This window comes from Dama dama, chromosome 1 (genome assembly GCF_033118175.1).
Source record: "Dama dama isolate Ldn47 chromosome 1, ASM3311817v1, whole genome shotgun sequence".
In the NCBI taxonomy this organism is placed as follows: domain Eukaryota; kingdom Metazoa; phylum Chordata; class Mammalia; order Artiodactyla; family Cervidae; genus Dama; species Dama dama.
Genome location: NC_083681.1, coordinates 30,307,567 through 30,429,462, shown reverse-complemented (window position 1 = coordinate 30,429,462; position 121,896 = coordinate 30,307,567). Strand labels below are relative to the sequence as shown.

Here is a 121,896-nt window from a genome sequence, read left to right as displayed (position 1 = left end):
AGTCTGTATTCTCAGCTGCTACCAATGTAGTGCACTCCACCTTTTCTAAATACTGCATAAATCACAATGTCCAAGTTACTTCTTTTAATCAAACAGACCCATAGGAGCAATTTTCCAACAGGCAGTGTAACCCAAATGACACACAGACACCTATAACAACACAAACTTCAGCTGACAACTTCCAAGGGAGAAAAAAATGTTTCATAAAGGCCCTTTTTATCCTGCTTATCATCTGGTACTTAATACAGCAAGACACCGACCCACCCACTATGAAGGCAAGCTTCAGTCCAAGGCCCCTCACCAGAATCCGCCTCCTGCCTGAACACGTTGTCCACACAAGAGCCAGAGACCAGCCTTACTACAGAGCAGCCTCAGTCCAGGCTGCTCTTGGGCCTCAGGCCTTAGCCTTTGCAGACGTTCTTCAGTAGACTGAACTGTGCTAAATGCCAGAGGCCTGGCTCCTTACTGGCATGAAGTCTCATTAACATCATCTTTAAGGAACTCTGTAGCAAGGGAAAGGACCCTCTAGGAGAGCAGAGGGAAAGAAATACATTTTGCAGTTAAGAATCACCAGGAAGTCTCCACAATAAATCCTTCAACCCCGAAATCATTATATGTTTTTATTTATAGACTCTGGGAGCCAGGACCCAAGCACAGCCTGGTGCTCTTGGATAGAGAATAAAGCAGCTATTGTCCAGACTCTGAGGTTACTGAGGTACCCTCCCCCGCTGGTCTGGAATGATCTACACTGCTCAGAAAGGCAACAGGAGGAAGAGTGGATTGGCCAGCCAAAGGAGGAGGCAGGAAAAGAAAGTCCCCTTAAGTCCTGAGGGCAATGGCATCAGATGAGAGGGGGGTCCTGGGTAGGTCTCCCCGACTCCTATGCAACAGCGCTGTCTCTGCGTCCCTGCTGCCGGGCCTCTACCGTCACCCCCTTCCCACTAGCGCCTACGTGCCCCTCCTGGCGTGCATGAGCAAGTCGCGCTGCAGCCCGGCCTCCAGGCTCGCTGGCAGCCGGGCTGTGGGCGGGTCGGTCAGCAGAGTCAATTTGTTGAAAACCCCTCGGCCAAAGTAGTCAGCAATCACAGAGAAGCTGTCGTTGGAGCACTTGAGCTGAGGAAAGAGAAAAGGTCGGAGTCAGAACCCAGAGGAGGAGAAAAAAAAAAACCAGTAGCCCTCCAGCACTCCCCGCCTCCCAGTGGGTGGGGCAGTCATGTGGCCACTCCCCCCGCCCCACCTGGTGCTGGAACTGATCGTGGAGATCTCGCTTCTGTTCCTGGGCCCGGATCATATCCATGACCTTGCGGTTTTCAGGGAGGCAGGTGGGGCAGTCAGAGTCACTTTCTGAGTAACTCTCAAAGCAGTGTTGGTGGAAGGAGTGGCCGCAGAGAAAGTGGACTGAGGGCAGCTCCAAGGCACTGTTACAGATGCTACACTTGGTCTTCTGGAAAATCTTCGGACTACAGGCAAAGGAGACCAGAAGAGTGGGAAAGAGTGACGGCAGGGCCAGGAGCCATGTGGAAAGAGACAGCTCGACAAAACAAGGAGAGCGACATCCCCATTAAGGAATGACAAGGGACTCCCTTGAAGGTCCAGTGGTTAAGAATCTGCTTGCTAATGCAGGGGACACAGGTTCAATCCATAGTCTGGGGCAGCTAACTCTGGGCCATCCGATTACTGAGCCCATGCTCTAGAGTCCACAAGCTGCCAACTACAGAAGCCCACACATCCTAAAGTCCATTCTCATCAACAAGAGATGCCACCACAATGAGAAGCTCAAGCACTGCAACTAGAGAAAGTCTGTGTGCAGCAACAAAGACCCAAAGCAGCAATGAATGAATGAATGAATAGGAACTACGAGGCCCTGATCTTCCTACCACCTAAAGGAGGTCACAAGAGGACCCCATGTTGGGCCTTCAGGGAGTCTCAGCACACTCCCAGCATGTCCATCCAATCCATGCGGGGATTGCTATCTCTCTTTCAATTTCCACTACTGCCACTAAATTCTTTCAGGTCTTAATTGCATGTGACCCTTTCCCTTTCAACAAGACCTTTCCTGGCCACTTTATCAATTACAACACACCTAAACCCCTCACCCTATTCCTCTTCCTCAATTTTCTTCTTAGAACTTAGCACCATCGAACACACTACAATAGTATGCTTATTTAACACGTTTACTGTCTATCTCTACCTCCATAACATAAGCTCTGTGAAGGCAGGACTTTTTCTCTGTGTTAAGAACGGGGCTTGGGACAAAACGGACTCAGTAAATATTGATGGAATGAAGAAACTGGACACGACTTAGTGACTAAATAACAATAACAAATATTTTATAAAGTTAATGGCAAAGTTAAGGGTTAATGTCTACTATAAATACTTGTAAACTATCCACTTTTTTGTCAACGTTTTTTACTTCCGAGGGCTTCCCACCACAACTTAGATGTATCTTTAGGAAAGGTAAAATACAGGCACATATAGAGAGAAAAGTACCTGCTACAAGATAACAAAACCCAATAAATCATGTTCTATGTAATAAATCATTCTTTGGAATTCCAGCATTAAAACAGATCTTCAAGAATGAAATGCTGATACTTACTCCATATAATCCTTTGTATGTAAAAAATGACACCCTGTGAAGAACAAGCTTATCCCTGGATACCTCTACACTCCTGGATGCCAAGTACCTTGCCTTCAGCTCCTGGATCTCCTGGCGGATGCGGGTGGTCTCCTCTCGGTAGCGCCGCACCCGGAGCTCGTCCTGGGCGATCTGCTGGCTCTGTTTCTGCAGTTTTTGGACCAGGTAGTCCCGGATGACAGACAGGGTGGCCGTGGAGTTGTGGGCCAGGGTCTGCACCACTGAGATGGGAGGAAGCAAAACCATGAAGCACGCAGCTTTCTGGACAGAGCTGAAGGACTCCTGCCCCAGAGCCAGACCGCCAGCAGCCTGTACCCACCTAGCCACACAGCCCGCCCCCCAGAGTACCTAGAAGGGGTGGCATGAGGTTCTTGCTCTCGATGTGCTTGAGCACAGCCGCCACGTACTCCTTGCAGTCCTCTTCCTTGCGGGCAAAGTAGCTGAGCGCCTGTTCCCACAGGGAGGGCTCCTGCTCCCCGTGGCGCTCGCACACGGCGATCACCTGCCGGTACTGCTCATGCTGCATGTGGTAGTGCATGATCTGCTGGAACCTGCGGCCAGGCGGGGTGTGCGTCAGCGGCCGACCCTCACTCACACGAGTGACTCAGCTCTGCCCCCTCCCGAGTACCCCCTGACTCTTACAGTTTGCCCTGCTCATAGAGGTAAAGGACTCCATCCTGGAAGTCGTGCATCTGGCAGAGGACCAGGGCCTTGTCAAAGACATCACAGAAGCGGCCACTCTTCAGTAGGGAGATGGCCTCTGCGTGAAGCTTCTCTTTGACCTAGAAGAGGAGGGTGGAGCTGCTGGACATTAGGGGAAAAGTGACTCCTAAGCAAAGCAACTACTCTTCCCCTCACTCCAATTTCCTCTTTTTTCTCCCCAGTATTTATTTATTTAGGCTGCGCTGGCTCTTAGTTGTGGCATGTGGGATCTAGTTCCCCGACTAGGGTTTGAACCCAGGCCCCTCGCATTGGGAGTGCAGAGTCTTAGCCTGCCTAAAACTCTGGTTTTAGACCAGCAGTGAAAGTCACTCAGTCGTGTCTGACTCCTTGCAAGGAAGTCATCAATTTCCTTTTCATGGGGAACCATTTAGCCCCTCAGGATGAGGTGTTATTGATCTAAAGCGAGCAGCAAGTGGCAACCAGGGAAGAAATGGAAGGGCTGTCTTTTTCTCAACACCTCTGGTAGCTCTGCCAGGCCTCACCTGTGGATCCTCCTCGTGGGCCCAGTTCTGGAGTCGCAGCTCAAGCAGCGTGTCATAGATGCCCTGCGGGGAGTCAGGCTGCACCTCGCTCATGTGCTCTAGGAACGCTTTCAGCTCTCGAGGGTTGTTGGCAAAGATGGGGATAAACTCCTCTGAGTTGGCCTAGGATGGCAAGGGACGAGAGAGGAGGCCAAGTGAGTGGGCCTGCTACCCGTGCCCGAGATGACCCCTGTATGTTCAAAAGCCGTTCTCCCTGAGGCCTCACCCTGCAGCCTGGAGCCTCCCTATCACCTCGGCCTTCAAGGCTAGGCCGATAGTCGGTACAGAGTCCCTTCAGCAGCTGGGTTGTCTGCTCTGGTATATGGTGCATGAGGATCTTGCCATAGCGTTTCATGTTGCTCTCCGCCTGCTCAAAAGGCAGCTTGCCAATATATCGGAGGGCTTCCTGATAATTCTGTGAGGACAGAAAGGGCAACAGAATTGCATGCTCCTGCCTCACCCATCAAGACACATTTTATTTCCATTACTATTTTCTTGTTCGGGCTCCCTGCGTGGATTCTCCAGTTGTGGCGCACGTGGGCTCAGTTGCCCCACAGCATGTGGGCTCTTAGTTCCCTGACCAAGGACTGAACCCATGTTCACTGTATTGGAAGGCAGACCCTTTAACCACTGGACCCCCAGGCAAGTCCCAGAAGGTACTTTCATCATCCCAGGGATATCCCAGAAAAAGAACACGGCTGCCCGAGTCACGAGGCTCACCTACCTTGATGTCCTCTAGCTGGATCTTTAAGTACCACTCATGATGAGCGTGGTTCTCAGCCAAATAGAGGGCGTGAGAGTAGTAGCCAGCCTGCCGGAGGACCTTGATGGCTGTCTCCACATCAAAGTGGACTTCACTCTCACTCTTTGTCTGTCAGGAAGACGTTAGACAAAACCATTCACAGAGAGGTTGTGGCTGGGCAAGGGAAAGAAAATATGCATCTCATTCTAAGACCAGATTCTTAAGGTAATAGTAAGGTGGATTTTTTTTTTTTTTTTTTTTTTGCCACACCGAGTTGCATGTGAAAACTTAGTTGCCCCACACCAGGGAGTGAACCCATGCTGCCTGCAGTGGAAGCAAAGTCTTAATCACTGGACTTCCAGGGAAGTCCCACAGATGATGCTTTTAAAACATAGTTATCCGGTGAAAAAAAAAAAAAAGCACGGTGAAAAAAAATAAAATAAAATAAAATAAAACATAGTTATCCTGCCTCTCCACAAGTGTTCCTCTGCCTCTACTGTTAGAGGGATGCCTCGGGGGACACTGGGCTTCCTGGGGCTTAGATACCACAAGAAGTTCTGGCATCAAGAAACAAGAGAGGGGGAATTCCCTGGAAGTCGGGTGGTTAGGACTCTATGCCTTCACTGCTGGGGGCCCAGGTTCAATCCCTGGTTGGGGAATGAAGATCCCACAAGCCGCACAGTACAGCAAAAAAAAAAAAAAAAAAAAATAAGAGGGGAGACAGGAGAGAACTCACAGAAAAGGCTATTTCTCTTCCTTGCCTACAGACCAGAGGACCAGAGGCTTCTGGTTCCTAAATACAGGCAGCTCTTCCCTCTCCCTGCAGTCCTGGTGAAGCCCCTCAAGGAACCCTCTGCCAGCACCACCCTGCACCTTGATGAACTCCTCCAGCTTCGAGCTGTCCTTGAGCTTGGTGTAGCAGTTGAGCAGCAGGGTGGTGTGGTCGGCGTTGGCCAAGGACTGCCGGTGCAGGGTCTGCAGGTAGGCTGTCAAGTTATGGATACGCTGGGCATCGAGGAACTTGCGGATCACGTACGATGGCTCCAACTTTCCAATGGTTCTAGGGAGACACAGGTGTCCAACAGCATCAGGATCATCATACTTCTCAAACTTTCATGAGCGTAGGAATCACTTGCAGGTCTCGAAATGCAAATTCTGTTTCAGCAGGTCTGGGGTGAGGCATGAGATCCTGCAATTCTCACAAAATCCCAGGTGGTATCGATGCTACTAGACTGGGGACCAGAGGAGCAGCAAGGCTCCAGAACACTGGTTCTGAAAACAGGAATTCTAGAGAGGTTGGCAAAGAAGCTAGACAGGGTCTTAGAACCCTTCACTAGGTCAGAAAACTCATTAGTACCAAGGAAAGAAATGGTGGAAACAAGAGATGAATACCCTTTCCCCTTTAAAGAATTTGATCAAAATGAGTATTAACAAAGGCCAAGCTAACATTTAAAATAACAGGTACTTTTCAGCTCAACTTCCTTGAGAGCTTTTCTGGTAGCTCAGACAGTAAAGAATCTGCCTGCAATGCAGGAGATCTGGTTTCAATCCCTGGGTTGGGAAGACCTCCTGGAGAAGGTTACCCACTCCAGTATTCTTGCCTGAAGAATTTCCATGGACAGAGGAGCCTGGTGGGCTACAGTCCATGGGGTCACAAAGAATCAAACACAACTAGTGACTAGCACTTTCACTTTTCATCAGCTCAACTGCACACTGGTCATGTAGCATCTGACCCTAAATATTCCCTTTCCAATAAGGTATACCGTCTCCTCATTTGAGGCATCGCAGTTTATGTAGGAAAAAAGGACAATTCACGATGGAGTCCACCGTCCGCCCCAGTCCCCAAGTGCAGATTTCAGTCTAGCTGGCTCTCTGTTCCCGCATTCACAGGTATATCCTAAAGCGCCTCCAGACTGACCGGATATACTGCTGGACAGCACCATCATGGTTGCCCTTGCTGTAGAGATGGTCCCCATACTGCATGAAGATCTGGGCCAACCCATCACTGTCCAGATGCTGGCTCTTGGCCAGGTTAATCGCCATCTCAAATAGGTTCTTCTTAAACAGCATCTGGAAAGGAAGAGAGATTAGAAAACTGGAAGAAGGAGGCCTGAGAAGACACCTTCCCAGAATGCACCCACAACACACAAGCCAGATGGTTATGAAGTTCCAATCAGCCTAGATCTTAGGGTGAGACCCCCAGACACCCCAAGACTAACATTAGCTCACCTCACTAGGTTCTCTGCAGGCAGGCAGAGTGGACCCTGAGAGTGGGCTCAGGCCCCCAGCCACTGCTTCCCTCTAAGGCCACATCCCAGGCCACTGACCTTGGAATCTTACCCTAAAGAGGCTGAGTAAGGCTGTGACCCAAAGGGAAGGAAACACCCTGGCCAAGGCGACTTGGGGAGTCTGTTCCTACAGCCGTGTCTGGGTGCCCATAGCCAGCTCTGGGAACCTGGTGGCCTTGCCTCCAGTTTGGTCTGTGTGTCCTTCTCCTGCAGTGCGTGGACCCGCCCATCCCGCGTCAGCACGTACAGAGAGCCCCACTCAGCAAGCACATCCACTACATCCTCAAAGACAGCGCTATAGGCTATGAACTTGTTGCACAGGTCATAGATGTTGAGAATCTGTTTGTCAGAGCTCTGGGAGTCCCGGCTGGTAAACTCTGACCTGGGTGGGAAAGAAAAAGCACCGGATATTTATCTGTACCACCTCAGTCTCAGCTCCCCTCTATTTCCTTTCCCTCGACAACTCTGGTGCTACCTATTCCTCCCAGAACAAGTCACTGCTAGCAGCTCATCCTGCAATACACGTAGTGCTGGGAGCTGTGGGAAGAGTATGTGTAGACCTGATCTTACCTTTAAGGATCCTATAGTTAATACAGGCAACAGACTGAAAACTTAAGTATATTCCAACATCCAAGATTTAACAAATAATTAGTGCTAAATGAAAACTAATATCTGACAAGGATTGCCTGCAACACGCTGAAGATTCTGTCCCACTTTCTGATGACTCAGGAAAAAAAGAAAGAAAAACCACCCTGTGTTGCATCTCCCAGCATTTTCCAATCTCTCCACTATTCAATCCCTTGTTCCTCTACCCAATTCATTTCGCCCAAGTAATTAAAAAACCCAATACCAGGCCCCAAATTCCCTGGACCATTCTAGTGCAGAACGATCGCTCAGCAGATGTCTGCAGCAAAAGCACACTTTTCAGCAAAAAAAAAAAAAAAAATGTTATAACTGAGTCTAGGTGTAAACACCTCTACAAAAAGTACAAAGTAGGAGGCTGACAGGATGTAGGCATTGGGAGTTTGAAATCAGGTTAATTCTAGGGAACAAGCCCAGGCCACTCCCTTTTGCTTCTCCATAAAATCCTTACTTGGGAGAAACCTTCCGGTCACGGGAGACAATGACAAGATAGCCTCTAAACCAGTGAGCGATGAGTTTATGGCCCTCAAAGGCAAAGCAGGGCCCACGTTCATCAGGCTGGTACAGATAGACACATTCATCTCCCGCCACTATGAACTGCAGGTCCTGAGAAGGGTCGCTGAGGGCTGAGCAGCGCAGGCCACAACCATGGGTGTCCAATTCCACACGAGGATAGTCCTTTCCAGAAACTATGTAGGACTGTGAGAAGTAAGAGAGGGGTTAACAGGCTCCCTTTGAGGAGGTGGCATCTAAATGTTCCCAAAGGTATCCCCACCTCCATACTGGCTCTCTTAATTCTTAGCACCCTAAGACTTTACCTGGATGCTTGCCTTCTCCATTAAATGGGCCATTACCATCACCCATCTACTAAATATATAAGCAGAGACCACATTTTCTTCCTCTGTACACACTATCACTACTTACTACAGATATTCAGCAAGTAAGAGAATTTTACTGCTTTATCAGAAAACTCTGGCTGAAAAGAAAACAAAACTATTGGTGTGAGCAAGCTGTTATATTAGAAGGACAAGAACCAAAGAAGTAACTTGTCCAGCGTCACTTAACAAACCTATTAAAAGAAAAACTTATGTCTTCTGCTACAAGCCCAAGAGTTCTTTTCCTAGCTCTAACTCTTCCCAGTCTCCTAATTAAAGAAATAAAATATTAAGTTAGGCGAATGTTTCAAGGCTATGATTAAAAATATAAGAACCTCTTTTGTCAGTTCCTTACCCTAGCCCACTGAGCAATAAAAAAGTCTTTCCTACTTGCCCCTAACAGTCACACCAGGAGGCGCTGGTCATACCTGAACATTCTCAGTTGTCACAACAAACAAGTGAGTGGTCTTTCCCGCTTGGCGAAAGGCCAGTCCAGTAACAGGATAGTTGCCCTTGTGCAAAATCTGGGTCTTGCTATGTCGGTCCCGAGTGATGTCCCCTTTGTTCAATGTAACACTGCCATCTGTGAAACCTGTAGGAGAGCGGGGAACAGCATTTTATTGAGGCTGAAAAGGCACAGAAGCAGAAAAAAACCTTTAGAGGCACTTTTTAGAAGTGATCATCTTTCTCCTCATACCCACCCTCTCCAGTGGTTACCATGAAAATTAGGCCTCACGGACTTATTTTCAAAGAACAAAACTAAATGCTTTCCCATCCCAAACTTTAAAATCTCAAAAGGCCTCACTTTAGTACAAAATGGTCTCATGAAAACTGAAAATGAGCTGTAGAAGCAACTCTGAAGGAACTCCATAAAGAATCATGGGATGTTAGCTTTGCCTTCTTTCTTCTTACCAATGGCCATAAAGTTGAGATTTTCATGGACAGTCAAACAAGATACAACAGTTGGTTCTGTCCCCGGGATGGCAGGGAAGATTCGAGTGCAGAGTGGATTGCCACCATCTCTCTTCTCCAGGTTCCAGATCTTTACCTGGGGATAGACCTCAGATGTGTGAATGCTAGTCACCCTCCAACAAATAATCATTCCCAGGCCTCTGGGTCTTTCTTGTTTCCCTTCTAGGACTCACCAGAGGGTTGATGCCTTCTTCATCCTCACCAACAGACGCCAGAATATTGTGCTGCTTCAGTTGGTACAGGTGTGTCACCCGTAGTTTGTAGGCCTGGAAACCTGTAAGCTGTAGGGAGCGGGGCAAGAACCAGATCTGGCCTTCCATATGTGCAGAGCAGTCAAGGAGCCTCCTTTCCAAGGGGAGATTCTTACATTTAGGCCAAATAACAACTACCCCCCAGGGCTTCCCTGGTGGCTCAGATGGTAAAGAATCCACCTGCAATTCGGGAGACCTGGGTTCGATCCCTGGGTTGGGACGATCCCCTGGAGGAGGGCATGGCAACCCACTCCAGCACTCTGGCCTGGAGAATCCCCATGGACAGAGGAGCCTGGTGGGCTACAGTAACTGGGGTCCCAAAGAGTCAGACATGACTGAGCACAGCACAGCACCCCAGTGGCTCAGCTAGTCAACAACCCACCTGCCAGTGCAGGAGATGCAAGAGACGGGAGTTTAAACCCTGGGTCAGGAAGGTGCCCTGGAAAAGGAAATGGCAACCCGCTCCAGTATTCTTGCCTGGGAAATTCCATGGATAGAGAAGTCTGCATGGGCTTCAGTTCATGGAGTTGCAAAGAACTGGGCATGACTAAGCACATATGCACAATAAAAAACAAAATCTACACAACTGTTTAAATTTTTCAAGGTTTTTCCCACATATTATCTCTGGAAACTCCCCATTTTAAAAAGAGTAGAAAGGCCAGAGATTAGGGGCAGCATTACACAAAACAAAGCCAAAAAGACCATGGTTTCATTTAACTCTTCTCCCACAATGTGGGCTGGAGAGATAATAACACCTTACATATTCATCTTTTAAAATCAACTTGCATCTGTTCTTTTGATCGACCTTAAAAACAAAAACCTTGCCCAACTGTTATTTTACGCCCCTTTTGCAGATAAGGAAATTGAAGTTCAGAGAGGTTAAACGACTTGCCCAGGATTATTCGCTCATTTGGCAACAAGTTAAAAAGAATGGACTTCCTCCTTTCTTCCCCCAGACCACAGAAGGAACATTGAGCGCCTATCTAAAGGAAACTGGCACGTAACACGAACCCCTCTGACCGACAGATTTCAACCCAGCTGGATCTCTTCAGGGATTCGAGGAGGGAAGGGACAGCTCCAGAAGAAGGATATCTCCAAAGACTAGGCTCCCTCGGCCTGAGTCGCAGACTGTGATGCCAGGAGGGAGGCAAAGGAACTTGGAAGCAGCGGGTCCAGAGGCAGGCGCGGCTCCGGGAGCAGCCCCATCATTGCCTTGTGGCTCCTTCACCAGCTCCTTGTCGAAGAAAACGAAGCGCCGCCACTGCAGGTAGGTCGCCATCTTGGCCGAAGGTCCCCGCCTTCGGGGAAGAGGTCACATGACAGGAGCCGGCGTATCACATGACCGTGGACGGCCTGGAGTCTGGGTGCACCTGCGCTCTCCTCTCGAAGTGACGGCTTCCCGCTGCTGGGACAGTGGGCGCGGCCGCTTGAAGCAGGGTTCACCACCCGCAGCTCGCTCCGCAGTTTTCGGTGTTGACGCCTCTGTAAGTGCCTTGGCTGAAATGCTTCTTAAGAGCTAGACTTTCACCTCTCTGAGCATCAGTTTCCTCTTTAATTAAATTGGCGGGCAGTGAGGGATCAAGATGAGGGATGATACGAGATTTGTGAATTGTAACCCGCTGTGCCTAGGTGAATTACCTCTGCCTCACATGACTGTTTTGAGGCCTCAGTGAATCCATGTATATGAAACTGGTTTTTCGGCTGTAGGAAAGGAGAAATAATATCAGCGGTTTGTGTCTGCCTCTAGGTACAGAGTGTAACTATAGTCAGTGTGTTTTTATGTCCCTCTGTCAGAGGCATGCCGTTTATTGGGCACCTAAAACATGTTTCTTAAGGAAGCTGGGAAATGCTTCTGGGGCACAAATTCCAAGAACCTGGGCTTTCTCTCCTTGCCATAATGACAGGGTATAAGCAGAGTATAGCAAAGAACCTTGAAGCCGCGGCACTGAGCACTGCCTGATTTTATAGGTGATAAGGGTCGAAAACACTTCATGGTACCCACGGGTCCCAACTTGGCCTAAACCAGCTGTCTGTGTGGAAAGCTGCAGGTGTGCTGTGTTTGCGCCACTGGAAGCTACACATGGGAGTGACACAGAGTCATTTGAGACAGTATGCAATATGAAAAAGTGGCCGTATGATTAGTATTTGTGAGGTTTATTTTTGCATCCCTGCCCCCCACAGCTTATTTTCAGAACATGTTAGGCTTTATTCCCTCCCTGGATTCTCAGCAAGCAGGGCCTGTGTGTTGCTTACCGAGAACCAGGTCTAACAGCCTGGTAGATACTCCAAGTGGATTGAAGTAATGGATGTGGATGATTTTCCTCTTACCCTCTCCTTGATCTAGTTGATGGAAAAAGTTGTGTCTATTTGTCTAAATAAATAAATGAGGGGAGGGCACACAGATTTCCTGATTTACAGCCCAGATTTCTTTCTTCTTTGTCCCGCAGGTATTAGGACTGTTTTGGATCTCAGTCTGTGGGCACAAGCACAGATAGGGGCTAGATGGGACCCGCTTTCACCTTTGAGTTATGTCCGTTATTAAAGCCATGGATAATACTTGTTAAAGGAAGCAAAGTGAAAGCAAAGAGATCTGTGAACAGTGGAATGACATCTTTGTTGTGGATGTATTTGCTCCCCCTACTGTCCAGTGGTAGAGGCTCTGATGTCTAAGCCACTGGATCTTCTGTTGATGAGGGTACATGCTCGCTTCCGCAGCACATATACTAAAATTGTTGATGAGGGTACATACGCAGAGACTGGCCCTCCAGGGGACCCATGGCACCTGTTCAGACTTGCTCCTTTCTTTCCTCTTTTTGACAAATTTGTCTTTGGTTTTCCTGGAATTGTACTAAATGCCCGGCATATATACATGAAATAGACATGGTGCCTGCTCTTCGGGGAGCTTGACCACCACCTTAAGAAACAGACATAAAAAGGACTGACAGTAGTGAGCCCTTAATTTCTTTTTTCTTAAATTGAAGTAAGTTGATTTAAAAATAAATACCAAAAAAATTAAAAAATAAATAAATAAATTGAAGTAAGTTGATTTACATTGTTTCAGGTGTACATCAAGGTGATTCAGTCATATATATATACTTTTTCAGATTATTTTCCATTATAGGTTATTACAAGGTATTGAGTATAGTTCCCTATGCTATACAGTAGGTTCTTGCTGTTTAGTGGTGTGTATCTGTTAACTCCAAATTCCCAATTTATCCCTTCCTTCCCCTTCCTTTCCTGTTTGGTAACCATAAGTTTGTTTTCTATGTCTGTAGTCTATTCGTTCTCTTTAAATAAGTTCATTTGTTCATACTTTTTTAGATTCCACATATAAGTTATGTCATATGATACTCGTCTTTAACTTACTTCATTTAGCATGATAATCTCTATGTCCATCTATGTTTCTGCAAAAGGCATTATTTCATTCTTTTTATGGCTGATATTAGTAATATATATATAACATCTTCTTTTTATACCACATCTTTATTCATTCATCTGTCAATGGACATTTAGGTTGCTTCCATGTCTTGTTATTGTGAATTGTACTTCTATGAATATTGGGGTACATGCGTCTTTTCAAATTAGAGTTTTCATTTTTTCCAGATACCAGCCCTAAATTTCTTGTAGTGAATTATACCTAACAAGGTGCTTTCACTCTTTATAGACTCTTCATAGCAATCACCTGCAGAAGTATCATTATCTCTGATGAGAAACAGTCTCAAAGAGGTTCAGGTGATTCTCCCTGAGCAAAAACATCAAAGTCCTTTGGAAATAAAACGAGTTCTTCAGTTCCCTGACCTTTAATTAAATAACTTCCCCCGGGGTGTGAAGCTAGGCTACACTTGTCAGAACATACACCAGGATCTTCTTTTAGGTATGGTTTTCTGAATCCAGGGACTTCAGTGTAGTGAAGATGTAAGAAGGCAGACTACACAGAAAGTGACTGTGTGTTCAGATTCACTTCCAGTTCTGCACACTGAGAACTGGCGTTCTGAAGGGACTGAAGGTAAAGACGCAAATCAAGTCTTTAGCTTGAAATTAACGAGCTCATGACTCAGAATCAAGAATTACCCAGCAATGCCCTCTCTTTTGCACTTCAGCAAACTGCTGCCGGTGATGTACAGCAGTCATATCCACTAGAGCAAAACAGGAACACTTCTTGTTCCAGTTACAAACTTTTATTTTCTATCATTCCCCCCCACACACACATCTGGCTCTCTGGGTAGAAACCATTTTCTTAACTACTGAAAAGTCTGGGTTTTTTTCTCTTAGCCCCTAAAAAGGCTAGCAGCAGTTTCCACTTTAGGAACAAAAAGGTCAACCTAGTAAACTCAGAGGTCTTACAGTATAAGAGAGCGCAGGGCTTCAAGGCAACCATGAAACAGGAGAAAGGAGCAATTAGCTGATTATTGATTGTGAAAATCTGGCCTGCAAGAGGGAACTTCCTCATGAATTTTGGTAAAGCGCTTAACCAAGCTTTTAGACTGCAGTGGTGCATATCTTTTAGTTTTATTTCTCTAGACTGAAAAAAAAAGCTAACTAATATGTATTTGGTGCTTAGGATTCCCTAGCACTGTGTGAAGCACTTTATCCCCTTCTTTAATTTTGACACCAACCCTGTGATGCCAAAAGCTCAGCTTCTCTGTACACAGGTGCTGAATCAAATCTCAGAGTTTTGAGTGAAGTGGAAAAGGATAGCTTTATTAGTTTGCCAGGCAAAGGGGGCCACAGTGGGCTAATTCCCTCAAACTTGTGTGTCTTCACTTGGAGAAGATAGTGAGTTTTAGAGTAATTGTTCAAAGAGGGCGTGATCAACTTGTGGACATTCTTCTGATGGGTTCATGGTGATGCAAGAAGTCAGCATAATTAACCTTCAGGTCAACTAAACTGAGGTCTACATGCTTGTGGGCAGTATACCATCATTAACCATGTCAACTTCTCTCACCTGGAAGGGGTTTCAGTATCTGCAAAGTAACTCAAAGATATTGTTGTATGTATCCATTGATGGGGAAACAGGACCTTGCCCCAAGACTGCTCTTGACTGTTTGTTTCTCCCTGGTCTCACATCCCCTCCCTTCCCTAGTTAACAACTGCTTGAATCTGCCTACTGGAACTCAGGGAAAGTGATGGAGGCTGAATGAAGGCTGTTTCCTACAATCAAAGAAATGGGGACACAAAGCCCTTGTGCCCAGGAGCCCTACACGCCCTTTTTGGTATGACCTGTGAGGCATGTATCTGCATGCCTCTTTGAAAGATGTTGACACTGAGGCCTAGGAGAGCTACACAACAGACATTTCTTCTGTAATTCTAAAAATATTGCTATAAAAGTAGGAAAAAACTTATCCTGGTGCTTCTCCTAAGTTTACAGTAAATAAACCATCTAGTCTTTTGTGTGACACAAAATAATTTCTGAAATTATTATTGAAATGTAACATGCAAACAGATTAAGTGTACATACTACAATCCATTGAATTTTCACAAAAGCCACTGCAACCAGCATCCCCAAAGCCAGCCTTATGCCCTCTTCTTACTGTGAAAGGGTAAGTACCATCCCAACTTCTATGACTACAATTTAATTCTGCCTGTTTTTAAACTTTATACAAGTGAAATCATAAACTGTGTGCTCTCTGGTTTCTGTCTGCTTTCACTGAATACTGTTTGTGGGATTTATTTAAGCAGCTGAACGTAAGAGACCATTTGCTCTATAGAATTCCATTGTGTGAATCTACCACTATTTATTTGATCCAATTGTTTTTTACACAATTTCACGTGGCACTCAGATCTTAGTTCCCCCAAGGGATCGAACTTGTGGCCCCACCAGTGACAGCACTAAGGTCTAACCACTGGACTGCCTGGGAATTTCCTATCGATACAGCTATTGCTGGGCATTGGGGCAGTATTCCATTTTAGTGCATTTTGAATTAAGCTATTACAAAGTCTCAGTGAACAAAGTCTCTTAGTGAATATGTTCAAATAGATACATACCTAAGAATGGGGTAACTGGGTGACAACACATTTTTTAAATTCTCCTGGACCAGGATGTTCACCATAATTGACATTGGCCTCAGCCCTTGACATGGTTATATAATGTATGCATGGTTTATAATGTATGTATGTGCTCTGACTTAGGTGTTCATTTTATTCATGTTCTGTGAGATGGCAGCTTTCTCCCTTGGGCTTCTGCACAGTGTAGGGGAGGGGAGATAGTCCTCAAAGGTTATTGTTGTTCTGGAGCAGAACTAGTGGATTCAGCTGTCTTGTGCTGTGCTTAGTCACTCAGTCGTGTCCGACTCTTTGCAACCCCATGGACTGCAGCCCACCAGGCTTCTCTGTCCATGGAGATTCTCCAGGCAAGAATACTGGAGTGGGTTGCCATGCCCTCCTCCAGGGGATCTTCCCAACCCAGGGATTGAAGCTAGTTCTCCTGCATTGCAGGCGGATGCTTTACCGTCTGAGCCACCAGGGTTCATCTAAGTCAAATGTTCTACATTAAAATTTTCCCACTGTTTTACACCTTGCTCTTGTGAAACTCCAATCTGGTCAGAGAACAAAACAGGCGACTCCCCAGAGCAATTGCACCTGCTGCCCCTCCCAGGGGGACAGACATCCAGGTCGAGAAGCATAGCTGCTGCAGACTGTGCGCCCACCAAGGATATTCTGGGAGTGGGAGCTCACATAAGGAGCAGGACAGACTGACTTTCTTACTCTCCCAGTAAAGCCATTCAGTGATCACAACAATCTGTGGGAAATTCTTAAACAGATGGGAATACCAGACCACCTTACCTGCCTCCTGAGAAATCTGTATGCAGGTCAAGAAGCAACAGTTAGAACCAGATATGGAACAATGGACTGATTCCAAATTGGGAAAAGCATACATCAAGGATGTATATTGTCACCTTACTTGTTTAACTTATATGCAGAGTACATCATGCGAAATGCCAGGCTGGATGAAGCACAAGATGGAATCAAGGTTGTTGGGAGAAAGAAGTAAAATAAAGTGAAAGTCACTCAGTCGTGTCTGACTCTTTGCGACCCCATGGTCTATACAGTCCACGGAATTCTCCAGGGCAGAATACTGAAGTGGGCAACTTTTCCTTTCTCCAGAGGATCTTCCCAACCCAGGGATCGAACCTAGGTCTCCTGCATTGCAGGTGGATTCTTTACCAGCTGAGCTACAAGGGAAGCCCACCCAGAGAGATATCAATAAACTCAGATATGCAGATGACACCACCCTTATGGCAGGAAGCAAAGAACTAAGGAGCCTCTTGATGAGAGTGAAAAAACTGGCTTAAAACTCAGCATTCAAAAAACTAAGATCATGCATCCAGTCCCATCACTTCATGGCAGATAGATAGGGAAACAATGGAAACAGTGATAGCCTTTATTTTGGGGGGCTTCAAAATCACTGCAGATGGTGACTGCAGCCATGAAATTAAAAGATGCTTGCTCCTTGGAAGAAAAGTTATGACCAACCTAGACAGCATATTAAAAAGCAGAGACATTACTCTGCCAACAAAGTTCCGTCTAGTCAAAGCTATGGTTCTTCTGGTAGATGTGAGAGTTGGACTATAAAGAAAGTTGACTGCCAAAGAATTGATGCTTTTGAACTGTGGTGTTAGAGAAGACTCTTGAGAGTCCCTCGGACTGCAAAGAGATCCAACCAGTCAATCCTATGGGAAGTTTGTTCTGAATATTCATTGGAAGGACTGATGCTCCAGCTGAGGCTCCAATACTTGGGCCACCTGATGCGAAGAACCGACTCATTGGAAAAGACCCTGATGCTGGGAAACTTTGAAGGCAGGAGAAGGGGACGACAGAAGATGAGATGGTTGGATGGCATCACCTACTCAGTGGACATGAGTTTGAGCAAGGAGTTGGTGATGGACAGGGAAGCCTGGCATGCTGCAGTCCATGGGGTCGCAAAGAGTTGGACAGGACTAAGCAATTGAACTGAAAGTCATTCAATAGGTTTTTAATAAGTGTGCAAAACTGTGAACATACTTGTTTCCCAACAGATTGACTTCTGAAGGAAAGGACAGGCCATTCCCATCTCTGGAATCCCAATACCTAGCACAATGCTTGCATGCAACACAGGGCCAATAAATGTTAAAGTGCATATTCTGTTTGAAAGAGTCTACCCTACTGAATTGGGGAAGGAAAGGGCAGCCCACTCCAGTACTGTTGCCTGGAAAATCCCATAGACAGAGGAGCCTGGTAGGCTGCAGTCCATGGGGGTCACAAAGAGCGACTTCACTTTCACTTTCACCCTACTGAATAGGTGGTCAAAAGTAGAGTCAGTTATTGAGAAACAAAATCTTGGGGACTTTGCTGGTGGCTCAGTGGTTAGGAATCTGCCTTCCAATGCAGGGGACACAGGTTCAGTCCCTGGTTGGGGAACTAAATCCCATGTGCCACTGGGCAACTAAACCTGTGCACCACAATAGGCTTAGAAAATAAAATCTTTCTCTGTGAAACTGAAATGACAACTTCTATGTTCATCAGTATGACTAAATAACTCCCATGCTATGGAATGTTCTACAGCAGTAAACAAGATGAATCTGTACATTGGTATGGAAAATACGCCATGATTTATTTTAACCAAAGAAAAAGCAAGTTGCAAACAAGCTAATTGTATAACCTTTTATCATTTAAAAAAGACAACAGCTACATGTTTCAAGAGACATACATGTATGTAAATAGAGGAAAAGACCTAGAATGTTACACATCTAATAACAGCAGATAATTCTAGAGATTGTGGATATTATCAAAGAGATTTAACTTTATGGTATAACTTTTTACAAGATTACATTTGTATATTATTTGTGTAATTAATAAATTACACAATTTATTGTATAAATCACTGGGTTAGTTTCAAGCGAATTTCTATTTCTACCAATTTCTCTACTACCTGAAGACTGAACTATTCTTAAAAGGAAGGAAAATAGACCTCCCCTTGATACTGCCAGTAGCTTGATCTTCTAAGCATAGACACCAGACTCAAATCTGAACTCAGCTGGATCTGTTTACTTTAACCTTTGCTTTTTGTAGCTTTTAGTCACTAAGAGGATGCTGTCTACAACTGTATATATATATAATGACCTGGCTAGGGGAACCTGCCCCCCTGCCTGAATGTTAAAGTGCCTTTATTCAGCTCCTATGGATACACTCTGACCCTGCCCACCTGTGAATGGTTACAGAAAAGAAGAAATTAACACATCCCTTCCCTGATGCTTATTTTGCAGGATTTATTACCTTTTTACTTTACTTCCTCACCACCTCCTCCTCTCTGTTCTATAAAAGAAACTGACAACCAGACCCCAATCAGATGGTACTCTAGGGTGCTGGCCTGCCATCTACTTGGTTGCCAGGTTTTCCAAATAAAGTCTCTAGTCTTTGCCTCAACACCTTGTCGTCCAACTACTGGTGAGTAGACAGAGCTTGGATTCTGTAACAGCCCTGAGCATTATTTAAAAATGTAGGGAAAGGACCAGATAAGATTTCCTTAACCAAGCCCGGGCTGTCATAGGCAAGGCCTTCAGAAGAACCTTCTGTAAAGGGAGGCCAGGCAACGATTTCATGAGAGGAAGCAGTGATACCATATTTAAGAAAAGTGCGCTGATGTCAATAAAACTGGAAAAAGAAAGTGTTTTGTCTCAGGACCATGCAGATTTCTATGGGATTGTGAAGGACAGAGAAGGGAGTCAGGAGCACAGATACCTTTCCGCGGTGCTTTAATTCAGAAAGAAAGTGAACAGGCATAAAGGAAGAGAAACAGGAGGTGGTGCATCTGTGCTTAACCAATTACAGCCTCACAAAAGCGTCTTTTGTGTCAGGGATTTGCAGTTCGGAATGTTCTTTCTCAAACTGGAGTAAAAGCCCAGGCCAACTTCTGCCACTAATACAAGCGTTATCTCCGACTCATCAGCGAACACCTCTCTTGGTGGCTTTAGTTTCCGCAAAGAAACAAAGCGGGGGTTGAGGTGGACTAAGCAGTCGTTCTCTGATTTCCAGCCAAAGCCTAGGGCAGTTCAATACCGACCAGCAAGCTAGCACCTCTTCCGCGTGGCTGCCTCGGGGATGCAAGGATGCCTGCTCCCCGGACGGGGCTCCCAGATGACCAGAAGAAGAGGCCCGAGTGCTGGACTGCCCGTTTGCCAACTCGCTCCAGGCACCGGCCACTCCAGACCCGGGCAATCAGACCTTCAGCGCCGCGGCCTTAAACGTCCCTCGAGCGCACCGGGATGGACGCTGGGCCGCGCGTGACGTGGACCAATCGGCAGCGGGCATCGGCGGTTTTCCTACAACTGGTTGACTGGCCTCTCCGCCTTCGCTGCGGCGGCCGGAGACGGAGGAGGGGGCGGGCCTAGGACGTGGCCCAATGGGGACGCGCGCCGCGGCGGCGAGGGGCGGGGCCAGGCCCGCGGCGCAGGGCCGGGCGGCGGAGGCGCCAATGAGCGCACGCCGCGTCCGGGGCCGGCTGGTGCGCGAGACGCCGCCGAGAGGTTGGTGGCTAATGTAACAGTTTGCAAGCCGAGGGGAGTTGTGGAGGGCGCGGGTTTGGGGGTCGCGCTGCTAGCCTCGTGGGTTCGTCCGGCGCTGCGTTTGTCCCAGAGCTGGGGCCACGGGAGCGGAGGCGAGAGGTAGCGGGGGTGGGGTTGGTGATGGGAACCGGCCACCCTTAGAGGAGGCAACGTGCTAGCTCCGGGGGCGGGTCAGTAGAGGGAGTGAGGGCCGCACGGACGCCGGTGCGCTTAGCCCCGCAGCTCGGTCCCCGGGGTGCCTTCATGCCTTAGAGGTGGGCTGGCACCCGTTTCCGGGAGTGGGAGCCGCCGCCGCCTTTGGGAGGTGAGGCTTAGGTGAACTCGGAATACTCGCTGTCTTCTCGGCGCGGAACCTTATCGTTCCAGGCACAGCGTCTGTGTAGGCAGCGGGGCCGAAGATGGGATGGAGAAAGGGAGCGGGAGGGACAACCCGAAGGGATGCTGAGGACGAGACGTGCCCTTTTTCCATCCCTGCCTCCTCCAGCGTCACCATCTCTCAGTTCCCGGCCAGGCCCGGCCAGGCTTTCCCCGCCAGCGGGGGAGCTCCAGGTGTAGGGAGGTAGTCTAGTCCTGAGCGGGGATCCCTGGCGGCACCCCAGGTGTGTGACGGCAGGGACAGTGCTGGGGTGCGCCCGTAGAGCTGCCTATGCAGTGGCCGGAAGGCCTTGATCTCCTGGCCTGTTACCATCACTGTTTAGGGATGTGGTGGCTAAAGGCTTGAATCCCCGGTGGTTCACCTGGGCTTTCCTGTGGTCACTTCTGAAGGTGGTGAGAGTGATTGGTTCTCATTAGAAGGGAGGGGAGGGGATGTAGCCTGTCCTGCTCTGGGTGAGGATGGAGTAGGTATGAATTTTAAAGCTTCTCTGTTGTGGATGAGGTTCTGCCTCCTTCACTCAGGGCATCCAGTTACAAGTGTTGTTTGTCTTCTCTCCTAGGGACACAATGGTAGCCACAGTCAGAAGGCAGAGGCCGAGGAGGCTAGCCTGTTGGGCCTTGATGACTGTGCTCTTGGCAGACCTGTTGGCACTGAGTGGTATGTACCCCAGCAGAGGCGTCAAAAGAAATATAAATGAGTGAATGATGGATGACATGTGGCGGGCAGGGGTTATGAGGCTGGTGAATGGGAAACCTCTCGGCTCTTAGGTTCCCAGACCCAGATGTTTTTGTTTGTCTGCTGCTGTCACCTTCTCCATGGAAAGTGGTGTGCTTTGATTAGCGGGGCCTCAGGAAGGCGGGGAAAGAGAGGCTAATTGACAGATCTGTTTCCCCTTCAGACACACTGGCAGTGATGTCTGTGGACCTGGGCAGCGAGTCTATGAAGGTGGCCATCGTCAAACCTGGAGTACCCATGGAGATTGTCTTGAACAAGTGAGGGCGGCCCCAGGGTCGGGTGGGGAAAGAGGGTCCGCACCTGAGGCCCAAGTGTGGTCTTGGTAGTGCCCTCAACAGACTTTGTGTCTGCATGATTGTGGGGTGTTGTATGTACGTGGGAGTGTTGAGTCTCCTGAGAAGACACCCTGCTGTAGGCACGTGGCCCCAGTGTGTCTTTTCCTCAGGGAGTCCCGGAGGAAAACCCCAGTGACCGTGACCCTGAAAGAAAATGAAAGATTCTTTGGCGACAGTGCGGCCAGCATGGTGAGGCGATGACAGACTCCAGAGTCTTGCTCCCTGGTCAGTCTCCGAGGTAGGTAGGTGATGGCGGGTTTGGGAGTCTTAACATTCTGCTCTTTCTTTACCTCTTCTCAGGCCATCAAGAACCCAAAGGCTACGCTGCGTTACTTCCAGCACCTCCTGGGGAAGCAGGAGAATAACCCGCATGTAGCCCTTTACAAAGCTCGTTTCCCTGAGCATGAGCTGGGCTTCGACCCGCAGAGGCAGACTGTGTACTTCCAAATCAGCCCGTGAGTGCCCTGCTGGGGAAGGTGGGCTCAGGGGGCCTGGTGGGATCCCTGTCAACATGTGCTCACCACTGTCCTTATGTGGATGCCGGGCTTTCCTCGCCGCTAACCATCCCCCTTCCCCAGGCAGCTACAGTTCTCGCCGGAGGAGGTCCTCAGCATGCTTCTCAACTACTCCCGGTCTCTGGCTGAAGATTTTGCAGGTGGGTGGCCAAGGTGGGGCCAGTGGCAGCCATGTTCCCTGGAGACAAATGAAGGCAGTTCTGAGTCCCCAGGAACATTTAGTAACATCTGATGACATCTTTTGTTGTCACAACTGGGGAGCTGCAGCCACTGCCATGTTGTAGAAGCCAGGGGTGCTGCCAATCGTCTTAGACTGCACACCTCTGCCCCCCAAAACAAAGAATTATCTGGCCCAGGAACTTTCCTGGTGGTTTAGTGGTTAAGACCCTGAGCTTCCACTGCAGGGTACACAGATTCAGTTCCTGGTTGGGAAACGAAGATCCCACATGCCATGTGGTGTGGCCAAGAAAAAAAAACATCTAGCCCAAAATGTCAACAGTGCTGAGACTGAGAACCCCCCATCTAAGGTGTGGAGCTGGTGGGAACCCTATTCTGTTGTCCCCTGTAGAGCAGCCCATCAAGGATGCAGTGATCACTGTGCCAGCCTTCTTCAATCAGGCTGAGCGCCGAGCTGTGCTGCAGGCTGCGCGAATGGCTGGCCTCAAGGTGCTGCAGCTCATCAATGACAACACCGCCACCGCCCTCAGCTATGGTGTCTTCCGCCGGAAAGATATCAACAGCACTGCCCAGGTGAGCCAGGGAGGAGCTACCGACTGGCCTGGCAGGGTGGCTGAGTCTGATGATGGAAGCCACTTGGCTTGTTTTGCATCTTATTTGCATGCTGGGCTTTGACAAATGCAGCAACAGCCCCCTCTCATCCCCTTTTAGAGTTGTTTGATTTTCGTTTGAGTCAGTGCAGCCCCTTGGAGGCAGGCACGCAGGCAGGCACCCTGGAGTTGGGTTAGCTTCCAGTGACAGTGGCCTTGATGTCTCTGCAGAATATCATGTTCTATGACATGGGCTCAGGCAGCACCGTGTGCACCATCGTGACCTACCAGACGGTGAAGACTAAGGATGCGGGGATGCAGCCACAGCTGCAGATCCGGGGTGTGGGGTAAGTGGGTGCTGTGAGGAGGGCTGCTTGCTGAGATACCCTGGAGTCCCAGTTTCTTCTTGGAGGGTCAGCAGCTTCACTTTCCTGCTCCCTGCAGGAGCACTCTCCTGGCTAAAGCATCAATCTTTGTAGGATACCTCTCCCAAAGAGCATGGGGTAGATGGAGATGCAGGGAGACAGTTTGGGAATGTTGAAGGGCAATGAATGTCCCAAGCTGCTTTTGAGGAGATCCACAAGGCCATCGGCCACATGAGGAGTGTCAACTTCAACTACTTTTTTGTTCTTGGCACCTTTGGTTTACTTATTGTTGATGTTATGTTATTTCACGAACGTGTTCTTTTCTGTCCACCTTTACCGCTTCCACATTAGTCCAAACTGCCATCACCTCTCACCTGCAGAATAGCGTATCTCACTGCTGCCAGTGTGGCCTCCCTCCAGTTCTTCCACATTTCAGCCAGAGGGTTCTTTTCAAACCTGTCTGTATCTCGTTTCTTTAGAAACCCTTCAGTGGCTCCACACCTTTGTCTTGGTCTATAAAGCCACCTGTATGTGCCCTGACAACTCCAGCTTGGCTCTGACCCTGAGCTCCAGCCGTCTTTGCCCTCCACTGAACTTACACACTCTTGTTCTCTCACACCTTACCATCTGCCTAGAATGTTCTTTTCTCTCTTCTTCACCTCGTTAACTCCAGCTCATCTTCAAGTTTCAGCTCTAGCATCGCTTCTTCACAGAACTTTTCCAGACATCTCTTAAATAGCTGAAATTTCACTTAATTTATGTTATAGTGGCATCATCTGTTTCTCTGTTATAACACAGAGGATTGCTAAAATTTCACAGTGTGGTTGATTGCTCAATTATAAACTGTTTGATAGCAGGGGCTGTGTCTTTTTTTTTTTTCCCTTCTTACAGTTGTATTTCCAGAGACAAATATGTAATTTGGTGCCTAGTAGTTACACTTGAATAAATGGCCAGATGGACTATTGCTGAGAGGTGTTAGCCGTGGGGGTGAGAGCCAAGTTCCTGTGTGGATGAAGGGACCCCGTGTGTTCCTCACACTTTTCCCTCTTCCCTTTCCTACACAGGTTTGACCGTACCCTGGGGGGCCTGGAGATGGAGCTCCGCCTGCGTGAGCACCTGGCCCGGCTCTTCAATGAGCAGCGCAGAGGTCAGAGAGCGAAGGATGTGCGGGAGAACCCTCGCGCCATGGCCAAGCTGCTGCGTGAGGCCAATCGGCTGAAGACCGTTCTGAGCGCCAATGCCGACCACGTGGCCCAGGTGCTCACACGTGGCTCATGAGGGCAAAGATTGCCGCCTCCCCCACCCCAGAGGGTGGAGGACCCCACCACCCTGAGGTCGATCCGGGTGGCCCATCCCTTGTTCCCGTGCTTCCTGCCTGCCTCCCAGCATCCTGTTCTCTTGGTGTCTGACCCACCCACCCAGAGAGCAGGACCCGGGTGAGTGCCCTGACCTTCCTGTTACTTTCCCAGATCGAGGGCCTGATGGACGATGTGGATTTCAAGGCAAAGGTGACTCGAGCGGAGTTTGAAGAGTTGTGTGCAGACTTGTTTGAGCGGGTCCCTGGGCCCGTGCAGCAAGCGCTACAGAGTGCAGAGATGAAACTGGTGAGGCAGGGTCATTGAGATGGGTGTGGTGGGGAGACAGGCGGGATGGAAAGTGAAGAGGTGGCAGGGAGGAGGGAAGAGTCTGTGCTGAGGAGGAGGGTGACCTCGGAGCTGACCCCTCCCCTGCTTTCTCCCTGTGCAGGATGAGATTGAGCAGGTGATCCTGGTGGGTGGGGCCACTCGCGTCCCCAAAGTGCAGGAGGTGCTGCTGAAGGCTGTGGGCAAGTGAGTGTGGGGCCTGAGCAGCAGGAGGGCTGAGGGGAGGGGGGCCGGCAGATGGATGGTCCTGAGCCTTGGGACATTCACAGGGAGGAGCTGGGGAAGAACATCAATGCTGATGAAGCTGCCGCCATGGGGGCCGTGTACCAAGCAGCCGCGCTCAGCAAAGCCTTCAAGGTGAAGCCCTTTGTCGTCCGGGATGCTGTGATCTACCCCATCCTGGTGAGTAAGCCTGTGTGCTGGGGTGGCAGGCTCCCCATACCTATCCCAGGGCCATCTCCACTGTGTGCTCGAGCCTGTCCCTCTGTCTTCTTGCTATTGGCACTCCCCACCCCTTTTCCCTCTGTCCCTGCTCTGCTTCTCCAGCGGGCCTCCCCTCTCCTGCCATGTAGGTGGAGTTCACGAGGGAGGTGGAGGAGGAGACGGGGGTCCGCAGCCTGAAGCACAATAAGCGCATCCTCTTCTCCCGCATGGGACCCTACCCTCAACGCAAAGTCATCACCTTTAACCGCTACAGCCATGACTTCAACTTCCACATCAACTACGGTGACCTGGGCTTCCTGGGGCCTGAGGATCTTCGGTGAGGGGGTGGGGCCAGCTGGGGACTCCAGGGAGGGAGGGGGTGGGGTCTGCAGGTGACACAGGGGAAGCAGCCTGTGGGCTTGGGCTTGGGTTTGGGCTGAGCTGCTTCTCTGGGAGGTGCTTCCATCCCAAGGGTGTCCTGGGGGAGGGCCCTGTGTCTCATACCCGGAGGCTGTGTAGACTAGAGCTTGGAGGCAGGCTTGCGGGGGGCTCCCCTGAATGGCTTTCTCCTCCCCACCCAGGGTATTTGGCTCCCAGAATCTGACCACGGTGAAGCTAAAAGGTGTGGGTGAGAGCTTCAAGAAGTATCCCGACTATGAGTCCAAGGGCATCAAGGCTCACTTCAACCTGGACGAGAGCGGCGTGCTCAGCCTGGATAGGGTGAGAGCAGGAGCCCCCGTGTGCCAGGTGGGGCCCAGGCGCCACCAGCCTCTTCCACAGTGGTTCCTTGTGGTATTCGAACATGGTCAATAAAATGGGTTTTGGAGTTGGATAAAGCTTGGGCTAAACAAGGGATCTGGTGTGGGCCATCTCAGAGCCTGTGAATGCTCCCGGACGTTGTAATTTTCAGGGTCTAGGATGGCTGAGAAACCTGCTTATTACCAACAGCTGAGGGGATTTGTATCTTTCAGAACATACTGTGGGCAACAATGGCCCGTTCTGTTGAGTGGAGGAGTGTGAGGGGGAGGAGGGGGGAGTGCCAGTCCCCTCCTCAGAGGGCTTGTAATCCACAGGGGTGGAGGAGACTCCATCCAGGAGCCCTTGAAGGAGGGGGGGCGGCCGGCTAGCACAGCTGAAGTTGTGCACACGGTTGTGCCTGAACAGTAACCCACGAGGCAGGATGTTTGTGGTGGAAAGGTGGGTTAGCGTGTGCTTGTCTTCACCTCGGATCCCTGTTCTCAGGTGGAGTCTGTGTTTGAGACGCTGGTGGAGGACAGCCCAGAAGAGGAATCTACTCTGACCAGTAAGATGAGCATGTGCACGTGTGTGAGAGTGTCCTTGTGTGCCTTCCAGGGAGGTGGGCAGGCCTTGCCCTTAGGGTTGGGGGTGGAGTCCCTTCTGTGGTGCTCTTTAAGTCTTTGGGTTTTCCTCTTTCTAGAACTTGGCAACACCATCTCCAGCCTGTTTGGAGGTGGCAGCACACCAGATACTAAAGAAAATGGTACTGACACAGTCCAGGTAAGGCCAGGATGGAGCCAGGGAGCACAGAAGACGGTGCATGGGACCAGGTGGCAGCATGGTTTGGGGTGTCGACCCCAGCTTCTCAGGATGTGATAGGCCCCGCCTCCTTCTAGCCTGTGGAGAAGGGAATGGCCACCCACTCCAGTAATCTTGCCTGAAGAATTCCATGGGCAGAAGAGCCTGGTTTCTACAGTCTATGGGGTCGCAAAGAGCTGGACACGACTGAGCGACTTTCTTTCTTTCCTCTTAGCCCGAGCCGGGTTCACCACACCCTTCTCTGGACTCTGAGCCATCCCAAGGCTCACTGTCACCTCCAGACACTTTTCCTTTGTCCAGCTAGACTGCCTCAGTCCAGACACCCATTGCCCATTTCCACACAGTGGTCCTCTGTCTCCCCATAAGCTGTGTCATGGGCAATGAGCCCTTCAAAGCGGAGCCAGTCCTGATCCACAGGCCCTGCTGGTGACTCTTCAGAGGTTGTGTCTGCTTGTTTCCAGGAGGAGGAGGAAGGGCCTGCTGAGGGGAGCAAGGACGAGCCTGGAGAGCAAGCAGAGCTCAAGGAGGAAGCTGAGGCCCCAGCGGAGGACACCTCTTCGCCCCCACCCCCTGAGGCTAAGGGGGCTGCAGCCCCTGAAGGAGAAAAGGCCGCAGAGAAAGACGGCGGGGACAAGCCCGAGGCACAGGTGAGCAGAGAGAAGTCGGCCTGGACCCAGAGCCATCCCCACCTGTGCAGGACAGGAGGGCTGATGCTTTCCTGACACCCTCATCTCTTCCCCACAGAAGCCAAGTGAGAAAGGGGAGGCGGGGTCTGAGGGTGCTCCTCCAGCCCCGGAGGAAGAAAAGAAGCAGAAACCAGCCCGGAAGCAGAGGATGGTGGAGGAGATCGGGGTGGAGCTGGTTGTCCTGGACCTGCCCGACTTACCCGAGGACCAGCTGGCCCGCTCGGCCCAGAAGTGAGTAAAGGCTGCGAGCGTGCGGAGGGTGGGCGCAGAGTGAGGAGCGGCACCTCTTAGGCCTGCTGCCCCTCGGCCACAGACTCCAGGACCTGACACTCCGGGACCTGCAGAAGCAGGAACGGGAGAAAGCAGCCAACAGCTTGGAAGCCTTCATCTTTGAGACCCAGGTTGGTGGGCTGGGACACAGGCCTGCCTCAGGACGGGGGACGGGGTGGGGGAGGAGGGTCCTGCTCCAAGAGCCTTGCCCCGAGGGCCTGCTGCATGCTTGTGCTCTGGCGCACCTCCCCAGGATAAGCTGTACCAGCCTGAGTACCAGGAAGTGTCGACCGAGGAGCAGCGTGAGGACATCTCTGGGAAGCTCAGCGCCGCGTCCACTTGGCTGGAGGATGAGGGCTTTGGGGCCACCACAGCGGTGAGCGGGCTCCCCGGGCGTGGCGGGCAGGATGGGGAAAGAGAAGAGAGCTGGAGTATGAGGTCATAAAGAAGGATGCAGGGTGGTCGTCCCCTAACCCCTCTGCCCTCTCCCACCCCCACACCCATCAGATGTTGAAGGAGAAGCTGGCTGAGCTACGGAAGCTGTGCCATGGGCTGTTTTTTCGGGTGGAAGAGCGCAAGAAGTGGCCCGAACGGCTGTCTGCCCTGGATAATCTCCTCAATCATTCCAGCATGTTCCTCAAGTGAGTGGCCCCTCTGCTCGTCTTCCCCACTCAGTCCCGCCCCTGTCCCTCCTAGGCTGACTGTCTCCCCTCTGACTGCAGGGGGGCCCGGCTCATCCCAGAGATGGACCAGATCTTCACTGAAGTGGAGATGACAACGTTAGAGAAAATCATCAATGAGACCTGGGTAATCCCCGTATAAATACTTAACTGGAGACTTATCTGGCAAGGTGGGCCGTCCTTGGCAGTGAGGGAGATGCGGAGAAATGGAGACTCAGCAGTCTCTGCCTCCTGGCTTGGCAGCTCATTGGAAAGGCAAAAGATGGCTGTGTTTGAGATCACGGCTGATCAGTCCCAGACCAGGGTCACAGCCATATGTCCTCGATTAGAGGGGTAGGAGCCCATCCCCGCGGGGTCAGAGAGAGCTGCTCTGAGGAGCTGGGACTTGAACTGAATGCAGAAATTGGGTCAGGGTTTGGGGAGGTGAGAATGACTTGTGAGATGCAGAAGCCGTTCTGGATGTGGGGGCTGTTTTTTGAACCAGAGCACCAAAGCGATTGAAATAAGGAGAAAAATAATCAAGAGGTTCAGCTGTGGTTAGTCCATAGAAATAGGATGGAAGCCAGAAATGGGCAGTTTGGCACTGCCTTGTGGAGAGCCTCGAGGTATGTATCTGCTTCTGGGGCTGACAGTGACGGGCAGTGATTTGAGGTCTGAGGGGAAGAGCCAGAGGTTGGTTGGGGTGTGTTTCGTCCGGGACAGAGGCATCTGCTGGCTCCAAGCCTGTCCTGACCTCGCCCACAGGCCTGGAAGAACACAACCGTGGCCGAGCAAGCCAAGCTTCCCGCCACAGAGAAGCCCGTGTTGCTCTCGAAAGACATCGAGGCCAAGATGGCGGCCCTGGACCGCGAGGTGCAGTATCTGCTCAATAAGGCCAAGTTTGCCAAGCCCCGGCCCCGGCCCCGGGACAAGAACGGGACCCGGGCAGAGGCTCCCCTCAATGCCAGTGCCAGTGACCAGAGCGAGAAGGTCATCCCTCCACCAGGTGAGGGCTGGGGACTGATTCAGGCATCGCTGGGCAGGAGGAAGCTTTCCCTTCCCTCCGGGGACTACCTGTTCTTCCCGGTTTCCCTCCAGGCCAGACTGAAGACACGAAGCCCATCCCAGAACCCGAGAAGGAGGCTGGTGAGCTGGGGAAGCGGACGGGGAGCGTGGACGCCACTTAGCCCCGAGGGGTTGGCAGACTGGCAGGACAGCCCCTCTCTGGACAGCCCTGGAGCTTTGAATGGCCTTTACATTTTGTAGATGGTTATTTCCAAAAACAGAATAGACCAGGTGTGGCCCACAGATCCTAAAATACTGACATTTACTGTCTGGCTCTTGTCGGAAAAGGTTTGCCAACCCCTCCATCAGCCCCTTCTTCCCTCTTGCAAAAACTACGTGTTCTTTCCACAAAGCAGGATCTGAAGCAGCAGACTCTGAGCCTCTGGAATTAGGGGGTCCCGCAGCAGGTGAGAGTGGAGGTGGCAGGCTGTGCTGGGGGGCAATGCCTGCCCTGAGCTGGGCCTGTTCCCTCCGTCTCACCTCCCTCCACCCTTTGCTCTCTTCCCCCAATTCCTCCCAGAATCCGAACAGAAGGAACACCCAGAACAGCCGACAGGACAGAAGCGAACTTTGAAGAATGATGAACTATAACCCCCGCCTCCCAGTTCCCCACTCGTCCCTGCCCCCTTCTCTCACCACCTCTATTTATTAAACACCAAGGACTGGGGGAGGGTTGATTCCCCGCACCCCAGAGGCTTCAGTTCCTCTTCTCTCACCTATGACTGGAGGTGCAGAGAAGGGGAAGGAAGGGACGGCTTACTGGTTCCTTCTGGAATAGTTCTGTGGTTCAAACTGAAATCGTTCTGTTCCCCAACCCCACCCGCTGGTTCCCTACCCATCCAGGTCCTAGTTTGGGAGAAATCACTATTATGTCTTAATTCTTTGCCTGCGGGTAGGTGAGAGCATGACCATCAGTAGTGGGTTGACAGACCTGGTAGTGGGAAGGGTGTCCTGGGTTGTTAGAGGGTCTCCAGTCTTTTCTGGTTGTCCTTCCCTCCCTTTTCCACAAGATCAATGCCACACTGGCCAGTGTCTGCAGAACTTTGGTTTCCAGGTTTGGTTTCTGAGCTCCTATCTGTACTTTTGCCGCCTCCAAGGTTTTTTGCCTCTAAAAATCCCCATTCCCTGCCTCCTCCCTGTGGGTCTCCTTGCCTTCCTCTTGCAAGTTGGACAGTCCTCTGCCTTTTGGCCAGAGCCCGTCCATCTGGACTGCCTAAGTCACTCGAGATTGACCCCCACCCACACGTACAACCCCAGTGGCCAGAGTAGACAGAAAGTGAAGAAGGGAATCCAGCCGCCTCTCCAGGGAGTGAGATGTGTAAGAGCGCTGTAGCTCCCCCACCTGTGGACTCTGGGCCAGGAAAGGTGTGTGGAGTGGCTGGCGCAGGGTGCCAGCATCCTGCAAGCAGCTGTTGAAATCTGCATCTTCCCGGTAGCCTGGTACTCCATGGCCCTTGGACTTCTGCCCCCCTTCTCTGCCTATTGTTCTGCCCTCTCAGAGCCTTTCCCTCACCCCCTGGCCCCCTGGGCTGACCAAAACGTGCTTTCTACTGTGAGCCCCTTGTCCCAAGACCCTGGGGGCAGGAGAGACTGTGGCAAGAATGTAGAACTGCCACCTTGCTCTCTTGGAGGCAGGCCTTGTGGGCAAAGGAAGGGGGTACAGGCTGGCCTTTCTGTAGTGCATTGCTCTGCTGGGATGGGGGCCCTTTACCCACCATGTTGATGTTGGGCAGCCCACCCCCCAGGGTCCCATCTGAAGCAGGAGCCAGGGCTGCCACCCCCACTCCCAGGGCATGGGGGAGCCTGGTTGTGTCTGTCTCTTGTCTTTTTTTTCTTTTTTTCTTTTTTTTTGCCACATTGGCAGAAATGTGCCCTAAGGGTCCTATCCTGTCCTATGTGTTTGAATTGTTTCACTAGCAGTTGAGGCTGGTTGGACAGATTTGAGTCAAATTGTACTTTGCTCCATTGTTAATTGAGAAACTGTTTCAATAAAATATTCTTTTCTACAGTTTTTGTGCTGTGATTTTTTTTTTTTTTAATGTGTTTATTTCTAGGACTTAACCTGGTAATCCAGTGGTTAAGATTCTGTGCTTCCAGCACAGGGGGCACGGATTCAATGCCTGGTTGGGCAAGTTCCACATGCCACATGGGATGGCCAAAAGAAAATATGTTTATTTCTTGAATATAAATAATGCATGTTTATTATGGCAAGTTTAGGAGGTAAAAATTTGAATAACAGAGTTGCCTATAATACTACCACCAAAACATCGTTAACATTTTGAACTTAGTTGAGATTCATGCATATAATTTTTCTTCATGAAAACAAAATTATTTTATTTTTCCTCTGACATTATTTGGACCAGGTATTTTTAGATAATAACCATTTTTAAGGTAACAGTCTCATTTTATAAATAAGATTTTGCAGTTCAAAGAGGTTGAGCGGTCCAAGGAATCAGAGGTATTGAGAGGCTCAGCTAGGTTTGAATGTAATGCTGACCCTATAACCCTTCTCTTGTTATCCTGACACAGGAATGTGTTGCTACAGCTTCATTTGTACAACAGTTGATTCGGTGGTTCATTGGTTGCAATGAAGCCATGCTTCACCAAGGGAAAGTCACTGTAGTCATTAATCATTTATGTGTCTAAGCAGTTGAATAAAAAATGACCATGAAGATTGTGTTTTTCTATAAAGCTTGAACAAGTCAGACAAGTTTTGAGCCTGAAGCTTTTTTTTTTCCCCAACAGACTTTTTAAGGGCAGTTAGGTTCACAGCAAAATTGAGCAGAAAGTACACAGAATTCCCATATACCCTCTGGCCCCATACATGCCCAGCCAACCCCAGCATCAACATCCCACACCAGAGCAGGTGGTTTGTTACTATCTATGAACTATTATCATAACTATTACAATCTGTGGTCTATCACATAGCATACAGAGTACTCACCATCCTAAAAATCCTCTGTGCCTTGCAGATTCATCCCTCCCTCCCCTTTATAACTCCTGCCAACCACAGATCTTTTTACTGTTTCCATAGTTTTGCCCTTTCCAGAAAGCCATGTAGTTGAGAGTCCTATGGGACATAGTGTTCTTTTCAGGTTGGTTCCTTTCACTTAGTAATATGCATTTAAGGTTCCTCACTGTCTTTTCGTGGCTTGACAGTGTCTTTTTAGCACTGACTAGTGTTGCATCCCAGGGACGGTGGAGCCTGTTGGGCTGCCGTCTATGGGGTCGCACAGAGTCGGACACAACTGAAGCGACTTAGCAGCAGCAGCAGCAGCAGAGTTGCATTGTCCAGATGTATCATAATTTAAACATTCACCTACTAACGGACATCTGGGCTGCTTTTTCAAAGTTTGGCAATTATGAATAAAGCTGCTTTAAACATTTGTGTTCAGGTTTTAAGTTTTCTATTCATTTGAGTATGTAATTATAATATGTATATATTTAAAGTTAACATCATGACCATGTTATTAGCAATTTTTAATATATTCTTATTTTTTAAAATAATTTTATTTACTTATTTTGGCTGCAGTGGGTTTTAGTTGCTCTGGTGGACTTTCTCTGGTTGCAGTGTGCAAGCGTCCCACTGTGGTGGCTTCTCTTGTGGAGCACAGGCTCTGGGTACATGGGTTTCAGTAGTTGGTGTATGTGGGCTCAGTAGTTGTGGCAAACAGGCTCAGTTGCTCTGCGGCATGTGAACTCTTCCTGGACCAGGGATGAAACACGTGTCCCTCTTGTTGGCAGGTGGCTTCTTATCCTCTGTGCCACCAGGCAAGTCCAGTTCTCAATTTTTAAAGAGCCATTTTTCTGCAGGGTTGATTTTTTTTCCCTCTAGTTTCCATCATCAGGTGGGCATCATCAACTTTGCAGTCCTCTGACTAGATATACATGGTTTATGGAATCTTTTCCTCTATTATTGCATACTTAGTGTTTCTGCTTCTCAGGACTATAGACAACAGGATTCAGACATTAGGTTGTATTCATGATCTCTTAGGTTACATTAAAAAGGCAGGAATATTTAAGGCAACGGTTATCAGGAGTTTTGCCAGGGGGCAGTTGGTAATGTCTGAAGGTACTTTGGGCTGTTGTAACTGGGGAGAGGAGTGAGGATTTCTAATGAAAAGATGTCAAGGATGCGGCTAAAACATCCTGCAATGCACAGAACAGCCCCCCACTACAAAGGATTACCCAGCCCTGGGGAATTCTCTGGTGGTCCAGTGGTAAAGAATCCACTGTGCAATGCAGGGGACACATCCCTGGTCAGGGAAATAAAATCCCACAGACCTCAGAGCAACGAAGCCTGTACACCGCAGGTACAGAGTCCGTGCCCTTCGTGGAAAGACCCCAAGTGCTGAAACTAAGACCAGTTGCAGCCAAATAAATAAACAGAGAAGAAAAAGAATTACCCAGCCCTAAAAGTCAATAGGGCCTTCCTAGGTGCCTCAGTGGTAAAGAACCAGCTCGCCAATGAAGAAGACGCAGGTTCAATCCCTGGGTTGGGAAGATCCCCTGGAGGAGGAAATGGCAATCCACTCCAGTATTCTTGCCTGGAGAATCCCATGGACAGAGGAGCCTAGTGGGCTATAGTCCATGGATTCACAAAAAGTGAGACATGGCTGAGTGACTGAGCGCGCATGCATGCAAATGTCAATAGTACTGACACTGAGCAGCCCTGATATAAATTCTCATAGTATTTTCTTTCAATTCTTTGCTAATGTGTGTGGGAAGCAGCGCTGTTCACTGATTAAGAAAATGGGTTCTTGGAACTGGGCTCCTGGCTATTCCTGAGACAAATCTTTTGGCAGGTATTTCTTACCTTTTTAAAGGAAGATGAGTAGCAAGCTTGAATGATTTCTAAAACCAACACCGCATTAATGCTATAATTTTGCCAACCTGGTAGATGAAAAGTGGCATCAATTTTATTTCATGATTGAGGTTGAGCATCTAATTGAAGAACCATTTATATTCCTCTTCTTGGTGACATTTGTTCTCTAACATTTGTCCATTTTCCCATTAGGTTGTTGGTCTTAATGATTTTTAAGAATTCTCTATGCATTAAAAATCAATCCCTTGTCCACCACTTATAAAGGTAATGACTTCCCTGGTGGTCCAGTGGCTAAGACTGCCCTTCCAATGCAGGGGTCCTGGGTTTGATCCCTGGTCAGGGAACTAGGTCCCACATGCCACAGCTAGAGATCCTGGGTGCTGCAACCAAGACCCAGTGCAGCCAAATAAATAAATACATAAATATTTTTTTTAAACCTACAATAATTAAATTTGTACATTACTGGCATATAAGAAACATTAGCCAGTTACTAAGAATTCTGAAACAAAAAGTGAAAACAACATAGGGATGGTAAGTAGAGGAGTTAAGAAGAAGGAATTTGTTTTGTTAAGAGGATGATACCAATTTTGAACAGCTTAAGGCACTGATGGAAAAATCAGCATGACTATGGATCTTAATAATTGATGATATGCTTACAAAAGACTCACTTTAAAGAGACAAATAGGTTGAAAATGAAAATACAGAAAATGATATTTCATGCAAATAGTAACCAAAAGAGAGCTGGATTATTTCATTATTATTATTTATTATTATTATTAAATACCAATTTAAACTTTAGAACAGCCGTTAAAGGGGACTTCCCTGGTGGTCCAGTGGCTAAGAATCTGCCTTGCAATGCGGGGGATGTGAGTTCCATCCCTGATCCAGAAAGATCCTGCGTGCCAGCAGAGAAACTAAGCCCATGTGCCACAACTAGAGACCCTGTACAGCCACGAGAGACCCCACATAATGCAGTGAAGATCCCCTGTGCCCCAACTAAGACCAGATGCAGCCAAATAAACAAATAGTTTTGTTTGTTAATTTTTGTTATAAAATTTGTTAATTTTATAAAATAAAATTAAACAAAAATAGACATTACAGGACTTCCCTGGTGGGCCAGTGGCTAAGACTCTGTGTCCCTGATGCAGGGGGTCCAGGGTTGGGGAACTATATGCTACATGCCACAAATAAGACCTGGTGCGGCCAAATAAATGAATACACATTAAAAAATAAAACAGTGAATTTTGTGCTATATGAATTATATCTGAATTTTTTAAATATGAGTAATTAGTGTTATTATTATTTTTATTTTTTTAGTGTTATTATTTTTTAAATTTGCTCTATGTAAGCAGTCATATTATAAAAGGGGTATATATAGAGAGAAAATTTTGTAGGGCAGAGTAGTGACTTATTTCTATTTTTTCTTGATCAGTATCTTCAGACTATTCTCTGTTTTTTGTTTTTCAAAGAGTCTAGCTTTGATATACTGTATTATAGTTTGTTTTTTGTTTCCTTAATTTCGGCTATTATTTCTGATTCCTTTTATTTTCTTTGAATTTATTTTATTTAAAAACAATCTTAGGGCTTCCTTGGTGGCTCAGTGGTAAAGAATCCACCTGCCAATGCAGGAAACATGAGTTTGATCCCTGGTCCAGGAAGATCCCACCTGCCACAGAGCAAGTAAGCCCATGTGCCGCAACTACTGATCCCGTGCTCTAGAGCCTGGAAACTGTAACTGTTGAGCCCATGTGCCACAACTGCTGAAGCCTGCATGCTCAGCCTGTGTTAGGCAACAAGAGAAGCTACATCAATGAGAAGCACATTCACTGCAACAAAGGGTAACCTTCACTCATCGCAGCTAGAGAAAGCCCTTGCAAAGCAACAAAGACCCAGTGCAGCCAAAAATAAAATAAATAAATAATAATATATATATATATAGTTTTTAAAAAAAAAGAATTGTAGATAATCTGAGGCTTTTGATGATGTTATCCTCCTTCAGAGAGGAATTTCTTTTGGATATTGTAGGTTGTGTAGGGGAAAATCGCCTTTTCTTCCCCCTAAAATTGTATTCCCCAGTTTTATTGAAGTATAACTGTCAAATAAAATTGTGTTACACTTCAACTGTATTACAAATAAAAGTATAATATTATTTAAAGTGTAAAAGTGATGATTTGATATATGTACATATTATGAAATGATTTCTAAATCAAGTTAGTTAAGATCTACTCTCTTAGCAAGTTTCAAGTACAAAACAGTGTTATTAACTATAGTCACCATGCAGTACATCATTAGATTCTCAGAACTTGTTCATATTATATCCTTCGACCAACTTCTCCCCATTTCCGCAAACTTGTAGCCTCTGACACCCACCACTTTGAGTTCAACCTTATACTTTTTGGCTGTGCCAGGTCTTAATTGCACCATTCAGATGCTCTAGCTGTGGTGCTTGGGCTCAGTTGCCCTGCAGCATGTGGGATCTTAGTTCTCCGACCAGGGATTGAACCTGAGTCCCCTGCATTGGAAGGTGGTTTCTTAACCACTGCACCACCAGTGAACTCCCCTTTGTCCATTTTTAAATTGGGATATTTGGGGAATTTTTGCTATTGACTTGGAAGTTTCCTTATATATTTTGAAGGTTAATCCTTACTGGTTTGCAAATATTTTCTCTCATTCTGTACATTGTCTTTTCTTTTTTTTGGTTGTTTCCTTTGCCGTGTAGAAACTTTTTAGTTTGATGTAATCTCATTTGTTTACTTTTGCTTTAGGTGCCTCCACTTTTGGTGTCAAATGAAAGGGAAAAAAAAAAAAAAAAAACATTGCCACAACCAATGTCAAGGAGCTTTTCCGTGTTTTGTTCTAGGAGGACTATAGCTTCAGCTCTTATGCTTAATTCTTTAATCCTTTTTGAGTGGAATTTTGTGTATGGTGTATGAGTGGATATCTCATTTCCCAAATGCCATTTATTGAGGAGATTTCTCCCATTGTGTATTCTTGACACCTTCATCACAAATTAGTTGACTGTATGCATGCGTGTGGGCTCAGTCACTTCAGCAGTGTCCGACTCTTTGTGACCCCATGGAGTGTAGCCCGCCAAACTCCTCTGTCCAAGGGATTCTCCAGGCAAGAATATTGGAGTGGTTGCCAAGATCCTCCAGGGGATCTTCCTGATCCAGGGATTGAACCCAGGTCTCCTGTGTCTCCTGTATTGCAGGCAGATTCTTTATTGCTGAGCCACCGGAGAAACCCCAGTTGACTGCATATATGTGAGTTAATTTCTGGGTTGTCTATACTGTTTCACTGACTTATGTGTCTATTTTTAATGCCAGTATCATACAGTCTGATAATCCTAGCTTTGTAATACAGTTTATTTTTTTTTCTTTTTTTTTTTTCTGATCTTTAAACTCCAAATATTTTATTTTATTTATTTTTTTTTTAATTTTTTTATTAGTTGGAGGCTAATTACTTCGCAACATTTCAGTGGGTTTTGTCATACATTGATATGAATCAGCCATGGATTTACACGTCTTCCCCATCACAATCCCCGCTCCCACCTCCCTCTCCACCCGATTCCTCTCGAAACATCCCACCCTCGCCTTTTCCCACAGAGTTCAAAAGTCTGTTCTGTATTTCTGTGTCTCTTTTTCTGTTTTGCATATAGGGTTATCGTTACCATCTTTCTAAATTCCATATATATGTGTTAGTATGCTTGTAATACAGTTTAAAATCAGAAAGTGTGATACTTCCAGACTTGCTCTTCTTGCTCAAGACTATTTTAGCTACTTGGGATCTTTTGTGGTTCCATATGAATTTTGGAATTGTTTTTCTATTTCTGTTAGTAATGCCATTGGAATTTTTATAGGGATTGCACTGAATTTGCAGCTAGCGTTGGGTAACATGAACATTTTAAGCATTATTAATTCTTTCAATCCACAGACACAGACTATCTTCCCATTTGTGTCCTCAATGTTTTTCAAAAATGTTTTATAGTTTTCAATATACAGATATTTCACCTCCTCAGTTAAATTTATTCCTAAGTATTATATTCTTTCTGATGCTACTGTAAATGGGATTGTTAATTTCTTTTTAGCCTTTTAAAAAAATTATTTTTGATTGGGTTGGGTCTTTGTGCTATGCATGGGCTTTCTCCAGCTGTGGCGAGTGGAGAGGCCGCTCTCTAGTTGTGCTGCACAGGTTTCTCATTGAAGTGGCTTCTCTTGTTGCGGAGCACGGGCTCTAGAAGAAGTGGATTTTGTAGTTGTGTCATGAAGGTTTAGTTGCCTTGTGGCAGGTGGAATCTTCCCAGACCAGGGATCAAGCCTGTGTCCCCTGCAGTTGCGGGCAGATTCCTAACCACTGGGCCATGAGAAAGAAAGTGAAAGAAAAGAAAGTGAAGTCGCTCAGTCATGTCCCACTCTTTGCAACCCCATGGACTGTAACCTGCCAGGCTCTGCTGTCCATGAGATTCTCCAGGCAAGAATACTGGAGTGGGTTGCCATTTCCTTCTCCTGGGTTGGGGATCTACCCAACCCAGGGATCGAGCCTGGGTCTCCCAAATTGCAGGCAGATTCTTTACCCTCTATGCCACTAGGGGAGGTCCTTAATTTCTTTTTTGGAGCCCATCCAGCAGTCAGGCAGATCTGCCTCTTGCTTCAACAGTAGTTGGTGAGAACAGACCAAGGGCTTTCTTTCCAGCCTCTGACCATCCTGTAACCTCCTCTCCAGTCACCACCTCCAGGACTATCTTCTTGGCCATCCCCTACTCCTAGGACCAGCCAACAGGGTTTTGTGTGGTGGCTCCTTACTGTCATCAACCATGAGCTCCCAGATTTGTCAGATTTATTCCACTGACCTGGAGACTGTGGCCCACCATCCAGTCAACCAGCGTCTGGGAGTCTCTGGCCTTCTACACTTACCCCTCCGGGCTTCTACTTCAACTGCAACAGTGCAGCTCTGGAGGATGTGGGCTGCTTCTTTCTGCCAGTTGGTCAAGAACTGTGAGGGCTCCAAGCATCTTTAGAAGATCAAAACCAACTCACCTGCTCCGCCCTCTTCCAGGACTCAAAGAAGCTGGCCCAGTAGGGGTGAGGCAAGACCTGGAGGCTATGGAAACCACCATGGCCCTGGAGAAGACACTGAACCAGGCTCTTCTGCATTTGCGTGCCCTGAGTTCTGCCCACACATACCTGGACAAGAGCTTCCTAGAGGTGAGACAGGCTGGGACTCAGGACTGGGACCCTTACTGCAGTGCTTGCACCTGGACAACTGTATACATCTCTGCAGCAACAGAATACAAAGAAACTATAAGGGACTAAAAGCAACCATACATGCACTGCTGCTGCTGCTGCTGCTAAGTCGCTTCAGTCGTGTCCGACTCTGTGCGACCCCATAGACGGCAGCCCACCAGGCTCCCCCATCCCTGGGATTCTCCAGGCAAGAATACTGGAGTCAGTTGCCATTTCCTTCTCCCACAGTTGGGGCAAATTAGGAACAAGATACAAAAAGATCAAAACCCAACTGCCACTTCTGAGATGTCAGGCCCTGCACACAGCATAACCAAGGGGTTGGACAGATCACCCAAGCCACCCCTCCACCTCGACAGGGGACCCATCCCTCCCCTCCCCCACATTTTTTTTAATGGCCAAATGGCAAGTGCATTGGATCCTGGTTTCAGATTTTTTTTAATTTTATTAATTTTATTTATTTATTTTTGGCTGTGTTGGGTCTTCATCACTTCTCGGACTTTTCTCTAGTTGTGGTGTGCAGGTTCTCACTGCAGTGGCTTCTCTTGTCGGAGTACCGGCTCTCGGGCACTCGGGTTTCAGTAGCTGCAGCACGTGGGCTCAGTCGTTGTGGCTCCCAGGCTCAATAGTTGTGGTGCAGGAGCTTAGTTGCTCAGCAGCATGTGGGATTGTCCCAGGCCAGGGATCGAACCTGTGTCTCCTTCACTGACAGGCAGATTCTTTACCACTGAGCCACCAGGGAAGCCCTCCCCTCCCCCATTTAAGGGACAAGCTTACACCTCCTGCCTGCCTCCCCCCTACCCTGACCCCACCGCAGGGAGTAAGCAAGGGCACTGGTGACTTGTTCTCGCTCCCTCCGGCTGTAATCCCAATAAAGTCTTGCTGAATTTTTTTCCTGGCCTCTTATCAATTTCTACTGATTAAAGATTTCATGAACTCTGGTCTGTAACAGAGAAAGAGGTGAAAGTCATCAGGAAGATGGTGGCCACATGACTAATCTCAGCAAGGCTGGCAGCCCCTGGGCTGAGATGGGCAGAGAATCCTTTCCAAAGGCCCTATGAGTAGCCCCCCAAAGCTCAGTAGCCTTTGAGGGGGCCCTCTGCATCTCCCCGGAATAAGGGCTTCTGCCTAAGCCCCTCCCTGCAACTTCCAGACAGGTTTTTAACCACCTTGGAGCCCACCAAATGGAAGCAAAGCTTTTTGAAGGAAAAAAAACCTCTTTCCTGATAATTCTTGTTAGTGTATAGAAACTGGCTTTGAGTATTAATTTCGTATCCTGCAACTTTACAGAATTCATTGAGATAACAGATTTGGGGTTTTTTGGCTTTTTTGGTGGAGTCTTTAGAGTTTTCTCTATATAAAATCATGTCACTTGAAAACAGATAACTGTAAGGGTAGGGGAAGATCATAACGCAGTGACCTCAGGACCATTTTACCTTCTTTTCTTTTTCTATTTTTTAAGTATGTATTTCACTCTCACGTGTGAGACAGATTGAATAAAAATATGTGAGGTAAACATCAGGTTTTTATTTCTTTCTATATGCCAAAGACAAGTGGAAAATAACACAAATTATCCTTTCTAGCCAATAAAATTCCTATGAAAATAATAATAAGTTCAACTGTCAAAGCTAAAACAAATTATCTCTAAATATAGTAGCAACCCAGGCCAAGAAACAGTTTTCAAACCATCACAGCCACAAAACTAAGGTTAACTGAGGAAATGGCTTGTTCATTTTGCCTTCTTAGAAATGATCCAAAAAACTGATAAGAACAGATACCACACTTGATCTTAGCAAAAAGACTTTACACTAACATATGTAAAATAGACAGCCAGTGGGAATTTGCTGTGTGACTCGGGAAACTGGAACCCGGGCTCAGCGACAACCTAGAGGGGTGGGATGGGGTGGGAGGTGGGAGGGAGGCTCAAAAGGCAGGGGACATGTGTATACCTATGGCTGATCCACGCTGATGTATGGCAGAAACCAACACAATATTGTAATTATCCTTCAATTAAAAGTAAATAAATAAAAGACATTTTAAAATAAGTTAAATCTGGGACAGAAAAAAAAAAAAAAAGCGCTCGCCATACCAGGATATCCTTACCTTCTGCAGAGAGAGCTAGGGCAAAGTGCCGGGGGTTGGACAGTGTCATCCACTGCACAGACGGGGAGTTCTACTAGGGGACAGCCAGGCTGCCCTTCTGCAGCCGCCCCAACCCACGCCAGCTACCCCGCTCCTGCCAAGACTTAGCGCTGAGCCCAGCGATTGGAAACCCACCCCTAATGTCCCACAGAGCAGTGTGGAGGTCCCAGGCGTGCGCAGTGCTCAGTTCAGGTGTTTCCTAAACTGTTGTCAGAGAAAGTGCTAGCAAGGACACGGGGAGTAGGAGGGGGAGTTGCCCCCCAAATAAAAAGTAAAAAATTATCGAGGACTCCAAAAAGCTGTTATGTATGTGGATTATCTCTTTTTATGTTTTTCATATTACAAGATTAAAACAGAGACAATTTAATGACTATTTACTTATGAATACATTTTAAATAACAGTAGGGCTTTCCTGGTGGTCCAGAGATTAGGAACCCGCCTTGCAGGGGACACGGGTTCCATTCCTGGTCCAGGAGGATCCCACATGCTGCAGGGCAGCGTGCTCTGGGGCCGGTGCTCCACCACAAGAGAAGCAGCCACAGTGAGAAGCCTAGGCACCAGACACCGCAGCTAGAGAGTTGGCCCCGCTAGCCACAACCAGAGAAAGCCCATGAGCCCCAGTGATGACCCAGCACAGACAATAATTCATAAATATTATTAAACAATAAATATTACATAAATTTAAATAAATATTAAAATAACACTAATAAACCTACTACCACGTCAATGTAAATGACATATTCTTACGAAAAACAATTATATTTTCAGAATTATGAGGGAATTCCTTGGTGATCCAGTGGTTAGAAAATTGTGCTTTCACTGCTGAGGACCCTAGGTTCAATCCCTAGTTGGGAAACTAATAAAAGAAAGAAAGAAAGAAAGAATTTTGAGAACAGCGGGGTTGTTTTGCACCATTTTTGTGAATCTCTTTGATGTCTGGTTTGAAACAAGACCACTGTCCTCACACCTGCTTCAGCATTCAGCTGCCACCCCTGCTATTTTGGTTGAAATATAGGAAGAATCTCCAGCTTCATACAGATATGTAGTTGGAAAAGGAGAAGTTGTTTAATAATAGTCTTTTCAGACAGTTGTGAATATTCTTTTTTTGGTCTACACTAAATTAGACAAGTGGCAGTTTCTTAAAGATTAGTTGCAATGTGGAATCAGAAACCAACTCAGGAACTTTTCATATCTTATCAAGTTAAAAACCTACTGACCTATTTTGCACTTTGAAGGGATTTTTTTTAACCCCTGCATGATTTTTTTTTTTATATCATGCATTGGTAATTTGGAAAGTGTTGGTTCACTGAATTATACAGATCTTCAAATGTTAGTGCATTTAATGACACGATACCAAAAAAATGATTCTGATAATACACCACCAACCTTATTAGAAATATGTTAAGATGGTGGGAAGTTGTCAAGCTCAAACTTTATTGTTGGCCACAAATACTATCAGTTGTTTTCCTTGAAATGATGATAGCTTACAGTGAACAGTGTCGGATTCGTGATCTCCTGGAGAAGAAGAAGATTTAGCTTTGGGACTAGGGACCAGGCTTGATCACTCAAGAGCTTTTGTGTAGCAGAGTTTTATTGAAGTATGAAAAGGGAGAGAGAAAGCTTCTGACATAGACATCAGAAGGGGAGAGGAGAGTGCCCCCCTGCTAGTCTTTAGCAAGGGAATTATATACTTTTTAAATTAGTTATTACAATAAATCAAAAGAATGTCTCAAGGTTGTAAAAATTTTACCAGACCCACTCCCACAATTTACATTTTAGGATAACAGGATTAGAATTTTAAAACAGAAAGATCCTATCAGACCCACTCCCATAATATACCATATTATGGGATATATCCTAAAATATCAGGATTAGTCAGAAGTTTTTCAGGAAGGAGAAACTGTCCTCAAGCAGGATACATTGTTGTTATATAATCCCTAGTATAGAGTTTAAACTGAGTTGTTTGTTGTTTAATCATCAGTTCCCGGCTTAAAGAAAAAAAAACATTTCTTGTGACTAAGACTAAGGAATGTAGAGGGAAAAAAAAAGAAAGAGCTTGTCCTTCCTTCCTCCTTGAGAACCCCAGACTCCCCTCTCCTCGGGGACCCCCGGACTTCTTATCAACCTGCCTAGGAATTGACTCTCTCTGTGACAGGGTTACTTTGTTCATTTTGGGGAAAATGTTTGCCAAATGCCTGAAGTCTAGATAACCATAGCTTCTTTCTCACTTGTTATTTCAGGTAAAAAGCATGTTTCTTTGAATAAGAGGCTAATTCAGCTCACAACTCAAACAACTGCAAAGATGCATTTCCTTGGACAACCATGGTACTTCCAGAGGCAGCAGAAGTGTTTCAGGCATACTTCACGTTTCATCACACAAAATATTAAAAAGATATGTACTTAGGAGTTCAAAATTAATAAAATTAATGAGTTGTCCTGCTTCATCAAGGACAGCCTTAAGTGAAACTGACTTTTGTCTCTTTTCTTTTTTTTAACTTTGTGCAGTGGTGGAGAAAACAATGATTACTAGTGTGGTTTGATGTCACTGCATGATTCATGCCAAGGGGGCAGCAGCTTAATTTTCCATTGCTTTTTTACCACCAGTGCAGATATTAATATGGTAAAAAAGGGCAAATTACACCTCACTATTATTATAAAGATAGTTTTGACCTCCCTACCGCAAAAGATCTTGAAGAATTCAAAGGTAATACTTTGAAAAACCCAGGATTTGAGCTGATTTGACAGCACTTTAATTTTTAATTAATTATTAATTTATTTTTATTAAATTAATAATTTAATTTTTAATTTAATTTGGCCATGGCAGGTGGCTTGCAGGATAGCAGCTCCCCCGACCAGGGATTGAACCCTGGCCATGGCAGTGAAGGCCTGGGATCCTAACCACTGGGCCACCAGGGAACCCCCAATTATACTGTTGTCTTTGTGAAGGTTGTGGTATTTCATGTTGACCCTTATTCCCAGAATGCAATCCTTCAGGTGCTCCAGGTTAATGCCTGGGCAGGTTTTCAGGCTGCCTTCTCCTTGATGGCCTTAAACTTCAATTCTTGTCCCCCAAATCCTCGACTTCCAAGAGCAGGGATGAGCTTCCCTTCCTCTACACAGTTTCACTTGGATTGCAAAAGCAATCCTTTGTGAGACAAACAGCACCAAATGCTGGGTTCACTTCTTTGGGCTTCTCTTCACTCTGGGATCTTGACCTCTGTGGCAGATTGGTTGGAAGAAATGACTCTAGTCCTTCATCTACAACTTTTCGTTTATTTATTTGGCTGTGTCGGGTCTTTAGGCGTGGCATGTGGGATCTTTGTTGCTTCACATGGCATCTTTGGTCGCAGTGCACGGACTCTCTAGTGGTGGCACAGGGGCTCCAGGGCAGGTGGGTTCAGTAGCTTCAAGGCATGTGGGATCTTAGTTCTCTGACCAGGGGATCAAACCCTGGTCGCCCGCACTTCGAGGCGGATTCTTAACCACTGGAGCACTGAGGAAGTCCCTATCTACAACTTTTGCAACTCCTTTCATCAAGAGGCGGAGACATTCCCCATCGCTTGAATTTTGGGTGGTGTAAAATCACTGCAGATGGTGATTGCAGCCATGAAATTAAAAGACGCTTACTCCTTGGAAGGAAAGTTATGACCAACCTAGATGGCATATTAAAGAGCAGAGACATTGCTTTACCAACAAAGGTCCGTCTAATCAAGGCTATGGTTTTTCCAGTGGTCATGTATGGATGTGAGAGTTGGATTATAAAGAAAGCTGAGCACTGCAGAATTGATGCTTTTGAACTGTGGTATTGGAGAAGACTCTTGAGAGGCCCTTGGACTGCAGGGAGATCCAACCAGTCCATCCTAAAGGAGATCAGTCCTGGGTGTTCATTGGAAGGACTGATGTTAAAGCTGAAACTCTAATACTTTGGCCACCTGATGCGAAGAGCTGACTCATTTGAAAAGACCCTGATGGTGGGAAAGATTGAGGGCAGGAGGAGAAGGGGATGACAGAGGATGAGATGGTTGGATGGCATCACCGACTCGATGGACATGGGTTTGGGTGGACTCTGGGAGTTGGTGATGGACAGGGAGGCCTGGCGTGCTGCAGTTCATGGGGTCGCAAAGAGTTGGACACAATTGAGTGACTGAACTGAACTGAACTAAATTGTCTGCTTTGGCCAATAGAAGATGACAGAAGCAATATTGTGCCATTTCTGGAACTAAGCCTCCTTAAGAGGTTGGCATGCTTCAGTTCGGCCTCAGACCCCTGCTGCAAGAATTGCCATGAGAACAAACCGAAGCTACTCTGCTGGGATATGCAAGACCACATGGAATAGAAAGAGACTATCTCACCTGAGTCCATCTTAAATCAACTAGACACCAGCCAAGTCACCTCCTGACTGCAGACATGTCCCCTGAGCCTAACCTGGATCAGCAGAACTGTCCAGGTGTCCCAACTACCCCATGGACTTGTGAGCCATAATAAAATTCTTATTATTGTTTTAAACAATTAAGTTTTGGGGTGATTTTGTTCTATAATAATAGCTAATTGCAAAAGCTAATTGATACCTTGTCCCTTTGGTAGCTCTCTGACACCTTCAAACACCTATTAATATTTTATATTTTGACCAGCTTTTCTATTTGTTATTGGTGGGAAGATTAGTCTGAAATAAGCTAGTCTGATGTTACTCAAAGCAAAACATCCTTGATGACTTCTTGCTTTTCCTCATACTTTCATGAGTCTGCTTTATCTTTTTGAGACTATTTAATATGTTGATTAATATTGATTTTAGCTTCTTGGCCCACCAGTCTGCCTTGTCTCTTATGTGCGTGCTAAGTCGCTTCAGTCATGTCCGACTCTTTGTGACCCCATGGATTGTAGCCCACCAGGCTCCTCTGTCCATGGGATTCTCCAGGCAAGAATACTGGAGTGGGTTGTCTCTTATAGGCTGTTCAATTTGTTCTATCTTATTCATTTTTTAAGTCTTTATTGAATTTGTTACAATACTGCTTCTGTTTTATGGTTCATTTTTTTGGCCCAGAGGCATGTGGGATCTTAGCTCCCCAACCAGGGATCCAACCCACACCCGCACTACCTGTATTGGAAAGGAAAGCCGTAACCACTGGTTCATGAGGAAAGTCCCTCAATTTGCTTTATCTACTTTTTGGTGCTTATTTATTTTATTTATTTTTGGCTGTGCTGTCTTCATTGCTGCACAGGCCTTCCTCTAGTTTGGGTAAGGGGGTGCTACTCCCTAGTTGCAGTGTGTGGGCTTCTCACTGTGGTGCTTCTTGTTGCAGAGCAAGGCTCAACAACTGCAGCACACTGGCTTAGTTGCTCCACAGCATGTGGGATCTTCCTGGATCAGGGATCGAACTTGTGTCTCCTGCTTTGACAGGCGGATTCTTCACCACTGAGCAAGCAGGGAGGCCCTGTTTTACTTAATTTTCTAAAAAAATTTTATTCTTATAGTGGTTTTTTCACTAGACTTTGCCTCCTTGAACTCATATTCCCCTAGGGATATTTGCTACTTTGGTGTGTGACTCGTGAGAAAGGGCAAACATTCTGGTTGCTAGCACAGGCCCCCTTTGGTGAAGCAGGCTTGTATTTAGAGGAGGGTATGAGATGTGAAGGAGAGACGTTAAAATTATCCAGGGCAGTACAACTGCCTTTTGATGAGCTCTTTTCCTCACTTAGAATCATTTTGTTATTCAGATTTTGAGGTGGTGAATTAAATGCTAGGATCCAGCTAGTCTGCCTGTTGCTAAGTCACTAAGTTGTGTCTGACTCTTGCAGCTCCATGGACTGTAGCTCGCCAGGTTCCTCTGTCCATAGGATTTTCCAGGCAAGAATACTGGAGTGGGTTGCTATTTCCTTCTCCATGAGATCTTCCTAAGCCAGGGATCAAACTCCATATCTCCTGATTTGCAGGTGGATTCTTTACCCCGGAGCCACCAGGGAAGCCCTATCTGCCTGTACCCATAGACAGGGGATCTCAAAGGACCAGCCCGGACAATGCTGAGGGAAAGAGTTGAGGATCTAAAAACTCTGTCCTACTTTGTCTCCTATCCACAGTTCATGGTCCCTGTCACTCTGGGCTGCCTTCTACCATCCTCCATCCCTACTCCAAACACACACAGGATCTTATTATCCATCTTTCCTGGAATGCCTCCATTTTTGATATTAATTTGACAGATCCACCAGCTGCCCTCCTATTTCTGAGTCTGGGCTGGGGTTGGTCCTGGCAGCCAACAGCTATTGATATTTGCATCTTATCATAAATATCTTTATTATTATTATCTTTCAATGTTGTCAAATCTATTGTGCTTTTATTTGATGATTTCTTCACACTATCTCACCCAGAAACCAATTTATCGGTTTCATTTTCTTCAATATGTGTGTTAGTCACTTAGTCGTGTCCGACTCTTTGTGACCCCATGGACTGTAGCCCACCAGGCTCCTCTGTCCATGGGATTCTCTGGGCAAGAATACTGGAGTGGATTGCCATTGCCTTCTCCAGGGATCTTCCTGACCCATGGATTGAAACCAGGTCTCCTGCGTTGCAGGCAGATTCTTTACCATTTGAGCTATAGGGAAGTCCATTTCTTCAATGGCACTGTTTGTCTGGAGTTTATTCTGTGTGTGGTTTGCAACAGATATCTAAATGGATTTTCTCGCTAAATAACTAAACAATAATCTTACACCATTAATTAATTACCTCCCCCCAATTGATTTATCATGGTTTAAATTACACATGTGAAGGCTGCTAGGACATGTTGTTCCTTTTTAATGTCTGGCTAGTGACTTCCTTGGTGGTCCAGGGGCTAAGAATCCGCCTTCCAATGCAGGGGATGCTGGTTGAAACCCTGGTAGAGGAACTAAGATCCCACATGCCTTGGGGCAATTAAGCCAGAGTGCCACAACTACTGAGCCCACAAGTAGGGAGAAGCCTGTGCACTGCAGTGAAGATCCTTGCATACCACAACTAGGACCTGGCACAGCCAAATTAAAAAAAAAAAACAAAATGGCCTGGCTATGCTCTACACCACATAATTACCATATCCTTACAATTGCTAATGTTTGGCAGTGGAAATTCTCCTCTTTACTCTTTTTAATTTGTCGAGTTTCTTACTCTGATATTTTTTATTCTCCCAGATGATCTCTAAAATAATTTTGCCCAGTTTCCAAGAAGTCCTATTGGGCATTTTGATTGGATTGAAATCGCTTTTAAAACCTCAAATGAAGGGGATTCTCTGATTATGTAGCAGTTGGGACTTCGTCCTTTCACTACCTGCGTTCAATCCCTGGTCAGGGAACTAAGATCTTGCAAGCAGCATGGCCAAAAAAAAGGAAACAAACAAACAAAAAACTCCAAATGAATATGGAAAGGATTGATGTTTTTGCTATATCAAAATCATAGGTTATTTTTCAGGCATGTAGTATGATTTGCACTTATTCACACTAGGTTTTACTATCTAGTAAAACCTGCTTACTTGGGGGGACGTCATCTTCTTATTTCCTTTCCTGACTTTTCTTGGGCTTCTCTTGTTGCAGAGCATGGGCTCTAGAGTACACAGGCTCAGTAGTTGTGGCACTTGGGCTGAGTTACCTCTTGGCATGTGCAATCTTAGTTCCCTCATCAGAAATCCAACCCACATCCCCTGCATTAGCAAGGAGGATTCTTAGCTGCTGGACCACCAGGGAATCCCCACAAGCTGATTCTTAGTTTTTTGTGTTTCACTCCACTTAGCTCAAAATTCTTAATTCTATAGAACATGTTTATGTTATAATAGGAAAAAAAATCAAGATATAAAAGTATTTAGATGGTGTGAGCAACTGTTCATCTAGCAATTTAAAGATTATGACAGTAGTGTTTTGTATCAAATACTATCTGGGCACTGTGGTGAACGGGCCATCATCCATACTCAGGGAATTTATGTAGTTGGGGAGGCTAACAAGTAAATGGGCAATTTCAACTCAATAGGAAAAATTATAGGATTATGTTTATATATGCTAAGGTATACATGTGTATGTATATAGAAAAGAGCAAAAATAGAAACACTCAATTTTACATGACAATCATCAGCTAGTATTTAAAACTTCTTTTTGGTGTTTTCCAAATTTGCTCTAAAGATAATGTATAACATGAAAAAAATTGAAAAGTTAAAAAGAAATGGGGCTCCCTCTAGCCAAATGTGGGACAATTTGAGCATTAATAAAAATAATGGTGGACTTCCCCAGTGGCTCAGCAGTAAAGAATCCACCCACAGTGCGGGAGCCCTAGGAAACATGGGTTAGATCCCTGGGTCAGGAAGATCCCCTGGAGGAGGGCCACTCCAGTATTCTTGCCTGGAGAATCCCATGGACAAAGGAGCCTGGCAGTCTACAGTCCATAGGGTCCCAAAGAGATACGACTGAAGTGACTTGGCACCACATGGCATGACATAGATAACGGTAGCATGGAATATAATACAGCAAATACAAAAACCTGTGAATCCACATTGATCCTAATCTTTTCAAGGTTGGAGGAGGGGGACAACGTCTTTACAGGAGACTACTAACATAAATACAATAAGAGTGATAGAATGAGAAAACCTCCAATTTGCAACCACCCATATTAATGATGTATTCAGGCAAGAATCATCAATGGATGCTGAAATCACTGGGTGAAAAATTGTTGAAACAGGAGGATACATCTGTAGTATCAAAGTATGGTCCCATAGATTACTAATTACAAAGAGCAAAAGCTTCCTACCGTATAGAAATCAGGTGGGTGTCATTTTAACTATAAATTATCAAATTTATCACATGCCTCCTGATGTGGTCCACTGAAGACACATCACCATCTATACAGCACTTCTGCCAAAATTATTTAACATGATCCGTATTGCAAAAACAAGCAGACAAATTCATATGAGGGACATTCTTGAAAAGCAACTGACTTAGACTTTTGAAAAATATTAAAGTCATGAAAATTTCTTTTTCTTTTTTTAAAAAACATGTTTATTATATCTCCTTTTAAAAGTGGCATCTACATCCTCAACCTAAACTCAAATGGACTGAAACAGGTAATAAAGTGTTTTGAAACATTGATTTTGTGTGCTTGCTTAGTCTGACTCTTTGTGACCCCATGGCCTGCAGCCCACTAGGCTTCTCTGTCCATGGAATTTTCCAAGCAAGAATACCAGAGTGGGTTGCCATTTCCTACTTCATCTTTCTTTCTTTCTCTTCCTTTTCTTTCTTTAATAGAAACTTATTTATTTTTATTTAGGCCTTAGGAAGAAAATTAAATTTGGTCACTAATATTACTTTTTTAAATATCTAGTTTTGGGAGGTTCCCTGATGGTCTAGTGATTAGGATTCCAGGTTTCACTGCTGTGGCCTGGGTTCAATCCCTGTTAGAGGAACTAAGATTCCACAAGCTCTGCAGCACAGCCAAAAAAAAAAAAAAAAAAATGCTAGTTTTACATAGATAGGGCCAAAAGAGATCAGTCCTGGATGTTCATTGGAAGGACTGATGCTGAAGCTGAAACTCCAATACTTTAGCCACCTCATTCGAAGAGTTGACTCATTGGAAAAGACCCTGATGTTGGGAGGGACTGGGGGCAGGAGGAGAAGGGGACGACAGAGGATGAGATGGCTGGATGGCATCACCAACTCGGTGGACATGGGTTTGAGTGGACTCTGGGAGTTGGTGATGGACAGGGAGGCCTGGTGTGCTGCGATTCATGGAGTTGCAACTAGTCGGACACGACTGAGCAACTAAACTGAACTGAACTGAATCAGAGAAATAATTTCTTCTGTAAAAATTGGCCAAATTTTATAAAACATCTAATGTACAATATAATTCAAATTACACAAAGCCTGCTTGGGATCATATCATTCTGAACATATGACAGACTCTACCACTGGACCAACAGGGAAGTTCTACTTTTAATACAAAGACTAACTGGGAGCTTTGAATGACTGAATTTAACCAACATCATTTTATAGTTGCTTTAAGCATCTTTTTTGTTTTGAGGATTCTCCATTTCATTAAGGCTGTCAGTAGCTTGGAGTTCTTCAGCAAATTCTTGTTTCTCTGACTGTGAGTCACTTTCAGAATCATCTGGACTTTCAGAGTCAGGAGAATCCTCTTCCTCCTCATCCCCACCATTATCTACAGACACATCGCCTTCTCCATCATGACTTTCTACTTCATTGTGGAAGGCAAGTCCACAGTGTTGCTGATATCTTTCAGATAATTTACTGTCCATACTTCACTAACACTAAGACTCCAGTCAGTCAGTTCAGTTGCTCAGTCATGTCTGACGCTTTGCGACCCCATGGACTGCAGCACGCCAGGCTTTCCTGTCCATTACCAACTCCCAGAGCTTGGTCAAACTCATGTCCATCGAATCAGTGATGCCATACAACCATCTCATTCTCTGTCATCCCCTTCTCCTCCTGCCTTCAATCTTTCCCAGAATCAGGGTCTTTTCCAATAAGTCAGTTCTTCGCATCAGGTGGCCAAAGTATTGGAGTTTCAGCTTCAGCATCAGTCCTTCCAATGAATATTCAGGACTGATTTCTTTTAGGATGGACTGGTTGGATCTCCTTGCTGTCCAAGGGGCTCTCAAGAGTCTTCTCCAACACCACAGTTCGAAAGCATTAATTCTTCGGCACTCAACTTTCTTTATGGTCCAACCCTTACATCCATACATGACTACTGGAAAAACCATAGCTTTGACTAGATGGACTTTTGTTGCCAAAGTAATGTCTCTGCTTTTTAATATGCTGTTGGGTTGTTCATAGCTTTTCTTCCAAGGAGCAAGCATCTTTTAATTTCATGGCTGCAGTCACCATCTGCAGTGATTTTGGAGCCCCCCAAAATGAAGTCTGTCACTGTTTCCACTGTTTCCCCATCTATTTGCCATGGACTGATGGGAATGGATGCCATGATCTTAGTTTTCTGAATGTTGAGTTTTAAGCCAGTTTTCTCACTCTCCTCTTTCACTTTCATCAAGAGGCTGTTTATTTCCTCTTCATTTTCTGCCATAAGGGTGGTATTACCTGCATATCTGAGATTGCTGGTATTTCTCCTGGCAACATTGACTTCAGCTTGCACTTCATCCAGTCTGGGATTTTGCATGATGTATTCTGCATTTAAGTTAAATAAGCAGGGTGACAATATACAGCCTTGACATACTCCTTTCCCAACTTGGAACCAGTTCATTGTTCCATGTCTGGTTCTAACTGTTGCTTCTTGACCTGCATACAGATTTCTCAGGAGTGAGGTCAGGTGGTCTGCTATTCCCATCTCTAGAAGAATTTCTCACAGTTTATTATGATCCACACAAAGGCTTTAGCGCAATGAAGCAGAAGTAGATGTTTTTCTGGAACTCTCTTGCTTTTTCCATGATCCAGTGGATGTTGGCAGTTTGATTTCTGGTTCCTCTGCCTTTTCTAAATCCAACTTAAACATCTGGAAATTCTCAGTTCACATACTTTTGAAAACTGGCTTGGAGAATTTTGAGCATTACTTTGCTAGCGTGTGAGATGAGTGCAATTGGGTGGTAGTTTGAACACTCTTTGGCATTGCCTTTCTTCAGTATTGGTCTGAAAACTGACCTTTTCCAGTCCTGTGGCCATTGCTGAGTTTTCCAAATTTACTGGCATACTGAGTGCAGCACTTTTACAGCATCATCTTTTAGGATTTGAAATAGCTCAGCTGGAATTCCATCACCTCCACTAGCTTTGTTCATAGTGATGCCTCCTAAGGCCCACTTGACTTTGAAATCCAGGATGTCTGGCTCTAGGTGAGTGATCACACCATTGTGGTTATCTGGGTCATTAAGATCTTTTTTGTACTGTTCTTCTGTGTATTCTTGCCACCTCTTCTTAATATCTTCTGCTCCTGTTAGGTCCACACCATTTCTGTCCTTTATTGTGCCCATCTTTGCATGAAATGTTCCTTTGGGATCTATAATTTTCTTGAAGAGGTCTCTAGTCTTTCCCATTCTATTCTTTTCCTCTATCTCTTTGCAATGATCACTTAGGAAGGCTTTCTTATCTCTCCTTGCTATTCAAAGCTAGTGGAGGTGATGGAATTCCAGTTGAACTATTTCAAATCCTAAAAGATGATGCTGTCAAACTGCTGCACTCAATATGCCAGTAAATTTGGAAAACTCAGCAGTGGCCAAAGAATTGGAAAAGGTCAGTCTTCATTCCAATCCTGAAGAAAGGCAATGTCAAAGACTGTTCAAACTACCACACAATTGCACTCATCTCACATGCTAGCAAAATAATGCTGAAAATTCTCCAAGCCAGGTTTCAAAAGTATGTGAACTGTGAACTTCCAGATGTTTAAGTTGGATTTAGAAAAGGCAGAGGAACCAGAGATCAAACTGCCAACATCCACTGGATCATGGAAAAAGCAAGAGAATTCCAGAAAAACATCTACTTTTGCTTTATTGATTATGCCAAAGCATTTGACTGTGTGGATCACAACAAACTGTGGAAAATTCTTCAAGAGATGAGCATAGCAGACCACCTGACCTCCCTCCTGAGAAATCTGTATGCAGGTCAAGAAGCAACAGTTAGAACTGGACAAGGAATAACAGATTGGTTTCAAATCGGGAAATGAGTATGTCAAGGCTATATATTGTCACCCTGCTTATTTAACTTAAATGCAGAATACATCATGCAAAATCCCAGGCTGTATGAAGCACAAGCTGGAATCAAGATTGCTGGGAGAAATATCAATAATCTCAGATATGCAGATGACACTACCCTTATGGCAGAAAGCGAAGAAAAACTAAAGAGCCTCTTGATGAAAGTGAAAGAGGAGAGTGAAAAAGTTGGGTTAAAACTCAACATTTAGAAAAGTAAGATTATGGCATCTGGTCCCATCAGTCCATGGCAAATAGATTGGGAAACAGTGACAGACTTCATTTTGGGGGGCTCCAAAATCACTGCAGATGGTGACTGCAGCCATGAAATTAAAAGATGCTTGCTCCTTGGAAGAAAAGCTATGAACAACCCAACAGCATATTAAAAAGCAGAGACATTACTTTGGCAACAAAAGTCCATCTAGTCAAAGCTATGGTTTTTCCAGTAGTCATGTATGGATGTAAGGGTTGGACCATAAAGAAAGTTGAGTGCCGAAGAATTAATGCTTTCGAACTGTGGTGTTGGAGAAGACTCTTGAGAGCCTCTTGGACAGCAAGGAGATCCAACCAGTCCATCCTAAAAGAAATCAGTCCTGAATATTCATTGGAAGGACTGATGCTGAAGCTGAAACTCCAATACTTTGGCCACCTGATGCGAAGAACTGACTTATTGGAAAAGACCCTGATTCTGGGAAAGACTGAAGGCAGGAGAAGGGGGTGACAAGAGGATGAGATGGTTGGATGGCATCACCAACTCAATGGACATGAGTCTGAGTGAACTCTGAGAGTTGGTGATTTACATGGAGGCCTGGCGTGCTCCAGTCCATAGGGTTGAAAAGAGTCAGACATGACTGAGTGACTGGACTGACTGACTGACATGCAATATATAATCCTTGACTGGATTCTAGATTTTTTAAAAGCTCTAAAAGACATCTTTGGAAAAATTGGAGACATTTAAATATGGACTATATATTAACAAAAACATTTTTTTGAATGTGAGAATTGTAGTTAGTTATATAGGAGAATGCCCTTGTTCTTAGGGCAATACAGGCTAAAAAATATAGAGGGGTGAAGCTTCCCAATGCCTTCAAGTAACTTTCAAATGATTCAACAACAAACACATGTATAGTTATACAGAGATTTTCAAAACATAGCAAAAAATTTAACATTTGAGAGGTGAAGGATATTCTTGCCACTTTTCTATTGGTTTGAACATTTCTAAAATAAAGTGATAGGAAAGTAAAGTTAATCTGAGCAGTAGTTACAAGGGCATTAATGTATGTTTTTAAAAAACAAAACATTGAGCTGTACACTTAAGATTTGCACTTTTTTTTGGTTTGTTTTCGTACCTTTTTTATTTTATACCTTAACAATAAGTGAGGGGGGGGACAATGGCTCCCTGTCTGCTAGGTGAAGTACGGATTCTCATATGCCTTGGTTTTGGAGAGAATCGTTTTCCTGGCCCTGGGCTCTACCTCATGAAAGCACCGGTGCCTGATATACACTAGGCTCTGGCTCAGTAGATATCTGTTCAATTAATCAAGTTCAGCCACAAATTGTCCCATCTTATCTTGCCTCTCCTCCACCTCTTCCCTTTCCTGATCATTTTTCTGCTGTTAAAAAAAAAATTCACTGCACTGCATGGTATCTGCATTCAGCAGTTTGTTCCTGCTGGCTGTTCAAAAGACAGTGCGATATAAATTCAGTATCTGGCATCGTTGGTTTTTTTGCTTTGTGCATGTCAGACCTGGCATTTCTACTGATACAGTATCCTTTTAGTTTCTTATACTGTTCAGTTTGACATAATCTTCAATAGTAACTAATACTTTTTTTTTCTATGGTTGTCATGAAGAACTAGACATCCCATCTCCTGACCCTAAACAGGATCCTATAGTGAACTGCTTGAAGAAATTGGATCTTAAAGATTACAGGTGGCAAACTTTGAAGTGCACTCCACTGAAGATCAGAGAGGCCCAACTAAAACAGCTGTGGCATCACAGCTGTGGATTGAGCAGAACTTTTTGTAGGGCTGCCTTGAAGATGACAACTTTGGAGGAACTATGGTGACTGGCAGTGGAAAGAATCAGGACATGTGAAAATCCTTAAAAATTTATTGACTTAAATAACTTTGCCTATGTTATGAATAAAAAGAAACCTTTGTGCAGAAAGTCAGCATGTATAAAAAAAAATTCAACTGAGTAAATTCTAAAGATCTTATTGACTTTATTCAACAATTCATAAATCAGGACACATCCAATCTAGCACTTAGAAAGGCACTCTGAGGAGCTGTACAAAATGAAAGGCTTTTATAGGTAGAAGGAACAAGAAATTAAGGGAACAAGAAATTAAACTAGGCAAAAAGAAGATTGGTTATTACCAGGTTACTTTCCTTTAGGGAATGGATATAGGATCTATCAGGTAGATGACATAACTAGTACTGATCAGGCAACTCCTGATTAACTTATTTAAGATCCCATTTCTGGGAGAGGCAAAACTGTATTGAAGTCTCCCTTTGGTGACATGGGGCTTAGCATAAGCAAGTCAATTTTGGACCTGTTGCTGTATTTTTAACATCACTCTAAAAGAGCTTTACTCTTGGGACTTCCCTAGTGGTCCAGTGGTTAGGAATCCGCCTGCTAGTGCAGGGGACACGGATTCGACCCCTGGTTCAGGAGGATCCCACATGTCATGGAGCAACCTGTGTGCGCCACAACTACTGAGCCCATGCACCCTAGAGCCCATGCTTAGCAACAAGCAAAGCCACCGCAATGAGAAGCAGGCACACCAAAATGAGAGAGTAGATCCCGCTCACCACACCTAGAGAAAGCCCACACAGCAACTGAAGACCCAGAGCAGCCAAAAAATAGATAATTGATTAAAAAACAAAACAAAACACAGCTTTACTCTCAACTTTGAAGCACTTAAAATAATTTCAGCAATTCTTTTATATACTCGGTGAAAGCAGTTATCTAAATTTTTGGAGCTCTAAATCTGTTCAACCCTCACAATCACCCTATGAGGTTGGTAAGAAACTGGGGCTCATAGAGATTATTAATTACCCAGGGCACGCTGTTCGAAGTAGTGGGTCTGGAATTCAAATTTAAGCTTTACTCAGGGTCCACACTTTAAACACTCCAGCTATTTTAACTATGTCCCCAACAGTCTGACCACAAAATAAATGTTCAAATTGTGCTCACAGAGGCCTGCATTACTTTCTTACAGAAAACACAAGACATCTCCCAGACGATGTGAGAACAGTGACTGGTAGCGGGAGGCACTTCCTAAAAAATGGTTTCTCGAAGCCCATCAGTTAAGAAGGGAACATATGAATCCAACCCCTAAGCGGCGCTGTCCTCCTCCGAGGACCAGGGTGACCCGCAAGATCAAACCTAAACCATTAGAGCAGGATTGACTCTCAGGACTGCAAGTCGCAGGCGGAGGCCCCGCCCCATCCAGGGCGCAAGCGCATGCGCCCGACAGGCCCGGCCGGCCCCGCCCCTTGCTACCCCGGCTCCCACCTCTGTTCAGGTAGGGGGCGGTGTGCGGAGGTGGGGCGTCTCCTGAGGGCGGGACTGGAGCGCGAGTCTCAGGTGCTGCGCTCTTTTGTCCGAGGCCCAACTTTCTACTCCACCCAGAGCTGTTTCTGCGGCTGCCGGTTCAGGGGTAGGGGCACTCGCTGTCTGGGATCAGTTCGCGCCGGCTCCTTTGTGTTGCACGAGTCCTGGGGTCACCGCACCACTCCAGCCCCTGCACTCGGGCCCTCGTCCATTCCCAGCCGGAGTCGGGTGTCCTGGGTAGCTTGAGGACACGGGGCTGGGCAGGTGCCGAGAGCACGCCGCCTCGCTCCCTCCTTCCCCTTCCTACCGCTCGGTTCCACCCCGCCAGGCCGAGCCACTCGGCCGCCGAAGCGAGGGGCCTTTGGGGCCTCCGAGCGGCCAACTGCTCCGCTTGCGCCCAAGCCTTCTGCTCCAGTTGCTTTCCCCACCGAGCCGAAAAGCCGGGGACGTGTTGCCAGGGCCCTGGGAAGCGGGGAGCTTGGGCACTGCGCCAGGAGTCCGCCGCTGCACCTTCCCGCCCAAGGGCCGTCCGGTCACGGTCCCTGAAGCCCCAACCTGCCAGACCGGAGCCCATACTGACGTCAAGGGTAAAGGCGATCAGACCTCAGACCCTAGCGGGGCTTTCGATGTGACACTGTGTCTTGAGCTGGGGAGTTTTCTCCTGCCTCGCCTTGCTTAGAGTTCTGCAACTATCCATACACAGTTACACCCCCACCGTGTGCTAAAAAGCATCGGGAGTTACAGGGCTTGAAGTCAGCTCTGGAAGACTTGGAAGAGAGGTTGTTTGGCGTTCGTGTCTGATTGAATGTATATGTGTAGAAGCTAACCCAGCACTTAGTGCAGTGCCTCGCAACCAGTAATCCCTCAATAAACTTTCCCTGAATGAATGAGGTAAGTGGCTGAGGAAGCCGGATAGATCATTCCACCCCTGCCTCCCCTGGGCGCAAGGAGACAAAAGTAATTAGGTTAAGTCTTTAATCACCGCTGGTCTCATAGGCTCGCCGAGGCGGAAGCGCCGTGAAAGAAATCCTGGGGACACCGGGTGCTGGCCTAGGTCAGGGACACTGCCTTCCCTCCCAAACCCCCTCCAGCCCCCACAGCTAGGGCGTCAGTAATCTCCTATTTTCTTGTCTCCCTCAGGACACCGGGTTCCCTAGGAGCCGCCCCAGGCTTAATGATTGTCCAGAAGGAGGCTATAAAGGGAGCCTGGGAGGCTGGGTGGAGGAGGGAGCAGAAAAAGCCTAACTCAGCAGACCTGGCACTGAGAGCCCGCCAGCCCCAGCTGTGGTCAGAGACTTTGTGTCCCAGCCAGTAGGGCCTGCTCCCTGCCACCATGGCAGCCCGAGGCTATGGCTATTACCGAACCGTGATCTTCTCGGCCATGTTTGGAGGCTACAGCCTGTACTACTTCAACCGCAAGACCTTCTCCTTTGTCATGCCGTCGTTGGTGGAGGAGATCCCTCTGGACAAAGATGACTTGGGTGAGTCGTGGCAGGGAAGGGTGATGGGCCCAAGAACACAGGACCAGCAGGACAAGCTGGGTGTCTGTGCAGTGTGGTGGGTACAGGCACGGAATATGTGCGGATTGTTTGCATAGCTGAGGCCAGGGGACAGTGCATGTGCAGGATGAAGAAGCTCTGAGATCCATGTCAGTGGGCACTGGTAAAGGACCGTGGGTATGGTCTATGCATGTCTGACGGCTGTGATTCTGATGTGTGTGCACATGTGTGTGCATGCATGAGTGCCTGTGACCAACAGGTGTCCCAGAGGCACTGTGTGTTAGGGGGATTCTGAGCAGTTTCTGCACTTTGTGGGTGCAGGCTTAGACCACAGGGTGAGTGCTGGCTGCTGACACTGTGAGCACTTGGAACCGCGGAGTTGGCACAATGACTCCATGTGGTCTAGCAGGCTATCCCTTCAGGAGGAATAAGGTCCTTGACTCCAATTCTAAGCCTTTGCCCCATGTTCAGAGATGGGGCAACAGAACTGCGAGAGGCCGAGTGAGGGGGAAATCAGGTATATGAGAATCACAGGGAGGAGGGCTGTCCTGCCGCCTGACAGCTGCTGCTAGAACTCTTCAAGAGGCTGACAAGTCATGGGTCAGCCTGGGGCTAATGCTAATGGAGAGATAGGAGGAATAGCCTGGCACCATGAATGAATGTCAGGAATCCTTCCTCTTGGAAGGAACCTGTCTCACCCTGCCAGGCACCTCTACACACCTGACCCCATGACCTCCTCCACCCTCCTGTGCCTTTGCCCTGTCCCTAACCCCCCAGGTGTCCTGCTCCCTGCTCCCCTCCTCTGCAGGGCTCATCACCAGCAGCCAGTCCGCTGCCTACGCCATCAGCAAGTTTGTGAGCGGGGTGCTGTCTGACCAGATGAGTGCTCGCTGGCTATTCTCTTCTGGGCTTCTCCTGGTTGGCCTGGTCAATGTAGCCTTTTCCTGGAGCTCCGCGGTGCCTGTCTTTGCTGCTCTCTGGTTCCTCAATGGCCTGGCACAGGGGCTGGGCTGGCCCCCATGTGGCAAGGTCCTGCGGAAGGTGAGTGTCTGCTTCCGAGGAGCTGGTTCAGATTGGCAGAGAGGACACCTAAAGACTACATGGGTGCACCGGCACCTCCACCCCAGAGTAGTTTTCTCAGTTCAGCCCAGCTCCTGTTGCTTGTCAAGATATTTTAGGAGGCTGAATGTGGTGGGATCAGGTGGCAGATGAGGGAATTGGCCTTGCCAAATAGAAGCGCCCTCTCCCTCCTTCCTGTAACGTGAGCTCCTGGGTCTGTCCCACCTGACCCCACCTTCCGCATGGACTGGAGGCTGGGCACCTACTCTGTTCCTCTCTGCCCCACAGTGGTTTGAGCCATCTCAGTTTGGCACTTGGTGGGCCATCCTGTCAACCAGCATGAACCTGGCTGGAGGGCTGGGCCCCATCCTGGCAACCATCCTCGCCCAGAGTTACAGCTGGCGCACCACGCTGGCCCTGTCTGGGGCACTGTGTGTAGCTGTCTCCTTCCTCTGTCTCCTGCTCATCCACAATGAACCTGCTGATGTTGGACTCCAAAACCTGGACCCCACCCCCTCCAAGGGCAAGAAGGGTGAGTACCCACCGAAGCCACCCTCTGGGAACCTTCCTTTATCATTCACCTGGCAGACTCTCGCTGAAGACGGCTGTATGCTTGGCCCTGTGCTAGCCAAAGGATGTCAGGGGAGGGATGGTGATGGAGTGGGTGGGGAGTAAGTAAAACTCCATCCTGAGAGACAGTTAAGTGCCAGACAAGTGGCAGAGCCAACAAATGCTATGACTCATGTTATAGACTGGTCCTTCCTTATAACAGAGCCACACTTCCTTGTGTGGACAGCATCCTAAGCTCAAGTGTCTTGAGTACCTCTTCCGTCCTCACTGGTCCTCACATTCAGTGGAGGAGAGAGGGCAGAACAGTAGGTGAGGGGTTACCTTTGTGCTGATCCTTGTCTATGTGGATGGACTCTGTCCCTGTGGCTAGTTAATGAGTGGTGGGGGCTTGAGGTGGGCAGGGCAGCTGGAGCAGAGTCTGAGGCCTGGCCTTCTCCCACCCCCAGGCTCCTCGAAGGAGGAGAGCACCTTACAGGAGCTGCTGCTGACTCCTTACCTGTGGGTGCTCTCCACTGGCTACCTTGTGGTGTTTGGAGTAAAGACGTGCTGTACTGACTGGGGCCAGTTCTTCCTCATCCAGGAGAGAGGACAGTCTGCCCTCGTGGGTGAGATGAGTGTTGGAATGGGACAGGCCTAGGGAGCAGGAACCAATACAGGGGATGGGAAATTCAGGCCCAGTTCCCTTTATCCCCTCTCCTCTTTCCCTGAGGCCGGACACTACTCAGGCAGCTGTAGTCAGTCACGCTTGGGGACCCTGTGCCTATCTGGGTTTAAGCCAGTCTGGGACAACCCCAAGGTGTAACGCCCTTCCACCCTCCCTTTCCCTCTTCCCACTGCAACTCCTCACTGCAGGTAGCTCCTACATGAGTGCCCTGGAGGTTGGGGGCCTTGTAGGCAGCATCGCAGCTGGCTACCTGTCAGACCGGGCCATGGCCAAGGTGAGTGGGCAGAAGGGACAGGAAGGAGGAGGGTCCCTTTAAATCTTCCCAGCATGACTGGGACACCAGAAGTGTGAGCCTTGGGCACATGTAGCTTGGCATGTGCTGGTTTAGGCTGGGTGAGGTGGGAATGTTTCCAGGATATTTTTCTTCGTTAAGAATGTGGAGTTGAAGCTGACTGATAGCAAGGAGAGCCAGCATTTCTCTCCACCTAGCTTCTCCACAGCCCGAGGAAAACCGGGTGCAGCCTGCCAGCCCATGTCCTCGAGCCTGCCCAGGTGGAGGAAGGGATGTTGTGGAGTTTGGCCTCAGAACATAATAAGCAGGTCCCAGGGCCTCCCAGAGCTGCCCTGGGCCAAGAACTGCAGTGGGATTGCCAAAGACCAGTCAGCAGAGGCCTGCTGTGTCAGAGTCCAGGGGTGGGGGTTCTCTGCTGCTCCTGGGGCCTGACATTGCCAGGACTGTGCCCACAGGCAGGGCTGTCCATCTACGGGAATCCCCGCCATGGCCTGCTGCTGTTCATGATGGCTGGCATGACGGCATCCATGTACCTCTTCCGGGTCACTGTGACCAGTGACTCCCCCAAGGTAAGTCAAGAGGGCCTGGCTCACAGCAGGGACAAGGATGAGAAAGCAAGGGCCGCTGACCCTCTCTTCCTCTCCCTGGCCTTTTTCTGCTTCAGACTGTCCTTTTCAGTTGTTTGTACCTCAGTTCCCCTCTTCTTTACTCTGGTGACCCTCCTTGACTCTGGGCCTGGTTTCTTCTCCTCTCTGTGCTCCTCTAGGATATTGCTTTCTGGACTCCGGCTCTTCACCCTCTTGCTGAGCTCACAGGCTTTACAGAGAATGAGGTGCTCCATCTTTATCTCTGGTTTTTCTCTTGGTCTTATCTCACCTTTATCTTACCCCGCTCTGCCTTGTCCCCAGCCAATCTGGCTTGCACAAATCCTGAGAGGGGACAGCATCTAACTCAAGAGGGATGGCTTCTCTACCTTCCTCACCTACCCACACAGGTCCCTTAGGTTGGCTCAGTGTGGCCGCCGCTCCTCCAGTCTGTAGTCAGTTGTACTGGGAAGCGGTCTGTATGTGGGAGCCACTTTCTCCTTACAACTACTTGTTCCCGGGGCCAAGCATTCTCTCCTGTGGCAAGGGCAGGTAGGGAGCAGTCTTCCCCAGACTCTAACTGCCACCCTGCACTGCCCTTACAGCTCTGGATCCTGGTGTTGGGAGCTGTGTTTGGTTTCTCCTCTTATGGTCCCATCGCCTTGTTTGGAGTTATAGCCAATGAGTGTGCCCCTCCGAACTTGTGTGGCACCTCCCATGCCATTGTGGGACTCATGGCCAATGGTAAGTGATACCCCCACTGATGCCTTGCCCTCAGGCCAGCGAGGGGCTGGATTAAGCCCCTCTGGCTCCAGCCTCACGGTGACACGGGCTCTTCTCCTCCCTGACAGTGGGCGGCTTTCTGGCTGGGTTGCCCTTCAGCACGATTGCCAAACATTACAGTTGGAGCACAGCCTTCTGGGTGGCTGAGGTGATCTGTGCGGCCAGCACAGGTGCCTTCTTCCTTCTACGAAACATCCGCACCAAGATGGGCCGAGTGCCCAAGAAGGCTGAGTGAGGACAGTGCAGGCTCCAGAGCATCCTGTCCTACTTGTGGCCTTTCCCCTCCGTGGGGGTAGGGAGGGAAAGAAGGGAGGGTGCCGTCTTCACTAGCACCTTTGACTTTCCCTTTCTGCTCCTTTTCCCTTATCTACATGGCACTGGAAGTTATCAGTAGTTAATGAGGTCCCAGCTCATCTCATCTCTATTTAAAGGACAACCTTTGTTCTTGGACTCCATTAGCTCCTATTTCCTGCCTTCAAATAGGAACCCCCTGCACTCAGGAAGTCTCCTATACCCTTCTCCCTCTCCTGAGCCCCACCCTGTCTCCATCTCACCCCATCCTCACTTGAGGTGAGGCATCTCCTGCCTGCAGCGGCTGGGCAGCCATGGCCCGAGACTTCTTCCAGAAGACCTCAGCAAGGAGGCAACTGCTCCTGCCAATACCTTGGAGTTCAGGGCCAAAAGGTCACTCTCACCAATACAAGGGTACAATAGGTGGGAGGGTAGAAAGATTTGTTATAGAGAATTAAAACTAGATTTGATACTAACCTTGTCAGTGAATCATTCTTTCAAAAGGTGTAATACAGAAATAGCTTTGAGAAATACTCCCTTAATACCTGCATTCTCTACCCCCAGAGAGCCAGGGAAAGCTGAAGGGTAAATGGACTCCTTTAAGCTCCTGCCTCTTCTGCCTTCAACTTCATGCTGCAGAATTCAATGCACATTTTAGAGATGACGCTACTGGGTGTCAGGCAGTTTAAATAACTTGCTGGAGTGAGGCAACAGTATAGTCAGAAAGTCTAGGTTCAAGGTCTACTGGTAACTAGCTTTGAGACTTCGAAGCAGAGAGTTTGTACTTTGCTAAATCTCATCTGTAACACAAACAGGATGAACATCCTGAGCTAAGGGAGAGGATGAAGTGAGATAAAGCAGTAAAATCTGGCTGTGAGCCCTTGATAAATGTTCCATCATTGTTTTCATTATCGTCATCACAACCAAACCACCCAAGAAGTCAGTGGCAATCCAAGACTCCTGCTTCAAAGTCCCATGTTCATTCATTCGCTTAATAAATATATATTTGTTTTGTTTTCTACTGGAACACAGTATCTCAGCTTCCTTGAATTCCCTTATCATTCCTGTTTCCCCTTCTGAGGCTTTCTCCTCCAAACCGTCAATTAGGATAGCAAACACTGAGCTCAAAGGAATGTTTATTACAACATTTATGGGCCTACCTCCTATAAATAATCTGTACAGAATTGGGAAGTAGGACCATGACAGATATAGGAGGAAAGAGAGAATGGTATTAAGGCTTGGGATCAGAACATGTCATCAGGCTCAGCATCCTCCCATTTTCAAGTGCACTAACAATGCTGCCGGGATCTCCATCAAAGTGGAAACCACAGGATTCCTGCTGTAGGATCTCTTAAGAATTTGGTGGGATCCGCTGTAGGTTCAGCCTAAGACCCAGGTCCAAAGGTTCCAGCCTTCTCTGCCACCTCCAGGGCTAACTTCAGGTTCTGGTCAAACAGTTCACACCTAGGCCAGGCCCAGGAGGCACAAGTAAAGACAAAGTGTTAGGCCTGGCTCTCTCCCCACCGTGGGTACAGAGGCAGAGCTAGTGAAAACTCTGCTTGAAGGCCATCAAACTCAAGGAAAGTCCTTGCTTTCTCAAAAGAATAAGCAAGTGAAAGGCTAGTTACTTTTTATTTTAAAATAACTATTACACTTCAAAATGACATTGGGGAAGCAAATACAGGGAGAGAAAACAAGGAGGCTTTGACTAGAATCTGCAGACTGGGACCGCTTACCTGATGGGCATTTCCAGGGAGTAAAATGGATTCTTCAGGGCAAAGTCTGAGTAAATCTCATAAATTTTTCGGAGAAGAGAATCTATCCCAGTCTGCCTAGGATCCGCCAGCACCACAAACTTGATCCCTGGAGAGGGACCAATGATTACCAAAGGGTAGAGAATCAGCAAATAAAACTGTCCTGTTTGTACAGCACTTTATATGCTCATTTTTATTTTATCCTTATTGCCTCATAAAGCATGAAAAGCAAGACTTTGAATTTACAGCGAAGAGCAGAGAAGTGAAATGACTTTATAGCACCACCCAGCTGATTGAGTGACTAGGCTTTGGGTTCTAGCTCTGTTGCTTACTTCTGGCCTGGGTGCCCCTCAGCACAAAATGCCAGGCAGGGAACAAACTCAGGCAGTTTCCCATGCTCTGCCTTCACGAAGTGAGGCAATGCCACTCAGGATCCAAAGGCCATTTTCAACTGGCATTCCAATTTTATTTTGGAACAACACTTACACCTTCCAAAGTGTGTGCAACATGAGAGAACACTAAGGTGAGTTTATCTGCGCACAGGATAATGAGGGCTGAGCATGGACAAAACTGGCATCAAGATTAAATATTGGCTTTAGATTCACAAAACAAATAACTGTGCACTTGTCCCAGAAAAGGCTAACCACCACCCCCTTGCTTACCAGAGCCAACTTTGGTCAATGCCTTCCTCCAACCAGACCCATCGCATGCCTTTGGCCTGTCTGGAAGCGCATACCTGTCAGTGTCTGGAAGCAGTGCAGTTTGAATGTATCTGTCTCCAGCATCTCAATGCCTGAGCTGCCCTGTTCAGGAGACAGCTGGGAGCCGATTGCGAACAGCCTATTTGCAAGAAAGGCAAAGTTGGGAATGCACCTCATTGCTATAAGGGAGGAGTGCTTCTCAAACTTTTCCACCGAGGTGACCCTTATCTTCTGAACACTTAAATTATAGCTTGAAATAGAAGCAGCAGTGTGAACTGCCTGGCAGCAGTATCAAAATTTCGTAAGAATTCATTTGAACTCTGCATGTATTTTACAATCACACTTTGCTACAAAACATACTACATTGAAAACTGGGTAAAATTAACACTCTGGGATTACCATGCCATGTTTACCCACCAGCTGACTATGCATATCCAACACATCTTGTAATACAACTGACAGCAGGAAAAGATCTTAAAGATCATTTAATCACCTTACTTTAAAGATGAACATATTAAAACTCAAGAAAGAGAAGGTAACTTAGGCAAACAAAATCACACCACTGCCAGCATTACCTAAAGCCCTGTCATACTGGATCAATTCTTTTCATGACACAGAACTGATAATTTAGGAGGAGACAGAGAAGGCTGATGGGACCCTACACTCACACGAAGAATAGAAGACATTGGAGGTGGACAGCTTGCCCAAGATCCTTGACACAACTTGTACGATCATTAATTTTTCTTGACTTCTTGAATCTTAGCATACAAATCAAATGTTTTTCTATCATAGGCATGATCCTATGCTAGTTTTAGAAATCAATCCAATTGTTGGGTTTGTGACCAATTAACTATGTCTAGTAGTTCTGGGTTACCTTGGTGGATTTCACCCCTCAAATGCTCTAACTGGCTGGCCCTGAGAAAATTTAAAGAAAAATTATAGTTATGTTCAGATCACTCTTGGTATGACTAGATGGCCTCCCCTCACCAGGCCAACTGATAATGACTGCTGTGACCCCGGTCATAAATATGAGTTTTCTTCTATTACTCAAGCTCAACCAGAAAAACAAGCAAAGGTTTAGCCAAGGAATAAAATCTCCCACAATTATGGAATGGATTTATGTAGATGGGGTGTCCCTGGTGGCTCAAATAAATGGTAAAGAATCCCTTTGCAATGCAGGAGACCCAGGTTCCATCCCTGGGTGGGGAAGATCTCTTGGAGAAGAGAATGGCTACCCATTCTAATATTCTTGCCTTGAGAACTCTATGGACAGAGGAGTCTGCTGAGCTACAGTCCATGGCGGGGGGCGGGGGGGGAGGGGGTGGGTCACAAAGAGTGGGACACAGCTGAGGGGCTGTGTTACTTTTTTAGAAAAAGGTAAGCACCGCCAGTCAACAAGTCTCTGAGCGCAGAACTACACTAATCCAGTCAGCCTATGAGCCAAGAGTTGACGGACAGAATCTAGGAAGAGTTGTGGGACTTACGAGTGGAACATGGAGGCCAGCATGAGCTTCTCATTGGAGGTGAGGCGAGGGCGGCCGAATCGAATGGACACTGGGTAGTTAGCAGGGTTGCCTAGGTACTCCAGCACCTCTTTCCCGTCGGCCGTATACTTGCCATTCACGTCCACACCATTGATAGCCAGCACTGCGTGGCCCACTGCAATGGCGAAGCTAAGGGTCAACAAAGCCTCAGACTGCGGATCCCGCCAACAGTACAAATGACCCAGCCCCCAATTTCATCCGCCCCCCTCCCAGAGATAGCAGCCCACCAAGGCAGCACCTGGCCCCGCCTCATCCCCCCCAACCCCGCGCCCCGGGAACGAGCCTAACCCACCCCGGATGCCGTCTCGCTGGCCAAAAGCTACCAGCACACGCTCGTCGTGCAGCTTAAGCAGCAGATCCAACGGGTAGCTGAAAGTTTTCTCAGCCTCGGCCCGTGGGGCGTAGCTGTCCAACTGGTAAATAAGGCCGCCAGCTTTGTTCACCACATAAACACTGAAAATCGCCATAGCTGCCGCCGAGGCTGCCGGACCAGGACTCAGCCTCTTCCTCCCGGCCCCGCCCCGGAAGCGCAGCACGGGACCTGCTCTCGGCGCTCCAGGCCCCGCTTCCGTTCCCCGGCCCGCGGGGCCCGCTGAGACGCTTGCGCACTTGGAGCACGCCTGAGTGCCACTAACACAGGGACTTTAGATGCCGGGACCTATAAAATTGTTCTCCTTTCCTTTTTACCGGATCTTAGCGCCAGGAAAGTGTAAAATGTGACTGCCTCAAAACTGGCCGCAAAATCGAAAAGTCAGGGATAACGTCGAGAGTGTGACGTTACGGAGGTGGACCCTGCTCCGTAGCCAGTTCCGGGCCTGAGCCCAACCTGTGCCTCCGGACTTCCTTCGCGCGGCTCCGGACTTCCTTCGCGCGGCTCCGCCCCTTGTCCCGGAAGCAATCGCTGCGGCCGGAGGTTTCTGGGCTTGCTTGCGGGGCGCACTTCCTTTTTGTCCGACATCTTAGCGAGGCGGCAGTGGTCGCAGTTGCTCTCCGGCCTTCGCTATGGTGAGCTCGGTGTAGGGGAAACTGGCGTGGTTCTGGGAGCAGGCGGTGCCGGCGCGCGTTTGGGGCAGCATCGGCGGAGGGCTCACACAACTGCCGGGCCACGTGTGGAGATGGGAGGGCTGTAGCTTTCCCCATGTGCTCCGGTAGTGGAGTCTGGGCAGGGTGGGGGGCGAAGGAGTAGCGGGAGCGTAAAGGGCTGTCTTGTGACCTGGCCGCATTCCGGTTTTTCTTCTACAGCCGCCCAAGGACGACAAGAAGAAGAAAGATGCCGGGAAGTCGGCCAAGAAAGACAAAGATCCAGTGAACAAATCTGGGGGCAAGGCCAAAAAGAAGGTAGGAGTAAAGCCCCTCAAATGGTGAGGGATGTTGGGGGCGTCTAGTCTAATTTCCCTATACTGTAACAAATGGCTTGTAAGGTTGTGGGGTTTAGAGTCAGGTTATTAAGAGTTTACACTCACATCACTGTTTTGGTTTTGACTCATATAAAGAATGGGGATGTATATGCTACTTGAAAATGAAAAAGTGTGTACTGAGCTACTTTAATTGGGCTAGTGGGGCTCAGCCAATATCCGAAAGCCTCAAAGATAGTTTATTTTCCCCCCAACGTAATGTCTCCGATGCCTTCAGCAATAACCAAGGTCTCTTTTACTTTGAACTTGGCTCTATGATTAGTTCAGCTTTCATTTGCTGTGTTTGCAGATTCTGAATTTTATAGGTTTCTGCAGCCCAAGGGACAGACCCACTCTTGTATAACTCTGCAACCGTGTAACAATTCTTTGAGTCAGGTTGTTCCAGAGAAGGGAAATACTGGTGCTTTGAAGAGCACTGATTTTTTTTTTTTCCCTTTTTCTTCCTTCCCTTTTTTTTTTTTTTGTGGTGAGCAGAAGTGGTCCAAAGGCAAAGTTCGGGACAAGCTCAATAACCTAGTCTTGTTTGACAAAGCAACATATGACAAACTCTGTAAAGAAGTTCCCAACTATAAGCTTATAACTCCAGCTGTCGTCTCTGAGAGACTGAAGATTCGTGGTTCCCTGGCCAGAGCAGCCCTTCAGGAACTCCTTAGTAAAGGTGAGAGGAGGGTGTGTTGGACTGGTTTGTATGCTTTTTGCACCTTAGTTTGGGCTGACCATGTTAGTCATTTTAAATGCAGTAGGTGGAGGTTAGCAATACAATTCTAGCATGTTATCTAGGCTATCCGTAGTGCCTAAGTGGAAACAGTGATTTTCAAGTTACAGTCAAGTGTTGTGAGGGTAGCCATCCCAAGAGCTGGTAATGAGTCCCTTCTTTTTAAGGGGTGAGTCAGGTTAGATTACACCAAGAAATGTAGGCATGTATTGTAAACTCATGCTTTAATTAAGCATTTTTAGTTTGTTGAGTTTTTATAGTATTATTGTGTGAAAATTTTATTCTCTCTTTCTAGGACTTATTAAACTGGTTTCAAAGCACAGAGCTCAAGTGATTTACACCAGAAACACCAAGGGTGGAGATGCCCCAGCTGCTGGTGAAGATGCATGAACAGGTGAGCTGGTAAAGATTCGTGAGCCTGGGGCTCCTATATGAGGTACACATCCCCTTCACAAGGGTCTATAGTTCTGATTTGATTTTTTTTTTTTTTTTTTTAAACAGGTCCCACCAGCTGTACATTTTAAAAAATAAAACTTTATTAAATCAAATAAGTGGGTTTGTCTGTTTCCTAAGAAAGGCAGTTACAGGATAATAGCATGTAACAGATTTGTTGTCTTGGCTTTGAGCCTTATAGTGGTTGGAAATACATCAGGAAGCCATTGGCTTTTTTCCTTTATGTGATTGCTGTTTGTTTCTTGCTGCAGCTTCAGTTTTGAATTGATGCCTGAAAAGAAATGAAAGGTTAGCAGCACAAAGAGTGAGATCTCCACGGGGGGAGCAGGTTGGGGTCCTGACACTAGGCTCATACCTGGATTGCCAGCGGCGTCCATTATTCCAGACCCGGCCAAAAGAGGGCAGCCAGCCAGCACTGGTGCTGGAGCTGTGGTCAAAGTTGGCCCCAACTCTTTCTGGTGGGAGCTTCTTCAGTTTCTGTTTTTCCTCTACAATGAGTAGTTTTATTTGAGTAGGAAGACTTAAAGAGTAGGAAGCCTTCATCACCATTCCTGTATTAACTTACTTTCTTTAAGAAACTCTTCATAGGAGGGTCCTATTTGTTGGTTCCCAGAGCTATAGTCCTCATCTTGGACCATCCAGGGAGGTGTGGCACCTGGAAAAGGAAGACCTTTTAAGCAGAAATGAAAACACTTCAGGACTTCTGGACCATGGGAATTAGAGGGGCTTAAGCTTATTGGGGGCATGACATAACAAACTGCACACATTTAAGGTGTCCAATTTGAAATGTTTGCAGTAAAATCACACCGTGTATCCTTGTGCCCCTTTAAATTATTTTTTAGCGCACCTCCTTTATACCCCTTTCCCAGGCCCAGGCAACCACTGATGTGTGTTCTGTTGCCATAGATTAGTTTGCCTCTTCTATAATTTTGCATAAATATAATATGTACTCTTGTCTACCTTTTAGCATATTCTGAGATTGTGTGTTGTATGTATCAGTCATTCCTTCCTTGTTGAGTATTCTTTGAATTGTTCAAATTTGCTGGGGCACGTTTAGATTTTTTCAACTTTTAAAGAAACTGCTGAACTCTTCCAAAGTAGTTATGCCATTTTGCATTCTCACCAGCAGTTTATAAGAGTTCTGTATACTTTTTTTTTTTTTTTTGCTGTGTGACATGGTCAACTTTTTCCCTGTCCAGGGATCAAACCCACACCTCGTGCACTGAGTGCAGAGCCTTAACCACTGAAGCACCAGATAAGGCCATAGTTGTAGCTATTTTGATGACCAACTTTTTATATGCCTTTATTGAGTTTTGTGCTGCACTTAAGTTGCTTGAGTTGTGTCTGACTCTGGACTGTGGCCCACTGGGCTCCTCTGTCCATGGGGTTTTCCAGGCAAGAATACTGGAGTGAGCTGCCATGACCCTTGCAGGGGACCTTCCCAACCCAGGGATCAAACCCATCTTTCTTAAATCTGCATTGGCACGCAGATTCTTTACCGCTAGTGCCAACTGGGAACGCTGTTGAGTTTTGAGAGGTCTTCATATATTGAAGATAGTTTCTTCATCAGATGCTTTTCTTTTTTTGAAAAACATGTTTATTATGCTAAAGTTTTGCAGTGTTCCCATTTTTCAAGCAAAATATTTTTTTCCCTTAGTCGAAACACAAAGAGGCTGTGTGGCTGTGGCAGGTCTAATGCTATGGTGGGCGTTATGTAAGGTACAGAGACTCTGGCCCTCAATTGCAAGTAGTTTTAGATATTAAATACAGTTCCCTGTGCTATACAGTAGGACCCTATTTAGTTTATACCCTTTTTTTTAATACCCTTATTTTTATTTCCTTCTCTACAACCACATGTATTCCTGCTATAAAAGAATTATCCTTACAGTTCTTATTTTTCTTTAATATAAAAATATTAAGCGTATTATTTTTAAAAACACAGAGGTTGAACAAAAACCCACATAAGAATTACCATGTCCCTGTATATTATCAAGTGTGAAACAGATCACCAGTCCAGGTTGGATGCATGAGATAAGTGCTCGGGGCTGGTGCACTGGGATGACCCAGAGGGATGGGATGGGATGGGGAGCGAGGTGGGAGGGGGGGTTCAGGATGGGGAACACATGTAGATCCATGGCCGATTCATGTCAGTGTATGGCAAAAACCACTATAATATTGTAAAGTAATTAGCCTCCAACTAATAAAAATAATTGGGGGGGGGGGGCGGAATAAAGCTGCTAATACTAAAAAAAAAAAAAAAAGATGTGAGAAAGACATCAAGAAAGATAACAAATGTTGGCAAAATTATCATATACTATTTCACTGCCAAGTAAAACATCCCTGGTGAATAAGTAGCCAATTGGATAAAAAAATAAATTAAGAACAATAAAAAGAAAAAAAATTACCATGTCCCAACACATTTACTAATTTTAAAACATCTTAGATATGAAAGGTAAAAAAAAACATCTGGTAAGCAGGTAAACATTATGTCTGTTACTCTTCTGAGTTAGATGCATCTGACACAGGTGTCAGGGTACCCTCCTACCAGTGAAAGACCTACAACTCAAAAAAAAAAAAACCTCTTACAGTTTGAGATTGCCATGGGCCTTACCTGAGTGTATATTACCAATTCCTGGTGTATCCTGTAGTGGAAAATGGGGGAAAAATTAAAAGAAAGCCAAGAGATGATAAGGATACTCAGCCTAGAAGAAGAAATTGTACAGGAGGTGGATGGCACCACTGCCACAATGCTAATGCTGCACTGAGTTTATGTTAAATCTCAGAGCGTGGTAAATCACTGAAAGACAAGTCTTGTCCCCACCATACTCAAGGGCTCAGGCTGGAGATGTCCAAAAATAAAGTGCCTACTACATGGTAGGTAAACAAAACCCTTTCCTCATAGAGCATACATATTACTGGGGAAGAGAACTAAGTATGAATTATACAAATTACATGCACAGCTTTTTACATGGTATGACATAAGTTTTTCATGAAAAAGTGACATCTGAGCTGAAGGGGAAGGTAAGGGTAAGTAGAGAAGGGAAGGAAGACATCATTTAAGACAGTGGGAGGGAAGTTAAAGAGGGAGAGGACATAGTTATGGCTGATTCACAATGTATGGCAGGAACCAACAGTATTGTAAAGCAATTATCCTTCAATTAAAAAATGGCAATTACATGTTCAAAAGTAAAGAGCATAGCAGGAGGCTGGAGGATAGGATGTAAAGATAGCAGGTGATGAGGTATTTGGGACAAGACTACAGGAGTAGAGATTGTTCCAAGGTGAAATAGAGGCCAAATTCAGGAGATAAGGCATACTCACTGAGCAGTGTGAGAGATGAAAAAAAGGAGGTGGTATACTCATTAAGGGAATGTGAGAGATGAAAAAAAAGGAGGTGATAATCCATCCACAGTTACTAGAAAGAGGAGTGGTGGGGGTTAGGTGCCTGTGGGGTATCTATAAGTGTCCCTGTGTTGAGCTGGAACTGGATTCTGCACAGGATGATTTAGGAGTTGGTGCTCCTATGTGACAATGTAGGTAGTGTGGATACCATGGAGGGTGAGGAATGAGAACATGATACTATGGAACAGGGCAGCAAGAGGGAAAAGCCTACTAACACAGGAACAGCCAGAATATACAGAAAAGCCAGGGGAGATGGGTGTCCTGGGAACTGAGGGGGCATTAGCCCTTTCCCAACGTGCTTATCCATTGTACCTGATGACCAATGAATGTCAGAGGTTGTCCTGTCTCCATCCAGTCAAGCTCTGGGGCTGGTGGCAGGTCCAAGTATGAGGGCTGCTGTGAGGTGGAGGCTACTTGGCTGGAAAAGACAAAACAGGAGCCAGGCTGGCAGACTAGGTCCTTGAGCCATGAGGACAGCAAGAATGAGATTTGTTTCCATGTCTCGATCAAAGTTAAAGAATGTTCTGAGATGTCAGAATGTCCAATAAGAGGTTTCCTAACAGTCTTTTACCTGTTTGTCCCTTTCCAGCTTCCAGGTGCTGAAGAGCCCTCTTCTGGGTCTGGCACTGTCTGAGGCTGAGTTTGATTCAGGAAAAATAAATGTGTCTAGAATGCTTAAGAATTTGCCTAGGCCATGCTCCCCACCTCCAGAAGTAAACAAATTGACAAATTGAGGATACTGCCCCATCTGGCAACTTCCCTCCCTCCCAGCCCTGCCCACATTTTCTCCACTGATAAGGCCTGCCCCCTGGTGGGCAGGGAAGGGAATTCAAGACAAGCAGATGGAGTCCATAAATTTTTCTTCAGAAGAGCTGATAGGTGAAATGCTCGACCTGGGAGAACCAGGAATCAGTGGATTTGGATACTGCTCTGGCTCCTCCGAGGGAAACCAACCTCTAAGACAGACCGAACCATCTCCTGCCGGCTTTGCTCCACCTCTCGGATCTGAGCTGCCATCTGTGGGAGAGGGGTGACTCAGAAAGGTACCAGAAGATGGGGCTGGGTCCTTCAGAGGCCGTTCCTTTAACTCACCTCTTTAATCACTTCATCCTCTTTTTCCTCATAGGAATCCAGACTTTTCACCATGGATTTCTTGAATCTAAAAAGGAAAGGGACAAGTCACCCCAGAATCCCAATCCTTGCTAGTTGTGAAAAGATCCTCAGTAGATCATTTTTCTCTAGATTCTGAATAGTGTCAGACTCCCAGAAACCAAATCTCAGTAGTACAATGAACACCCATGTACCTCTCACCCAGATCCACTGTTAACATTCTGCCATACTGGCTCCAGTTGTCTTACAAACACATTTCCTTTCTCTCAAGAACATGAGACTTAATTCTAAATTTTTCAGCATGCATTTCCTGGGAAAAGGAACAGTCTGAAACCATTACCATACTTTAAAAAAGAAAAGTCAGTTACTCTTTTCTGATGTCCAAATTGTCCCATATTGGGGACAATATATTTGCAATAGTTTTTATCCTACAATACACACAAAGATATCTGCATAATATCAGTACTACTGTCAATGAGACTACTAAGTAAAACTCAAGATTTCTTTGCAGTTCTTTAATCCTTGGAAAATATCCTTCAAAGGGTGTACAGATTTTTGTTTTCAAATGTTGCTTGAATTCTGGGCCTCCCTGGTGGTCCAGTGGTTAAGAACCCACCTTGTAATGCAGGGGATATCAGTTCAATCCTTGGTCCTGGAAGATCCCATATGATGCGAGCCAGGTAAGCTCGTGCCCCGCAACTACTGAACCAGCACTGTGGAGCCTGCAGGCTGCAACTAGAGAGTAGCCCCCCCCCCCCCCCCACAACTAGAGAAAGTGCACACGCCGCAAGCAAAACCCAGAGCAGCCCTGCCCCCCCAAAAATTTTTTTTAAAGATGTTACTTTAATTCTTCTGTCATTGTTACCAATTTGATAGTTATATGATAATTTGTCTTTGCCTAATTTTAATATGTAAAACATTTATATAGGCGAATGGCTCTACCATGGTGCCCTGGCAGACCTTACAGGCAAAGCCTTGAACTGCAACTTATCAAAGTCTTGACAGAAGGTTTGAATGATCCTCCAGGAACACAAGAGGACAGGAGGTCTAAAAGGAACTGCTAGGAGGCCATCTCCCACTGGTCTCCTTATCTCTCAGAGGAGGGCGTTACGAAACAGTTTTTCATTAACTCCCAGTTCTGATGGGGTATGGGGCTTTCTGCTCTCAGATTAGAGCTGCAGATATAAAGCCTGTAGCTGCAGTCTAGTCTTGGCTCCCCGACAACAGTATCCCACAGTTCATGCTACAGTCACCCAGCCCTATTTGTATCACTGTGGTCCTTTTTGGTGTGTGGGACAACCTGGGAAGCTGGCATTTTGGGCTTACTCTTTTCACTGCCTATGTAAGTAATAAGCTGCCTGAATCTAAAAGTGGCTCATTTGTATCTTTACGGGTCAAATCAGTCAAGCCTGGCCTGGCTTAGTCTTGTGTGAGCTTGAAATTTATAAAGTTCAAAAATCAAAACTATATTTAAATAAAAAGTTCAGAGAGTCCATCCATATAATTCTCAGTTATAACCTTTCTGCTAACTACCCTTTATTCATCCACCAAAAATTATATAGAGCTGGGTCAGGCTATGACAAGTAAGTGGCCTCAGTTTCTTTTTTAATTTTTGATGTGGACCACTTTTTTTAAAGTCTTTAATTTGTTACAATATTGTTTCTGTTTTGGCCACAAAGCATGTGAGATCTCTGCTCCTAAGAACCTGAACCCCCTGCACTGGAATGCAGTCTTAACCGCTGAACCACCAGGGATGTGCCTGGCCGCAGTTTCTTATTTCCTCCCGGCCCAAACAACAGACTGGAAGACAAGGTGATCGGGTTTAAGTACTTCTTAATTCCTCATTATTCTCCACACTGAGTAGAAAGGAATAATAATAAACACTATGTATTTTTTGAACTTTGGGATCCCCTTGGGTTCCACTCTCCATAATCTCAATACAGTCAATAAAAGGGGTGATGTGAGGCTGCCTGAGTCCTCATTCTGAGGCAGTCACAACTCAGCCCCTCTGTGCTGCCAAGCTTCCTGCACTCCAGGTAGTTGGGGCCCTCCAAGGCCAGTTAAAACTATTAAAAGTGGGCACTGGGTAAGCATCAGTTTTTTGCACTCTATAAAAAGCATCTTCTATTTCTAAAGAAACTTAGTAGTCTCTCTGTTACATATTAAAGTAGTTAACTATGGTCAGCTTTTATTATACACTTCTTTATTTGCTAAATATATTGTAAATCCCACCATCCCCCCCCCCACTATATTATAAATCTTTCAAGGACTCTGTCATTTTTCATTTGTGTTCAACATGGTGCCTAGAATAATGAGTGCTACAAAGACCATGGTCACTGATGAAGTCCTTCCTAAACTTTACAATTAGTAGAGGAAGCTCCTGACACAGATGCAAAGAATCCACACTCCGCTACCTCATCATGTGGAGGAATGACTCACCGAGCAAAGTCCTGGGGGGAGATCAAAAACTTCTCTTTCATCTGGAACTCAGCCTTGTTTTCCCACCAGAATTTGTTGGTTGCTTTCTTGTGCTCTGGACTGAGAATGGAAAGGACAAGTAATCTCAATGATAGACTACATAATGCAAACTGACACCTGGGTCTCTGGGCAAGGCTGAGAGAATACTGACAGTAGTTTCCTCAAGATCTCCAGTTTCCCCCTTCCAATAAAAATGTGACAATCTGAGAGGAAGTGATGGGAAGGAACCTTGATTGAGCCAGTTGTCCAATCATGGCCATCCCCAGCACTGAGACCACTGGGACCATAAGGCCTAACCCTCAAGGTTGGCCATGCCTACAAGATGACTGAATCATCCAATCTTATCAAATCACAAAAACGTTCTTCCTCTCACCCACCCTAAACCCTCCCTCCATTAATTTATAGATTAATATAAACCTATTAATACACTACCGCTGTAAGCGGTTCCGGGCCCGGCGCTCACCTGGCCAGATGCTCCAGCAGCCCCCCGTGCAGCACGGTCAGGTTTCCGTGGCTCAGGTGTTTCCGCACCTCACAGCCGCAGCACAAGCACCAGCAACATCGCTCGTGCTCGGGCACGTAACGCTCCACCTGGGCGGCGCGGACGGCCTTGCGGGCGGCCTCCACCTGTGGCGGAGAGGATGCCAAGGCGGACAGGCTTAGGACCCCGGCGGGATCCCCAGATCCCACCCCCTCGGGCCTTCACAGCCCCTCCCGCAGCCCCGCCCCAGGCCGTCCACGGTCCCCTCCAGCCTCCCGTCCGTACCTGCGGCAGGAGCCGCTCCAAAGCCACCTTTAGCTGCCGCTGGTGCTTGTGACTGTAGACGTGCCCGCGACCACAGAAGAAAGTCTGGCGGCAAAGAGGACAACGCTGCGCCGGCGCCATCTGGCCAGGACTGGGAAGCCGCGACGCAAAGCTTCTCCTACGCGGCCCCGTGACCTCTGACCTCTGGGGGCGGAAGAACTCCGGGGCCTCGAGCCCCCAGCGGCTGGTAGGCGCCACTGCAAGTCTTTCGCTGCTGCGCACGCTTTTCTCCCAGCTCCTCCCTGTGCGCGAGCCCAACCAGTCACCAACATCGCCAAATGCTGTCTGGCTGGGAAAGGCGAAGGGAAGAGAGCTCCCGCAATAGTTAAGGGAGACCGCACACGTATCGGGAACACTGACAAGGACCCGTGCAATGTAACAAATCGTAACTCGTGTTTATAGGGTGCTCAGTGTGTGTCCAGAACTTTACACGTACTCTGTGATCACAATAACTCTGTCTGTGCGTGCATGCTGAAGTCGCTTCAGTCGTGTCCGACTCTTGTGTTCCCAAGGACTGTAGCCCACCAGGTTCCTCTGTCCAAGGAATTTCCCAGGCAAGAATACTGGAGGGGGTTACCATTCCCTTCTCCAGGGTATCTTCCTGACCCAGGGGTCGAACCCCGGTCTTCCTCATTGCCAGCAGATTCTTTACCGTCTGAGCCACCAGTGACCTCTTGGAAGCACAAGGCGGAAGGCCTAATCTAAGACCTAGTCACTCACACCCATGCCCCCACAGGGGCGATCTGAACGCTGCCCCTGTAAAGCTGTAAAGGGTAAGCTATAAAGGGTTCAGAATCATTGCTGACATCTTTAATCTGTAAACATGCTAAACTAGTGGAACTTTATTCTTTACAAGTCACTTCTAGAGTCAACAGCCTTCCTGTCTAGCTCCCTTAAGAAACTCATAGGGCTGAAATCCCCAGACTGTTGTGATCTGCACACTAGAGCTCCCTCCAAAAAAGCTGGGACCTGGCCCAGACTCTATTTGTAGGACTTGCAAACAGAGCTGTCACAGGGTCCCCAGCTTCCCTGACCATGTGTTACCTGTACTGGTGCATTAACCTGCATGGGTTACAATGTCTGTGGGTGTATACAGTCAACTCTACATAATTCAGACCCAGGAAGTAGGCAGACTCCCCTTCAGAGCTTGACTTCCTGTTGGAGCTTCCACTTAGACTTAGGCCTTCACTAGATGTGATCCATTTTAATGACCCTTGCAGTTCTCAATTCCTTGACCTCTCCTCACTCCCCTGGCAGGGGTGATCCTGGACTTTTTTCACCAAAAACTGCACCTTCTCTGACTTCAAACTCTGAAGTTCTTCTCTGACCACTATCTTCTACCCTCCCTTGTGGCCCTACCTTCCAGCTAGTCTTTAACTGCAGGGGTGAATATAAGCACTCTTATCCATTCACTGAGAAAATTATTCATCATTTGCCAGCTGCTAAATACTTTGCTCCTTTAAAGTTTTAAAAATCTTTAAAGTGTGGCCTCCAGGTCAGCAGCATCAGCATCTGGGAGCTTGTTAGAAATGCAAACGCTACTAACACATATATATGGAATTTAGAAAGATGGTAACGACAACCCTATATGCAAAACAGAAAAAGAGACACAGAAGTACAGAACAGACTTTTGAACTCTGTGGGAGAAGGTGAGGGTGGGATGTTTCGAAAGAACAGCATGTATATTATCTATGGTGAAACAGATCACCAGCCCAGGTGGGATGCATGAGACAAGTGCTCGGGCCTGGTGCACTGGGAAAACCCAGAGGAATCGGGTGGAGAGGGAGGTGGGAGGGGGGATCGGGATGGGGAATACGTGTAAATCTATGGCTGATTCATATCAATGTATGACAAAACCCACTGAAAAAATAAATAAATAAATAAATAAAAGAAGGAAGTGGAAAAAAAAAAAAAAGAAATGCAAACGCTTGGGCCCCACCCCAGACCTACTGAATTGGAAACTCTGGAGTAGGGCCCAGCAATCTGGTTTAATGAGCCCTTCAGGTGATTCTAATGACCAGTCAAAAATTGCTGGTCTAGGACTTCCCTGATGGTACAGTGGGTAGGAATATGCCTGCCATTGCAGGGACCATGGGTTCGATCCCTGGTCTGGAAAGATTCCATATGCCTTGAAGCAACTAAGCCGGTGTGCTGCAAGTACTGAGCCCACGTGCCAAGAGCCGGTGCTTGCAACAAAAGACGCCACTGCAATGAGAAGCCCATGCACCACAATTGGGGAGTAGCCCCCGCTCACCGCAACTAGAGAGTCTGCACGCAGCAAGGAAGCTCCAACACAACCAAAAATAAATAATAATAAACTATAAAAACCTAGCTGTTAAAAAAAAAAAAAATCACTGGTCTAGCTCTTAGGTCCTCTTGGCTTTGCTTTACCCACTGGAACCCAGAAATATTTTCACCACATTCTCATGGCAACCTATTACTTCACTTGACTTACCAAGCTCTCTCATTCTGTCACACCCCAACCATCAACCCAGCTATCTCATCTGTCTCTGTCATTTGTTCCAAAACTGCATTAGGTAGTCTACACTGTCTGCTTCAAATTCTAACTTCTCAGCCCTCTGCAGTTTGGCTTTTGAAACTGTTTCTCTAAAGTCCTCCACTATTTATTGGGCTGCCATTTGAACTAGACTGTGTGAAATGGAACTCACCATCTTTCTCCTCAGATCATTCCCTGTTTTCATCCTCCCAGAAAATAATACCAAGTTAAAGCCTGGAGTTTTGGAGTGAGTTGTCTGTGACACTCCTTTAGTCCTCACATCTACTCTGCACAAGTTGTCTTATTGGATTTCTGAGATGTTTAAAATCTGTTCTCCACCTTTTACACTCACAGAGTACACTTTATTTCAATTCCCTTCCTTTCTTGTTTTGATTCATGTAAAATCTTTCTGACTGGTTTCCAAGTGTCTGGTGTACTTTACCTCCATTTATCCTCCAGACTCTGGTCTGAAGGTAGTCTCTAAAATGACTTTCCTGATTAATTTAATGTCTAAATTGCCTTCAAGAAGTATCTAAGTTTTGCAGCAAGAATTTTACACTAAGTTTCCTAACCTCCTTTTCAGTCTTATACCCCACACACCCCTCCCCTTCTCCAGGCAATATTCCTACAGTTCCACAGCTTCTTTGCACTTTAGCATCTCCAGCCCTTGGTTCCCCAGCCTAGAATTTACTTCTTTCCAGCTCTGCCTGATAAATTCTATTATGTATAATAGAAATATGAAACTGCTGTGAAATATGAACTAGAATGGAATTTCCATAAGGCTGGTGATTTTGTCTGGAACATAGTAATACCTCAATCTATTCATAAACTCTTGGATCAATTCATGATTGAATGAATGAAATGTCACCCCTTTTGTCAAGCCTACCAGAGTGGATCCTGCAGAATTAATTTTTCAATTCCAAGATCCTTTGCTCATCTTGTTGTCATTTTGTTCAATAGTCAGTTGAAAATCTAACAGTTGAAAGATCAAGTGTAGGGACTGTGTTTTGGTCATGCCTGACTTGGCAGAACTAGCAGAAAGGCGTCTTCAATGCATGTTTGTCAAATTAAAATCATCAAAACTCCAGGAACCCTTGTGTTGACATGCCCATGGGGTAGTAATCTATGCTGGGAAGAGCCTCAGAAACATGCAGCTAACAGCCTCCTAATTATGTTGCAGAAAGAGGGACCTATTCCAGGGCCTGAGAGTGGGCTCTTTTCTAACGCTCAGAAATGAATTGTCCAAGGAAATACATGTACTGACAAAGCAAGAGACTTTATTGGGAAAGGGCAGCTGGGCAGAGAGCAGGAGGTAAGGGAACACAGAACTACTCTGCCACCTGGCTCACAGTCCCAGGTTTTATGGTGCTAGTGCTAAGTTGCTTCCGTCATGTCCGACTCTTTGCTACCCTATGGACTGTAGCCTGCCAGGTTCTTCCGTCCATGGGATTCTCCAGACAAGAATACTGGAGTGGGTTGCTATGCCCTCCTCCAGGGGATCTTCCTGACCCAGGGATTGAACCCATGTCTCTTTAAGTCTCCTGCATTGGCAGGTGGGTTTTTTACCTCTAGCACTTATGGTCATAGAATTAATTTCCAGGTTGTCTCTGGCCAGTCATCTTGCTTGACCCATATTTGATCTCAGGGTCCTTTCTAGTGGCCCACGCATCTCTCAGCCAACATGAATTCCAGTGTGAAGGATTGTGGGAGGTTGGTAGGACAGTATTATGGCATCTCCTCTCTCCTTTTGGCCCCTCCCAAACTCTCCCAGTTTTTGGTGGCAGCACCATGTTCCTTACTAGGACCTCCTGTTGTGAGATAACTTAAGCAAATGGTCATTATTGTGCCTGGCCAAGGTGGGCAGTTTCAGTCAATGGTTGCCTAACAATTAATAGTATCAAACTACAAAACAGCCTAGTGGATAAGTTTATTTTAAAGTTCTAAAAAGTAATTTCTTATTAAAAAAAAAAAAAACTGTACTGAGGTTATAAATAAAAAAGATTGGCCTCCTTCTCTTTGCTACCTGCCAGTCCCCAAAGATGACTACTACTGTTCAATATCTATTTTCCTCAAGGCACTTTCTGCTTCAACAACATATGTGTATCTATATAAACATAGTTTTTGTCACATTTGGAATCATATTGAACATACTGTTCTGCTACTGTTTTTTTCACCCTAAAAATGCATTGTGGATATCTTTCTACATCAGTATATTGAGTGTGATTTAAATACTGTCTGTATATCCCTCTGTCAAATGTGTTTACATCTTCAGCTCAGACTTATCTTCTGAATTCCAGACTTACAACAATTATCTTGACATAACCACTGCGATGTCTCAGATTCTAAACACAGAACTGCTCACACCTGCTACTCATTCACCCAGTCACTCAAACAAAAAAACCTCAGAGTCGCTCTTTTCTTCTGCATCTAATCAATCCTGTTGACCTGTTGATTCTGTCTCCACCCTATAGCATCAAATTGGGCTGCTTCTCCCCCTTTCTGTTGCCATCTGGATTCTGCAGTCATCTCCCTACAGGCTTCCTGCTTCCACTTTTGCCCCTACAAGTCACCTTCAGTGAATAGCTAAGCATCATTTTAAAAATTAAAGGGAGTTATGTCAGTTACTTCAATTACTTTTCGCTATACTTGGGAAAAAACCAAAACCTCTCAATTTCATATCATAGCTTAGAAGGGTCTGGTCTCTGCCTCCCTTCCCAACATCACCTTGGTTACCATATTCTGTAGCCCATCCCCATTCTCTCAACAGGCCAAGGTGAGGAGGTTCCTACCTCCTGAGCTTTGTCTATTCTGTTCCACCTACTACAACACTTTTCCTTACCATGCTTCAGCCTGGCTACTCATTAAACAGGTCTCAGTTAAAATACCTTTCTTAGAAAGGCCTTCTCTGACCTCCTCTCCAATTAGAGTTGAGTATCCATATTGTCTCTCTCACAATAACCTAAGTCTACCTTATTAAGATTGATCATCGTTGTACATTATTAGCATATCTGTTTAATATCCTTTGAGACTGTGAGGGAGGTTGCTATCTGTGAGGGAGGAGTCATTTTGGGTTTCACTCTATCCCTGGCAGCTGGCACTGGGCCTGGCATAATGAAAGATCAAAGTGAATAGTTGTTGAATGAACAAAAAAGAGGGGGTAGGTGTAGGACTATAATAGTCTATTAGAGAACAAATGGGCAAAGGCAGATTTTTCTCTGAGTTCATTTTCCCACAAAGGCTATATTGTTGTGTTCCTTCCTTCTGATCTGTTGCCTTTTGGGATCCACTTGTGGCTTAAACCAAACATCAACAAGAATGTGGACAGGGATAAAGATGTGTACATAGTACAGGTGAGGCAAGCTAAGGCCAGATCAGCTGAAACCAGAGCTTAGGATTCAGGACCCTCTTCTTCCTGGGACCTGTATACATAAGGGTGGTCGGTAAGGGGACTCTGGCTACAGTGTGTTGGGTGGGCCCAGAGCCAATGACACTAATGACCTGGCCCTCGACCCTTCTGGTGGATGCCACGTTAAAAAAAAACAACAACAACAAAAAAAACGAGCATCCAGACAGTCCAGAGAAAATCACTCCAGGTGGGCCAGGGAAAGGCAGTTCTCTTTTTTTCAAAGAATATACTTGGTGGCTTCCCTGGTAGCTCAGTGGTAAAGAATCCACCAGCCAATACAGGAGACACAGGTTCGATCCCTGGTCTGGGAAGATCCCACATGCTGTGGAGCAACAAAATCCATGTGCCACAACTATTAAACCTGTGCTCTAGAGCCGGGGAGAGGCAACTACTGAGCCCAGGCACTGTTAACTACTGAGGCCTGAGCAGACAGCCCACGCTCTGCAACAAGAGAAGCCACCACAATGAGAAGCCCTTGCTCTCTGTAACTAGAGAAAAGCCCCCACACTAATGAAGACCCAGCACAGCCAAAAATTTAAAAAAAAAAAGGGGGGGGGGGTATACTTGTTTTGTTTTTCCCCAGTGGCTGGAGACTTTATTTTGGCTGTGCATGCAGGATCTTAATCCCTCAACCAAGGACTGAATCTGTGCCCCCTGCATTGAGAGCAGAGTCTTAACCACTGGTCCACTAGGGAAGTCTCAGAAAGGCAGTTTTTTACTTGCTCCAGCCGGGAATCTGCATGAGTCTGTCATCTCTTTCTTGGCACCAGGCACTTTCTCTTCCCTGATTGACCCCACCTCCCCAGCCTCCTCAACTGCTTGCCCAAAGCATCCTGACCCCTCACCCAGCAGGGCAGGGCTGCCTCTAAGCACTTCTGGAAAAGAACTAGCTGTTGTTTTCCAGACCTGGAAAAAAATACCCTGTGCTCATGTCTCTGTGAGAAGGCTTCCCCAGTTCCTCTCAAGCTAATTGCTCTCTTCTCTGTGCTTTCAGAGAACATGGACTCTGTTAAGAGAAGTTACTAGTGACAAGTAATAGCAAACAGCATTCTTACTACCTAACGGGCCCCATGCTAGGCTCTGGAGTTTGGACATGAAAGGGACTTATTCCATTGTATTTTCCTCAGTGGTTGCCAAGGTCACCGAGGGCAAGTGCCTCTGGAACAAGGACTTATACATTCCTTGGTTTGGTGGTTTTCTATTTCATTAGCCTTAACACCCTAGAATGGAGCAAATACTCTAAGACCATCTTTATTGCTACACATGGGCTTTCTCTTTCTCTAGTTGCAGCGAGCAGGGCTCCTCGTCGTTGAGGTGCTCGGGTGTCTCACTTCCTTGGCTTCTCTTGTTCAGCACAGGGTTTAGAGCAAGTGGGCTTCAGTTGTTGTGGTACGTGGGCTTAGCTGCCCCATGGCCCGTGGGATCTTCCTGGACAGAGATCAAACCCGTGTCCCTTGCATTGACAGGTGGTTTCTTAACCACTGGACCACCAGCGAAGTCCCGTACAACCCTCTCTACCACCCTGAAGTGAACCTTGCTGACAGAATAACCTACCTATACGTATCATTAAAAACAAACTGGAGGACTTCCCTAGTGGTCCGAAGGTTAAGAATCTGCCTGCCAAGCAGGGGACTTGGGTTCAATCCCTGGTCCTGGAAGATCCCACATGACGAAGAACAACTAAGCCCATGCATCTTAACTGTTGAGCTCTGGAGTCTGGGAGCCACAACTACTGAAACTTGCATGCCCTAGAGCCCAAGCTATGCAACAAGAGAAGCCACCACAATGAAAAGCCCACACACCGCGATGAAGAGTAACCCCTGCTTGCCGCAACTAGAGAAAGCCCACGCACAGCAACGAAGACCCAGTACGGCCAAAAATAAATCATAATAAAATTTTAAACAAATAAACAAACTGTAATGCTCTGTAATATAACATAAAAATAACAGGAGAGAAATTTATAATAAGAGTATATTCTAATGGATAAACTATATTTGAAAACATGGAACAGTTGAACATTTGCACATTCTTACAGTAAATAGCTGAAATGTCATTCAGATGATTATTGAAAATCCTTTTCCTTTATACTGGCTACCTTGACACCACCACATATTTGTTTATACATGTAGAATCCTTGTGGTCACAACAGATACAAACACAGGCCAATACAGGGATGTGGTACTGGTGACTTAAATACCAGAGCAGCTTTGCTGTCAGTGATTTTCCAAAATGGCAAACAACTCTTGGTAAACTTCCAAACGAAAAAAAGGACAGTCTTCCTTCATTTTACACAAGAGTTGCATTCCTGGAAAAGTCAGTGTATAATAAAACAATACAACAAATACTTTCTGCTTAGATGTAAAACCAGGTTAGGTTCTTGGCTCAGCTCATTTCATAGGTATAAGGGTCTAAGGTCTTAGGTATAAGGGTCAGGTCTTCAAGGTGAGACACTCTCTCCCACACTGACATTGGACACTCCTGGGCCTTATGCCCCAAATCACTGCACAACCACAGTGCCCCCCAGGGACAGTGAGAGCCCTTGGCCTAGCACTACTTTCGGTGCATGTTCCAGAATGAAGGCAAAGCTGCAACCGGTAGAGAAGAGATGCCTCTGGTGATAGACTGGTGACCAGGGAGAGACTTCATTTCTGTTACCAAAAATGTGCAAACCACGCATGAACTGGGGCCTTTCTTCCAAGGTAGAGATTTTGGTCAGGTGGGATACTGCTTGTACTTTTCAAGAATAGCACTTTCCAGAGACCAGGGAGGAGGCAGTCTGATTTTATAGTGATACAGACTACAAAAAGGAAGGCAACTCCTTGAACATAATGACCATCACACTCAATGACCTGAGAGTAACAGTGCATGTGTGCTCAGTCGCTTCAGTCGTGTCAGACTCTTTGTGATCCCATGGACTGTATAGCCTGCCAGGCTCCTCTGTCCATGGGGTTCTCCAGGCAAGAATACTGGAGTGGGTTGCCATGCCCTCCTCCAGGAGATTTTCCCAACCCAGAGATCAAATCTGTGTCTCTTAAAGCCAGTTCTGGGACTTCCCTGGTGGTCCAGTGGTTAAGGCTTCGCTTTCCAATGCAGGGAGTGCAAGTTCGACCCCTGGTCTGGGAGCTGAGATCCCACATGCTTCTACAGACCAAAATACCAGAACATAAAACAAAAAGAGGTAATGTTGTACCAAAGTCAATAAAGACTTATAAAAAAAAAAAAAAGGCAAGTGATAATGCTATAAAAAAAAAAAAAAAAAAAAGCCAGTTCTTTACCACTAGCGCCACCTGCGAGAATAACAGTACCTATTCCTTAAGGCTTTTAATACAGGTTTAATTGTATGGATTAACCCTGCAAAAGCACATAAAATGATGTTTGGTCCAATTGTAAGCACTCAGTGTTAATGTTAATATGCCAGACATGGGAGTATACACTTTGCATTGTCCTATTTAGTTCCCAAATCAAAATCTGTGTGTACTTCTATTATCCCCGATTTGCATGCAAAAGAAATGGAAGTTTAGAAGTGTTAAGAAAACTTGTGCTAAAAATGATACAGTGAGAGAGGACAGGTGATTTGCTGAGAGGGAGCTGAGCTGGGAGTCAGAGATGGAGAACAAGACTATTGCTGGCAATAGCAAGGTCCCAGTTCCCACTGAGAGTTGCCAAGCACTGAAAGTAGATATAGGCTATTACTAGCCCACCAGCCTCCTGGAGCAGAGAGGGTGTCCTAACCAGACATCACAATGGGCAATAAAATAGCTACCCTTTATTTTAGAACTGTGTATCAGTTTCAGGAGGAAGCACTCTACTCCATCCCCCTTGATCTCCACACTGGTACAGTGCTAAGCAAGCCATCATTAACTCATTTTCCTCATCAAGACACTGAGAAAATGGCTGCCTGAGGCACGTTCTTCTGCAATGAGGATGCAGGAGAAACAAGCGGCTACATCAGAGCTGAGAGCCAGGAAGGAGAGCAGGGAGGAAAGGAGAAGTGAGACTATCTCAACCCTGACCAACCACAAAGGCCAGGGAGCTGCACGAACAAGGCGCGCCCTTCCTGAGACTCAAGCAGCACCCACTGCCACCTCTGGGGAGGAGTGATAACCAGTCCCCTGGGACCGTGTCTGAGACTGGAGCCATACTTTGTGCAGACCAGCTTCGGAGTAAGGGGGAGCAGCAGGAGGACAGGTATTTCAGCCCCATGGGAAACCCAGAATCATCTTTGAGCACTGTGGGGAACATCTGTGGCATCCTGATACAGCTCTGAATCTCGTTCCCTACTTATCCGTCCCCCTGGCTTCTCTCCCTATCGCTCAGGTCTGATCCTAACAGCCGGCTTTGCCTTGGACACAGTCTCCTGCAATCCAGAAAGCCACCTCAGCCCAGCTGAGATCTAAAGCCTCTGGAGACCCTGAATCCCCACTTGCTCTGGCTTCTACAGAACCCAGGTATGAAAGGGCCATGCCCCCCCCAAAAAAAGAAAGGGCCATGCCCCTCAGCTCCGAGTTCCCCTCCCTCCCCTCTAATGCTTAAGTGGGAAAAATGAGGCTTGAGCCCAGCTACTCCTTTTCTCAAGAAATTATTTTCCTTTGGGACTTCCCTGGTGGTCAAGAATCCATCTGCCAATGCACGGGACACAGATTCAATCCCTGGTCTGGGAAGATCCCACACGCCACAGGACAACTAAGTCCATGTGCCATAAAGACTGAGGCTGTAGTCAAGAGCCTGGGAGCCCGCCATAAAGCCCGTGCTCTGCAACAAGAGAAGCCACCATGATGAGAAGCCCAAGCACCGCAAACAGTGATAGTGAAAATTGCTCAGTCATGGCTGACTCTGTGAGAGGCCTCTGTCCATAGAATTCTCCAGGCCAGAATACTGGAGTGGGTAGCTGTTTCCTTCTCCAGGGGATCTTCCCGACCCAGGAATCAAACTGGGGTCTCCTGCATTGCAGGCAGATTCTTTACCAGCCTAGCTACCAGCCCTTCCTTACTTGCCGCAACTAGAGAAAGCCCAAGCACAGCAATGAAGACACAGTGCAGCCAAAAATAAATTGTTTTAACAAAGAAGTTCTTTCCTCTCACCTTTCTTTCTCATTGCTCCCTCATGGCCTCCCAGAAGGTCTTTCCTTCAACTATTCCATAAACGATACGTTTCCCTAGGCCTCTCCTCACTGTTCCCAGCTGATTACATCCACTCCTGCGAGTGGGTGGTGATTTGGGGGGCCTTTTGCAGGGCTGGCTGCTTTATGCTAGCCATCTCCCAAGGGGAAAAAAAAAAAGAGATCCCGAAGAAGGTTGAGTATTTTCTTCAGAAGAGTATGGGGTCCCTTTGCTGCACACCAGGCAACTGGCCCATTGCCTCTGGAGCATCCAACATCTCCGAAGGCAACCCATGTCCAACCTCAGAGCTGACCTGCACCTCCCCTGCTACCTCATCCTCAGACCACACACACACACACACACCAGGCTGCTGCAGATTACTTTAATAAGGCATGGGTTGATGGCTGGTTCTTGGAACTAAAGGTCAAAGAGGGAGGACATCACATCTGAAAGGAAAGAAGAAAGTCAAAGGGATCTGTCTGCCCCCTGCAGCTGCTGTTCCCTAAGCCTGGAACGCTCTCTCACGGCAGATGATGTATGTACTTCTCTCAAGCTCAAATGCCACCTGGTCTCCAGGAGAGGAAAAAGCCCCCTTTTGCAGAGAATCTCCCATACCATGCTTCTCACATCGTGTGGTCACCACTTCCCCAGGCTGCGGGGCTGTGAGCAGCACCAGCTGTTTTTCCCTCAGCTCCCAACACCTCACGTTCCATGCTTGTGTATGTGAGGATCCCTCAGGCAGGCACCAACCCAGCATCTCAGAACACCTCTGGCCTCTCCCCTTCCTCCAGAAACTGCCCCCCCTCCACCTTGGTGTGACCCTGGCTCCTTCCGTGCACACCCGGCCTCGGGTCGGGATCTTCAGGTCCCTCCCCTGGGCCTCGCTTGTGACAAGGCCTCACACCTGGCTGGCTCATGCACTGTCGGATCCTTTCCAGCCGGGTGGAGGCCAAGGCACGGGCCTCTTCTGCAAAGCGGCGGTGTCCCTCGTCAGTCAACTTCCAGAGGCACGATCGGGGCCGTGAGCGGGCCCCACCCTGCATGCTGACCGGCACCTTCTCGAAGCTGTCTCGGAAACAGAGATTGTGACGCACAGTATTCTTCCAGCCTTCAGGAGCCGTCCGGAAAAAGGGGAAATGTTGTCTGTGGACATGGAGGAATAGTAAGGAGAGGGGTGGTCTTTCTGGAAGACGCCTCTCCTGGAGAACACTCTCACCCAGGGGCCAGGAGCCCTCAGCCCTCCTCTCAAAGTGGTGACGCAGAAGCTGGCCTACACTGCACTGTGCTGACTAGGCCTGTGGCTGGCGCAGCTGGTACAAAGCCTCACCCTCTGAACTCAGTACTGCCCCCACTCCCAGGCTCGCTTTCCTTCCTCCCTCCTTCCAAGGGCTCAGGTCTGATGACTGGAACAGAGGTGAAATCAGGCCAACCAGCTCCTGTCAGAGGAATCCTGGTCGAGGAGGACATCTCTTGAGGATTAATATTCTGTGATTCTGACTCTTCTAACAGAGGGAAAAGGTCTGAAAAACTCCTCATACTCATGGGTACCTGACTGTCAGAAAGCAATGTAAATCCTTTCTCAGCTCGGCTTCCCCGGGTCCCTGGGGGACAGGCCATGCCAGATTAGTTTAGTCCAAAGGGAAAACGTGAAAAACTGCTGGGGGATCTTGAGAGGGAAGATGAGAGAATTTATGACCCAGGTGAAAGTATGTTTTGAAGAACTAAGATAGGGACTTCCCTGGTGGTCCAGTGGTTAAGATTTCACCTTTCAATGCAAGCAGTGCAGGTTTGATCCCTGCTCAGGAATCACATTCCTCATGGTCAAAAAACCAAAACATAAAACAGAAACAATATTGTAACAAAAACTTAAAAAAATATATATAAAGAACTAAGCTATAGAAAGGTTGGAGTCTCTAAGATGTGAGGGGTGGTGGTGGCTATCCTATGTGAGGTGAGGACACACATTCGGGGACAACCTGGAACCAGAGCCTGGGGATCCTCTGGGATACATATGGGGGAACTGAGGCAGCAGCCCAGGGCCCCCGGCCAACTGGAAGGTATCAGAACAGGGCCCTGCCCCCTCCCTTCGCCCTCCTCACAGGGCCCCCTGCACATACCGAGTGAAACTGTAGATCTGTTGCACGTTGAGGCCACAGGGGGCACTGTTTCTTAATGCCAGTGCAATTAGGTGGAAGTAATTGAGAGGGGGCCGGGACCAGGGCCTCCTCTCCTGGCTGTTGGCTTGCCGAAGCCTCCGACTCTGGAGGGCGGCCGGTTTGTGAGAGGATGGGAAAGCCACAGAGGAGCGGTCATCCTGGTCCTCGGCCTCCTCCTCTTCTGTGAGCTGGAGGAGCACAGAGTAGGAACTGGTCCTGACTCCATGGTCTCGACTCCAGGGGTGCGGTGGCAGGAAGGGGTGGTGGGCCAGGGCCACCATCTGGGCTTCTCCCCAACCCAGGAGAGGGAGGGCACAGCTAATTTCTGAACCCATTAACCCTTTGTCAGTCCTAAGAAAACAGAGCCCTCTGCTGCGTCATCCCTGGGCCCACCCCCTGCCTAGAACCCACCCCAGAAATCCCTACCTCCCAGTTGCTGGGGGAGGTGGCAAACCGCTTCCAAGGGGGAGACTGGTCTCCAGGAGGTGACAGCGACTCCACCTCTGTGGCCTCCGGGCATTTGGCAAAGTCTTCTTTTGGGACTGGCTGAAGGGAGGGAGCTGTGGTTGTCAGATTCTTCCCCTTACTGGGTTCTGGGACCTCCAGCTTTCCAAGGGGGAACATGATGTTGGGGTCTATCCACATCCACAGGTTGGGCTCAAAATCTGGACCTGCAGTAGAGAAAAAAGGAGACTGTGGCCCATAGCTCAAGGACTTAGGGTGTCCCACCCAGGCCACAGGGCCATGTCACTTCCCTCCACTCACCATCTTTATCAGGGTTGGGTTTTTCCCCCAGAGGTAGCATTGGTGGCTCAACTATTTGGAGTTTATATCTGGCAACTGGGAAAGAGAAAGAAAGTCAAAACATCCTAGGATTTCCATCGTGGCCCCAGGGTTCTGGGCCTTGAAGCCTCCCTGGGAGGTGACTGTGGGTCCTGCCTGGGAAATGATGTCTTATTCTATTGGATTCCCCTTACCTCTCTGACCTTCTCATTTTCCTCTGCGTCCTTCCCTTCTCACCCCACATTACGTCCTTGGACCATCTCATTAATGCCTGTTACTTCAGTCAGTCACCATCTATAAACTCAAAGCTTCCACATCTTTATTTCTAGCCTAGACTTCTCTGCTAGCCCTTAAATATAACTGTCTATGGGATAACCCACAAGCACTTGAACCAGGCAGGCTACAGTCAACAAGGTCAAAAAAAGAGTCAGATACAACTTAGTGACTAAACAACAACACATATATATATGTATTCTTTTTCAGATTCTTTTCCATTATAGGTTATTACAAGATACTGAACATAGTTCCCTGTGCTATACAGTAGGTCTTTGTTGGTTATCTATTTTATATATAGTAACATGTATCTGTTAATCCCAAACTCCTAATTTATCCCTCCCCTCACCTCCCTTTTGGTAACCATAAGCTTGTTTTCTGTGTCTGTGAGTGAAAATCATTCTTGTCTCCTCTTTCCCATAGAGCCACAGCCAATCAATCACCAAGTTCTACCATCCCAGTCCAAGCCTGTAACCTAAAATTTCTGTTTACCTTTTCTTTATCATATTGCAGTTTTGAGCCAACTCATTGGAAAAGACCCTGATGCTGGGAAAGATTGAGGGCATAAGGAGAAGGGGGTGACAGAAGATGAGATGGTTGAATGGCATCATCCACTCAATGGACAGGAGTTTGAACAAACTCCAGGAGATAGAGAAAGACAAGAAAGCCTGGCATGCTGCAGTCCAGGGGTGGTAAAGAGTTGGACACAACTGAGCAACTGAACAACAATTGCAGTTTTGAGTGATCTCCTAAAATGTTAATTCAGTGTTGCCACCCTTCACTGTAAACCTTTTGATGGTTTTCCATTGCCACTGGGCCAAATCTAAATTCCCTAAGATAGTCTATAAGGCCCTGGCTCCAGGCTCTCCATCCATCTCCAACAGACCTTATCTAGGAAGATCCTCAGTCAATTCAGTTCAGTCGCTCAGTCGTGTCCGACTCTTTGTGACCCCGTGAATCGCAGCACACCAGGCCTCCCTGTCCATCACCAACTCCCAGAGTTTACTCAAACTCATGTCCATCGAGTCAGTGATGCCATCCAGCCATCTCATCCTCTGTCGTCCCCTTCTCCTCCTGCCCCCAATCCCTCCCAGCATCAGGGTCTTTTCCAATGAGTCAATTCTTCGCTTGAGGTGGCCAAAGTATTGGAGTTTCAGCTTCAACATCAGTCCTTCCAGTGAACACCCAGAACTGATCTGTTTTAGGATGGACTGGTTGGATCTCCTGGTCTTCCCATAAGCTGTTCCCTTTCCTGGAAATCCTCTTCCTGCTTGCCTCATTAATTGCTACTCATCCATCAAGTCTGTTTAAACATCTTTCTAAAGCAGCCTTCTCTGACTATCTGTCCAAACACTTACATAGCACACATTTTATTCTAATTGCTTGCTTAGAGTGTCTCCAGGTCTGTTTCCCTCACTGCCTGGGACATGGGAGGAGCTCAATTTAAATTAATGAATGGATACATGGTGGGCTCATCAGAGTAAATCAGGTATATATTAGAGCTAGCTGCTTGGTATGGATCTGGCTTCTGGTCCAGTTAGGGGGAACTGGTTTTGTCTTCCTCATTGTCCCCATGAGTGTCATATTACAGAAGAATCTAGGTCTTTGTCTGGAAAATGATGATATACTTATTGGAAAGCTCAGTGTCTAGAAAGGAAAAAGTAGTAAGAGATATAAGAAAAAGGCAAAACTATCATTTACAGGGAAAAAATAGATTAGCATGGAAACCATATAAAATTGATATAGTAATAAAAACTATTAGAATTAATAAGAGTCCAGCAGGTTTGATAGATACAAGAGCAACATACTAATCACCACTGTTCCTCTATACCAGCATTAAGAAACTTGAAAATAAAGTTTTTTCCAAAAAGATACTGTTTACAATAACAACCAAAGTTATAATGTGGACCTTTATGTGAAAAAGATGTAATTACTATTTGAAGACCTAAAAGAGTTCAATAAACCAAGACACATAGTACATACTATTAAAGATGCCAATTGGCTTCCCAGGTGGCACAGTGCTAAGAACCCATCTACCACTGCAGGAGATGCGGGTTCAATCCCTGGATTGGTAAGATAACCCATTCCAGTATTCTTGCCTGGGAAATCTCATGGACAGAGGAGTCAGAGCTGGCTACAGTCCACGGGGTTGCAAAAGAGTTAGACACAACTTAGGGACTAAAGCAACAATAAAGCTGCCAATTATTGTCAAGTTAACCTATACATTTTTTTTAACCTATACATTTAATGCAAATATTATAACACATAAAAATTAGAAGGGTCTGCACAGTAAAACTCACAAGGGGAAAAAAAAAATCAATAGATGATAAACCAGAAAAAAAAAAATCATCTCCCAAACTCTCAATTCTCTGACAGACAACGCCTACAAATCAAAAAATAAAAGGCTAAGACAAACCTGTTTGTGGGTAAAAGATACAAATAAGTAATCAGAAGGAGGGGATATCTGAAGATGCTCAACCTCACTAGTCAGAGGAACACAATAAAAGAATGAGATAATACTTTACATGGAATTGACAAGAATTATAAAGACAGGCAAAAAAAAAAAGCATTGACAAAGATGCAGTGAAACTGGATCCTTTATTACACTGCAGATCTGAATAGCAACTGGTACAGGTGAAGAATAATCAAGCAGCACTACAGATTACTGTCTGCCACTGGGTGTGTCTATTCTAGTTAACAGAGGAACTTATACACTAATCTTCACTGTTGCCATCACCTACCAAACTCTGGTCCACTCCCCCTCATTTAAAGGAATTTAGTTCCTCGCTCACAGTCACTAATGATACTCCTGCCTGAAATCTTGGCTGTTTCAATTGATACATAGATGATTCTCCAAAGACCCTGGCCTCGAAGGTTTTTTTAATTCTTCTGCTCCCCAATTTTTGCCTTCCATCCTAATATAAACAGTCCTTCTCAGTGTAATAAACTGAACCAGTAACTGCAACCTCTCCATAACCTCATTGCTGCACCCTGTAAAAGTGTTGCACCACCTCCCCTTTCCAGCCATCTTCTTCTCAACACCAACCATCTTTTGATACCAGTGATAACACCAATCCACTGATCAATGGCTTTGGAGCACTGGTTTGGAAGAGCTGGATTTAATCAGGGTTGTGGTTTGGCGTAGCAAGTGTTCCAGAGCCAAAAGAACTGACGGGTGTATGCAAGAGAGCGATTGTGTCTGACTGTGGGATTCCAGGTTAAAGAGAGGACTTCCCCTCTAACTCCACTCTTTGAGAGCAAGAAAAATGGTGATAGGATCATCAGACTGGTGATCTCAGTGGATCAAAGGATAAGGCCTCTGTCCCTCCTGTCCTTGCTCTGACACAGGGGGCTCTGTGCCTCCTCAAGCATACAAAATATACCTTTTTTTTTTTTTTATTGGTGCGGGGAGCTCTTGGAGGTTTGTGGGATCTCAGTTTCCTGACCAGTGAGCAAACCCGGCCCTGGCAGTGAAAGTGTCCAAAAAGCTGGACTGCCAGGGAATTCCTGTCTCCTCTCTTTTCTGATGCTAATAAGACTGATGGCAGGAGAAGAAGGGGGAGACAGAAGATGAGATGGTTGGATGGCATCACCAACGCAATGGACATGAGTTTGAGCAAACTCCAGGAGATAGTGAAGGACAGAGGAGCCTCAAGTGCTGCAGTCCATGGGATCGCAAAGAACTGGACATGATTTAGCAACTGAACAGCAAGAGCAACAACCACTCTTTTCTGTTATTAATTTCTGTCTCTGGACTATTATCAGCATTCAAATATGCTGTTAATTCTCTGATCTTATTAAAAAGAACTTGTTGGGACTTCCCTGGTGGTCCAGTGGTTAAGACTTCACGCTCCCAATGCAAGCGGCTGGGTTTGAGCCCTGGTCAGGGAACCAGATCCCGAACGCTGCAACTAAAGATCCTGCACATGTCAACAAAGGACAAAGATCTCACGAACTGCAACTAAGACTCAGTGAAGTCAAATAAATAAATACAAATACTTTTTAAAAAACAAAAACTTTTGCTCCCACTTTCTGTGCCAGGCCACTACTCCATATTTTTGCTTTCTTTTGAGGCAGAACTCCTTGAAAAAATTGCCTGTACTTTGTCTTCACTTCCCCTCCCTTCTACTCTTAAATCCTTGCCAATCAGACTCCTCCACCACTCCCCCAAAACCACTATGCTTAAGGTTGCACTCCACCAAAACCATACACTCAAGGCTCTGCTTTGATAATTCCAAGTCAGCCCACCCCTGATCTGATCTCTCCTGTGACCACTCCTTCTTTGAAACACTTTCTTCACTTGATTTCCAGGAAAAGACAATCTCAGTTTTGATTCTCAATGGTCATTTCCTCAGTTTTTGTTGGTTATCTCTCTTCTCTCCAATCTCTTTAGAATGAAATGCCCCCTAGGGCTCACTCTGTTTTCTCCCCTTAAATGACACACGTGTAACAAAGACTTTCAAAATTCCTATCTCTCTCTACAATTAAAACATAGCTACCAGTTTACTCAACATTTCTACTTGGATATCTAAGAAATATCTCAAACTTGGCATGTAAAGAACAGAATTCCTGATTTTCCTCCCCAGATCTTCCACATCTCCATACAAGACAAGTCCAACCTTGAACTCGGTCAGCCAAAAGCTCTGGAGGAGTCATCCTCTAATCTTTTTTTTTTTTTTTTTAACATAATACATCCAATCCATCAAGAGAATCCAGCTCGTTCCTTCTCACCACATCCTCCACCACCACCCTGCTGGTCCAGTCCACCATCAGCTCTTGTCTGGATTACTACTATAGCCTCCTAAATAGTTTCCTGGTTCCCAGTCTCTCTATACTTCAACCCAGCAGCCACAATGATCTTTTCAGACTATAGATCATTCAGGATGAGCTATGTAATTTGCAAAGCCCAGTGCAAGAGGAAAATGTGGGGTTTCTTGTTCAAAAATTATTAAAAATCTTGACAGTGATAATAGGACATTAAACCCAGTATAAACACCCTATCTAATGGCACAGGTCACTCACTATGTTGGCAATCAGGTCACTCCACTGTTCCAAACGTTTCAACCGTACTAAACCTTACTCAGAGTCAACCCTAATGCCCTCAGAAGGGAAGAGGGCTCTTCCTGACCTCTGCTCCACGCTCCACACCCTCTGAACTCTTCACTAACCTCTTTACAAGTTCCTCAAACACTCCAGGCATATTTCTTTCTGAGGACTTTTCACACGGGCTATTTCTTTTGCTTGAGAAACTTTTCCTCTAAATATGGTCCAGCTCACCATCTCACCTCCTTCAGCTGTGCTCAAATATGTTCCTGGGACTTTTCTGGTGGTCCATTGGCTAACACTCAATGCTCCCCATGCAAGGGACCCCAGTTCAATCCCTGGTCAGGGAATTATATCCCACATGCCGCGACTAATATAAATAATATATATTACACACACACACACGTGTGTGTGTGTATATATATATTAATATGAACTGCCTGTGTGACCCCAGTGGAATATCAGCTCCATGAAGACCTGTCTGTTTTGCTCATGGTGTATCAAGAGTGTCCGGAAAAGTGCCTGGGAAAATTGGAGGTGCTCAATTAATATTTCTCTTTTTTTTGGCCATGCCTTGCGGCATGCAGGATCTTAGTAACCAGGGATTGAACCTGGGCCGCCTGAATTGTGGAATCTTAACCACTGGACCACCAGAGAAGTCACTTGATAAGTAAATATGTCTTGAATCAAGAGACAGGAATGTTCAGCATTACTCATGGTGACATGGAGTTCCAATGGAGTTTTGTCTCCATCAGTAATGAAAATTAAAATACGAAAAAATAATATATGCAGATGATAGAATATCACACAGCTCTCAGAAATGATGAATCAGATCTTCACTTAGCAACCCAAATAACTCTCAAAAACAATGTGAATTAGGGAGGGGGGGAAGCAAAGAGTATTATGTACAGTAAGGTTACCTATAAATGCAAAATAATGCTAAACAGTTTTCAAAGATACATCTATAAAGACATTAAATGAATTAGGAGTGTGGTAAGTGAGGAAAGAGGGTGGGGACTGAAGGAAGAAAATGAGTTAATCCAACTACTCTGCCCAAACAGATATATCAAGAATGTAGTAAGCAATTACCTCAACTCTCAACACCTGAGAACCAAACTAAAAAAAGTTTTTAAAAAGACAACGGTCAACTATCCATTCAGCAAATACTGAGCGGCTTTAGGTGTCAGACAATGTATTAAGAGGGGGATACGGCCACAGACAAAATTGATTAAAAAAATTTTTTTTAAGAGAAAGATGAGTGAAACCCGTAGCGAGCCCAAACGGCGTAGGCGCCGCGGAGAACAGGCTGAAAAGAGACCTAGAAAGTTTTGCGACGGCGCCCGTGAACGAGGGTGGAAAAGCAGTGTTCAGGCAGGCCCCTGCCTTCCGCGGGCTTCCAGTCGAGGCTGGGGCCCCCTCGCCTCTTGGAAGAAGTTGGGGGGTGGGGGTAGGGGCGCAGCAAAGCGGGTAAGGGGTCCAGAATCGCAACATCATTACGGGGCTCGTGAGGGCGGCGGGGAGGAGGTCAAGGAGCCCGAGCCTCCGGCCTGGCGCGCCCGCGAGCGCCCCCCTCAGCCGTCGCGGCGCGCCCATCCCCCCCCGACTCCGGTGCCGGACGCTCACGGTTCTGCTCGGCTAAGGGCAGGTGCGACGTGGTGAAGGCCAGAAAGGACTCGTTCCCCATGTCCCAGTCCAGCAACCCCGGGACCTGGCCATGGAGGCTGGCCCAGAAGTCGACGTGCTGCAGTTTCAGGTCCACGGTTAGGAAGAAGAGGGCCAGCCGGCACCGGGTGGGCGAGTCGGGAGAGACTGAGGCTGAGGCCTGGGAGGCACGTTCTTAAATCCCCCGGCGCTGATTGACTTGAGTGGAGCCCGCTCAGGTGTGCCTCGTTTGACACCCTCGGCCTCTCGGGCCTGCACTGAGCGCCCCCCGCCCCCCCGCCCGCCTTTTCCACAACCCCTCAGGCTTTCACTTTGGGGTTTGGGGACCTTGGGGATTCGGAAGGGAGGGATCCTAGGCTCTCTTTCCCCTCTACATTTGCCCCAAGCTCTTTTTTTATTTGGTAAATCAGTCTACCAATCAAGAATGATCCTGCGATGGTATTAGTAGCTACTTTCTAGAAGTTTGGAGGATTTCGTGGTTTATCCAAGATCGCATCTGTAAGTGTAAAGTGGAGATGTGATTAAATGATGTTTTATGAATTTTATATGAATTTTATGTCATTTTTTTTTGGAATGGTGATTCTTAAATTTTGTTTTTCATACTTTTCAAATTTACAGAAAAGTCCCAAGAATGCTATTAAAAAAATTCCAGTATACCTAAGTCCTGTAACCAATTATACCAATTATTAACGTTTTATCACATTTTTGTTTTTCTCTCTGTGTAAGACATACATTATCTTTTTCTGAACTACTCGAGAGTAATTTGCTGACATCATGCCCCTTTACCCATAAATACTTCAGTGTGTATTTCCTGAAAACCAGGATATTGGTTTACATAACCAGAAATGAGAAAATTAAAAAATTTAACAAGGATTCAATGAAAGTGAAAGTGGCTCAATCATGTTCGATTCTCTTTTTGTTTGTTTTGTTTTGATAGGTAAGAAGTAGATTTATTCAGATTCAGAAGAGAAACACACTCCAAAGACAGAGTGTGGGCCATCGCAGAGGCCGAGTGTGGCTGTGTCTGACTGTGACCCAGGCCAGAATCCTGGAGTGGGTAGCATTCCCTTGTCCAGGGGATCTTCCCAACCCAGGGATCAAACCCAGGTCTCCCGTATTGCAGGCAGATTCTTTACCAGCTGAGCTACCAGGGGAGCCCTTATGGATTCAATACTGTGTTTAAAATACAGATCCTATTCAACTTTCACCAATTGCTCTAATAATGTGCTTTATATGACTTTGTTTTATTATCTAGAATCCAATTCAGGATCATGCAAGGCATTTAATTTTTATGTCTCTTTGGCCTCTAATCTGGAGCAATTTCTCAGACTTAAATCTTTCATAACATTGGCATTTTGAAGAGTATAGGCCATTTATTCTGTAGAATGTCTTTTAGTTGAGGTTCCTATTTCCTCACAACTAGATTATGTAATTTTGGCAAGAATGTCAGAGAAGAGATGCTGTTTCCTTACTAGTACATCCCATTAAGAGACCCGTGATGTCAGTTTATCTCATTATTAGTGGTATCCATTATGCTTTTCAACTGTGAAGTTACCTTTTTTTTTTTTTCTCTTTTGTAGTTAGTAAGCGATTTGTGGGGAGATATATTAAAGTGATCTAAAATCTTGTTTCTCATCCAGTTTGTACCCACTAACTCTAGTGTCCACTTATGATTCTTGCCTAAATCAATCGTTACTATGATGGGTGTGAAATGATTATTTTATTTAGTTATTTTTTTGACTGCACCTCCCATCTTGTGGGATGTTAGTTCCCTGACCATGACAGTGAAAGCAGAGTCCTAACTGCTGGACTGCCAGGGAGTTCCCTGATTTTTCTAAATCTATCATTCTATCTCCATTTATTTAGTTGGCATTCTTTTGTAAGAGCTTCCCAGGTGGTGAGGTGATAAAGAATCCACCTACCAATGCAGGAGGTACAGGTTCAATCCTTGGATCAGGAAGATCCCCTGGAGAAGGAAATGGCAACCCACTCCAGTGTTCTTGCTTGGGAAATCTCATGGACAGAGAGGAACCAGAGCGGGCTACAGTTCATGGGGTTACAAAAGAGTCAGACAGGACTAAGCACAGCACAGCACATTCTTTTGTAAAGAAGAACTTTTCTTTATCTCATATTTGTTTGTTATCAATATGGACTCAAAGGATTGATTCTTATGTTACAGAGTGGATTATAATTCAGTACTGTATTTGTTTTATCCTTAACTTGTTCATATTTGGCCAGAGGGTGAGGCAGCCCCCTCTGGTTCCTTTGTACATTCTGGGTTTTCCCATCAGAGCCCATCCACCCTGTACTGTATTGCCAGTTGCTTGCCTACTAGACTGGAAGCTTTGAGAGTAGTACCTGGTGTATAGGAGACCCTCAATAAATATTGTTTTAACTATGGTTAAAACAACAACTTCCTTTTAAAAAATTTACTGGCACCCTACCTTTAGTATCAGTAATAACAGTAAATTTATGATAATTTCCCTAGTTATAAAATAATACATGTCTGATACAGAAAACTTGGCAATATAGAAAGCACAAAGAAAAAGACAAGAAAACAAAAATCATTCTTGTTATTCACCAGAGATAATAATTAATTACATTCTGATGTATAGTATTCCAATCTTTTTCCTGTGTTTCATTTTGTTTTATATCAAAAGTTATTGTAATGCATCTACCCTTTTATAGCCCCTTTTAAATTAATGTATCATTTGAGAATGTTAATATCATGTAAATCATATCTCTGATGAAGTTAACACCCAGAATGTATAAAGAACTCCCACAAGTCATCAAAAAATCCAAACAACCCTGTTTAAAAACGGGCAAAGGACTTGAATAGACATTTCTCCAGAGAAGAAATACAGATGTCCAATAAGCACATGAAAAGATGTGCTTTTATATCATTAACAGTAGAGAAATGCAAATAAAAACCACAATGAGATACTACTTCATATCCAGTGGGATGGCTATTATAAAAATAAACAAAGAAAATACAGGAAATAACAAGTGTTGACGAGGATGTGGAGCAGTTGGAATCCTTGTGAATTACTGGTGGGAATGTAAAATGGTGCAGGCTCTCAAAAAAAAGAATTACTATATGATCTAGCTGTCTCATTTCTTGGTTTATACCCTGAAGAACTGGAATCAGAGATTTGGATAGGTCTTTATATCCGTGTTCAAGACTGCCTATTCACAGTATCTAAAACATGGAAATAGGGACTTTCATGGTAAGAATCTGCCTTGCAATGTAGGGGACTTGGGTTGGATCCCTGGTCAGGAACCTAAGATCCCACATCCCTGGGGCAACTAGAGAGAAACGCACACACCTCAGTGAAGAACTCACAAAAGATCCCCTGTGCCACAACTAAGACCTGAGGCAGCCAAATGGATATATTTTAAAGATGGTTAAAATCATAAATTTTAAGTTTGTATTGTGTGCTTTGTCACTCAGTTGTGTCTGACTCTTTGCCACCCCATGGACTGACTGTAGCGCAACAGGCTCCTTTGTGCATGGGAATTCTCCAGGCAAGAATACTGGAGTGGGTTGCCACTTCCTTCTCCAGGGGATCTTCCTGACCCAGAGATTAAACCTGCGTCTCCTGCATTGGCAGGCAGACTCTTTACCGCTGAGCCACCAGGGCGGAGAAGGGAATGGCATCCCACTCCAGTGTTCTTGCCAAAAGAATCCCAGGGATGGGGGAGCCTGGTGGGCTGCCGTCTATGGGGTCGCACAGAGTCAGACGTGATTGAAGTGACTTAGCAGCAGCAGCAGCAGAGCCACCGGGGAAGCAAAGAATGAATGTGCTGTGCTGTGCTTAGTCGCTCAGTCATGTCCGACTCCCTGCAACCCCATGGACTAGAGCCTGCCAGGCTCCTCTGTCCATGGGGATTCTCCAGGCAAGAATACTGGAGTGGGTTGCCTTGACCTCCTCCAGGGCATCTTCCCAACCCAGGGATCGAACCCAGGTCTCTCGAGTTGCAGGTGAATTTCTTTACCATCTGAACCACCAGGGAAGCCCTTTATGTTTGTATTACCATGATTTTTGAAATGTTTATATCATCCCCCTACCCACATACATTTGACAGAACTCTAGAAGCAGAGCGCAGGCAGGAGGGAAACTGAAAATAAATAAGTAAATAATGTACATATCAGTTATTTCCAAACTTTGCTGCATGTTGGAATTCCGTGGGGATCTTTAAAAAGTACTAATGCCTGACTCCCACCCCCAGTCATTCTGATTCTGCTGTAGAATATGGCCTGGGTGTTGGGATTTTTAAAAGTCTCCTGGATGATTCTAATGTGTGGCACAGTTTGGCTCCCTGTCTGATGCTCTTGTTGTTGCTGAGTCGATAAATCATGTTCAACTCTTTTGGGACCCCATGGATCGGGGCCTGCCAGGCTCCTCTGTCCATGGGATTTCCCAGGCAAGAATACTGGAGTGGGTTGTCATTTCCTTCTCCAGGGGATCTTCCCAACCCTGGGTCTCCTGCTTGACAGGCAGGTTCTTTACCACCATTGGTCACCTGATACAAAGGGCCAACTCGGAAAACACCATTATACTGGGAAAGATTGAAGTCGAACGGAGAAGGGGGCAGCAGAGGATGAGATGATTAGATAGCCTCATAGACTCAATGGACCTGAATTTGAGGAAACTGCAGGAGATAGTGGAAGACAGAGGTGCCTGGCATGCTGCACTTCATGGAGTCACAAAGAGTTAATAAGACTTAGCTACTGAACAACAACAACTGATGCTCTTCCCACCATACAAGAAGAGTGGGCAACATACCTCCCTTGGTTGGTACAGCTAGGATGGGAAGAAGGGCCTGAAGGATTCTCCCTGACCCTCCTTCCTAACTTCAGGCCTCAGGGGAGTTGGACCCACCCAAACTAAGGAGGGTCCCGTGTTCACCTCCTGTCATCTATCATGACACTTATTGCAATTTTTTATTAAATGTATTTACCTGTTCACACTTTGGGGAATCTCTTTTCCCCTAAATTCCCTGTAAGTTCCATGAGGGAGGAAGAGTGTCTTTTCACAGTTTATTTCTAGCACCTGGCACACAATAAATGCTAAGTTAGTGTTTGTGGAATTGATAAATACTGTTGTTCTCTTCCATTGCCTCCATCTCCAGGATCTTCTAACTCTGTGTCATTTATTATTGTTTTTGCAGAATTTTTGGCACTTTTCCTAGCCCCCCACCTTCTCTTCAGGGGGTTGTTGATTCATCCATTTGCTCACTTTTTCTCCAATATATATTGAATATCCACCATGTCCCAGGCACCACAAAGGTACTGTAGGCCCTTGGGAACAAAGAGACAACTCTCAGGGAACATAAAGTCTGGAGGGAAGACCACTGAATAATCACATTAACATAGTAATAAACAATAGTAATGCTATGAAAGACAGAATGGGAGAACCCAACCTAGTGGTGGGGGCAGGGTAGAGGTCAGAGAAGGCTTCCCTGGAGAAGCTGGGTTAACTATGCAAATAGAATGGAATTGGGGTTGGGGGTGGGTGGTCTTAAAAGTAGTATAGGGCTCAGGAAGGGGCTTCCTTGGTGGCTCAGATGGTAAAGAATTTGCCTGCAATGTGGGAGACCCAAGTCTTCCCTGGATTGGGAAGACCCCCTGGAGTAGGAAATGGCAACCCACTCCAGTATGCTTGCCTGGACAATGCCATGGACAGAGGAGCCTGGTGGGCTACAGTCCATGGGGTTGCAAAGAGTCAGACATGACTGAAGAGACTTAGCACGCACACAGGCTTAAAGAAGAGTCTGTGCAAAGGCCTCGAGGCAAGAGGGAATGCAGGAAATTAGAAGGAATATAGTGAGAGCTGAGAGGTAGTTAGGGGACAGACAGGGCTGGCCTTGAAAGGTACCACAAAATTTTGGTCTTTACCCTAAGAGCAAGGCAAAGATCACTGATCCTTAGAAGGAATTATTTATTGGGGAGAACACAAGTGAATGAGGTGACCACTCCCACTGTCCCCTCGGTTACTCTCAGTACCACTTTTGCTCCCTCTGGTAGGGTGTTCCACTTCTCTCTTCTCCTTGTGCCCTTTAGCCTGTTCTTCACTCCCCCTGGAACTGCAACCCCTCTTCCCCCCCTCCTTGCCCCATCCGCAGAACCCTGTCCTTGGGCCTCACTCTGGTAGCCTTCTGGCTTTTCCCCTTCCCTGTGCTGGTTATTCATCATGATGAAGAAAGCCAGGGCTTTCTCTAGTTGCAGAGCACAGGCTCTAGGGTGCTTGGACTTCTCTAGTTGTGGGATCTGAGTCGTCCCCCCCCCCCACCCCCCGGGATCGAACCAGCACCCTCTGCATTGGAAGGCGGATTCTTAACCACTGGACCACCAGGGAAGTCCTGGCCCTCTGGGTTGTTTTTTTGTTCAGAGCCTCTCTTTCTGCAGCACTTCCCCTTGCTCTCCCGGCTACCACAAAGGCCCTCAGGCCTCTGGATCCCAGCCTTGGCTTCACTCCCACCCCAGGGCCCTTGGATGGTGCAAAACCTACTGTCCAGGTATGGGTCTGAGAACTCTGACTCTTGGATTTTTATCTCATCGCAACTTCATGCTTCCTGGGAAAAGTAACTTTGGGGTTTCAGGGCAGAGAGAAGACTGAGAGCAGCCACGGCCTGGACATAGGTTCTGTACGATTGCCCAAAGTGAAAGTGAAGTAAAAGTCACTCAGTCATGTCCGATTCTTTGAGACACCATGGACTATACAGTCCATGGAATTCTCCAGGCCAGGATACTGGAGTAGGAAACTGTTCCCTTCTCCAGGGGATCTTCCCAACCCAGGGATCGAACCCAGGTCTCCGGCATTGCAGGTGGATTCTTTACCAGCTGAGCCACCAGGGAAGCCCAAAGTGGAGCCCATTGAAGAGAACACACACTGCAAAGTGGCCTCAGGCTTTATTGTAGGGAGTAAACTCACTGAGGGAGGGAAAAATTCCTGTCTGTCAGGGGTAGAGCGGTTAAAGAGGTGAAATGGGAGAAAAACCAATTCTGACAGGAGTGGGGTGAGGGCAGTAATAGGGAGTGTTGGGCCAAGGGGACACCTAGGGGATGAGAAGGGGACGGAGGGAGGAAAGGGCTGTAGTGGAGAAGGGAGGGGAGATAACGGCTCTGAGGAGCTCAGGCCTGGTGCCTTGGCCTGGGAGCAGGCCATCTTCTCAGCAGCGGAGGCAGGAGCAGACGCAGCACCCCCGGCTGAGAACACAGACAGTGCCTTGGACTTGCTGCCTGCTGCCTGGTGCTGTCCTCCTCACTTTCGGGCTCCCAGTGCTAGGGCGATGATCAAGCCCAGAACCAGCAGGAACATGGCGACCGAGAGCAGCACCGTGATGACCACCATGCCCCCTGTCCGGGCCATTGCCAGCCCAATGGATTCTGCCTTCCTTCCTGTCAGAAGAGAGGAGGGAGGCAGTTCTAGGCAGGAAGGGCCCCCACCCTGCCCAAGGCTCCCAGCCCGGCCCCTCATCCATTCATCCAGCCAGCCATCCCCTCATCCATGTCTTCATCCAACCAACCAACAAATCATCAGATAAACATTTATGAAGCGTCTCCTAGGTGAGGTACTGAGGATTCAGAAATTAATCGGACACAGTCACTACCCACAAAGTTTAGCGGTGTGGGGAAATGTGTCAGCGGCCACTTAAAATGCCAGGGGCTCAGTGTGAGGATAGAGGAAGGCAGAGAAGCTAAGGGAGGATAGGAAGGGGCAGGTGGGGTTTGGGGTGAGAGGGGCCAGGGAAGGCTCTGGGGCCCTGAGACGTTACTCACGAGGAAGTGTGGACATTGGGATTTCTCTGCTGGTCTCGGTGGATGCCCCCTTTGTCACGAGGTAGGAAACGCTTTTGTGGTGAGGTTCGGGAGAGGAGAGAATCCTTGGTCAGTGTCCAGGACTTAGAGTATGAGGGAGTCCAGGCCTCCCTCTCGACAGCTATGCCCAGGAGAGGCCTGTTCTGTTGGCTGTGCCCCCGCTCTCTCCCCCATATTCACCACATCCCACCAAAGTCAGGACCCAGCTCCTTTTCCTGTAGCCCTTCCCACCCGTGCCCCAGGCCCAGCTCTGGTACTTACTAGTATTTGGTTCCTGGCGCCAGGTTTGTCACCTGGTATGCAGTGAGCCGGGTGACCGTGAAGCCAGACCTGCTGTCCACCACGCTCACCAGCTCCCTGCGTCCGCGGCACGGAGGCACCACGAAGCTAGATCTCACCACTGGGGGGAATCGGTGGTGAAAGGTAGGGTCAAGCTTCAAAAGGCCCCAAGGAGGAGGGCAGTATTTAGAGTATGGATGGCGGGAAAAGGGGGTCAACAGGAAGGGAGAGTGGGAGGAGGGATGCCCGGGTATCCTGGGAAGGGATCTCTGGGGACTAGGGGGTGCCTGGGAGCGGGAAGCAGACCTTTGCTGTCATTGGCTCGCCGGACAGTCAGGGTGGCATTGCCCCCTGTGAGGTGACACGGGGGCAAGGCAACGAGCAGACTTTCCGTCATCACTGGGGACAGCAGACCAGAGAGGCTTGAGATGTTGAAGTCAGCTAGGGGGCCGGAAAGGAGTTCAGGGGAGGATCAATCCCTTTCTCGCCAACAGATCAGCCATCCCGCTCCACCTCTGGGGGTCCTCTCTAAGGATGAAGAGTCCCTTCCACTCCGTGGTCTGTTTGCAGAACACGAGTCTTTGCCCATAGGACCACCAGGTGGCAGGCTTGGGCTGCAGAAGCTGGGTACTCCTCCAAGCCTCCAGATGCAGGGGTGCTAGAAGAGGGCCGCTCCCAACCCTACCCCTGTCCAAAGCCTTGGTCTCTTCCCCACTCCTGCCTGTCTCCTGGGTCTGAAAGGGGACAGGCGTGTGCCCTGGGCCCAGCGACTGATGCCCGGTCACCGCCATCACCAGTTCCCCAGCCCCAACTGACCAGACCAGCCCCTCTTTGACAGCCCTGGAAGGCACAGTGCCTCCTCTCCAGAAACCCCCTTCCAAACCCCTCCCCACCCCGGCCAGAGATGGCAGAGACCTGCAGCCCCGGGGGCCAGGACAGCCAGCAGAATCAGAATCCAAGACAAGGTCCACACAGGCCACGGAGATGCCATCGCTGGGCTGGGAGCTGGGGTGGGTGCTGGCGGGCTGTGACTGCCTAAGGCAACTGAGGCCCTGCCCCGGGCGCTGTCTGGTTTTGTCCTGGGGGGGTGGGAGGGGCTCGAGGAGAATCCTGCCCAACCTGCCCCTTGGGCACCAACAGCCTCAGGGGAGGCCCCCAGACAGGTTTTTCAGGATGGGGAGCTGGCCTTCAGGCCAGGAGGGGGAGGGCCTGGCTGGATCTCGGTGGCTTAGTCACCGCAGAGGGGCAGGGGAACTGTGGTGGGGCTGGAAAATCCTTCTGGGACACCCACGTGTAAGAGCACGAGTGTTCCCACCTGCACAAGCATCTGGAGCCCGGCCTGTAGAGGACCACCCCCCCAAGTGGTGGGGGTCTTCCCAGGAGGGTGGCAAGTACTGAGTCTACCCTGGTGTGTGGGGAGAGGGGAGTCACCCTGAGGGGCTCCTGAAAGGCCTTGGCTGGGCCGGAACGGGAGAGAAACAGAGACCAGCAGGACAGGGTTGGGGCATCAGAGCCCAGGGCCCCAATTCTTGGCATCCACTGAGGCCCAGGCACTGAACTCTGGGAGAGGCAGAGGGGTATGGGTGCCAGGAAGCACACAGGGCTTCCCATTCCTCTGGAGAGTGGGCCAAGGATGCCACGGAGGACTTCCAGAGATCGGAGAGGTGGGCATTGACCTGCCCAGTGGGGGTGAGGGATGCATACCGTCAGCCTTGGTCGACAACATTTGCTGAACTGTTTGAAAATAAAGGAGAGAGAGAGAGAGAGAGACGGGGAGAAAATGAAAGAGAGACACTTCTCCAAAGGCCCTCCCACCCCTGTGCTCCGTTAGAGAGCCGTGAAGGAGCTGTGAGCAGAGACGACAGGAGGAGAAAGCACCTCTCCTGGGCCCGGGCAGGCGCTCTGCTTGCTCTACACTCACCCTCACTGCCAGCCCGGGCGGTGGATGTTATTGGCTCCTTTCGTGGATGTGGAAACTGAGACTCAGTCAGAGCCACTTGTGGAACGTGGAATACTTTGTCAGGACAGGTCGTACACCTCCGCAGAGAGCCTTTATGTGTGTCTTTCTGCTCATGGAGCCACTCTGGCTCCCCCAGGCCCAGAAAAGGGCCAGGGTCCCACCAGGGAAGTAAGGGGCTGGTGAGGGTGTGTCCTTAGCCCCACGGTGAGAAAGTCAGCTCAAGTCCTGGGGTTTGAGCAGGGGGTGACAGTAAAGACAGGACTCCTGGACCAAAGAGGAGAGTGGGAGGGCCTCAGACCAGCGCTTCTCCAAACTGAATGTGCACGTGAATCACTGGGGATCTTGTTAAGATGCAGTATCTGATTCAGTGGGTCTGAGGTGAAGCCTGAAATTCTGCATTTCTAACGAGCTTCCAGGTAAGGTTGATTGATGCTAGTCTGGGAGGCACACACCAGATGCTCAGTATGGCCTCTCCCTCCCCCTACACACACTCTGGATCCTCTGCTGGAGATCAGAGTCAGGTGTTTTCCCCCTGTCTCCCAGGACAGGCTGCCTTTGGGTGAAGAAATGAATTCTGTTTTCCCTGCGCCTCGGCTTTTGTTCCCTTTTAGATAAGATCTGATCATTATTTTGCAAACTGAAAGAGGATCTTTGGCACATTGAGAACTCTGGAGAGAGGGAACAGACTAAATGGTAGAATTCCAGGGGTGAGGGATCTTCTTAGTACTCTTCAAATCCCATCCCCAGCCAGGAGGATGTTTACACTTGGGCTTGGGAGAGATCACTTCCCATCTCAGTCACAAACCAGCAGCAGAAAGAAGAGATTGGGTTTATTGCAGACTGGGTCATGTTGTGTCTACTCCTAAGCTCCCATCTCCATCTGAAATTATGAGTGGGACAGAGTGGGGTAGGGGATGACAGAGCTCTGACCAGATTTTAAAAGAATAAGAGGGGCCTGTGCCTTTAAACCCTCCTTTCTCCCTTCAATCCTCCCCCCTTCCCCACCCTTGGCCCTCCCCAGGTTTCTGGAGGAGCTGAGAGTTGCGTCTTCTCCCTGCCCTGCCGAGCTGCTCACTGGCTGCTCTGGAGGCTGTGCTTTGGGGTCTCCATGGAAACCATTAGTTGCTAAGCAACTGGAGCATCATCTGTGCTGAGCTCTCGCATCTAATTATCCCATCACAGCCGCCGAGAAGGGTTTGGGGAGCTGAGAGGAGGGGGAGGACAAGTACAGGAGCAAGAGGATAACTCTTTTAGCAGAGCAGATTCATTGACAACGCTGAAGTCATTTAAAGCCACAGCACTCTGTTCCTCTGGAGGATTTCCTCATGGCTTAGAAAAATCGAGCCAGGGCCACAAATGCCTGGGGTCTCTCTCTTGGACCCACTCTTTCTAGGCTGTCTCTCTCTTGGTTTCTCGATTCTCAACTCATTCAAGTTTCCTCCCTTGCCTCCTTCCTTCCAAATAGCAAATAGTTATTAAATACCAGTTATGTCCCTGGAACTGTGCTAGGCACCAGGGATGTGAAGGTAAGATAAATTTTTGCCCTCAAGGAGCTCCTGATTGTTTTATTCTGCTCCAAAGATTAGCTCCTGAAACAGACCTACTCTTTCTAAACTCTAAACTGTGGTTCTTTCTTTCTTCCTCTCTTTCTCCCTTCATTGCTTCCTTCTTCCCTTCCTCCCTCCCTCCTTTCTTTCATTCTTTTTAAATTGAACTCCGGTTGTTTTGCAACCAAAAGAGCTTGGATCAGAACCCAGGTCTGCCTGACATATACTTTTGTTTCTCCTTTGGCAATGCCATTCTCAGTCACTTAGAAGAACATGTCCACTTGGTTCCATGGGCATGTCAACCTCTGATGGGCACTACCATGTAACTTTAGGTGAGTCACGTTGAACCTCAATTTTCTCACCTATAAAATGGAAAGACTCTTTCCTTACCATCTGTCTAGCAACATATGACAGATGTAAAAATGCTTTAAAAATAAAGTCGCAAAAGGAATGTAGAGACCATTGTCAGAATCTATAGTAGCAGACCGGGGGAAACCCTGGCGACTTAGATCTAGAGGTCAGATGCAGTGCTCACCAAATGTTGGTCCAATGATGAATGGTAGAGCATCTGTCCTTGAGATATGAGGCTGGAAAAGGCTGTGAGAATAAGAAAATCTCAGTTGTTCAGTGATAGAATGCAACTGGATGCTTCTTTATTTTTTTTTTTTCTAATATTGCCCATGACACAACCACTTCCCTCAAATCTTTCAGCTTTCTGACCTTGACCAAGTTAACTACCTAACTACTCTCAGCTGCAGTTTTCTCTTCCATAGAAAGGGTATAAAATCTGTCTCATCAGGATACTATGACTATCACTCAAGGTAATTTATTTAAGAGTGCCTAGCACTGTATCTGGTTCAATAAATATTAATTTAAGTAATTTATCTTATCCTCTCTTTTTTATTAACCCTTGGTGCAAAAGAAGACTAGAGGCTCAGAGGCAATAAATAACATTCTGAAGGTCTCAGAGTGAGCAAAAAATGAGGTGGGATAGAATTTAGAATTTGCTTTTCCAACCATGTCATTGATGTAAGGGCTTCCCAGGTGGCTCAGTGGTGAAGAATCCACCGGCCAATGTAGGAGATGTGGGTTCAACACAACTCCTGCTCTCAAGTTGCTGATTTTTGGAGGGTTGCAGAGTTAGCCTTCCTAAGTGGAAAGGGATATTCCAAAAAAAAGGGACCAGCACATGAAAAGACTCAAAGATGTGAATTAGCCCGACACCTCCTGGAGCTGTGAACAATACATCTTGGCTAGAAAGACGTATTCAAGGATGAACATGGTGAGAGCTCTAGCCATCAGTTAGGCCACCAATGGCTTTGTAAGCTATGCTGAGGAGCCTGGCCTTTTTTTTTTTTTTTTTTAGATTTATTTATTTTTGGCTGGGCCGGATCTTCGTTGCTGCTTGCAGGCTTTCTCTAGTTGCGGCGAGCAGGGGCTACTCTGCAGTTGTGGTGTTCAGGCTTCTCATCGCGGTGGCTTCTCTTGTGCGGCACAGGTTCTAGAGTGATGGCTCAGTAGTTGTGATGCACAGGCTTAGTTGCTCTGTGGCATGGAATCGTCTCTGACCAGTGATAAAACCCGTGTCCTCTGCGTTGGCAGGCGGATTCTTAACCACTAGACCACCAAGGAAGCCAGGAGCCTGATTCTTTTGCTGAAGAAAACAGGAAGCCTGTGAGGAGTTTTACTTGTTTAAAGATCTTTCTGGAAACAGTATGGGAATGGATTGGCAGCAGGTAAGAGACTGGTTCATTGTGTTAGGGTTGGTTTATGTGGCCAATAGAATATGACAGAAATGATAGTAGGTCACTTCTGAGGCTACGTCCTAAAAGGCATTGCATCTTCCCCCTTGCTCTCACGGATTGCTCACCCTGGAGGATATGGGAGCACCTCCATGGGGAGGTCCACGTGGCAGGGAATTGAGGCCTTCTGCCAAGATCCAAGGAGGAACTGAGGCCTCCAACAGACAGCCATGTGAATGGGCGAGCTTGGAGACAGATCCTCCGGACCCAGTCAGTCCTTCAGGTGACTGTGGCCCAGACTGACACCTTCACTGAAACTTCATGAGACAACTGGCTAAGTCTTACTCAGATTCCTGATTCTCAGAGTAAATGTTCGCTTTTATAAGCCACTAAATTTGGAGACTAGCTGCTATGCAAGACTTGATAACATTCTTTCCTGGAGAATTCCATGGACAGAGGAGCCTGGTAGGCTATAGTCCATGGGATCACAAAGAGTCAGACATGACTAAGCGACTATCGCTTTCACTTTTTTCACCAATATCTTGGGCAAGTCAGATGAAAGCGACATTTTCATGTGAAGTCAAGTGAAGTGAAAGTATGTAAGTCTGGAGCACAGGAGAGAAGTCTGGGATGAAGAAAGAGAAGGTGGACAATGGCTAAAATCATAAATGTAAGGACTTCCCTGGTGGTCCAGTGGTTAAGAATCCGCCTTGCAATGCAAGGGATGCTAGTTTGATCCCTGATCCAGGAAGATTCCACATGCCAAGGGGCAACTAAGCTCATGAGCCACAACTACTGAAGCCTACGTGCCCTGCAACAAGAGAATCCACCGCAATGAGAAGCCCTTGCACTGCAACAAAGAATAGCCCTTACTGGCCACAACTAGAGAAAGCCCACAACAGCAACAAAGACTCCACACAATAACAAAATTTTAAAAATCAGAAATGTAGAAGAGTCCTGGAAGACCACGGTGGAAGGGAAGGATAAGAAAGTCAAGTACAGAATACTAGGGAACACAGTGTCTAAAGGACAGACAGAGGGAGAGGAGCTGATGAAGGAGGAATGAGCCTTAGGAAAAGAACCAGGAGAAAGTGGATAGATGGTTTTGCAAAGGAAGTGTCAGATGGTATGAAGGTCAGGATTGAAGTCCAGGACTCAAAAATGTCCCTGGGGCACTTCCCTGGTGGTCCAGTGGCTAAGACTCTATGCTCCCAAGGCAGGGGGCCTGCGTTCCATCCTTGGTCAGAGAAGTAGATCCTACATACCGCACCTAGAGAGCCCGAGTGCTACATCTAAAACCCAGCAGGCCCAAATAAATAAATATTTAAAAAAAAAATGTCCCTGGGCCTAGCATCTTGAGGGGTATTGTGTGTCCTTCGGAGTAGGTTCCTGCAGGTGAGTGGGGCAGCAGCCAGATAGTAAGAGTTCAGGGATAACTGGGAGTAGGTGGAGTTAGAACTGTGTAGATCTCTCTTTGAAGAAACTTGGCTACAAAGGGAAGGAGACAGATAACCGGAGGGAATTGTGGGTACAGAACAATCTCATCTGTTTTGTTTTTAAAGTTGAAGAGGGAATTCCCTGGTGGCCCAGTGGTTAAGACTTCATGCTTCCAATACAACGGGCACAGGTTTGATCCCTGGTTGGGGAAATAAGATCTCACATGATGTGCCATGCCATGCCTTGCAATGCAGCCAAAAATTTTTTTTAAATAAAATAGAATAAAGCATGTTTAAAACATAAACTAAAGATAAAGAGAAGGGAAGGTATAATTTATGGGGAGGCTCCCGGAGGAGGGAGAAGACGGCACTCAGATTAGAAGTGGAGGTATTGGCCTGTGGAGGTAGGAATGACACTTTCCAGCAGAGAAGAGAATAGGAGCAATGGTGCAGAGAAATCTTATACCTTTGGTGGGGGGCGGGGGTGGGGGGAAACGGGTTGGGAAAGGCTGGGAGATAAAAGAAGAAAGTTAAGGGAGCTCCCTCCTTAATGTCTCTGCTTTCCCTGAAAAGTAGAAAGCTCATGGGGGATGGGGGTTTGGGGCCTGAAGAACTGTTGGGGGAGAGAAGACACAGCTACCAAGAACCCTGAGGAAGACTGTGTTTGGAGGAAACAGACAGCTGAGAGTGGGGACCACTGGTCTTCAGGGGCACAGACTGTGTTAGTCAGGGTTCTCCAGAGAAACAGAACCAACAGGATGTGTATATATAGACAGATTTATTTTAAGGAATTGGCTCATGAAGTTGTGGAGCCTTGGCAAGTCCAAAATCTGATGGGAGAGGCTGGCAGGCTGGAGACTCAGGAAAAGAGTTGCAATTTTGGAGTCCAAAGGCAGTCTGTTGGCAGAATTCCTTCCTCCTAGTGGGGAGAGGGTGGAGGTCACCTTTGCTACATTAGAACCTTCAACCTTCTTCCATATTGTGAGAGAATCTACTTTACTCAAAATCCACTAATTTAAGTGTTAATCTCATCCAAAAAACACCATCACAGAAATATCCAGAATAATGGTTTGACCAAATATCTGGGCAACATGGCCCAGCCTGGTTGACACATACAATTAACCATCATACGGACCTTGACATGTTGGGAGTTTTTCAAATTGCTCAACAGCTGGACCGTAGAAATGATAAAACTGTCTGGTTGTAGTGACTCAGGGTTAGGGTTTTCAAGGCATGGAAAGTTGAGGGTATTGGCAAGAGTGAAGGGATGGAGAAAAGACCTAGACTGGTTTCGAGAAGGAGCAATAGATAGGACAGGAAAGAGGATGGAAGGAGCAGGTGTTCACTGAAGTCAAGGCAGAACAAGGCATGGGAGAGGTGAAGGAGCAGGGGTTCGTGGACCTGGCAGGAGGTGACGGGGGCTGTCTAGGTGGCTGCTGAGGAGACAGAGCCAAGGTCTTCACTGCAGCTGGATGGGATCAAAGTGTTGTGAGGCTGGCAGGGGCTGCAGACCCAGTGTCTCCAGGGTCCAGGCAGATAACAGAAGTAGTAAAATCAGGTGGGGCCAACTGGAGAGAGTGTAGCAACATGAGCTCCGTCTACTGAAAGAGTTGCTCTAGGGAAGGGGGAACATAGTATGGTCACGCCTCCGCGTTTTTTCAGCAGAAGCCAGAAATCTGAATTTTTTGGTAAAATGATCATATTTTCAAATTTTAAACTAAATATATATTAGGAAAATGCACTTGTGAGCCAAACAATATACACCTCCGAGGCCAGCTTTGCCCTGGAGTCCCCAGGTTGTGTCATCTGGGACATAGGACGTTGGAAAGGTATTTGAGGCTGGGGCAGAAAGGCTGGAGGGTGTGGAAACAACTAGGGGCTCAGTGCAGCCAGTGGGTGGGATCCTGGGCAGGAGGGTTCGTCCTGGGAGGAGTGGGTGCACAGGTGAGGGAGCGACTGCCCTGCCGTTTCCACAGACGGCAGGAGCCTCCGACGGGGTTTGAGCAGGGAAGTCGAATAATTCATTCTAGTTGTAGAAAAATTACTGAAAGAGTAGGTGGAGGCTTGATTGTGGGGTAATTAAGCCTTTCCTTAGGCTGAAGGAAAGCTAATCCATACAAGAAATAATCATGGCCTGAATTAATTTATTCAATAAATGTTTATTAAATGCCTCTGCATCAGTCACTGTGCTAAGTGCTGGACATTCAGAGGTGAATGAGACATTGTTCTCCCTTAAATTATGGTCCAGTGGGAGAAACTGAAGAGGCCACTACTCACTGTATCAGGGTTTTAGTGGAAGATGTAATAGTAACAGCTATTATTTACTGAGTGCTTACAACATGCCAGGCACTGTGCTAAATCCTTTATGTTTATTTTCTTGTTTAATCCTCATGATAACCTCTATTATTATTGTCCTTATTTTTTTAAAATAGTTAAAAAATATTTACTTACATGGCTGTGCCTTGTCTTAGTTGCATCATGAGGAATCTTTTATTTGTGGCATGCAAACTCTCAGCTGTGGCATATGAAATCTAGTTCCACAACTAGGTATCGAACCGGAGCCCCCTGCACTGGTAGCGGGGAGTCCTAACCACTGGATCACCAGGGAAGTCTCTCTCCTTATTTCATTAATGAGGAATCTAAGGTCAGGGAACTTAAGTGACTTGCCAAAGAGACACCTCACAGAAGGGGCCTGGGTAGTTACAAAGGGCTTCCCAGAGGAAGTGGTGATTAAGTGAAGACCTGAAGGTTGAGTAGGAATTAGCAGTGTAAAGGCTGTGAGGGAGGAGTGGGGAGGGGAGATTGTTCTAGCCTGTTAGGGACCAAGGTTAGGGAATGGGCCCATCAGTGGGGGCAGGGTAGGGGCGTGTTAGAGTGGATTTTGAGAGAGTCGCTGGAGAAGTAACTGGGACCAGATGAAAAGTTTTGTAAGCCCCATTAAGCAATTTTAGTTTTTTAAAGTATTCTTTATTTTTGGATGTGCTGGGTCTTCATTGTTGTATGTGGGCTCTCTCTAGTGTGGTGAATGGGAGCTACTCTAGTTGTGGTGCATGGGCTTCTTATTGCGGTGGCTCGTCTCGTGGAACTCTGGCCCAAGGGTGCTTGCGCTTCAGTAGTCATGGCGCATGGGCTTAGTTGCTCCAAAGTATGTGGAATCTTCCTGGACCAGAGATTGAACCTGTGTCCCCTGCGTTGCAGCTGGACTGTCAACCGCTGGACCACCAGGAAAGTTCGAAGCAATTTTATCCTAAGGCTAAAAGGAAGCCCCTGAAAGGTTTTAAACTGGAAAGCATCATGATCAGATTTGTATCTTATAAAGATGGCTTTTGCTGCAATGCAGAGATTTTGTTGGGTGAACAGCTGGGAGATATTTTGGACATCTCTGACACGCTGTGGAGATAAGATTCCAGGCAAAAGATGATAGAAGAGGAGATTTGGGGGTGATGGTTGGGCTGGGAAGGCTGTGGAGAGGGGTGAAGAGCAGAGTTCAGGATGCCTCCCAGGTCCTGGCTGGGGCAGCTGGGTGGAGAATGGCAGTGTCACTAGCTGGGCATGCGTCGGGGTGGGAGGGGCAGATTTGTGGGAAGAGGGTGGAGATCATGGAACTTGCTGAGCTGAGGTGCTGGAGGACACCCAGGTGGAGGCGTATGGAAGGCGGGCGGGTGCGTGTTCTGGAGCCCCCAGGGCTGTCAGCTCAGGTGTGACAGCTGCAGCCTTGGAGAGAAGGATGTGCCAAGCAAGAGGAGAAGGTCAAGGAGAGAACCTAGAGAACACCAACACTATGGGCAGAGGAACAGAGGAGCTTGCAAAGGAGACTGAGTGCGTGCGTGCACACTCAATCGTGTCCCACTCTTTGCGACCCCATGGACTGGAGCCCGCCAGGCTCCTCTGTCCATGGGATTGTCCAGGCAAGAATACTGGAGTGGGTTGCCATTTCCTTCTTGGAGGAATCTTCCTGACCCAGGGACTGAACCTGAGTTTCTTTTGTCTCCTGCATTGGCAGGCGGGTTCTTTACCTTCAGCGCCAACTGAGAAGACTGAGAAGCTTCCCAAAAGGAAAAAAGAAGAGCCAGGAGAGGTATCCCAGGTACAGAAAAGAGAACACTTCCAGGAGGCATGTTCCCCATCTAGCTGGTGCTCAGCGAATAAAGAGCCATGACGTGTGCTCTTTGCATGTGGCAAGTAGGAGTCATGGGGACTGCTTCAGGCTAGGGGACTCTTGAGTGAGGGGGACGGGGCTGGGCACGAGGGTGTTGAAGGCTGGCAGGTCTGGGAGGAGTTGGGTCTGAGGCTCGGCAAAGGGCTGGTTGACCAGACAGTCTGGGGAGGGCAGGTGTGAAGGAGGACATGGAAGAAGCTCTTCTTCTCACCGCCCCCCACTCCCATGCAGTCCAAACCCTTTTGGGTCTGGAACCTATGATGGGAACAGGGAAGGAGGGTCAGGAGGGTCATCCTGGATGTTGGTGGCTTGTGGAAGAGATGGTGTGAACTGAAGCAACAGAAGTGGGTTGATCTAGATCAGCTTTCCCTTCAGGCCTCAGGAGGAAGCTTTACCTCCGTCCCCGCCCCCACCCCACGCCCGCCCCTACCCAGTCTCTCTCCTCAACCTTCTCTACAGGGGTGGGGGGCAGGGACCTGGGATCTCCAGCTCAGAGACAAGCTGGAGCCACTACAAGCGCGCGTGCGCACACACACACACACACACACACACACACACACACACACACACACACACACACACACACACACACACACTTCCTGGTTAGGGTGTGGCTCAAGCCAGCCCCCAGAGAGAGTTGTTTCAAGGTAGCCAGGTGGGCCGGAGGGCCAGAATCCCCTTGAGTCCCAGGGCATCCTCCTGAGGGGGAGGGGTGGTCTTGGCAGAACTGCCCAAGCCACAGCCCCAGACTTGGCCTTCTCCCACCTCCCCAGGCCCTGTTTAATATGCGCATCAGCTACTGTGCCCTTTGCAAAACTGTTATTTGTACAGAAGCCCGAGGGAGGGGGAGGGAAGCCGCGCCCCACTTCGCCCCCTCCAGGCACTTCACTTGCAGGGACCTGCAGTCAAATACCATCCCCGGGTCCCTCTGGCTCACTAGCTCAGAGACTTGCAAACCGAGACCGCAGGTTCCCCGACTCCCCACGTGGCCGCGCTGGAGTTCCTCCGCAACACTGCCGGAAATGGTCTGGCCTCTGCGCTTCCCCCACTCCCACGGTCCTCCCCACCTCAGCTCTTCCTCCCCACTCCCCCAGCCCTGAGCTCAGAGCACCCCAGCGCCTCCCACTGAGCCCGGAGTCTGGCTGCTGTGGTGTATTTGCCTGCGGTTTCCCCAACTCTGTCTCTCCGAACGGAATGAGAGCCCCTAACTCATCTACCCCACCCCTCCCCACCCTCAACGGAGCCCATCCTGCCCCGTCCAGTCCCAAGGGGGTGCAGGAAAAGCCAGGGACTGCGACATAGGTTCTGCAAGGTAGGCAGTGGGCTAGGAAGGGAGGAAATGGCTTTGGAGGAGATGGGCCCCACTGCGCCCCACTCCGGCTGCTGCTTGCCAGCTTGGGGCCTTGTTCGAAGTTTCCTGCCTACCAGTGGAGGCGATCAAACCTGCCTCCAAAGGCTGCGCTGTGGATGGAATGAAATAACGCCTGAGGTGCCCAACACAGTGTTTGGCACATAGTAGGTGCTTAAAACAAGTTCCCTCCCCTCTCTTCACTGTGGGGCTCTGATGAAGAGGTAGAATGACAGCAACTAGGGTCAATGGAGAGAACTCTCCAAGATCCGAGGAGGCCTGGGGTAGGGGGGCGCCTGGGGCCCTCCTTCGCTCCTCGCTCCCCACTGCCCTCGCAAGACCTCTGAGAAAGGCAGTCCTATGGGTTAAGGAGAGCCTGAGGTGGGGACACTGCCTCTGGGTCTTGAGCAACCCCCCCCTCCACTCCCCCAACTCATAATCCGATTTATATTCCTACTCCCTCCTCTGGACCTGTCACCATGGCAACAGTTTTCTCAGTTGCACTTCATCAGTTTCTTGGCAAATCTTTTCTTCTGCCCCCTCCTTGAGTCTCATTTTCCCTTCTATCAGTCTGCCTTTTTCTGTACCTATGGTGCTCACCTTTACCCCACTCCCCCCCCCCCCACCCCTTCAGCTTTCCTGTTTCTCTCTTGCAGCTTACTTTGTCCCTGCCTACCCCTGTCTCTACACCTTCCCCTTCATCTTTTCCTTCTCAAGTCCAGGATTGTAGCAACAAGCTAGAGTCTATTGGCTGGACAAGAGCTTGAGTTCCTTCTGACATCAGGGTAGAAAAGCGGAGAGTTATGGAGGGACACACTTATGGGTTCCAGTGAGCTCTGGACAGAGGTCAGTGATGTGAAGGTGGATGGAAGGTCTCATCTCTATTCAGTTCTGAAATGGGAGTGGGGGAACGGGATCAGACAGTTTCTTCAGTCCCAAACAGAATCAGTGTGGCTCCGGGATGTCCGGCATGGCACAGTCCTTGGTTCACTTCCCAACTCACCCTCAGAGACCTCACCCCATGCCTACAACACCCACTGGCATGGGGTGTGTCCCAAATACAGGAATTTGGCTCTGACTTCTCTCCAGACTTTACTCAAGTCTCTTACTTCCTCGGGGTCAGAACCAGGGTATACTTCTCATCATGCTTGATTCAACAACTCTACCCATGAACCTGTCTTCTGAACACCATCACCCCTCCTTACGGTACTTCCCCATCACAACCCAGTGTAAAAACATTAGTGCTACCTGTGAGTCCTCTCTCTCTGTCATCCTCCATGTGTAGCTAGAGGTCAAGAGGTATCAGCTCTTCTTTGTAAGATGAGAATCTGCTTCTATCCCTATACCCTTTCGTCTAAAGGACTTGAGACCAAGTGCCCAGTGAGTCATTTGGGGCTCTCCCTATAGCCTCATTCTCTCCTGGGCCTCCTAGAAAGATAGTCTCCTCTTAGAAACCAAACCCATCTGAAACATGGCTTTCTTCTCTCTCTTTTTCTCTACCTGATTCATTGAGTGTGCGTGCTCAGTTATGTCTGACTCTTTGCGACCTCGTGGACTGTAGCCTGCCAGGCTCCTCTGTCCATAGGATTTCCTAGCAAGAATACTGGAATGGATTGCCATTTCTTCTTCCAGGGGATCTTCCCTACCCAGGGGTCAAACCCACGTCTCCTACATTGGCAGGTGAATTCTTTACCACTGAGCCATCTGGGAAACCTGATTTATTGAACAACCATTGTGTATTAGGCTCGTCATATATGTCATTTAATTTAATCTTTACCCTAATCTATAAAGTAGGTATCATTTTACAGAAGAAGGAGTTGATGCTCAGAGTGGTTAATTTGTCCAAGTTCTACAACTAGTAAGCAATAAGGCTAGGACTCAAGTCCAGATCTGTGGATTTCCACAGTTAGTGTTTTATTCTGTTGCTATACCTATAGTCTGCTTCCATGTGACTCTTCTACTCAAAAAATCTGTTCTGGTTCTGAGCCTTCTGACTTTCTTAATCTTCTGTTAGGCTTGTGAGGTTCATTATGATCTGACCCATTCCACCTACAAGACCCTGGATCTTTCTACTTCTCAGTATGACATGGACTGGTATCAACCAGGAACATTTGTTTGCTTTAGGACTCGCCTTCATCTCTGTCCTGTTAAATATTTTTAGATAGTGTATATGAAAATATAGTTTCACATTTCACAGAGGTAAACCTCGAGTATAGTAAATGCTTTGAAAGACAGGGTAAGGATCCAAATATCATCTCCATGCGTAGAATGGTAGGAAAACCTAACAAGATGAAATGATCAGAGATCTGTGTAAGATCTCAGCAACACACACAGACTACACATGTCTTAGAGGCATTTCAAGTAAAACAGAATCAGGGGGTTTAGTAAATTCAGTCTGAGTCATCAGCGTAACGTGGTCACCAAAAGTGAATCCAAGTTTAAGCCATATTAGTAGAGGTATAGTTTTTGGAATAAAGGAGAGGATTGATAGTCCTGCTTTACTCTAAGTTGGCCGTGTGTCATTGTGGGCATAACATTAGTGAACTGGGAATGTTTAGGCTGGAG

At 47.1% G+C, this 121,896-nt stretch overlaps 8 protein-coding genes, 1 long non-coding RNA gene and 1 other non-coding gene across 15 annotated transcripts; 5 read left to right on the top strand and 5 right to left on the bottom strand.

The window, feature by feature from the left end:
• Positions 1-607: 607 nt before the first annotated feature.
• Positions 608-10,965, bottom strand: VPS11 (VPS11 core subunit of CORVET and HOPS complexes). The gene is made up of 16 exons (XM_061145738.1): positions 10,742-10,965; positions 9,572-9,720; positions 9,339-9,474; positions 8,855-9,018; positions 8,003-8,250; positions 7,090-7,291; positions 6,540-6,691; positions 5,495-5,681; positions 4,604-4,750; positions 4,106-4,294; positions 3,841-4,002; positions 3,278-3,417; positions 2,984-3,186; positions 2,685-2,856; positions 1,238-1,460; positions 608-1,113 (listed from the first exon to the last, which is right to left on the bottom strand). Exons 1-16 carry the CDS (start codon positions 10,926-10,928, stop codon positions 949-951), a joined length of 2,826 nt encoding a protein of 941 aa, XP_061001721.1. The 5' UTR covers positions 10,929-10,965; the 3' UTR covers positions 608-948.
• Positions 10,966-10,994: 29 nt separating this feature from the next.
• On the top strand, positions 10,995-31,594 carry HYOU1 (hypoxia up-regulated 1). Of its 5 annotated transcripts, XM_061145706.1 has the most exons (27): positions 10,995-11,133; positions 14,733-15,189; positions 21,126-21,223; positions 21,465-21,558; positions 21,747-21,825; positions 21,937-22,091; positions 22,215-22,291; positions 22,720-22,901; positions 23,150-23,265; positions 24,348-24,540; positions 24,753-24,887; positions 25,030-25,112; positions 25,196-25,328; positions 25,499-25,686; positions 25,931-26,069; positions 26,592-26,652; positions 26,788-26,867; positions 27,368-27,553; positions 27,651-27,823; positions 27,906-27,993; positions 28,116-28,238; positions 28,370-28,503; positions 28,585-28,669; positions 29,287-29,527; positions 29,620-29,667; positions 29,940-29,993; positions 30,107-31,594. In XM_061145706.1, the coding sequence occupies exons 3-27, from the start codon at positions 21,133-21,135 to the stop codon at positions 30,175-30,177; spliced, it is 3,009 nt and encodes a 1,002-aa protein (XP_061001689.1). In that variant the 5' UTR covers positions 10,995-11,133; positions 14,733-15,189; positions 21,126-21,132; the 3' UTR covers positions 30,178-31,594. The 5 variants fall into 5 exon arrangements, with proteins under 5 accessions (XP_061001689.1, XP_061001699.1, XP_061001678.1 ...); XM_061145716.1 differs by lacking the exon at positions 14,733-15,189 and having other exon boundaries at positions 11,009-11,133; XM_061145695.1 differs by lacking the exons at positions 10,995-11,133; positions 14,733-15,189 and adding an exon at positions 20,080-20,151.
• A 24,482-nt stretch (positions 31,595-56,076) lies between these two features.
• On the top strand, positions 56,077-56,213 carry LOC133064902 (small nucleolar RNA SNORA8). The gene has a single exon (XR_009694767.1). It is a non-coding gene; the product is annotated as a small nucleolar RNA SNORA8 (small nucleolar RNA).
• Positions 56,214-57,994: 1,781 nt separating this feature from the next.
• Positions 57,995-64,218, top strand: SLC37A4 (solute carrier family 37 member 4). Its single transcript, XM_061145632.1, has 9 exons — positions 57,995-58,106; positions 59,141-59,481; positions 60,308-60,540; positions 60,847-61,090; positions 61,575-61,733; positions 61,981-62,066; positions 62,540-62,653; positions 63,274-63,412; positions 63,520-64,218. The coding sequence occupies exons 2-9, from the start codon at positions 59,334-59,336 to the stop codon at positions 63,684-63,686; spliced, it is 1,290 nt and encodes a 429-aa protein (XP_061001615.1). The 5' UTR covers positions 57,995-58,106; positions 59,141-59,333; the 3' UTR covers positions 63,687-64,218.
• A 643-nt stretch (positions 64,219-64,861) lies between these two features.
• On the bottom strand, positions 64,862-68,566 carry TRAPPC4 (trafficking protein particle complex subunit 4). The gene is made up of 5 exons (XM_061145660.1): positions 68,034-68,566; positions 67,682-67,856; positions 66,233-66,336; positions 65,479-65,605; positions 64,862-65,206 (listed from the first exon to the last, which is right to left on the bottom strand). Exons 1-5 carry the CDS (start codon positions 68,206-68,208, stop codon positions 65,128-65,130), a joined length of 660 nt encoding a protein of 219 aa, XP_061001643.1. The 5' UTR covers positions 68,209-68,566; the 3' UTR covers positions 64,862-65,127.
• A 21-nt stretch (positions 68,567-68,587) lies between these two features.
• RPS25 (ribosomal protein S25) lies at positions 68,588-74,405 on the top strand. Of its 2 annotated transcripts, none has more exons than XM_061145686.1 (5): positions 68,588-68,746; positions 68,984-69,079; positions 69,631-69,814; positions 70,167-70,265; positions 74,316-74,405. In XM_061145686.1, exons 1-4 carry the CDS (start codon positions 68,744-68,746, stop codon positions 70,259-70,261), a joined length of 378 nt encoding a protein of 125 aa, XP_061001669.1. In that variant the 5' UTR covers positions 68,588-68,743; the 3' UTR covers positions 70,262-70,265; positions 74,316-74,405. The 2 variants fall into 2 exon arrangements, with proteins under 2 accessions (XP_061001669.1, XP_061001659.1); XM_061145676.1 differs by lacking the exon at positions 74,316-74,405 and adding an exon at positions 70,373-70,481.
• On the bottom strand, positions 70,386-78,253 carry CENATAC (centrosomal AT-AC splicing factor). The gene is made up of 11 exons (XM_061145645.1): positions 78,081-78,253; positions 77,778-77,941; positions 77,276-77,374; positions 74,819-74,885; positions 74,681-74,743; positions 74,298-74,362; positions 74,039-74,144; positions 72,936-72,966; positions 70,890-70,979; positions 70,680-70,812; positions 70,386-70,595 (listed from the first exon to the last, which is right to left on the bottom strand). Exons 1-11 carry the CDS (start codon positions 78,198-78,200, stop codon positions 70,520-70,522), a joined length of 1,014 nt encoding a protein of 337 aa, XP_061001628.1. The 5' UTR covers positions 78,201-78,253; the 3' UTR covers positions 70,386-70,519.
• Positions 78,254-88,087: 9,834 nt separating this feature from the next.
• On the top strand, positions 88,088-89,053 carry LOC133046847 (uncharacterized). The gene is made up of 3 exons (XR_009690579.1): positions 88,088-88,210; positions 88,340-88,470; positions 88,635-89,053. It is a non-coding gene; the product is annotated as an uncharacterized LOC133046847 (long non-coding RNA).
• Positions 89,054-89,538: 485 nt separating this feature from the next.
• FOXR1 (forkhead box R1) lies at positions 89,539-99,129 on the bottom strand. The gene is made up of 6 exons (XM_061129808.1): positions 99,000-99,129; positions 92,043-92,117; positions 91,704-91,948; positions 91,239-91,465; positions 90,026-90,264; positions 89,539-89,567 (listed from the first exon to the last, which is right to left on the bottom strand). Exons 1-6 carry the CDS (start codon positions 99,058-99,060, stop codon positions 89,539-89,541), a joined length of 876 nt encoding a protein of 291 aa, XP_060985791.1. The 5' UTR covers positions 99,061-99,129.
• A 6,930-nt stretch (positions 99,130-106,059) lies between these two features.
• On the bottom strand, positions 106,060-108,130 carry UPK2 (uroplakin 2). Its single transcript, XM_061129698.1, has 5 exons — positions 108,055-108,130; positions 107,446-107,580; positions 107,122-107,260; positions 106,822-106,892; positions 106,060-106,440 (listed from the first exon to the last, which is right to left on the bottom strand). Exons 1-5 carry the CDS (start codon positions 108,128-108,130, stop codon positions 106,304-106,306), a joined length of 558 nt encoding a protein of 185 aa, XP_060985681.1. The 3' UTR covers positions 106,060-106,303.
• Between the last annotated feature and the right edge of the window lie 13,766 nt (positions 108,131-121,896).

What these genes read in the sequence shown, in the direction of transcription:
- VPS11 (XM_061145738.1), bottom strand. Translation starts at nt 10,928, where the DNA reads ATGGCGACCTACCTGCAGTGGCGGCGCTTCGTTTTCTTCGACAAGGAG. An exon ending in AGGGAGCCTAGTCTTTGGAG is followed by an intron (nt 9,721 to 10,741) that starts ATATCCTTCTTC and finishes ACTGCTCTGCAC; the next exon opens with ATATGGAAGGCCAGATCTGG. An exon ending in CTCTATGAGCAGGGCAAACT is followed by an intron (nt 3,187 to 3,277) that starts GTAAGAGTCAGG and finishes GCCTGGCCGCAG; the next exon opens with GTTCCAGCAGATCATGCACT.
- HYOU1 (XM_061145706.1), top strand. Translation starts at nt 21,133, where the DNA reads ATGGTAGCCACAGTCAGAAGGCAGAGGCCGAGGAGGCTAGCCTGTTGG. An exon ending in TCTGGCTGAAGATTTTGCAG is followed by an intron (nt 22,292 to 22,719) that starts GTGGGTGGCCAA and finishes TGTCCCCTGTAG; the next exon opens with AGCAGCCCATCAAGGATGCA. An exon ending in ATATCAACAGCACTGCCCAG is followed by an intron (nt 22,902 to 23,149) that starts GTGAGCCAGGGA and finishes ATGTCTCTGCAG; the next exon opens with AATATCATGTTCTATGACAT.
- SLC37A4 (XM_061145632.1), top strand. Translation starts at nt 59,334, where the DNA reads ATGGCAGCCCGAGGCTATGGCTATTACCGAACCGTGATCTTCTCGGCC. An exon ending in AGGACAGTCTGCCCTCGTGG is followed by an intron (nt 61,734 to 61,980) that starts GTGAGATGAGTG and finishes TCCTCACTGCAG; the next exon opens with GTAGCTCCTACATGAGTGCC. An exon ending in TGACCAGTGACTCCCCCAAG is followed by an intron (nt 62,654 to 63,273) that starts GTAAGTCAAGAG and finishes CTGCCCTTACAG; the next exon opens with CTCTGGATCCTGGTGTTGGG.
- TRAPPC4 (XM_061145660.1), bottom strand. Translation starts at nt 68,208, where the DNA reads ATGGCGATTTTCAGTGTTTATGTGGTGAACAAAGCTGGCGGCCTTATT. An exon ending in CCAGCGAGACGGCATCCGGG is followed by an intron (nt 67,857 to 68,033) that starts GTGGGTTAGGCT and finishes TCGCCATTGCAG; the next exon opens with TGGGCCACGCAGTGCTGGCT. An exon ending in CTGGCCTCCATGTTCCACTC is followed by an intron (nt 66,337 to 67,681) that starts GTAAGTCCCACA and finishes TCTTGCAAATAG; the next exon opens with GCTGTTCGCAATCGGCTCCC.
- RPS25 (XM_061145686.1), top strand. An exon ending in GGGGCAAGGCCAAAAAGAAG is followed by an intron (nt 69,080 to 69,630) that starts GTAGGAGTAAAG and finishes TGTGGTGAGCAG; the next exon opens with AAGTGGTCCAAAGGCAAAGT. An exon ending in TCAGGAACTCCTTAGTAAAG is followed by an intron (nt 69,815 to 70,166) that starts GTGAGAGGAGGG and finishes CTCTCTTTCTAG; the next exon opens with GACTTATTAAACTGGTTTCA.
- CENATAC (XM_061145645.1), bottom strand. Translation starts at nt 78,200, where the DNA reads ATGGCGCCGGCGCAGCGTTGTCCTCTTTGCCGCCAGACTTTCTTCTGT. An exon ending in TGGTTCGGTCTGTCTTAGAG is followed by an intron (nt 74,363 to 74,680) that starts GTTGGTTTCCCT and finishes AATCAAACTCAG; the next exon opens with CCTCAGACAGTGCCAGACCC. An exon ending in GGACGCCGCTGGCAATCCAG is followed by an intron (nt 70,596 to 70,679) that starts GTATGAGCCTAG and finishes ATTTCTTTTCAG; the next exon opens with GCATCAATTCAAAACTGAAG.
- FOXR1 (XM_061129808.1), bottom strand. Translation starts at nt 99,060, where the DNA reads ATGGGGAACGAGTCCTTTCTGGCCTTCACCACGTCGCACCTGCCCTTA. An exon ending in GCCCTTAGCCGAGCAGAACC is followed by an intron (nt 92,118 to 98,999) that starts GTGAGCGTCCGG and finishes TCTCTTTCCCAG; the next exon opens with TTGCCAGATATAAACTCCAA. An exon ending in CCTCCCCCAGCAACTGGGAG is followed by an intron (nt 91,466 to 91,703) that starts GTAGGGATTTCT and finishes GTGCTCCTCCAG; the next exon opens with CTCACAGAAGAGGAGGAGGC.
- UPK2 (XM_061129698.1), bottom strand. Translation starts at nt 108,130, where the DNA reads ATGGCATCTCCGTGGCCTGTGTGGACCTTGTCTTGGATTCTGATTCTG. An exon ending in GCGCCAGGAACCAAATACTA is followed by an intron (nt 106,893 to 107,121) that starts GTAAGTACCAGA and finishes TCACCACAAAAG; the next exon opens with CGTTTCCTACCTCGTGACAA. An exon ending in CCCAATGTCCACACTTCCTC is followed by an intron (nt 106,441 to 106,821) that starts GTGAGTAACGTC and finishes CTCTTCTGACAG; the next exon opens with GAAGGAAGGCAGAATCCATT.